This window comes from Mustela putorius, unplaced genomic scaffold, assembly GCF_011764305.1.
Source record: "Mustela putorius furo isolate JIRA1106 unplaced genomic scaffold, ASM1176430v1.1 tig00003845_pilon_pilon_pilon, whole genome shotgun sequence".
NCBI lineage: Eukaryota > Metazoa > Chordata > Mammalia > Carnivora > Mustelidae > Mustela > Mustela putorius.
In genome coordinates this window covers 84,438,447-84,582,625 of record NW_025421998.1, presented here as the reverse complement: position 1 = coordinate 84,582,625, position 144,179 = coordinate 84,438,447, and the positions used below count along the sequence as shown (strand labels likewise).

The following is a 144,179-nucleotide window of genomic DNA, read 5'->3' as shown; positions in this document are numbered from 1 at the left end:
CAAATTAGACAATCTGGAAGAAATGGGTGCTTTCCTAGAGATGTATAAACTACCAAAACTGAACCAGGAAGAAATAGAGAACCTGAATAGATTCCTAACCAGTAAGGAAATTGAGGCAGTAATCAAAAATCTCCCAAAAAACAAGAACGCAGGGCCAGATGGCCTCCCAGGGGAATTCTACCAAACATTTAAAGAAGAAATAATACCTATTCTCCTGAAATTTTTCCAAAAAATAGAAATGGAAGGAAAACTTCCAAACTCCATTTTATGAGGCCAGCATTACCTTGATCCCAAAACCAAACAAAGACCCTATCAAAAAGGAGAATTACAGACTAACATCCCTGATGAATATGGATGCAAAGATTCTCTCACCAAAATACTAGCCAATAGGATCCAACAGTACATTAAAAGGATTATTCACCATGACAAAGTGGGATTGCAAGGTTGGTTCAACATCCGCAAATTGATCTATGTGATATGATACATTAATAAAAGAAAAAACAAGAATCATATGATACTCTCAATAGATGCAGAAAAAGCATTTGACAAAGTACAGCATCCTTCTTGATCAAAACTTTTCACAGTGTAGAGATAGAGAGTACATACCTCAATATCATAAAAGCCATCTATGGAAAACCCACAGCAAATATCATTCTTAATGGGGGGAAAACTGAGAGCTTTTCCCCTAAGGTCAGGAACACAGCAGAGCTGTCCACTATCACCACTGCTATTCAACATAGTACTAGAATTCCTAGCCTCAGCAATCAAACAACAAAAAGAAATAAAAGGCATCTGAATCAGCAAAGAAGTCAAACCCTCACTCTTGCAGATTATGTGATACTTTATGTTGAAAACCCAAAAGATTCCACTCCAAAACTGCTAGAACTCATACATGAATTCAGTAAAGTGTCAGGATATAAAATAAATGCACAGAAATCAGTTGCATTAAAAAAAGGGAAGAAATCATTTTTTGCATTTCCATACACCAACAAGGCAGAAAAGATAAATTAAGGAGTCAATCCCATTTATAATTGCACCCCAAGCCATAAAATACCTAGGAATAAATTTAACCAAAGAGGCAAAGAATCTGTGCTCAGAAAACTATAGAATACTCATGAAAGAAATTGAAGAAGACACAAAGAAATGGGAAAAAAAATGTTCCATGCTCAATGATTGGAAGTTCAAATATCATGAAAATTATATATATATATATATATATATATATATATGCTACCTAGAACAATCTACACATTTAATTCAATCCCTATCAAAATACCATCAACTTTTTTCAAAGAAATGATACAAATAACCCTTAAATTTGTATGGAACCAGGAAAGACCCAGAATAGACCACAGGAATGTTGAAAAAGAAAACCAAAGTTAGTGGCATCACAATTTCAGACTTCAAGCTCTATTACAAAGCTGTAGTCATCAATACAGTATGGTACTGGCACAAAAACAGACACATAGATCAATGGAACAGAATAGAGAGCCCAGAAATGGACCTCAACTCTATGGTCAACTAATCTTCAACAAAGCAGGAAAGAATGTCCAATGGAAAAAAGACAGTGTCTTCAAAAAATGGTGTTGGGAACACTGGACAGCCACATGCAGAAGAATGAAACTGGACCACTTCCTTATACCACACACAAAAACAGACTCAAAATGGATGAAAGACCTCAACGTGATAAAGCAATCCATCAAAATCCTTGAGGAGAACACAGGCAGCAACCTCTTGGACCTCAGCCACAGCCACTTCTTCCTAGAAACATCGCCAAGGGAAGCAAGGGCAAAAATGAACTATTGGGACTTCATCAAGATCAAAAGTTTTTGCACAGCAAAGAAAACAATCAACAAAACCAAAAGATAACCAACAGAATGAGAGAAGATATTTGCAAATGTCTTAACAGATAAAGGGTTAGTATCTATGTATAAAGAGCTTACCAACTCAACACCCAAAGAACAAATAATCCAATCAGGAAACGCAGAAGACAGGAACAGATATTTCTGCAAAGACATCCAAATGGCCAACAGACACATGAAAAAGTGCTCCACATCATTCTGCAACAGGGAAATACAAATCAAAACCTCAGTGAGATACCACCTCACACCAGTCAGAACGGCTAAAATTAACAAGTCAGGAAACAACAGATGCTGGTGAGGATGCGGAAAAAGGGGAACCCTCCTACTCTGTTGGTGGGAATGCAAGCTGGTACAGCCACTCTGGAAAACAGCATGGAGGTTCCTCAGAAAGTTGAAAATAGAGCTACCCTACAACCCAGCAATTGCACTCCTCGCTATTTACCCTAAAGACACAAATGTAGTGATCCAAAGGGGCACGTGCACCTGAACGTTTATAGCAGCAATGTCTACAATAGCCAAACTATGGAAAGAGCCTAGATGGCCCAGATGTCCATCAACAGATGAAGGGATAAAGAAGATGTGAGATATATATATGTATATACACATATAAATACATGTGTGTATATATACATATATATGCATATACATATGTTTGGAGAGAGTCACTTTTTTTATATTTCTCAAATACACATACACACACATTGTACGCATATACATACAATGGAATATTATGCAGCCATCAGAAAAATTGAAATCTTGCCATTTACAATGACATGGATAGAACTAGAGGGTATTACGCTAAGCGGAATAAGTCAATCAGAGAAAGACAATTATATGATCTCATGATAGGAGGAATTTGAGAAACAAGACAGGATAGGGAAAATGAAACAAGACGAAACCAGAGAGGAAGATAAACCATAAGAAACACTTAATCTCAGGAAACAAACTGAGGGTTGCTGGAGGGGAGGGAGGTGGGAGGGGGTGGGTGGCCGGGTGATGGACATGGGGGACGGTATGTACTATGGTGAGTGCTGTGAATTGTGTAAGACTGATGAATCACAGACCTATTCCTGAAACAAATAATACGTTTTATGTTAATTTTTTAAAAAGGAGGTGGGTGTATCTTTTTGATGTGGATATATCTACTCCATTTGATAATTAAAAAAAGAAAATCGGCAACATTTTTAGAAAAAAATAAAAATAAAAAAAGGTACTTGAGGTTCAGCTCATGAAAGGGATGTAGAACATGGGCTCAGAACATCAATTACTTGTCTCTTTTTCTCCCCTCTTTCTTTCTTTTTTTTTTTTTAAAGATTTTATTTATTTATTTGACAGAGATCGCAAGTAGGCAGGGAGGCAGGCGGAGAGTGCGGGGGGAGAAGGCTCCCTGCCAAGCAGAAAGCCCGAAGCGGGGCTTGATCCCAGGAGTCTAGGATCATGGCCTGAGCCAAAGGCAGAGGCTTTAACCCACTGAGCCACCCAGGCGCCCCCTCCCCCATTTCTTTGAGATGCTTTAGTGAGCTAACTCCTAGCATGCCAATATAATAAAATACCCAACGTTTAGGTAAATTATAGATTAGCTGTATCAATTGTTCAGTTTCTACAAAAGAATTTTCCAAATAAAAAAATGTTAAAAAAATAAAATTCCCTGGAATTTGATCAACCAGTCTACAAACACCCATTCTCAAAAAGCCTCCTGGAAAATAGACTGTTGTCAAGTGATTGCTCAGAGTGTGGAATCAGAGGCCAGGGGCCAGGGGATTTCCGCCACTGGTGGCACTGGGGACTGGCCACTCAGGTTTCCCTCACCTCTGCGGGGATGGCTTTTGCTTCCTGGCATACTGCTCAGGGCACCCTCTCCTTGGGATCTGTCATCAGAGGTCACCCCAGTTAGTGTTTGCTCTTTAACTTGGTGGTTTCCAATTTGCATGTGGATTCCTCCAGGCCTACGCTTGAACAGAATGTTCTGTCCTGTTATAAAACCATTAATTCGCTGATACGCCCTTTTAGTTCTAGATCTGACTGTACACCTTTGAATGGTCTTGAGGGTTTCCCCAGACTCCAATGGCAGCATATCCACAAACCTACTTCAAGGGGGAATACTTTCACTTCTGGCTGAATGGGTTGATTTTCATTTCCCTGGGAAGGTAACCATCTCCAAGTTCTGAGGATAGACCATGGGCTGCCTACCATCTTCATTTAGGACATAGCTCCCATTATTACTTGGTGTATCATTTCTTTTCTTTTCTTTTCTTTTTAAGATTTTATTTATTTATTTTGACAGAGAGAGATCACAAGTAAGCAGAGAGGCAGGCAGAGAGAGAAGGGGAAGCAGGCTCCCCGCCAAGCAGAGAGCCGATGCAGGGTTTGATCACAGGACTCTGGGATCGTGACCTGAGCCAAAGTCAGAGGCTTTAACCCACTGAGCCACCCAGGCGCCCCTTGGTGTATCAGTTCATTCGTTCATTCATTCAACAAGCTTTATTGAGCACCTACTGTGGGTCAGGCATTGTACTAGGTGCTGGGGATACAACAGTGGACAAAATGAACATCTGCTCTGCAGAGTGTATGACCTAGTGGACAGAAAACGACCACACGGCAGTGAGATTGGTTTTGTTTCTGTTTTGAGATAGGCATTTCTGATAAAAGACAGAACTGAGATTTCTAAATGAGTCTTCTTTAAAAGTCACCACAGGAAATGATACCCCCGCCCCCGCGCTTCTAACAAGGGTGCCACTGATCAGAAGGTTTTGTTAGGGGCGCCTGGGTGGCTCAGTCGGTTAAGCAACTGACTCTTGGTTTTGGCTCAGGTCATGATCTCAGGGTCCTGGGATTGAGCCCGGCATAGGGCTCTGCGCTCAGCGGGGAGCCTGATTGAGATTTTCTCTCTCTTTCTCTGCCTCTACCCCTGCTCCAGCTCTCTCTCTCTCTCATAAATAGAAGTAAGTCTTTTTTTTTTAAAGAGGTTTTGTTTGGTTTGGCTTGTTTTTCAGCTTTTTGTAAAGAATAGCTTTTAGAGCCTTTGGAACATTCTTTGAATAGCCTCAGTGGTGGCCAAGCTGGGAGTGATGTGAAGCAGATCTGACTTTCAGAAATAGGTAAGAGACAGCGTGAAGTCTGGCAGGTAACTGGCGTGATAAAGCTAGGTAATAACACACTGTGGGTAGAAAAATAAAAAAAAATAAATGTGACTCTCTGGAGACTGATTCTTGTCATGCTCAAAAACTGTGTCTGGAAGCAAGGCCGGAACTGGAAAGCCAAGAACGGTTGGAATCACAACAGCGTCACTGTGTGGCCTTCAAGAGTGTAAAGGGCAACACTCACCCGGGTGTGAGGTTGCCGAGAACGGCTAGGTTGTTAGACTCCACAACCTTTTTAGTCCTTGTGAACTGGAGAACCTCTGGTTTTATTTTTGTATAAAATGCAATCTTCTCACTTCGTAGTTGTGAACTCCCAGAGGAGGAAGGGCTCTGAAGCACAATCTTCCCAACCCCCAGCCTGCGGGTCATGATCTTGGAGTTGGAAGATCCTGTCCTGTACTGGGCTCTGAGCTCAGCACATAGTCTGCTTGAGATTCTCTCTCTCCTTCTCCCTCTGCCCCTCCCCCGGCTCTCTCTCTCTCTCCAACCCCCAGTCTGTGCCAACCACACTGAGGACAGTTTAGCACCAGGGTGATGGCCCAGTCTCAAGTATCCGCATCTGGATTCAAACCCCAGCTCTGTCCCTCACTAGCTGTGACCTAGGTCTCTCTCTGCCTCAGAGTCTTCATTTTTAGAACAGGAATCATAATTGTGATTGTAACTGCTTTGTAACTGCTTCAAAGAACAGTTGTGAAAATCAAATGAGGTAGGGTACTGGAAGGCCTTGAGAACGGTGCCCAGCACAAGGTCAAGCTCAGTGAGTGAGTAACTTTCCCATGGCATTGCTAGTTCTCTGGGAGCAGAGACCAGAGCTGTTTTTTCATGCTGCACAGTTCCTCGCATGGATCTTTCAACATGGTCCATCCTCAATAAAACATTTTATTTTACGTTAAAAACGTGTTAAAAATGGTTTTTCATCTATATCATTATATAGCTAAGATTTGATTGTGAGAAAAGATTTTATTGTAATAAAAATCTCTCTGGATTTAGAAACCTTTTTTAAAATTCTAAGATAAAGCACACACATATACGTCTTAGAACTCTGCGTCCCAGCACACAGATGTGCCTCCCCAGATAGCAGCCTTTTGCCCACATCCTTCCTTTTGGGTACTTTCACTGTGCTGCTGTCCCCCCTTCCATCTTGGTTCCCCCTGGTATGAACAAAGGGAAGACTCAGAGGCTTCTGCTCTCTGGAAGGCAGAGTGAGCCAGGGCTGGAGTGGGGACAGAGGGCTCTCCATTTCAAGTACTTGCTTCAGTCTTTCCATGGGAACCATCTTGCCTCAATTTAAAATAGAGCCCCTCCCTCAAGCACCTGGGTAGCCCAGTTGGTTAAGGGTCCGACTCTTGGGGTGCCTGGATGGCTCAGTCGTTAAGCATCTGCCTTCAGCTCAGGTCATGATCCCAGGACCCTGGGTTCGAGCCCAGCATTAGGCTCCCTGTTTGGCAGGAAGCCTGCTTCTCCTTCTCCCACTGTCCTTGCTTGTGTTCCCTCTCTTGCTGTCTCTCTCTCTCTCTCTCTCTGTTAAATAAATAAATAAAATCTTTATAAAAAAAAAAAAAAGGGTCCAACTCTTCAGCTCAGGTCTTGATCTCAGACCCTGTGTTGGGCCCCAGGCTGAGTATTGAGCCTACTTATAAATAAGGAAATAAATAAATACTAAACATTAAGTAAGATAAAATAGAGTCCTCCTGGTGGCCAGGGCAGGCTCAGAATGCCCACTGGGACCCCGCTGACCCTACACGGCAGTGGCGCTGACCCTGCAGCCTACTCCAAGGAAGAGTGGCTCTGTTTCCGGGTCAAGGGGCAGCTACTTACACAGTGGGAGCAGCCAGGGGCCGTGCTGAAAAGAACACTCTGCCTTCTAGAGGGCCACAATGCCTTAGAGGCCTCTCTTCACCCAGGAAGGCCTCAGGATCCCTAACCAGCTGGCTTCTTGCTGGCTTGGCTCTATTTTTAGACACTTGCCGCTGGTTGCATTATCTCCAGTCCTCGAAAACTCCCAAGCTACCAGCAGCATCTTCAGCAACTCAGGCCAGCCCTTTTTCCTCCTTAGGACTGACCAGAAAGCAGAAAATGTGAAGGTCAGAGTAAAGGGGAGGAGGTCAAAGGTCCAGCTGCCTGTTGGCGAAGCTAGGTCTGGGCCTGGGGTGATCTCTTGCTCCTCACACTCCATGTGGTTCAAACACCCCCCAGGCCCTACTGCACCTAAACAGAAAGGTCGGCCACAGTGTCAAGTCTCCAAGCCTTCTGCCCCTCACAGGACTTCCTCAAGCTTCCCTCACAGTCTGAGGTCTTCGAGCTGCCAAATTCCCTCCCTTCCCAGACCTCCTCAGTTCAGACTCCTCCTTCCTGGTCTCTTCCTTCTAGGCAGGTCTCAAAACATAGGTGGCTTGTTAAAAAATCACCTGGAGGGCTTGTTAAAAATACAGATGCCTGGGCCCCACTTTAAACTCATTAAGTCGGAGTCCATGTAGCAGAGCCAGGCGTCTGAATGATTTAAACCAGTTTCCAGGTGATTCTGATTCACGCCAACCTCAGAGTCAATGCCCTTACCAGTCACGTTCTCTTTGAAGCTCACTTCCTTGTTGGATTGGAACTGGAAATCCCCAAAGCTCAGATTGGAGCCAGACTTCGTTTGTAGCCTGCTAAAAAGTAAAGCTTCTGTTGAAATTATGCAGACACCAGATCTCCAAAATAAAGAATTTCCTAGTTGCCTAGGAAATTGTGACCCGAGCGGAAGTCAGACACGTAACCGACTGAGCTACCCCGGCACCCCTGTAAGTCGGCTCTTGAAGTTCCAGTCATCCCACTCAGGACAAAATTCTCTGGAAGGATAGAGGGACTGTTTCATGCCATGTTTCTCCTTTTCAGAAAGTAAAAGAGGATTTCCCAGGAGCCCCCAGCCCCTCATAGGTTTCCTTCATATTTCGTCGGTTAGGATGTCATCCCATACCCAATCCCAAACTGAGCACTGGCAAAGGGACTGGGAGCCTCATAATTGGCTTAGACTAATTATGGTTCACTCCTGAGGTGAGTAGGGGTGGGAACAGTCACCTGAACAAAATCGGGGTTCTGTCAGCAAGGTGGAAGGGGAATGGCCTTTGGGGAGGCAGACAACAGCGTCTGCGATGACGTGCTCTGTAGGAAACGAAAGCACGTGGTGAAGAGTGATGGGGGCAGGGGTGAAGGCAACAGTGTCAGACAAGGAGGCTGGGAAGGCCTTGCTGAGAAGGTGATATGTCAGCTGATTCCTGACTGACAGGAAGGAGACAGTGAGCAAAACCAGGCACAAAGCATTGCAGGCCGTGGTACTTACTCTAAAGACTCCAGGAACCAGAGCAAGCTGGTGGTAATCCAGCCTTGGGAAGCTCTAGAACCTCGCCTCCCCTAGCAAAACCTACCCTGAGCGCCTCTCTTTTCTCTTCTTGTCCTCTCCTCCCTCTGCCTCAGTCTACCTCCCCAGAAATAAGGCTTAATGACAGCTCAGTCACCCCTGTGGGCCTGAGTCATTACCAGGGGTGGACACCAGGTCTGGCTGGTCGTAAGAGCAGAAATCCCTGGAATAATCATACACCTGAGGCATATGCCTTCTTCATAGCCTCCTCTTCCTCAGACTAAATCCTTCCCCAGTAGGAAAGTGCAAAGCTCCGTGACACCCAGTACCTGCTCACCAGGACACCTGGAGTTTTCCTATCCTTCTGGATACTTTGGGAAACGTGTGCCTGGTCCTGCAGGGAAGGTAAGTTTTACCTGCTGACTGTCTACACCTCTCTCCATCTCATTCCCATCATCTCTGCCTGGGCAGGGAGCCGGGGAGAGTGTAGGGAGCAGACCCTGGTCTCTCAGGAGAGCTCTGGGGTATGTGTCCAGCATCAAGGAAGAGGCATGGCCCCACTGAATGTCAGGCTCAAGGTCCCCCCATTTCATCTATCATTGTTCTTTTTTCACTTAGAAAATATTTCTTGATACTCTCATTATTTTAAAAAATATTTTATTTATTTATTTGACAGAGAGAGACACAGTGAGAGAGGGAGCACAAGCAGGGGGAGTGGGAGAGGGAGAAGCAGGCTTCCTGAGGAACAGGAAGCCCAATGCGGGGCTTGATTCCAGGCTTGATTCCAGGCCCCCAGGATCATGACCTGAGCTGAAGGCAGACGCTTAATGACTGAGCCACCCAGGCACCCCGATATTCTCCTTACTAAAATGTGAGCAAATCGGTTAAGCATCTGCCTTCAGGTCAGATCATGATCTCAGGGTCCTGGGATCGAGCCCTGTGTCGGGCTCTCCACTCAGCAAGGAGTCTGCTTCTCCTTCTCACTCTCCCTCTATGCTCACTCTCTTGCTCACTTTCTCTCTCTCAAATAAATAAATAAAAATATTTAATAATAATAATAGAACATGGGCAGAAAGCCATCATAAATAGAGCTGAAAAGGTGCAGTACCTTTGGTCACATTGGTATAGCTACTCCAGAAGGTAACCTCACCTCATCAAGATGAACATGTCCCTAGCCCATGGCCAGGCAACCCCACTCCGAGGTGTGTATCCAGAGAAAGTTGTACACACTTGCAACAGAAGAGGCACTCAAGGGGCCTCTTGAGGTACCTGGGTGGCTCAGTAGGTGAAGTGTCTGCCTTCGGCTCAGGTCATGGTCCTGGGGTCCTGAGATCAAACCCCACACTGGGTTCCCTGCTTGGCAGGCAGCCTGCTTCTCCCTCTCCCAATCTCCCTGCTGTGTTCCCTCTCTCATTGTCTCTCTTTCTAATACATTTTTTTTTAATCTTAAAAAAAAAAATAGACTACTCATGATGCGTTGTTCCAGAAGCATAAAACTGGCGACCATGCGCAGATCACCAAAGAGAGAGTACCTGTGGAAACTGTTTTATATTCCTACAATGGATTCCTATAAGGCAATGAAGAAATGAGAGAGAGCTGCACTCACCAGCACTGGTGAACTTACCATGCACTACTGAATGAGGAAGGCTGGCCGGATTCCAATGTTATAAGGTTTAAAAAATCATCAACTATTGGTTAAGCGTACATGCATGTGTGGGAAACTATAAAGAAAGTGGAGGAAAGAGGTTTTCACAGGGACCCACCTGAGAAGGGGCAACCAGAGGCACCGAAGATGTGTCCTTTTCATTCTAAGCAGAATGTAAATGGTGGTCATTTTGTAAAATTGTTCTGTGAAGGATTTCTGCTTCTCAGAAGATGTAGTAGACAAACCTTTCCCTGTTCTTCCCACTGCTGTAACTGACAGCCCCAGATATTCAACAGGAAATAAATATAAGAAGACTTTAGAAGGTGGGCAGAAGTCAAGCCTGAAAGCGACTTCAGGTCCCAGAGAAGGACTCTCGGGTGAGTTCCCTGGATCTCCTTTTTCCTCATGTATCCCAGAGGCAGGGCTGAAGAAGCCAGAAACCAGACAGGCGAATGGGCACAGATGAAAAATAAAAGTCCCCCCAAACGGCTGCTCTCTCTGACCAGAAAAGGGACCACCTAGCGAGACAGAAAACTCTCAGACCATAAACACCAACTCCAGGACAACACTGTGGGGAAAGCTGAAGCTCTCACAGTCTGGGGGCAGAATATTTCCCACTTTTGGTTACGAGGGACAGAGATTCCTCCAAGAGAAAGGAAGGAGGAGTGTTCCGAGAAGAGAAACCTAGGAGAAGCCCAATAGAGGACACAAGAGAGCCAGAAACTGGGGAGCCTTGTTTCCCCCTCAGATATCATGGCCTTTCTCAGCCAGACTTTTCCTTCTTGCCCTACCGGCAGCCCTGTGCCCTCTACTTTGGTGTGGTCCCATCTTGAACACAAGCCTCAAGGCTTCCCCGACTCTGTGGCTGCTCAGTCTTTCTTTCAGCTTCTGTCCCTGTTGCTAACTGGCTCAGTCTCTCAATTTTCTCATTGCAAATTCCCAGCAAAGGTATCTGATTGCCTGGGTTTATCTTTTTGAGGCAACTGCAAGTCACAGATTCATGGGTAGCCTACAGATTGCCCTGCTGGGCTCGGGATCCAGCCCTGGCCCAAGTAATCGTGCACACAGGTGGTGGAGTCTCGTCTGAAATAGGGCTCCTTCTGTGCCTGTGAGAGCAGGCGTTGTTCCAAAAGGGGACACAAAAGGGTGTGTCCATAAAATATACCAACTTCAGAGGGAAACAAGCAAACACATAAATTATGGTAGACATGGTTGGTGCCAAACAATGAGTCAAGATTGAAGTGAGTCCAGCTCTGGGGGGCTGGGGAAAGCTTCACAGAGGAAAAGGTCGTTTGAAGGAGGAGCAGGCGTTTGTTTGCCCAGGAAATACGAAAGGAGGGTGTTCCGGGGGGAGGAATGTATGGGCACATATGGAAGTCGTCGTAGAAAGTCATGGGCTGTTCAGAGCACAGAGAGACGTTCAGGGAGGTTGGAGTGAGACAGCTTGGGTGGCAGAGGGAGGAGGGAAGCAGGGAAGAGAAAGTGAGATCATACTACAAATGACTTTGTATACTGAGCAAGAGGTTTGGGGTTTTATCCCATAGGCAGTAGGGGCCAGCCTATGTGTATTAAGCAAGGAGGTGACATAACTGTTTTCTAGAATCTTCCTCCACAACCCGCATAGAATCATCACTTCCTGCCATGGCTGGGCTTTGCTACTATATCATAGCTACCACACTGGGCTTTTGTCCTGTCAGGGAGGTCTTTCTTTTGGGATGGGAGACTTCTATCCCCCTCCCCTCAAGCCCATCAGAAATCCCTTTCCATGTCTTCCACTGTGGATGAGGTTCTGGCAGATACCCAGGAGAGTTTCACAGGACTTTAGAACCAGGGGCTAGGCCCCCATCTTTAGGGAGCCAATGAGCTTGGCAGCTGTGCAAAGGGTGAATCAGAAAGGAGTGTGGAAGAAGAGAGGTCAGGCAGCTGCTCTAATGGGGGAGATCGGGGCAGGAGGTAAAGACCTGACTCAGGCCAGCAGGAGAGAGGGCTGGAAGACCTTCTCCAGGGGGAATCCACCGCGCTTGGTTACGGATGGGGTGAGGATGATGCAGGGGGCAGAGGCATCTAAGCCGGGTGAGTAGGAAGAGAAGACTGCTCTGAATACACATGGGGACACTAGGGGAGCAGGACTGAGAGAAAGACAGTGGATGGGGTTTGGAGTGATTTCCAACAGGCAGTTGGAAATGTGCAGGGGCCTCGTGAGAGAAGCCTCCTCTTTCACCCCCATTTCAATCTACTCTGCATGGTCAGCAGAGATGTTCTTAATCATTTGCTTGGTGTGTGTAACTGCGGCTAGACCCTGCAATGCCTTCCAGGCTTTGACATGGCTTCAGATCATGCACTCAAGCTGAAGTCTGGTCCTGGAACTGTGGTCTCTGTACAGGCTGGTAGTGGTTCTGTACTTTCATTTTTTAACATTTTAAAATTTGGGGTGCCTAGGTAGCTGAGATGGTTAGGTGTCTGCTGCGTTCGTTCAGGTCATGATCTCTGGGTCCTGGGATTCAGCCCTGCTTGTGGACTCCCCACTCAGCTGGGAGTCTGCTGCTCCCCGTCCTTCTGACCCTCCACTGAGTCACACTCTCTCAAATGACTAAATAAAATCTTTAAAAAATATTTTTTAATGTATTTATTTATTTGAGGGGGGTGGAGGGGCAGAGGGAGAGACAAAGAATCCCAAGCAGGCTCCACACCAGACACGGAGGCCAACATGGAGCTCAATCCCACTACCCTGAGGTCACGCTGAGCTGAAACCAAGAGCCGAACATGCAGCCGAATGAGCCGCCCAGGCATCCCTGTTGTTCTGTATCTTTTCTTTTCAAAATCTACCTTGACTTGCTTTTGTTTTTTCATTACTGGATTGAAAAATCCTTAAGCACAGGTAATCCATCTAAATTAAACACATTTGAAGAGCCTGGCACATAGTCATCTCTCTATGGGAATCTCGACATCTAAGTGGATGGAGATGTGGACCATGACGTCTCTTGCCCTTGCAGAATCAGGGGTGGCCTAGAGTGAGAAGATCAAGGCTCAGCCCTGGAGGAGCAGTGCCACTTACAGGATGTGGTAGGCAATCCAACGTCTCCTCATCTAAAAAATTAGGGTAAATAACACCTGTACCGCCTTTTTCACAGGATTCCTGTGAAAAATTAAATATGGAAACGTTTGTAAAAACTCTTTGTAAAGTGTGTAAAATTATATACAATGTGAGACACTGTGATCGTTATCTGGGACACCAGCCCTGGGAGGTAAGTGGTGGGCAGCTTCTTATCTATTTAGGTTTGTATGCCTACCTTGTGCGACTTAGCTCCTGGATATGTCCAGTGTGTCCATTTTCTTGGCTTGCTAATGATCCAAAGTCATACCAGCTGGAGCCCGAGAGAGAGACAGATGGACAGAGAGACAAACAGGGAGAATGAGAGATAAAAGGACAGACTTCACCTAACGTCAGGACTGAGATTTTGTGGGGTGGCTATTGGTACTCTCTGGGATTTGCTTACTCTTTGTCCAACAAAGAACAACTGTCATGGTTTGGGTTTGAGCTCATAGAGAGAGCCCGTAGTTAGCTCTAAGATACTTTTCAGAAATCCATGGCAAGATATACAAAAGCACTTAAGACCATGGGGTTTGTCATTCTATTCTCTTGATTTTCTATAGATTTGCAAGAAAGGAAGGAAGAAAGAAAAGAAAGAATGATGGTGTATGAGCCAGGAACCCCAGGAAGACGCTGGGTTAGAGGTGTAAACTTGGAGGTGGTCTGAGTACACTTGGTGTTAAAGTCATGGGCGTGGAGGAAGTCCCCTGGGAGAATCAAGGAACAGAGCTCTGGGAGCCTTGATATTTAAAAGCCAAGAAGATAAGAGGTTGAGGGACACAGGACATGGAAGGATGTGTCCTGAAAGACAAGTGATGAAGCAGTTTTCAGGAGGAGATGATCACTGGGTTGACTAAGCTGAGGGCTGGGGATTGACTGTGACCTTGGTAAGCTGGAGACTGTGGTTTCAGTGCAGTGGTGCGGGCAAGTCTGGATCAGGTGGAGAAAGAGACCAATAGGGGGTGTGTGTTGCGTGAAGGATGAGAGATACAGATAACACCACTGATGGGCTTTTGCTTGGAAGAGAATGGGAGTGGTAGCTAGAAGAACAGTTTGCTTGTTTGTGTTGCAAGAGAAAAGCTACTACTGAGGGTCTTTATGCTGATGGGAATGATCCAGCGATGGGGCAGGAGGGGAAACCTGGTGAACAGTGCTGATAAGAGACAGAGAGAAGGTTAACTGCAGGAGCAACGTGTTTGAGTAGAAAAAGAGGGAATGATCCCAAGGGCAAAAAGATGTTGGAGATGGTCCTAGGAACAAAGATGATTCATCCCTCACTCAGAAGAAGACAAAATATGTTTATCAGTCAGGGCTTAGTTTCAGGAAAGAGAAGTCACTCCAGCAGTTTCCAGCAGAATATGATTTAACATGGAGACCTGAAGGCTTATAAAACTCATTGTCACGTTTCCCCAGAGCTTCCAGGTAGATATCAAAGAACCAATCTTCCAGGGCCTCTGCGGCCTCTGCTATGAGCCAGAGAAGTAGGAGACATGTGAGTTTGTTTAAGAATATACCATGTAGTTAGGCAAAGATGCCTTACATATTAGACCCAAAGCACAATCCATAGAAGGAAAAATGAATAGCCCCATCCAGAAGTTATGTGTAGGCACTCTGGTGGCAGTCCTCATTTCTGAGTCATTGTCATCCTAACCCTGGCTCAGACATGCAAGGCAAGAGGAGGATTCCAGCTCCAAGTCAGCTGTCAATTCACTCCTGGCCTCTGGGTCTTTCTAGCTCAGTCTCCAGACATCATGGAGCAGAGACAACCATCCTCACCAGATCTGAACTACTGACCCATGGAATCCATCCATACAAGAAAATGTTGGAAGGGAGGAAGGGAATTAGTTCAGTATATGAGTCTGTACCTCCAGGAAGGAAGAGGTTGGGTCAGAGATATCAAATTGAAGGTTGTCTTGTAAGGACCTATTTAGGGGACCCAACAGTCTGAGAACATTGGATGGTTTTAAACCACTAAATTTTAGGTTAGTGATGCTGCGCTAGTGACCATGATGGAGGGCGTGATCAGTGAAGTTCTCCGATGGAGGGGGAGGGTAAACTCACCGCCTGGGTAATATGGATGGCATACTGAAATTGTCAAAATTTTAAAGTGAATCTAATCAACATGATTTTAGGTTTTGCTTCAGTGACATTAGACTGAACAAATGCAGAGTCACTGGACAGTCGGTGTGCTCATTTCCTAGAACTGCTATAACAAGTTATCGCAAACCAAGTGTCTTAAAATAACAGAAATGTATTCCTTCTCAGTGTTAGAAGCTAGAAGTCTGAAAAGGTATCAGCTGGGCTCTGCCCTTTTGAAGGCTCCAGGGGAGGATCCTTCCTTGCCTCTCCATAGCTTCTGGGGCTGCTGGCCATCCTTGGCATTGCCTGGCTGGGAGGCATATCACTTCAGTCTGTGTCTCTGTGGTCACCTGGCATTCTCCCCTCCTGGGTCTGTGTCCAAATTTCCGTGTTTCTATCAGGATATCGGTCATTGGATCAGGACCCATACTGATCTAGGGTCACTTTTTCTGAACTTGAATACACCTACAAAGACCCTATTTCCAAATAAGGTCACATCCATGTATTCACTTCGTTATGTCTTTCAGTGGGATACAGCTCAGCCCGTGACAGTTAGATTTGAACCAGAGTGGAAGAGACAGCAAGGGCATGTGTGGTGTGGTGCATGTTGTTGTCCCTACAGTGATGGCAATGGATGGAATTATGTTCCCCAAATCCATATGTTTTATTATTTTTTAAACAGTTTTTTTTTTTAAGATTTTATTTGTTTATCTGATAGAGACACAGCAAGAGAGGGAATACAAGCAGGGGGAGTGGGAGAGGGAGAAGCAGGCTTCCCACTGAGCAGGGAGCCTGATGCGGGGCTCAATCCCAGGACCCTGGATCATGACCTGAGCTGAAGGCAGACGCTTAACAACTGAGCTGCTCAGACACCCCCCAAATCCATTTTTAAAAAAATTTTATCTATTTAAGTAATCTCTACACCAATATGGGGCTGGGATTCAGAGCCCCGGGATCAAGTCACATGCTCTTCCCACTGAGCTAGCCAGGCATCAACCCCCCAACTCATGTTTTGAAGTCCCAATCCCCAGTCCCTCAAAGTGTAACTGTATTTAGGGCTAACATCTTTAAAGAGGTGATTAAGTTAAAATGAGACCCTTAGGATGAAGCCCTGACCCACCCCCACTGGTGTTTGTCTAAGAGGGAGGCACACAAAGGCCACAGAGAGATGATTAAGTGAAGCAACAGCAAGAGGGTGACCCTCTACAAACCAAGGAGAACAGCCTCAGATGAAACCAACCATGCTGACACCTTGACCTTGGCCTTCTAGCCTCCCGAACTATGAGAAAATAAATTTCTATTGTTTCAGCCACCCAGTCTCTGATATTTTGTTACAGCAGTCCTAGCAGACAAATACAGCGATGGACCATGGACTCTAAGGGAATAAGAAGCCGGAAGGACCCGAACAGGGCGTGACAGTGACACTGTAGTGTTACTCTGAGGAGGTTGAACAATCAATGCCGAGAAGGTCCCGGAGCGCAGAGCTAGCAAAGTAGGAAGTGAAGGTCAGAGTGACAGATTCTTGGATCCTCAATGTGTCAGGCCACCTCTTGGCTGGCTTCTCAAAGGGCCCCTGAGACAGTTGACCCAGCCCCCGAGTCACATGCAGACCCATCAACGTGTCACAAAAGAGGAGGCCATATTTCTTCCACTGTGTTTTATTTTATTGTTTTTAAAATATTTTGTTTATTTATTTGACAGAGAGAGATCACAAGCAGGCAGAGAGGCAGGCAGAGAGAGAGAGAGGAGGAAGCAGCCTCTCTGCTGAGCAGAGCGCCCGATGCGAGTCTTGATCCCAGAACCCTGAGATCATGATCAGAGCCCAAGGCAGAGGCTCTAACCCACTGAGCCCCTTCCACTGTGTTTTTTTTTTTTTTAAGGTTTTATTTATTTATTTGACAGAGAGAGAGCGATCACAAGTAGGCAGAGAGGCAAGCGGAGAGGGAGGAAGCAGGCCCCCCGCAGAGCAGAGAGCCCGATGCGGGGCTCGATCCCAGGACCCTGGGATCATGACCTGAGCTGAAGGCAGAGGCTTAACCCACTGAGCCACCCAGGTGCCCCTTCCACTGTGTTTTAGAACAAAGAAATCTTTCCCAGAAGGCCTGCCCTTGTCTCCCCTTTATGTCTCAGAGGCCAGAAATTGTAGCGCCTTCCATCCTGAAATCTCTAGGACGGGAAGAAGATAATTATTATTGGTTTAGCGAAGCACACATCTGTGTGAAGGAAGATGAAGTTCCCAAACAGAATCAGAGTTATCCTAGCTAGAAGGAAAGGGAGACTGCGTGCTCAGTTCTTTCTGCTACCAAGGGATGGCAGCTGTCATAGGCTGATGGCTTATGCTTTGAGGAGATGGGGGCCCCAAGCAAGGAGAGAGAAGTGGTTTGGGAGCAAGTGAAGTGGTCAGGATTACCTGACCTACCTCTAGACCTTATGGTATAGAGAATACGGAACCTCTTCTTTCTTTCCTCCCTCCCTGCAATCCTGCCACCCTGAACCACAAAAGCCCATCACCCTGTACTCCAAGTACACCACTATCTCCCCTCGTGCCCTTTAATTTTGCTTCTCCTTCTTCCCGAAATACCTCTTTTTCCCATCCCAAATCCCTCCTTGGCCTAGTTCATTTAGATGTTCTAGCTCTCAGCTAAAGGATCACCTCCTCCAGGAAGCCTTCCCTGATTTCCTCGCTTTGGGCTCCATGTCCAGACTGAGCATCCCACACATGTAGCAGATATGAACTGTTCAACAACGCTGAGGGTGTCAGTTATGTTATTTTCTTGAAATGTGTTTGGCCTTAATTAGAACCACCCCAAGCCAACCCACTTGGATTGAAGAGGATTCTGATATCAACTGTTTCAGAGATGGGTTCCACCCTTTTAGATCATTGCTCAACCCTGGAGTGCTTATAAGGGATCCCCAAGACTCCTGGTCCTCCAGCAGAAGAAGATGCCCTGATGTTTTGGCTGAGGCCCTCTGCTGTTTCTATTCTGTGTTTGTCACGGACCTTACAGGAGATCCCGCCACTTCCTGCTCAGAATATGAGCATCCCCATCCCTCCTTCACGCCCCACAACTTTAACCAACCCAATTCAATCCTCGAAGCTCTCCGGGAATCTAGCTTCAGCCCCTTTGCAACTCCTTGGATATCCCACCCCTTTCTTGGACAATAAAATCTAATCTCGCTGATAGGAGATTACACCACCTCCTATTATCACTTCCTGAAGGTAAAGATTTCCTGGGAATCGCAAATAGAGGCCTGCTTTACCATACTGGAAGGGGAACAGGACTTTCATGCCCTGTAAGACATCCACAGCAGCAAAAGAAAACACAAGTTGATTTGTAGTAGACGACTTTGCTGCATATGTCATGAATTTACATCTCGTCCTAACCCCCACCCCCCAAAAAAAGGGAGGGAGACAAAAAAGAAAAAGATTTATCTATCCTATAATTATGTATGTTTCAGTCTCCCTGATAGCCCTAGAACTAAATACCTAAGGACAGATATCTCATATTACAAATCTTTGAACTCCCCAAATGGGTGCTTAATAAATGTTGGGGGAATGAATACGTTGCCCGTGGAATTCAGAACTCTTAAGACAATATTGTACTTACTGGCTATGTTGCAAGGCATAAATACCAAAGTCTCTGGCATTCTCTTTAACCAACAAAGAGCTCCTGATTTTCACAGCGTGACAAGCAGCTTATCTTCCTAGACTCGGGACAGGTTTGCAAACAGCTGCAAGTTTGTTCCGGAATTTTCTATCCTATCTGGCCAAGTCTTTGCCAGCTTATGAAGATCAGTTCCATGTTGAGTCAGTAGACTGTGATGTTCCTGATTCCAGGCAGTTAATAGTCCATGTATTAATAATTTAGCAAATACAGTCTTGTTTGAGGAAATTTTCACCCAAGGAAAACACTGGAAGACCATTTACATGATTGGGCAGGTTTTTGTTTGCTTGCTTGTTTCCTTGTATATATGGAGAATAATTGTTTTGTTTTTGTTTTGTTTGGGGCTTACTCCATCAGAACCCTGGCTTCAAGGTATTAATAAAACAGACCAAGTAATAAAGAACTGAATCAGCCCTACCCCAGAAATCGAGTTACCATGGGATGAAGTGTTTCCACCCCGTGCTACAAATGAACATTATTAGCACAACTGACCACCACAAGTCTGGTTATTTCATTCCAGAAGGCAGACAGCCAAAGGAGGGATCCTTGGCATAATATTCTGACTCAGAAGCTCCTTCCTTTCCCCTAGAAACAGAGGAGGGCTTGGAAACGCACTCAGTTATCTTAAGAGCAGATACATTGTTATCCCTCAGTGAGAGAAATTTAATGCCAGCGATCTGGTGTGGGAGCTTAAGGGACACCAATCAAAACTCAGCAGGGTTTGAGGGAAAGGTATCTAATAACCAACAAATATTTATTTTTCCAAAAGAAGTCGTACCAAACACTTTTATTTCTTTATTTCTTTTGTCTCTCTGACTTAAATACTGATCTGGTAGAGAGCCGGAAAGCAGTGGGAAGCAAACTTGAACGCTGAAGTATTCTCCTCCCTGTGACAGCACACTCATGCTCAGGTTAGACGTGAGGTCGTCCTACTTAGGTGACAAGGGAGGGTAAGCGCTGGTGGGCCTGGCAGCAGAGGTCTCCTCATGGAAGGATGTGATGTGAGAAATCAGTGCCTCATGGGGACAGACAGAATGCAGCAGTGAGGGAATACAATAGGGAAAGGAAAAAGGATGGGAACTAATATGGTTGGATTGGATGGCTCTGCAGGAAATTTCAGGGCCTTCGTCCTTAGATGAGAAGGAAGGCTGGCACAGAAATTCTCCACAGAAATGGGCCATGGCCACCTGAGATAGAAATCTAGAAAGGGGCTTTAGTGAAATGAAAAGGGAGGTGAGGAACTCTATCCAAGAGTTTATGTAGTAAGTCCTTACTGAGCACTTGACTAAGTACACGAGTTGACTCTGAGGGGAATCTACCAGAAGAGAGATGGGTTTTTACCCTCGTGGAGCTTCTAGCTTTGTGAGAGAAATGGATATGACCTATAACATCCTCCAAAACAATCAGTGACATTCCAAAAATATTCTAGTCTCTTGAACTGGCCACAGCTGTGCCTCAGGCCACAGAGTGTGGCCTGGAGCTGTGGCCAAAGACCAATTCAGCTCTGGCATGACATTTTGAAGATCTCAGAGGATGGCTCCTTTCTTCCCTCAGCATCCCAGAGAGGCAAACTTATTAATGAACCAAGTTAAGTTCAGGGGCACTTGGGTGGCTCAGTTGGTTAAGGCTCTTCCTTCAGCTCAGGTCGCAGTCCCAGAGTCCTGGGATTGAGCCCCATATAGGGCTCCCTGCTCAGTGGGGAGCCAGCTTCTCCCTCTCATTCTGCCTGCTGCTCCCCTTGCTTGTACTCTCTCTCTCTCTGGCAAATGAATAAATAAAATCTTAAAAAAAAAATTAGAATGTGATATACAATTACATATATTAGATATACAATTAGTTACACATATTAGATATATAATACACATGTTAGAATGTGATATACACGCAGCAATAATTGAAACAAGAAAAAAAGGGAGGCAACAAGTATCCACAGATCGATCAACAGTTAAACACATGAAGGTACATCCACATGATGGGATAATTTGCAACAGCTAAACACAGTGATAGGAGCAGGTGCACATGATTTAGTAAGTGAGAAAAATTGATACAAACTTATATACACAGTATACTTCAATTATGCAAAACCATGTAAACATAAAAATGAACTATGCCAAATATCAAGGTATTTTTCTCTGGGACATGGAATTATGGGTGACTGCAATTTTCTTTACATGTTCTTTACATGTTCTAAATTTTTCCCATTGGGAAGATACTTCATCTATCTATCTATCTATCTACATATCTATCTTTAAAGTAATCTCTTCAGCTAGAGATTGGGTCTAGAACATCGAGTGGGGCTAGAACTCATGACCCTGAGATCGAGAGTCAAATGCTCTCCCAACAGAGCCAGCCCAGCACCCCAGAAGATACTACTTTCAAATAAATCAGAAAAGGATTATTAAAAATGAAAAATAATAATTTCAGGTGTCTAAGTAGCTATGGTTGAGCTTTGGAATGCTCAATTTTTCTTCCATTTTCCTGCCTGCTTCCCTTTTCCCTTTGTTCCCATTTGAGGAACTGTGGACCTGCAAGCTAGAGGTGGGTATTTGGTTAACCAAGCTTTGAGGGGCCCCTGCCGCCCCTTGAAAAGAACTGCTCCCATGGGGCTCTTGGGTGGCTCAGTGGATTAAGCCTCTGCCTCTGCTTTCTGCTCAGGAGGTCATGATCTCCAGCCCCCACATCTGCACCCAGCTCTCTGCTCAATGGGGACCCTGCTTCCCCTTCTCTCTCTGCCTGACTCTCTGCCTGCTTGTGATCTCTCTGTCAAATAAATAAATAAAAATCTTAAAAAAAAAAAAAAAAAAAAAAGAACTGCTCCCCTAGCCTTGGTCTCCCTCATCCTCCCTCTGAGGGAGTGAGGGAGTGGCAGGCCCCAGATGTACACCTCGCAGGCCTAGCAAGAGGCCTTGTTTTGGGGCCTCAAGAGGAAGCAAAAAGCTCTGAGAGGAGTTTGGAAGTGGGGGAGGGAAGCCGCGCTAGGGGAACGAAGTGTCTGGGGTCAGAGCATGCGGAGAAGTCTCTGGGGACTTTCTGGCAGCTTCCCTATGCTAAAGACAGGCATTCCCAGCAGCTGATGCACACCTCTCCTCCTTTGCAAGGTGAGGGATGGGTATTTGAGATACTTGAGATCACCTATGTCAGGAATGTAAAAAGGGAACAGAGATGATAGACCAGGCCTGGTTGGGTCTGGACTGGGCAATGTGTTGTGCCCAGCTGCTAACCGGTCTTGTTTGTAGGAAGAGCCCAGCCAGGCCGGTGGGTCTGAGCCCCTTACTGTGTTTCAGAAGCTTGGGGTAGCAGATGTCAGAGGTTTAGCCCTCTCTGGGCGCTGGTCAAAAATCCTGGGCAAGGAGGTACTTTAGATAATGTATCACATACTGGGATGCTTGCTCTGCTGCAAGAGTGTTTCCTGTCTTTATTCAGTGACAAGGAATACCAAAAAGAGTTTCCATTTCAGGAGTTCAAAATTCAAACGGCGCAGAGGTGAACACAGCAGCAAACAAAGGCGTAGGCACCTGTGTGCTCTGCGCAGCCACTGTCCAAGGGGAGGAGAGGAGTCCTGGGGGCCTCCTGGGGAAGCCGGGCTAATCTCTTTAGAGTCTGGAGGAGAAGGAAAATGGCCTCAGGGGACCAGGAAGTCCACCGTGAACTTCAGAGGAGGCAGAGCCTGTGTGTTACCTCTAGGGCAGAAGATACAAATGATGAAAGAAATGACAAAGATCTCTTAGGGACTGGAGTGGGGAGCTCTGAGGAAGAAACTTGGGACATTCGGTGGTCCTCTCATTCTCCCTTGTCCCCCTGTGCCAAATGATCTCTTTACTCAGATAAATCAGATTTATTTTCTACCTATTTCTCCACTAAGACACAGGAGGACACAGGGTATCTTCAGCTCATTTCATCGATTCACTAATTTGTTTGACAAATATTCTTCAGACCTGCTTCTTATATCCGTAACCCCCAAACATTCTCGATTAGTGGACCACTTCAGGGGGAGCAAAATATCCCTTATTGCAAGCAAGATTTAGGGACACCTGGGTGGCTTAGTCGGTTAAGTGCCTGCCTTTGGCTCAGACATGATCCCAGAGTGCTGGGATCGAGTCCTGTATGGGGCTCTTTGCTTATCAGGGAGTCTCCTGCTTCTCCCTCTGCCTGCTGCTCCTCCTGATTGCGTGCTCTCTCTCTCTCTCTCTGACAAATAAACAAATGAAATCTTAAAAGACAAAAACAAAACAAAACAAAACAAAAACCATGGGGCACCTGGGGGGCTCAGTGGGTTAAGCCACTGCCTTTAGCATCCACTCCACATCAGGCTCCTTGCTCAGCAGGGAGCCTGATTCTCCCTCTCCCTCTGCCACACCCTCTGCTTGTGCACTGTTTCCCTCTCTCTCTTTCTGACAAATAAATAAATAAAACCTTTAAAAAAATAAAATAAAATAGGGGCGCCCGGGTGACTTAGTGGGTTAAACCTCTGCCTTCGGCTCAGGTCATGATCTCAGAGTCCTGGGATCGAGCCCCGCATCAGGCTCTCTGCTCAGCAGGGAGCCTACTTCCTCTTCTCTCTCTGCCTGCCTCTCTGTCTACTTGTGAGCTCTGTCAAATAAATAAATAAAATCTTTAAAAAAAAAACCAAAGGGGCGCCTGGGTGGCTCAGTGGGTTAAAGCCTCTGCCTTCAGCTCAGGTCATGATCCCAGGGTCCTGGGATCGAGCCCGCATCGGGCTCTCCGCTCAGCAGGGAGCCTGCTTCCTCCTCTCTCTCTGACTGCCTCTCTGCCTACTTGTAATCTCTGTCTGTCAAATAAATAAATAAATCTTTAAAAAAAAAACCCAAAATTTTTAAAAAGCATGATTTATTTCAATACTTCTCAGACTTTTTCATGTCATGGCACATGTCGCAGCTCATGTCACAGTAGGCTTACCATAGGAAATATTTTATGACATAAAGGATAAACTGATTTTGTGAGGCCAGAGGCAGTCTTCAGGAGCCAGCTGCTCCAGGGCTGTGGGAGCCATCTTTCCTCCTACCCACATCTTGGCATACCATTGGGAATCTTCAGTCCAACACTTGGAGCTTAGCCACTAAAAGTTACAATAATAATAAAAAAAATACCAAGAACTAATCAACAGAAGGCAAGCCTTTCAGTAACACAATGGTGACTTGAGCTATGTATCTTAAATACTGGGAATGCATATGTATTTATTTATTTATTTGTTTATTTGATTATTATTTTAAAATTTTATTTATTTATTTGACAGAGAGAGAGCACAAGCAGACAGAGTAGCAGGCAGAGGGAGAGGAAGAAGCAGGCTCTCCACTGAGCAAGGAGCCCAATGTGGGACTCAGTCCCAGGACCTTGGGATCTGACCCTAGCCAAAGGCAGTCCCTTAATCAACTGAGCCACCCCGGCGCCCCCTGGGAAGACATTTTATTTTATTTATTTTTTATTTTTGTAAAGATTTTATTTATTTATTTGACAGAGATCACAAGTAGATGGAGAGGCAAGCAGAGAGAGAAAGAGAGAGGAGGAGGAGGCAAGCTCCCCGCTGAGCAGAGATGTGGGGCTCGATTCCTGGACTCGATCCCAGGAACCTGGGACCACGACCCGAGCCAAAGGCAGAGGCCTCAACCCACGGACCACCCAGGCGCCCCTGGGAAGACATTTTAAATTTATGCCACAAACATGGGGCACCTGGGTGGCTCCGTGGATTAAGCCTCTGCCTTCGACTTGGGTCATGATCTCAGGGTCCTGGGATTGAGGCCCGCATCGGGCTCTCTGCTCAGCAGGGAGCCTGCTTCCCCTCTCTCTCTCTGCCTAGCTCTCTGTCTACTTGTGATCTCTGTCAAATAAATAAATAAAATCTTTAAAAAATAATAAATAAAAAAAATAAATTTATGCCCCAAACAAAATATGAACATTTTATCTTATTTTAAATATTTTTTTATTTGAGAGAGAGCGTGTGCATATATGGGCATGAGGAAGGGGAGGGGCAGAGAGAAGCAGACTTCAGCTGAGCAAGGAGCCTGATGTAGGACTCAATTCCAGTACCCTGGGATCATGACCTAAGCTGAAGACAATGCTTAACCGGCTGAACCACCCAGGCGCCCCAAATATGAACATTTTAATATGACACTAGCATCCCTATTACCAGCGTCATTCCTACGAAGTCCCTGCCTGTCTGCTACAGCTGCACTACACTGGGAGAGCCACTGGCTAGAGGCAACCTGCTTGGGGCCCTGTCAGTAGCCTCCCCAGCTACCATAGGTTCTGAACTGAGAACAGGGCTTAGGAGTCAGACATATTGAGATGAAAATATAGCTTTAGGGGCACCTGCGGGGCTCTGTTCATTGAGCAACCTATTCCTGATCTCAGTGCAGGTCTTGATCTCAGGGTCGGGAGTTCAAGCCTTGGGTTGGGCTCCATGATGGTCATGGAGACTACTTAAAAAAAAAAAAGAAAGAAAGAAAGAAAGGAAAAGAGCTGGATTGGAAGAAATGTAACTGGTTCCTACATCCAAATGGGTAAATGGGTTTTCTGCTTTTAATTCCCTCAACTAAGCTAACACAGTCTTCAGCGAAGCAGCTGATAACTACAGGGCAAATACCCCCATCTTCCCTACCAACAACTGATGGCTCACCAGGTGCAGTGCAGGAGTTCAGAAGGACTAACGGTATTTTCCCAGTACCGTTCCCTCCCAGAGAAGCAAGCAGAACTCTCCACTTAATGGGGCAAGGCAGTACGCAGAGGGATGATAATAGCCTTTATAAATCCTTTACTCTCAAGTAAAAATGCATAGTTTATCTGCCTTGGCTTTCTGGAAAACAGAGCTTGTGGCAAAGCTTAAGGGTTAATGTTTCACTGGGGACATTGCAAGCCCCGGGCAGCCAGTGTGGGGAAGAAAGATGAAATAAGGAAGGAAGGGAAGCGAATAATGAGGTCACGTGTTATGAAGCTGGCTGGGGCCTCCCAAGAAAATACACGTGGTTGTCGCTTAGTCATTTGGGATATCTCGAAAGATTGGAAGAGTGCGGTGAGGAGAGAGAAGGAGGGCAAGCGATGACCCTGCAGAGGAAGAAGGAGAAGCAGGCTCCCTGCAGAGCCGGGAGCCTGACACAGGGCTCCATCTCAAGACGCAGGGATCATGACCTAAGCCAGAGGCAGACACTTGAGCGACTGAGCCGCCTAGGCGCTCCAGCACAATACATTTCAGAACATCATTACCCCCAAAAGAAATCCCATTACCCTTTAGTAAGTCACTTACCATTTCCCCTACCCCCAGCCCAGGAAACAACAAATCTACTTTTTGTCTCTATAAATTTGCCCGTTCTGGACCTTTTTAGGTAAGTGGAATCAGCATGTGGCACATTGTGATTGGCTGCTTTCACTTAGCCTGTGTTCAGGGTTCATCCATGTTGTGTGTGTTAGAATTTCGTTCCTTTTTATGGCTGATTAATATTCCATTGTTACGGATATAGCACATTAATTTTTCCATGCTTCGGTTAATGGACATTTGGGTTGTTTCGACTCTGGCTATTACGAATACTCCTGTGAACATGCATGTACAAGTTGCATGTTTTCATTTCTCTTGGGGACACATCTGGGAATAGAACTGCTAGGTCATACATTAGCTCTATGTTTAACATTTTGAGGAACTGCCAGACCGTTTGTTCCAAAGAGGACACACCATTAACTTTCCCAGCAGCTGTGAATGAGCATTCTAATTTCTACCTATCCTCACCAACCCTATTGTCTGTCTTTTTGATTACAGGCAACTTAGTGGGTGAGATGTGGTAGGGACCTCAGAGTGATTTGATGTGCATTTCCCTTATGACAAATGACATCGAGCATCTTTTCATGGGCTTATTGGCCACGGAAAAATTTCCCTTCTAATCCTCTGGCTGGTTTTTAAAATTAGGTTATTTCTCTCTTTATTTTTATTTATTTTTTTATTTATTTTAAAAAATATTTTATTTATTTATTTGACAAACAGAGATCACAAGTAGGCAGAAAGGCAGGCAGAGAGAGAGGAGGAAGCAGGCTCCTTGCTGAGCAGAGAGCCCGATGTGGGGCTCCATCCCAGGACCCTGGGATCATGATGTGAGTGGAAGGCAGAGGCTTTATTTTTAAGGCACCTCCCCCTTTTTTTTTTTTTTAAGATTTTATTTATTTATTTGACAGAGATCACAAGCAGGCAGAGAGAGAGAGGGGAGGAAGCAGGCTCCCCGCGGAGCAGAGAGCCCAATGCGGGGCTCGAACCCAGGACTCTGGGATCATGACCTGAGCCGAAGGCAGAGGCCTCAACCCACTGAGCCACCCAGGCGCCCCGGCACCCCTTTATTTTTAAATTGTAAGAATTCTTTACATATTCTGGGTAGTAGAACCGTGTCAGATATGTGTTTGCAAATAGTTTTCTGCTTGCGGCTTGTCTTTTTCTTGTTGGGTCCTTTCAAGTATAAAACTTCTCAATTAAAAAAAAAAAATTTTTGGTTGGACGACTGCCTTCGGCTCAGGTCATGATCCTGGAGTCCCGGGATCGAGTCCCGCATCGGGCTCCCAGCTCATGGGGAGTCTGCTTCTCTCTCTGACCTTCTCCTCGTTCATGCTCTCTCTCACTGTCTCTCTCTCAAATAAATAAATAAAATCTTTAAAAAAAATATTTTAAACTTTTCAACTTATTTATTTAAAGATTTTATTTATTAGAGAGAGAGCACAAGTAAGGGGAGCAGCAGGCAGAGGGAGAGGAAGAAGTGGGCTCCCCCACTGAGCAGGGAGCCCGACATGGGGGTCGATCCCAGGACACTGGGATGATGACCTGGCCTGAAGGCAAATGCTTAACCATCTGAGACACCCAGGCGCTCCTCAACTTTTTAAAAGATTATTTATTTCAGAGCGAGTACAAGTAGGAGGGGCAGCGGGAGAGGGAGAGAGAGAATCTCATGCAGACTCTAGGCTGAGCGCAGGGTCCACTTCAGAACTCTATCTTACCACCATGAGATCCCAAGTTGAACTGAAACCAAGAGTTGGATGTTCAGCCGACTGCTCCACTCAGGTGCCCCTAAACTTTCCAATTTTTAAAAAAAATATGTATCTGATGCATATCTTTTTATCATTTTATGCATGCATATATTGATGTGTATCTTTTTGAGATATAATTGATGTATAACATTTTATCAATTTCAGATGTACAACATAGTGATTTGATATACATACAAACTGCAAAATGGTCATTTTTAACCAAGTAGAATGAGACCGAATCAACCAATCATGGCATAGCTTTTTCTTTTTTGAAAGATTTATTTTATTTATCTTAGAGAGAGAGGAAGAGCATGCGTGAGTTGGAGGGGAGGGACGGAAGGAGTGGGAGAGAATCTTGTGCAGATTCCCTGCTGAGTGCGGGCCCACCACAGGGCTGACAGGGGCCAACAAGGGGCTTGATGCCATGACCCTGAGATCGTGACCCGAAATCAAAAGTTGGATGCTTAACTGACTGAGCCACCCAGGCACCCCAGTCATGGTATAGTTTGGTAATAATCCTCCCTCCTTCCCCTTCCTGCCATCATGGGCCAGTCAGCTGAGGGCACATTTCCAGGACCCTTTGCCCTGTGATCGCTGGAGGAAGGCCAGGGTAGCCAAAAAACCCTGAGGGAGACTTCACTGACTCTTGAGACATTGGCAGAAATCCGAGAAGGCAAATTTAAGGAGGTAAAGGGACTGGGAGTCCCGGTTTCTCGTGTTAGCTTTTTCTTTGGTCAACTGAGCAAATTCATACATCTCACTTTCCCCAATGCAACTGTACCTCTCTAGCAAAATTAGCAGAGGATACCTGGCCAGCACTGAGAGAACTAAGAAGAATTTGGTTAAGTCCCTTAACAAAAATGTTTTTTTTAGTTCCTGGTTCAATGTAAACTCTCCTTAAGTGTAACCTTCCTGGTTTTAGCCAGTGCCTTCTGCCCCTCCCCCCATAGTCCCTCAGGGGTCAGCAGATGAATTCCCCGGGCAGCTGCGATTGGAACTCAGAACCACCGATTTTGAGGCCATTTCCCTCAGGGTCAGTGCTTCCCCATTCCTTCCCAGAGAGCCAGATTGGAGCAGTGGGTGTGGAAACCCTGACTCCACTCATGTTGCCTTTTAAATGCAAACGTCTGTTGTTGGCACAGAAAATACAAAGATGAACAAGACCATGCAGAGGGCAGCAGGGAACCCAGACCGAAACGATAGCCACTCCAACCACATGACACCCACAAAATACAAGTGCTTTGTACACATGGAACCTGCCAACGGTGACCTGGACTCTAATAGATGTCTCAAATGGGCGGCCATGTTTGCGCTTGACTTCCAGTAGCCCAACAGTCTGGGGAAAAGGGCTAGTCCCTCATCTGGTGGGATCATAGTCCCTCATCTGGTGGGACCAGACGGGACTTTCTCCCTCTCTCTCTCATAGCACCTTTCTTGAAAAGAAAAGTTGAAGTTCTTCTCAGTCAACAGACTAGAAGATAAAGGACCCTTCCACCATAGCAGGTGAAGCTTCCATTTCTCCAATCCGCCATACCTCTGCCATGTTCAAAAGGAAGGAGAGTCCAGAGGAGGCAGGACTGATTTGTTTTGTTTTTGTTTTTAAGTAATACCCTTATTTACTTTTTTAGATTTTATTTATGCATTTTGAGAGGCAGAGAGGGAGCGTGAGCAGGGGGTGGGGCAGAGGAAAAGGGAGAGAATTCCCAGCAGACTCCATGCCAAGGGCAGAGCCTGACGCTGGGCTCAATCCCATGACCCTGAGACCATGATCTGAGCTGAAATCAAGAGTAAGATGCTTAACTGACAGAGCCACCCAGATGCCCCGAAGTAATACCTCCATTGAGCTAATTCACATACCATACAATTCACTCGAAGTGTATAATTTAATGGTGGTTTTTATTTTATTTTATTTTATTTTATTTATATTTCTCAGAAATGGAGAGAGAGAGCACAAGCAGGGGAGCAGCAGGCAGAGGGAGAAGCAGGGTTTCCATTGAGCAGGGAGTCTGATGCAGGACTTATCCCAGGACCCTGGGATGATGACCTGAGCCAAAGGCAGAGTCTTAACCAACTGAGTCACCCAGGTGTCCCAATTTAATGGTTTTTAATACAGTCACAGAATTGTGCAATTATCACCACAATCAATTTCAGAAATTTTTCATCTCCTCAAAAAGAAACGCTTGCACTCCCTGGCAGTCACCTTCCATTCTTTTTATTCTCCCCAGCCCTAGGCAACTAACTATCAGTGTATTTTCTTTCTCTACAGATAGGCCTGTTCTAGACATTTGGTATAAAAGGAATCACACAATATGAGGTCCCTTGTGACTGGCTTCTCTTCGCAAAATATCTTCAAGACTCGTCCACGCTGGAGTGTGCAGCAGTGTTTCATTTTCATCTCATTCATCGGTTTTAGGACTGAATAATATTCCATATTCCATTGTATGGACAGACCACATTTTGTTCATCCATTTATCAGGTGATGGACATTTGGGTTGTTTCCGCTTCTTGGTATTAAGAGTATTGCTGCTTATGAACATGTATGTACAAACTTTTGTATGGAGGAGTAGGGCTTTTCAGTTAGTCATTATCAGTCATTTATTAACTGCCTATTGTATACATAGCACAGAGAAGGGAGTAAGGATGAGGGAGGGGATGGAGGAGGGCTGAGACCCAAAAGAGCTGTAAATGTAAAATATAATTCCCCAACTATCCTCTGACTAAAGAGATATAAAACAAAAATATATGACTCTTCAAGGATTCCAGCTCAAAAAGAAGAACTGACATAGGAGGGACAATGAAGAACCTCGGGTTATCAGATGGTCATTACCTTTGCCATGGTGAGCAAATGAATCACTATGTTGCATACGTGAAACTAATAGAATACTGTATGTCGTGGCTCAGTGGGTTAAGCCTCTGCCTTTGGCTCAGGTCATGATCCCAGGGTCCTGGGATGAGTCCTGCATCAGGCTCTCCGCTCAGCGGGCAGCCTGCTTCCCCTTCTCTCTCTGTGCCTGCCTCTCTGCCTATTTGTGATCTCGGTCAAATAAATAAATGATATCTTCAAAAAAAAAAAAAAAGAATACTGTATGTCAACTACACTTCAGTAAAAAAGAGATTTATTAAAAAAACTCTGATCATGGACTGGAAACTAGATGGTGTTAGGGAATCATTGCTCATTTTCTTATGTGTGATAATGATATGGTTATCAAGGAAAATGTCCTTATTTGTAGGGTATGCACATTGAAGTATATAGGCCCAAAGTGTCATAGTATCTAAAAGTTACCTGCAGAAGGTTTAGGGAAAAAAAAAAAAGAAGAAGACACATTTTACACACACATGCCTGTAGGCAGATAAAGCAAATATAACCAATGTGAACAGTTGTTGAATCTGGATGGTGGGTATTTGGGTGACCATTGCATTATTCCCTCAAATCTTTAGCATCTTTGAACATTTCCAAAATGCAAATTTGAAAAGATTACCAAAAAACTAAAGCGAAGGAAGGAGATAAAAGTAAGGGGTATACCTTTTAAGGCAGGTGGTCAGGAAAGGGCTTTTTGAAGACAGGACATCTGAATAAAGACCCCAGTGTAGAAAGGAGGGAGCTGGCCCTGAGGATGTAGGGGAAGAGGATTCCAGGAAATGTCATAGCAGGTCAGAGGTCCTGAAGTGGAAATGAGCTTGGTGTGTTCAGGAATTCAAGCAACTAGAATGTCTGAGGGGATATGGGGGAGGTAGGAAATGAGGTTGAGAATGGAACCTAAACTGAGATTACACGGCATCTCTGAGGCCATAGACTTCAGTTTATTCTGAGTTTCAGGATGACCCCCGGAAGGACTTCAGGGAGTGGGGAGTGACTTGGGAGGAATTATATTTTATTTTATTTTTTAAAAGACTTTATTTATTTATTTGAAAGAGACAGAGAGAGAACACAAGCAGACAGAGAGGAGCAGCAGAAGAAGAGGGAGAAGCAGGCTCCCCTGAGGATCAAGGAGCCCAATGTGGGGCTCAATCCCAGGATCAAGGAGCCCAATGTGGGGCTCAATCCCAGGACTCCAGGATCACGACCTAAGTGCCCCGGGAGGAATTTAATTTTAAAACACCTGTCTGGGGGCGCCTGGGTGGCTCAGTGGATTAAGCCTCTGCCTTCCGCTCAGGTCATGACCGCAGGGTCCTGGGATGGAGCCCCTTAGGGGCTCTCTGCTCAGTGGGGAGCCTACTTCTTCCTCCCCCTCTGCCTGCTTCTCTGACTACTTGTGGTCTCTCTTTCTCTCTGTCAAATAAATAAATAAAATATTAAAAAAAAAAAAAAAAAAAACACCAGCTGTCTGGCTCCTGGGTGGAGAACAGATTGGGATGTGAGGATGAGGGTCATGGGGGCTAAGAGTGGCCAATAAATTGATTTATTGCAGGGAGGGTGGTACTTCAGATGAGGGGATGGACACAAAGAGAAGGAGTTGGGTTTGGCAGACACGTGGAGGTGAGTTTGCTCATGGACTGGTGTGAGGGTGAGGAACAGGACAGTTGAATAGTAGTGCCATCTGCTGAAATGGGGAACACTGGAGACTTTTTCTTTTCCTTTTCTTTTTCTTTTCATTTGGTTTAGAATGGCCTGGAAGTTAGTTAGTTAGTTAGTTAATTTATTCATTTAGCCTGGAAGTCTTCTGGTCAGAAAGGAGGTGGAATTTGGGTTGGGCCTTCAAAGGAATGAATTCAGTGTCAACTAATTACATTTTTCATTTGAATTCACTAACAGGGTGGCACAGCTGACTACAAATGGCATGGGCTTTGAAGCTGAGGACCTGGACTTGAATCCTGATGCTGCCATTTACTGGCTAAGTGACCTTAGGCAAATTACATAACTTCCTGGAGCCTGAGGTGTTTCATAGGCAAATAATATCAGTCCTGCCAGGTTGTTGGGTCCTAAGTAACATACCTTGGCACCGTGCCTAGCACAGAGGAGGTGCTCAGTATATAGTGTTTCCTGACACTCTTCAGAGACCATTAGGAAAAACTAACTTGTGGGGTACCTGGGTGTCTCAGTTGGTCAATTGCCTACCTTTGGCTCAGGTCAAGATCTCAGGGTCTTGGGATCAAGCCCCGCATCGGGCTTGCTGCTGAGAGGGGAACCTGCTACTCCCTCTCCTCTGCCCCTCCCCCTCATCTGTTTTCTCTTTTTCTCGAATAAATAAATAAAATCTAAAAAAAAAAAAAAAGGAACTAACTTTGTGAGCTTTTAATGAACTGCTCTAAGCTGTTAATGTTTTGTTGCCTTCTCAGCTAGAGCCTTCCCTTTTTCCTTTTATACATTCAGTATTTGAACATTTACTGTGTACCACATGCTCTTGTAGGCGTTGGCCACAAGCAGTAAGTGCAAATCCTTGTCTTCACAGAGCTTACATTCCGGTGGGGAGAGAAGATACACAGAGAGCTAAGTAAACTACAGTATGTGGCATGTGGTAAGTCCTCGGGAGAAAAGCTAAACAGAGAAGGAGAAATGGTACTGGGATGGAGTTGGGACTGCAGTACTCAGGGAATGCTCTGCAGAGAAGGTGACATTTCTGTAGAGACCCAAAGGTGACGAGGCAGTTAACCAGGTATTTATCTAAGTGGAGACTGTTTTTGATTGGAAGAGTGGCAAGTGCAAAGGCTCTGGGGCAGGAACATGTGGGGCGTGTTTGAGGAACAGCAAGAATGCCCTTGTGGCTAGACAGAAGTGAAGGAAAAGGGTAGGGGCAGCCCCTGTAAGGCCTGGGAAGCCTGTGATGGCTTTGTCTTTGACATAGAGTGAAACGGAAGTGAGAAGACAAGAACTGATTTGTGGTTTAAAAGGATCACTGGCTTCTATATGAATGAATTTGGAGGTTGAAGAGAGGAGATCAGCTGGGAAACGATTATAGTAATGATGATGGCTTGGTAGAGATGGTGGGAAAAAGATTCTGGATATATTTCATAGTAAAGCCAACAGGATTTCCAGGTAGATTGGATGTACGGTGTTAGAGAAAGAGAGGGGTCAGGAATGGTAGCCCCAAATCTGACCTGAGCAACTGGCAGGATGCATTAGGTTGAACCAAATGAAGTGGCCAATATTTGACTATTCTTAACTTCAGAAATGACAGTTTCTTATATTTCAACTTAATGTCTGCCATTTATGGACTAGGGAAAACTATATGAGAAAGAGGTGGGGATGGTATCAGAAGTTTATTCTGGGACTTGAGCAGGTAGCAAAGAGGTGACTGTGTATATGTGTCTGGAGTTCAGGGGCAAGGCTCCAATCAGAAACATACACTGGGGGGCACCTGGGTGGCTCAGTTGGTTAAGCCTCTGCCTTTGGCTCAGCTCATCATCTCAGGGTCCTCGGATAGAGCCCCACATTAGGTTTTCCACTCAGCAGGGAGCCTGCTTCCCCCTCTCTCTGCCTCTCTGCCTACTTGTGATCTCTGTCAAATAAATAAATAAAATCTTAAAGACAAAAACGTACAGGGTGCCTGGGTGGCTCAGTGGGTTAAGCCGCTGCCTTCGGCTCGGGTCATGATCTCAGGGTCTTGGGATCGAGTCCCGCGTCGGGCTCTCTGCTCAGCAGGGAGCCTGCTTTCTCCCCTCTCTCTCTCTGCCTGCCTCTCTGCCTACTTGTGATCTCTCTCTGTCAAATAAATAAATAAAATCTTAAAAAAAGAAAAAAACGTACACTGGGGAGTCAGATCATGCTTGGAAATTTAAACTGAGACTGGATGAGGTCCTCCAGGGATTAAATGTGGATAAAGAAGAAGAGAGACTAGGGCTGAGTCTGGGGCCTCCAGCACTTCCAGATCAGGGAGTTAAGGAAGGGCAGGAGGCTATATGGGGCAAAACAAAGGCTCCCCGCAGGGCAGCTGGCCCAGGTGAGTGCTCCCCCACCCCCGTGGAGCCGTGGATCATTTCCAATCTTGCTCCCTCCTTGAGCCTTGGCACTGGGGTGTGTGGGTGTTTGTGTGTATGTATGGGGGAGGGGCATGATAATATTTTATATATGACTGGCACTTCGGAGGATGCAACATCTCTTCTATTTGATCCAGGCAAGGATATGAGAGAACTCTCATCCCCTTTTACAGATGAGTAGACTGAAACACAAAGGTTAGGTTCCTTGCCCAAATGACTGGAAAGGGTTGTCTTTCTCTAAGTTCCATGCTCTCTCTGAATCATGCGGCTTTGGTGGGTGGGGGGAGGGCTTCCTGTTTGTCCAAGGAGGACAGGTAGCAAGCAAAACAACCTGGGTGGGAGATGAAATCTTTCTGTCCTTGCTGCGTCTGACCTGCATGTTTCTGAGCTCCCCCTACTGCCTCTGTGCGGACAGATTGTAACAGGGTTACACAGAGATGGCTTGAAATGATTACATTTCTTTCTTTCCTTCTTCTTAAGTAGTCTCTACACCAGTATGGGGCTCGAACTCACAATCCTGAGATCAAGAGACTGAGCCAGTCAAGCGCCCCTTGAGGTGTTCTTTTCAGTCTTTATTTCCATAACAGCAAGGAAACTGCTGTTATTTGGCTTCTAGAGCGGTCTGGACTTGTGATCTCAGATGCTGAGAGTGAGAGCTCCAAATGAACCTATTTCAGGGCACCTGGGTGGCTCGGTTGTGAAGTGTCTGTCTTTGGCTCTGGTCATGATCCCAGGGTCCTGGGCTTGAGCCCCCGCATTGGCTCCCTGCTGGGCGGGAAGCCTGCTTCTCCCTCTCCCACTCCTTCTGCTTGTGTTCCCTCTCTCACTGTGTCTCTTTCTGTCAAATAAATAAATAAAAATCTTAAAAAAAAAAAAAAAGAAAAAAAAAGAAAGAAAGAAAAGGAACCTATTTCCCTGATAGAAATGGTCAAATAGAATCAGGAGGCCTTATTTGAGGGATCTTGGCCTTTGGTGGGGATGGTGATAAATTCATTTTGGCTCTAGAGCTCTTGTGTTAAACAGGTACTTTCAGAGGGAGGGTGGCTTTTAGGCTATTTAGGCTTTTAGGCGGGGGTCTTCCACTCACTCCATCAAATGATGGCTTTCCTCTTGCTCCCTCTTAGTGTCTTGCCCAAAGCATTATATTCTCTCACAACTTGTATGCTTGCCTTTGGGAAGCAGCTCCTGAGATGGGAGGCTCCATTGGTCAAGCCTGGCCCTGCCCTGGGGAGAGATAAACAGGCCCGAATACATTTCCCAGATTGCAACACTGGTGACTCAGGCCGACTGGACAGCTGTTCCCTCACAGCACCCTGGTTGTACCTGATAAGGAAAAACATGGTTCATTCCAGCACATTGCCATGTGTGTGCACACATATAAACAGACACTCCCAGGCTCCAGTGTTGTCTTAGAGTAAATTATTGACCTTCTGAATGGCTAAAACATTGGATAAAAAAGGTGAGTTAAAAAAAAAAAAAAAAAGTGGGCTCAAACTTAAAATTGCTCAAGAGGAGCTCCAGGTTTTGTAAGCCAAAAAAAAAAAAAAAAAAAAAAAGAAGTCAAAGAAAGACTGTCATTTGGCACTTTGAAGTCACTTTTTGAACCTAGGTCAAGGGCAGATTCAGGAATCTCCTGAGGCTCTGGGAAGGGGAGGCAAGGGCTTGCAGTGGAGGAGAGGGGACCAAGTCAGATTAGAGGAAATGGATTTATGAAGGAGCAAATGGCAAAGTGCCCAGAGAGAACAGGCGTGTCATAAAAACGTGAACATACTTTAACCACAAAGAGAAAGAATTGACACTATGACATCTTAAAAAAAAAAAAATACAAAACCCCACCTGAAGACCTTTCTCCTTAAATGATAGAGTGTGCATAAGGAGTGGGTAAATGGGAGTTTGAGATTAATAATAAAATAATAATACCACCACCAATAATAGATTGCATCTTGTAATCAACACTTCATGTTACCTTTGTGAAGAGCAATTTATAGTTTACGAGGGGCTTTCACATTCATCCTTTCCATTTATTCCATCAACCCACTCAAGTGGGTAGGGCATTATGGGCCACATTTTACAGATGAGAACACTGAGGCTCTGGGAGGATATCTGCAATTAGCTGAGGCATAATTAAGGGCTGGGGAAGGGCAGGTTTGTCCCGAGTAACCCAGAGCTAAGATCCTTTCTAGACAATAACTCTTCTCTAGGTGATTGCTTTTCAGTGACGTCTCAGAGGGCTAAATCTCCATTGCATTTCTAGGTAGAATAGCCCCACCTTCTCCAGTGTTGTCTGGAACAAGTTTCTCTAAACACCTGTCTGGTTATTTTTGCTTAGAGCTTAGATCCCAGCAGCATAGCATCTGTAAAAATTAAAGCCCACCAGGGATCGTTTCTAGATCCTCCCTATTCCCTTTTTCTCTCGAGACCCATCCTTGAACTGTTCTTTCTGTTCTGGAAACACCTTTGGGTCCTCTGAGCCTGCCACCTTGCTCTCAGGTGGGGAGGAAACATCCTTATTTGCACAGGATATTATGGAAACACAAGATTCACCTGGAGAGGTCAGGCAGGCATTTGGAAAGTGTTGAGGCCTATTGGCATCTTCAGACTGTGGTTCTCAAATTTTGACCTGCATCAGAATCATCTGGGGAACTTGTTAAAGACGTGGACATCCAAGCCTTGCCCCAGACCTTCTGAATCAAAATCCCCAGTGGCGGGGTCCCTGGACCTTTGTGAACTTAACAAGCTCCCCAGATGATTCTGAAGCACACCGAAGGTTGAGCATCATTGTCTTAACACTCGAATGGGGGTTACTCAGGTGAAGGAGAGTGAGGAGCAGTGCTGGGAGAGGAGATAATAGCAACAGGAGCCTGGAGAGCCTAGAGGAGACAGTCAAGAACAATTTTTTGCTCCATGCTGATCTCCCTTGAACAAAGTGGTCACATAAAAGGGTTTAGAAATCTCCTCGAGTCTTCCTTCTGACAGAATTGCTATGTGCAGTAGGAAAGACCAATGTACCCTTTTAGGAGCAGTTAAAGTAACCTTTTTCATAGGGGCACCTGGATGGCTCAGTGGGTTAAGCCTCTGCCTTAGGCTTGGGTCATGATCTTAGGGTCCTGGTATCGAGCCCTGCATTAGGCTCTCTGCTCAGTGGGGAGCCTGCTTCCCTCTCTCTCTGCCTGCCTCTCTGCCTACTTGTGATCTCTCTGTCAAATAAATACATAAAATATTTTTTAAAAATCGTCTTTTTCATAGAGTGGAGTAGAGGTTATCAGGGACTTGGGGAGGAGGTGGAGAATGATTGAGGAATTATTGTCTAACGGGTATGGAGTTTCTGCTTGGGATGATGAAAAGGTTCTTGAAAGGGAGAGTAGTGATGTTTGTACAACATTGCAAATGTATTTAATACACTGAATTGTGTACTTAAAATGGCTGAAATGGCAAATTTTAGTTTATGTATATTAAACACAGGCATAAATGACTAGTCCTTTGGGGGGATGGAATGGTAGGAGTAAAGAATGCTCAATTTTGGGGCACCTGGGTGGCTCAGTGGGTTAAGCTGCTGCCTTCGGCTCAGGTCATGATCTCAGGGTCCTGGGATCGAGTCCCACGTCGGGTTCTCTGCTCAGTGGGGAGCCTGCTTCTCTCTCTCTCTCTCTCTGCCTGCCTCTCTGTCTACTTGTGATCTCTCTCTGTCAAATAAATAAATAAAAATCCTTAAAAAAAAAATGCTCAATTTTAGTTGATTGCTGCTGCCCCAGGTGTGTGTGCGTGTGTGTCGAGGCGGGTGGGGGTTAATATAAAGGGACCCATCTCACAGCACATGGTCTGACAAAGCACAAGTGTGTTCATAGGAAAAAGGAAACAGATAAAAATTTTGACAGCAAAAATGTGATATAAGCATCAGGAGATGCCTAGATCACTCTTTCTTGTGCCCTTTGCCTGGTTGACTCCTGCGTCCCATACCATTTCTTATGGAGTGCTTTGTAGAGCAGTGACTCTCAAACTTCACTGCACATAAGAACCACCCCAGGACCTTGTTAAACTGCAGATTCTAATGCAGTAGGTCTGTGGTGAAGCTCTGGCCTGCATTTTTAACAAGTTCCCAGGTGGTGCTGACACTTTAGATCCACAGACCATATTAAAAGGGCTGTGTAAATTTAAGGTCTTAGTTCACCATGATATCCTCATGTCCAGCAGAGTGATTCACACACAGTAGGTGCTCAATAAATGTTTATGGAATTAATGATGGAGTATATAGCATTGGTACAGGAGTGTGGAGGACAGAACAATCTTTGTCCTTTGAACTACAGCATATTTGGGGTGTTTCTGCTTCTATCAGTCATTCATTTTGTGAAATTACCTCATACTCTGTGGGGTAAGGATGCTCTTACCAAATTATTTCTGGTCTTGCCAACTTGCTGCCTCAAGTCTAATCCTTGAAATAGTGGGCCTCTCTATATGGAGGGTGATGAACCCTGGTTTGCAAGCTCTGAGGAAACCTTGCTATAGTCTACAATCGCTGCAAACAGATTCTCTCCATCCAAGGAAGGGCTAGGGTGCAGGGAACCCGTTCCTGTGGGAATTTTCTCATTTTGGTGCCTATCCTAGTAATTGCCACCTCAAATCAAATAAACAGACTTTTTCACAGTGTATATGAGAAGGTGGTTCATTACCCCCAAACACACAAATGTAATATTGCCATTATTTACTATTATCGTTTATGATGATGATAACGACACTGGCAGTTGAGCGATTAAGTGTGCGGAGGGAGTTGGGGGAGGGGGCACAGTGCTGTGAGGGCCAGAGAAAGAGGAACTACATTTCCCAGAACCACCCGGGAAAGGACACGCCGCGGCCGCGGCGCCCCACCCCTTTCGCCAGCTGGGCCCGCCCCGCCGATGACGTCACAGAGGTGACGTCACGGCGCCCAGAGCGAGGCTGGGGTAGAGAGGCCGACTGAGCAGGAGTCGTCCGCTTGTCGTGGAGGCTGCTAGGGAGTCGGCGAGAGGGTGAGCGGGCGAGCAGACGAGCGAGCTAGAGCAGGCAGGAGGGAGCGACGCGCGGCGCAGAGTAGCGCCGGGGCCAGGCCGCGGAGGAACCCACAGCCGGAGAGGGGCAGCCCGAGCCGGGCGCCGCGGGGTCCCCACCCCCACTCGGCCGGACAGTGCCCGGTGTTCCCCCGTGCGGGGGGCGGCGGCGGCGGCTGACGGGACCGGACAGGACCGCGGGGGTGTTGCCACCTCCCCCGAGGAGCCGGCGCGGCCGCGGGCTCCTCAGAGCCGGGGCCCGGGGCCCGTGATAGACGGGCGGAGGAAAGGAGAGAGGCGGCGGCGCAGGCGACGGGGAGGCAGCGGCGACACCATGTCATCCCCCAGTCCGGGCAAGAGGCGGATGGACACGGACGTGGTCAAGCTGTATCCTTCGTGGAGGGGGGATTCGGGCTGTGAGTGGGGGCGGTGTGAGGATGCCCAGGGCACCCTTGAAACCGAGCCAGGGGCCCTGGGGCACTCCCGGCCACTGTCCGAGGCTCCCTTTCTCTCCTCCCTCCCCCCAGTGCCTACGGCGGCTCCTTGGCACCTCCCAGGAGCCTAGAGCCTTTTCAGCTCCCCCTTTATCTGCAGCACCCCGAAATGTGCGTTGTTCCTCCCTCTTCTGCACCCTCATTGCCTGCGACTTTCCTCCACGACGTTTGGATTCCCAAGACGGCTTTTTTTTTTTTTTTTTTTTTTTTTGCAGGACCATCCACCTCTCTTGACCACCGTGCCCACCTCAGGGTCTCTCCTGTTCCCTCGCTCTGAATTTAGGGACTCCTGATAGAAATTCCAGAGAGTGAAGCCTTTCTTCCTTTCTTGAGATGCCTCCATTCCCTCCATTCACTATGCTTCTTGAACTGGGGTAACTCAAGTGACCTCCTTTATCCCTAATTCCTTTCTATATTAGGAAGAGTAGTCTGCTCCGTGCCCCTTATTGTAATAAAGAGCTCTGAGTGTTTTAAATCAGAGACTCTTGTTACGCTTTCTGGTGCCTAAAAGAACCCTACCGTTTTTTTGTTTGTTTGTTTGTTTGTTTTGTTTGTTTTTGTTTTGTTTTGTTTTGTTTTGTTTTTCACTGACAAAGCTTGTCCCACCCATAGTTGGATGTGGTGAGGACCCCCAGGCCCTCTAGCAAGCCACCCTCCATATTGTGGATATGACAGCTGGGGGAGGGAGAGAAAGAGGATCTCTCCTTGACAAAATAGCCCCTATACTGGCCAGTTAAGCAAACTCCCTCAATGAGGGTAAGGTTCTTGGGGAATAACTGCCCTGATTTTACCAAGTGACACCCTTTATTTCCACCCCCACCCCAACTTTATGTACTCAGGAGGTAGCAGTGGGAAAGCTGTAACTGATAAGAGCCCTTCAGGCCGTGGTTTTGGTTGGAGTCCAGACTGATTATTTCATGACCAGCTCGAGAAATTCGCGAAGGTTCCTGTGACAAATCTAGCAAATTTTTTGAGGGGTAATTTAGAGCTTTGGGGGGGGTGAGGGTGGGAGAGGAAATGAGCCCAGTGTTCTGAACAGCTAATCCCTGGGGAGAAGGGGAACCGGGGTTGGGGAGTGGTGGTGTGTGAAACGCAGTTAAAAAGTCCTGTCTCCTGCTTCTCTTTCTCCCTCACCCCCATCCCCCCACCATTTCCCCCTGTTGCAGGGTTTTGTTTATATAACTCAAGTTGTTTGGCTAGATTCTTCAGGTGAATTCCTTCTTTCTTCCTTTTATTTGGTACTGTTTTTGATAGGACGTTTTCTTCTTTTTAGAGGTTGATGATGATTGTTAAATACTCAGTTAGGAATTCTTTGAAGTTTTAAAAAAGTAGTTTTTGTATTTGGTTTGGAAGTGGGGGATGGGAGGGAAGTTGCCTGGGCAAGAGATTTTTTTTTTTTCTCTTTTCAGGAATAAGGTGTTTTTCTCCTCAGGAAAACTTCTAGCTGACTTCTAAGTTTTAGGGTTTGAAGCTTAGAGTTTTTGGGAGGTGGGAGGGGGCATTACAGAGAGGAGCAAATAATAAAATACATGTTCCAAATATGTCTAGGCACAAGTGAAATTGATTCTTACGAGCTGTTTGTGACTGTGATTGAGTTTTGTAAATGTGTGAATGATGCCAGTAATGTTGGCTTTCCATAAGGTTGCAGGAAAACTTGTAACTATGGTTGTGTGTACATTTTACACAAAGCAGTTTCGGGTTTTATTTTTGTTTAGAAACTAGGAAATGACATGGTGGCAGAATCTGAGTTATTTTTATCCAGAATTGAGAGTTACTGTCGCACCTAATGCAAATTTCTACCTAATGTTTAATTGGGATGGAGGTGGAGAGAGAATTCCAGCTGTTTTTGATCAATGTCAGAGTCTCAAATTATATACATATATATTTTTAGAAGATTGAGGATAAAGGGTGAGGCCTAACTTGACCTGATGCCTTTTCCATACACTGCCTTTTGTTCATTTAGTAGTTGTGGCATCTAGAATGATTACCGCATTTAGGAGTCGGGGTGTGGGGGTGGAGAGGGAGAGGAAAACAGACAAAGAACAGCAGGGTGTCTTTCTCTTTTTTCTTCCCCTAAGTGGCTTATTTCATAGCTTATTTTTAGTAGAATATGAAGAAAGGCAAAGATGCATTGGCCTTCTGTTCTTTCCCCACCTTCCTCCTCTCTGACAAAAGAAAGCAGAGGCCCTTTAAAATCATAGATTTCTGAGATAGGAGGGCAACAGTCTCAGGACTCAAAAGCCAGAGGTTATCTTTGTTTCGTATTGGTTATTTTCTGGTCTCACGTAGTTTGGAAGTTAAAATTTTTGTATTTCCTTTTGTGTGTGCATGTGTGTTGTGGGGATGGGAGGTTTTGTGGCCTCTTTTCTCTGTTGAATTCATATTAGTAGGCCCAAATGGAGCCAATAATTTTTGAGCAAGGTATATTTAACAAAAAATTTGAAGGAAAAATTTTGCAGCCCACTATTAAAATTAGTACAATTGTGTGAAAGGGCCGGGGGTTGAAAATGAAAGATGGTGGAGAGGAAGTAGAGAAGGTCTGAAGGAATGTACTTGCTTTTTGCCCCTCAGTGCCCCTTGATGATTTCTTTGGTTTGGAGGCCGATAGCTGGTTTCATTGCAGTCTCCTGTTTCAGCCCATTTTTGGATGTCTCCTGAGTGTAATTATGCCACCGCGATTTACAGCTTGGCAGGGAACCTATATAGTAGGAAAGTAGCGGTGTGGGGGTAGGGAAAGAAGGGGATGTGTAACTAATTGGCCATTGCTTTCCACCAGCTCGCTAGGTTCTTTTGGAGACACTGTCTGTGGTGGTTGTTGGGAGTCAGTGATATTTCTTTTGTGACGGGTTGGTAGGAGGAGAGCTGACTCTCAAGTTATGCAGGGAGTGAGTGTTTTGCACCGATGCACTTAATAATCTGCTGGGCGATTATGTTCTGAAACTCTGACTCATTCATTGTTTCTGTTCTGATCCTTTGCTGAGGGTTGTGCAAACCTATCCAGGAGCCTAGAGACTGATGTACTGACTTTTGGGCCCTGTAGGAAATGTGTCCCAGTCAAAAAACTTGGTTTACCCAAATCCTGTGGAATGGTTGTGAATGGTGTGGCCATTTGTTTTCAAAGTCAGCTTATACTGTGCCGTCCCCAGCCTGGCAAGCGTTGAGGTTTCCATCTCTGATTATTTTGATTGTCTGAGAACTGGGACTCTGGTGACCTTAAAGCGTGATTTGCCCTAAAGGAATATCGGTTTAAATTCTCCCTGGTGGAGGAACAAACAGCTCAGATTACACGGGTTTCCTTGTTGGTGGGGGTTACTCGTCTCACCCTGTTGCACAGCCTGGTGATCCTTTTATCTGCGAACCAGTGGCCCCTGCTGAAGGCTGGAGCTGCTTGTTTTGGAAAAGCGTATGCAGGCAAAAGGCCTCAGGCACAGCTCCTCACAGCTCATTGGCTGCTCTGTTACTACCCGGAAAAGGAGGAGGGGTGGAGCTACCAAACAGCTGATGGGAGTGTGTGACCAGAGTGTGTTTATATACAAAAGAAGTAGGGGCTGGGGAGGCCTTGTGAGTAGTGTTACAGGATCAAGTATATTTGCAAGGGGTAGAAAGAGGAAAACCTGATTTTAGATTACAAGAAATAAATGTTAAAGGTTAAATCAGAAAAGTGAACCTGATAATAATGGGGACTTGTCATATGCTGTATTTGTTATTGGTGAGATTTTGGAACTTTGTAATACTAAGTTTTCAAAGATTCCTTTTTCCAGAGGGAGTTGCAGTAACTTAAAATAGGGTATGCTGCCACTTTAAATGTACTTCCATGACTCACGCAGGGATTCAGAAAGTATGGTAGAAATGTAAATTTTCCCTGCAAAAGCTTGAAGAGTGCTAGAAAGGGGCATTGACTTCTACTAAATTCATTTACTGTGTTAGTGAAGTCTTAGAGAATCCTGGGTGTCTGCCTTAGGGTTTCAGAAGTTTTCAATAAGAAGTTCATCCCCATAAAACATTTGAGCACCCTCTTTATGCGAGGCTTGGTGCTGGGGGTTTAGTAGTGACAAATTTCAGTGTGGGTGGTCATGATGCTTATGTAACTAGTTAAACAATTAAAAAAAAATCAAAGAAGAAGCTGTTAATAGTAGGTCAACTCTCTATGTAGCAGCTTTTTGAATAACTTGTATTTACTTTCAGAATTGACTTTTGAAGGAGTAGAAAGGTTAAAAAGTGAATTTTATGCCATGGGACAGATTTACGGGGGTCTGTATTCCTAGTATTTTAAAGATGGATGTTAAAAAATGGAAACAAAAACATAGCTGTTTGTCTTTCACATCAACTTTGGTATTTTGTTGGTAATGAGTAGTTATTCTATACCCAAATCAGTAGTCTTTGTTACTCTTTAATTTGTCCTCAAAGTGTAGACAATTCTGTGATCTTTTAACTAGCTCCAGTGTCAATTGAGAGAACCTGTGTTTTGCTTTTATTTCCTGCGGCCTCTGTTTTTGTGAGATGATAAGGTAGAAGGTGGAACCGTTTTATGGTCTTCAAGCTAGAAGTTAAAGCTTTGGCAACTCTCAGTGTTCTGAATTTGTCTTTTCTGCCTAGATTTTGGTGACAAATATAATGTGCTGATACTTTGTTGAGCAGGAACCTACATGAGTAAGCATTCACAGCTTCAGAACAGGAGAGTCCTGCAGTGCAGGTCTAGTAAATTATACACAAGCCTAAAAATTCATCTTTTAGGGGAAAAAATCTTTAGGTGATGCATAAAAGTCACTTAACCCTGTTTGTGTGCATGTGTTAGAAAAACCTGGATTGTTTGTTTCCTAGTGTTGTGCAATTTCCGTAGCACCTTGACCTGCTTTAGATGTGTGTGTACATATGGATTTGTGTGTGTGTGTGTGTGTATATACACACAAATATATATGAAATTAGTATGTTTACTTTTTTTTTTTTTTTTTAGATTTTATTTATTTGAGAGAGAACCAGAGAGCCCAGGCAGGGGGAGTGGGAGAGGGAGAAGCAGGCTACTTAATCCCTGAGCAGGGAGCAGGACAGGAGGCCAATCCCAGAGCCCTGAAATCATGAGTTGAGACACCCATACACCCCTTGTTCACTCTTAATAGTTGAGGATTCCAAGAATCATTGCATTTTTAGGCATGCAGTTCAGACTCGTAAAAGTGCTTATGGTATAATAGCTTCTTGACTATAGACCCATAGTATACCTTTTAGTAAAATACTTTAATGAAAAAACCTAATTGGATTACATAAGTAGTAAGATAATTGAGCAAAGTATAGGTTACAAAAAGGGAAAGAAAACAGTCACCCATAATTCTGTCCTTTAAACAGTGGTTCTCAAACTTTAGTGTGATCTTAATTACTTGGAGGGTTTGTTAAAACAGGTTGCTGGGGTACCAGCTCTGGAGTTGTCTTGATTCAGTGGGTCTAGAGAACTTGTATTTCTTGCAGGTTCCCAGTTGATACTGATAGTGTTGGTCCAGGGACTGCAGTTCAAGAACTACTGTCCTCAAATACTAACATTATAGTGTTTTTTCTTATCAGTCTCCTACACCCCATATATTATTTTCAACCTGTTGATCATACTGTATGTACCCTGTTTTGCTTATTTCTCCTTGCAGCTTATTTTCCTGATTAAAAGAAGAGGTCATGTAATAGGTCATTTCATGCCCTTGCCATTGATTTAATTCTTCACCACTATTTCTGTGATAAGATTGAAATTAACATCTTGTGCAAACGGCTTTTCTTGTGTTTTGGGTTATTTCATTACCTACTAGATCAAAGAAAATAACCATATGGATTAAAACATTTAATTTCTTTTTTCTGTCTTCTGCATCAAAGAAAGTAACCGTTGAATTAAAATATTTAATTAAAAATTGTGGGGCCCCACACTCAGTGTGCTCTCATTTTGTTCTGTGGTGTTTTAGTTGGTGTGATTTCAGCAGTGAAGCAATCAGCCTGTCATAGTGATGACAAATGAGTTCTGATCTCTTTGTTTTAAGCTGTGTGTGAGAGAGAGAGAGAGAGAGAGAACGGTGATCCTTAAATTAAGGACGCTTTTGTACTTCTCAGAGTGCCTACTGTGAGTTGGTAGGTTAAATATATCACATTTGTAATGAGCTCTGACTGGCAAGAGCTATAGCACTAGTTCTGGTATCTGGATTTTTTTTTTTTAAACTGAGGTATAATTGACATAACTATAAAATGATAAATTAGATAAGTTTTGACATAAATACCACCCATGAAGCCTATCCACACAACCATTGATTTCTGTCACTGTAGATTATTTGCATTTTCTGAAATTTTACATAAATGTAATTATACAGTATGTACTTTTATGTGAATTCTTTCATCAGATTTTGAGGTTCACCATGTTATTTTTACTGCTGATGTAGTCTGACATTGTATAGGTAAATCACTATGCATTTATTCTTTATGGGTGTTTGGGTTATTTCTAATTTGGAGCTATTACAAATGAAGCTGCTTGGATGGATGTTTTCATTAGTGTAAATACATATCAGTGGAATAGCTAAATCGTGGAGTAGGTATAAGCTCAACTTCTTAACAGGTATCCTGAATTTAATTTGACTGATGATTGTATTTCACACACAATTAAATTGTGACATTAAACTATTTTTGTTCTGTATTTTATTTAATTTTTTTATTTTTATTTATATTTTTAAAAAATATTTTATTTATTTATTTGAGAGAGAGAGATCGCAAGTAGGCAGAGAGGCAGGCAGAGAGAGAGGGAAGAAGCAGGCTCCCTTCTGCTTTCGGCTCGGGTCATGATCCCAGGGTCTTGGGATCAAGCCCCGCATTGGGCTCTCTGCTCGGCAGGGAGCATGCTTCCTCCTCTCTCTCTGCCTGCCTCTCTGCCTGCTTGTGGTCTCTATCTGTCAAATAAATAAATAAAATCTTTAAAAAAAAAAAAAAGAAGAAGAAGAAGCAGGCTCCCTGCCGAGCAGAGAGCCTGATGCGCAGTGAACCTGATGCGGGCTCGATCCCAAGGACCCTGAGATCATGACCTGAGCTGAAGGCAGAGGCTTTAACCCACTAAGCCACCCAGGTGCCCCTGTTCTGTATTTTAAAGGAATCCCATTAAATAACATTATAGAGCACTGATTTCTAATCTGTTGAAACTAGTTTTGTAACTTTCTCCCTCTTTATTCAAAATTAGTGAATTAAATTTTTATTGTAAAATATTTTTTGCTTTGTGGCCCTTTGACATGGTAGTTCAGGAATTATGGTCACAAATAACTTTCATTTTTTCATTTGTTAGGACTATCCTTTTCTGAAAAGATAAACACACATTTCGTTGATGGTTCCCTTTTTTTGTAAAATATTGATAAGGGTTTTTTTTTGTTGTTGGTTTTTTTTTTTTTTTTTTTTAACATGTTAGTTTTACTTAGCACCTCCAGTTACATTTACAGCTGTTTACAAATATTGATGTAGGACTCTGTTCAGCTCTTAATAGTATCTTCAGTTTTCATGTGGACTAAATTCAGGAACCAATGGCCCCTTTTGCAGAACCAGAAACAGATTATATGCTTCTGTAATGTTTTCCTGAAAATTTTTTAAAGTTAATTTTTAACAAAATAGGATTTTTTTGATTATTTGTTTGTTTACTTTTTTACTTTTTGGCATTCGGTGTAAGTTATTCTTGGGTTGCTAGACATTGCTGTAAGAAAAAAAGACATTGTAGTAGTTGGTATTGTCGCATTCTTATACATGTACATGACAGACATTTGAATTTATGTGTAGGTGTATGCATGCAGGTTGCTTTAACAGTTAACAAATTACTGGCAGCTGGAACTTTTAACTTGGCTGACAAGAAAAAAGACAAACTCCTGGTTTTAGGAGGGGTTTCAGATTGTAGTCAGTGACGTTTTATTTGGTGGGGAGACTTTGGTTCAATCATCAAACACAAGGATGATGCTTTGGGCATGTTTATTAAGAGTGTTATTTTCAGGGGTGCCTGGGTGGCTCAGTGGGTTAAGGCCTCTGTCTTTGGCTCAGGACATGATCCCAGGGTCCTGGGATTGAGCCCCGCATCGGGCTCTCTGCTCAGCAGGGAGCCTGCTTCCTCCTCTCTCTCTCTGCCCGTCTCTCTGCCTACTTGTGATCTCTGTCTGTCAAATAAATAAAAATCTTTAAAAAAAAAAAAGTGTTATTTTCAGAGTGCCAAAATGTAATTAAAGTGCAATATAGAAAAACACAGAAAAGTCAGTGTGTACTTTGGAGAGATTGTTGTTACATTAGTGATTCTCAGGTGGGTTGGAGGTATCCTGGTTTAGAAGAACTGTTAATATTTTTATGTGTAGGTTCTATTGTAGTTTCTTCTCTGTACCTCACCAGATGCTTGCAAAGGGTGTCTGGTGGTTTGCAGGCTGGTGCTTGTGCAAGCTGCTATGCCTGGCAGGACCCAAATCCTCAAGAGCCAGGTGGTGGAAAGCCCCACAGGGCAGCTGTATGCGGATGAAGGAACTTTCTTGCCTTCCCCTGCTTTTTAGGCATCTAGGGTGTTTAAAGGTAGGTGGTTTATATAGGTACTGCTGATTTTTTGGTCTGGCCCTGGAGAGAAGTTAGGAGTAGGAAACCTGTGTGAAGAGGGGAGGCTTGGCTGGAGGATGAAAGACAGACAGGGCTGGTGGGTCTGTCTCTGGGCCCACCACAGGTACACTTGGAGGGACCATATTTAGGGATTTAGAATATTGCTTAATTGGTTGCGAATGCAATCTTTATTTTGGCGGGGGAGATGGAATCTTAGGTCTTACGTTCAACTTTTTGGTCTCTAACTTACAGACACTTTAGGGAGGTGTATAAAAGTAAGAGATATCCCTATGTGTGAAATTGTTATTGATATTGTAAATTAAATTATAAGTTTTCTGTTTAACATTAAGCAAAACCTTTATTTTTCCATGTATTGTGTTTTTATCATGTACACTTTCCAAGGTTTCTTGGATTATAAAATCTTAGTTGAGGTAATATAAATAGAAAAGCAGATACAGAGTGTGCCTGGTTCGTGTTACCTCAGAAGCAGATGGGTTACTACTCAGCTTAGTGAAAATAAATTTAGTTATTTTGTCCTAGTGGTCCCAGTATAACTGGTTATCTGGGTATTGCTCTTCAATCAGTTGATTTTATGTTGCATAGTTTCAGAAAGGTTGATTAATAATTTAAAAATTCAAAAATTTGGATAAACCTTTCCATTGTGGTTACCTATAGGAAGGTGATTCAGTTAGAATTGTGTTCATAACAGAGATCACTGGGTGTAATATAGTTGGTTATATTTTTATGATCTTACAGACAACTGAATGTTCAGTATGCTTTTGCTAATCTTATTTATGTAAATCTGCATATAATGCATATAAATTAGTAAGTCTCCTTGGCAGCATAGCCTAAAACTACATAACCCTTTTTGTTTCACTCCAAAGGAAAGAAACGATTTACTTTTTTTTTTTCCATTAACAGTCACTTTTATATGGCATATATATATATATAGTCCCACAACTGTGGATTAGTACTTGGTCATACTGCTGATTTAGACTAAGGCTTTTATAATGAAATCATCCCCCATGATGTAGATCTTGGAGATTTGGGGTTTTTATTACACACTATAGTCACATTGATAGAGTCAAAGTATACATTAAAATGTAGAACATGGTACATGTTTGATAACAGAAATCACCAATCTTGGCAACAGAATTTGACATTATTAACATCCGTTAATTTTATCAACTAATTTCATTCAATTTGCTACAGCCACCATCTTCATAATGAGTAAAGGGAGAAAAAAATGTTTCTTGCCCCTTTATACATTTGTATCCTTAGAGATTAGAAACAAAAACAAAAACAAAATACTTTTAAGTCAGATGTGTTTTATGGGTGGAATAAAGAGAGGAAGTAGACCTTTGAATGTGTTCTTTAGTTTGCTTGTCTGGATTGCTGCCCATTTCTCCTGGCAGTTAAGAAAGGCAGGTCTTGAATGCTGTCTTTGATGATCAAATGACATATATTTGAATATACCTGTATTGAATCACTTACATACTTGAGAACACTTCTGTCTTGTCGTTCTATAGGCTCTTGGGTTAGAATAGTTAAGTGTACCAGATTCATTCTATCTTTGAATAATTAATGTGTTTCCTTTGAAATTTAGCTGAGTTTTATAACTGATAAACCATGATAGGTCAGAAGATTGTTGGTAGCTCATCAAGACTATCATTTCCTTTCCTATATTTCCATTTGTATGTCTGTTTCCTTTTTCTGTTGGTATTCCTAATTTACACTTCGACTAATTTGTAGAAATCGAGCACAAGTTAAATACACGGGCAGAAAAGTACACAAATAAACCTTTGAAGAGAAGGTCTTTCCAGATCCTTTATGGTATCTTACCTTCAGTCTTAACCAGAAGTAGCAGTGAAGCCAGATATTTTTTTTTTCCCTAGGAGTTTGGAAATCAGAGTATACTTGGCCTAGTTCCTTTGTGAGGTTCAGCAATTATTTATCAAACTAGAACTTATGCTAAAAATATATAGTAGTTTACAACTTTGCTATGTGTGCTCTGAATAAAAATAGGTTGTGCCTTAGATCTGCCTTAGCTCTGTTTAGTGAAGTCAGACACGATGGAACATGACATAAATTTTGTGTTCTTACATTTTAAAGGTCCTAGTCTTTTTTTGCATCTGAAGAATTTAGTGTTTCTAAGCTAGTTTTATATAATCTGGCCAGTGTTTCTGAGGTTCAGAAATTGCTGACTCTGCTCTCTTTTTGTAAGTCCTCAAGGTAGGAAGTCTTCAGGTCTTTCTCATCCAGCATCCTCTTACGTTCTTAAGGCGGGGTAAATGGGAACAGTCCCTTACTCCTATGGGCGCTTATTCCCAAGATTAAATTCTAGCCCCTTTGCATCTTGTAATTCAAAGAGTGACTAATGAAATAACATGTTTACTTGTGCTTACTGTCCACTTTGGGGGCTGACTTGGTATGTAGGCACAAGACTTTGTACTGGATTATGGTTTTTCTTTTTTAAATAGATTCTGCTTTTTTTTTTTTTTTAAGATTTTATTTACTTATATGAGAGAGAGATAGCATGAGAGGAGAGAGGTCAGGGGGAGAAGCAGACTCTCCGCTGAGCAGGGACCCTGATGTGGGACTCCATCCCAGGACTCCAGGATCCTGACCTGAGCCAAAGGCAGTTGCCCAACCAACTGAGCCACCCAGGCACCCTGTACTGGATTATCTTAATTGACATAGATACGTATGTGTCTTACCTTTCCATTTGCTTAATGGGCATTAGAATTAGAAATTGTTTTTTTATAGAATCAGAAATTAGTGTAAAATTTGTATGCTTTTAAATTGGGGCTTATTATTCATTTGAATGAATTGGATAAAACATAAGGATTTTAGTCTTGTCAGGTCTGGCTGTTTTATTTCTTAAATGTCATTCTTACAGTGTTTTGTCAGCTCTGATGAAGTTCAGATGACATTTTTGTTATTATTTAAAGTTAAATTTTAGTAGATAATATACTTACATAGGTTTTAGCATGTTTTTCTACTTGGAAAAAACTTGGAATGAGAATTATAGTATTAGAAAGCAATGCTTGCTTTCGGATTATAAGGGCTTTTTGAGTTGAGATTAACTGTATTATTTCTAGGCAGTGTTCTTTGTGGCTTTAAAAAAATACTTAAGATTTATTTTTATTATTTATTATTATTTTTTTAAAGATTTTATTTATTTGACAGATCACAAGGTAGGCAGAGAGGAGGTGGAGAAAGAGGAGGAAGCAGGCTCCCTGCTGAGCAGAGAGCCCGATGTGGGGCTTGATCCCAGGACCCTGGGATCATGATCTGAAGGCAGAGGCTTTAACCCACTGAGCCACCCAGGCACCCCCAAAAATACTTAAGATTTTATTTATTTATTAGAGAGCGAGTGCGAACGCATGTGCTTGCGAGCAGTGGGGAGAGGTACAGCAAGAGGGAGAGGCAGACACCCTGCTGAGCAGGGAGCCTAATGTGGAACTCAGTCCCAGGACACTGGGATCAGGACCTACGCTCAAGGCAGATGCTTAGCCAACTGAGCCCCCCCACCCCTGCCTTTTGTGGCTTTAAGTAATAGTTTGAGAAATACTAATTCCTGGCTATACTGCTTCAGATTAGGAGAGTAAACTCTGGTAACTTTGTTTTCATTATTGATACCAAAAATAGAAGCCAAAGTTGAAATAATGACTCTGTTTTTCATTCCTGACTTAAAAATCAGTTTCACTATTTAGTAGTCAACATTTGTTACATGAAAAATAGAATCAAATAAAACAGTATAGCCTAGCGACGACTGGGTGGCTGGCTCAGTCTGTTAAGCTGCTGCCTTTGGAATACAAGAAGGGAGAAGCAGGCTTCCTGCTGAGCAGGGAACCCGATGTGGGACTTGATCCTAGGACCCTGGGATCATGACTTGAGCCGAAGGCAGATGCTTAATGACTGGCCACCCAAGTGCCCTGACCTGTCAATAATTTAAAAAAAAAGTAATATAAGCCGTGTAATGGTGCCTGACTTAGGTAATTTTTATCAGCATAGAATGACACCATGCTGTTCCTTTCAGAACTTTGTATTTAGTTACCTAAATCATATTTCGGTTTTTAAAAGGTAAATTTAGGGAATGGAATACATGTGAGTAAAAGGATATGTCCAGAGCCAGGATAGGATCCTGTCAGTTTAAAACAGTTCATTTTACTGTCACGTCTTTTAATACTCCCTAGGTATTTTGAAGATCTTGTAGAAAATTTAGTTGCTAACTTTTTTTTTGTTCAGTAATCCCTACATCCAACATGGGGCTCAAACTTATGACCCTGAGACTCATGCACTACAGACTGAGCCTGCCAGGTATCCCAGTTGCTGACATTTTCATTGATGCTTAAACTCTGGGTGCCTAAAATGGATCAGTTTTGCTCCATGTTACTGTAATTTCAGTTATTAAGTCTTAAGACAGCCAAGCATGTATAAAGACTTAGGATGCTTTTTAATCTTATTTCATTTATTTTTAAAATTTTTTATTTTTATTTTTTGTTTATTAAAAAGGTTTCATTTACTTACTTATTTGTCAGAGGGAGAGAGCAAGCGAGCACAAGCAGGCAGATGGGGAGAGAGAAGCAGGCCCCTCACTGAGTAAGGAGCCGGATGCAGGACTCAATCCCAGGACCCTGGGATCATGACCTGAGCTGAAGGCAGTGGCTTAACTGACTGAGACAACCCGGGGTCCCGGATTTTTTTATTTTTTAAGTAGGCTTCACATCCAGTGTGGGGCCTGAGGTCAGGACCCTGAGATCAAGAGTCAAAAGCATGCTCTTCCAATTGAGCCAGCCAGGCACCCCTGGATGCTTAATTTTTTAGAAGTTGAGGTGAAGGCCTGGGAAATAAGCAGCCTTTCTCATTTTCTGCTGTTTTTGCCTTAATGTTGGATAGCTTTTTACCTTTCTTTAGATAAGCTTTTAATTTTGGGTTTACAGAAATTTGCAGAGATTGTGTGGAGAGTTCCTGTACCTCACTTCAGTTCCAGTTATGCCTGTGTTGTTAGTACTCTTTTTATTTTTAAAGATTTTATTTATTTGACAGAGAGACAGTGCAAGAGGGAACACAAGCAGGAGACGACTCTCGCAGGCTTCCCGCTGAGCAGGGAGCCGGATGTGAGGCTCGATCCAGGGACCCTGGAATCATGACCTGAGCTGAAGGCAGACACTTAACCCACTGAGCTTCCCAGGCGCCCCAGTACCCCTGTGTTATGTTACGTTACATTACAGAGACAATTGGTAAGAACAACTAACAATGGTTGGGTGGTATGTTACCAGGCTTTCTTCAGAGTTCACCAGTTTTCCCAAGAATGTTCTTTCCGATTCCAGGATTGAATCCCGGATACCACATTACATGTAGTGGCCATGTCTCCCTAGTATCTCTAGTCTGTAACAGTTGCTCACTTCTCAGAGTACTGGTCAGGTGTTTCTTTGGAGTATTCTTCAATTTCTGTTTACTGCCCCCCCCCATCCCCATGATAAGACCTAATAATAGAAAGATATCAAAATTGGCCAAAATCATTGTGGGGTTTTGGAAAGAATACCACAGAGGTGAGGTGCCCTTCTCATCACAAATGGGCTGTATGAGGGGCATACCTGTGTCCTTACGACATCACAGGTGATGTTAACTTTGATCCACTGGGCCTTAGTGATGCTTGACAGGTTTTTCCTGTAAAGTTACTTTTTCCTTCAGTATTCTATTGTTTGGAAGATAGTCACTAAGTATAGCTGACACTTAAGAACCCAAGGGGAATTAGGTTCTACTCACAGAAGGAGTTTCTGTTTTTTGGGGTGGGGGGTGGGGTGTGTGTGTGTGTATGTGTGTGTGTGTGTGTGTTGTGATGGTAGTGTTTTTATTTATTTTATTTTACTTTATTTATTTTTTATTAACATATAATGTATTATTTGCCCTGGGTGTACAGGGCTGTGAATAATCACGCTTACACATACCCTCTCCAGTGTCCATAACCCAGTCACCCTCTCCCTGTTCCCTTGTTTTGTTCTTTAAATTTTTTTTTTTTTAAAGATTTTATTTATTTATCAGAGAGAGAGGGAGAGAGCGAGCACAGGCAGACAGAATGGCAGACAGAGGCAGAGGGAGAAGCAGGCTCCCTGCTGAGCAAGGAGTCCGACGCGGGACGGGACTCGATCCCAGGACGCTGGGATCATGACCTGAGCCGAAGGCAGCTGCTTAACCAACTGAGCCACCCAGGCGTCCCCAATTTTTTTTTTTTAATTTAGATTCCTCCTTCAATGTTGCCTCTTCTCTCCCTTTAGTTGTAGAGTTTGTCCTGTCAGTCTTCAGGTCAATTTCTGAGGGTATTTAGGTGTTTGTGGGCTGAGGTGAACTTCTTGTGGTCCTCCTGCTCTGCTGCTGTCTTCCTGCTCCTTGTTTTTGACTCTTAATTATAATGTATCAGTGCATTAATCTGAATTACTAGCTTTTGTTCAGAAGTCACATTTGATTTTGAATGAAGTATAAATTGGTATGGCCTTATGGAAACAAAATGGGATGTAAATACGAGGATGTGGTCTGGGAGCACACAGATTTGTTGGATATGTTTGTTTAGCAATTTGCAAATGGCAAATTTAACTTTCTGCATTTGGCTCTTTTCAGATCTGTAATAACATTTATATGTGAAAATGAAGATAAACTTAAAGAGTGAGCTACAAAGGTTTTAAAAGCTTCATAAGGGAAAGAATTCTATAGTCTTAGAGTTTTAGGGTGGGGTACTGATAAAATGCTATTGCATTCTGCATGACTTCTTGTTATTAACCAGTTATATAATTAACTCATAAGAGAAAATAATATAGTCTTACTAGCTGCTAATTTGAGCAAAGAATCATTGTTTTGGTCCATAGAAACAATTTATTCTAAAAGGAATTAATTTTTCACCATTTTGATATCTTTTTTTTTTTTTTTTTTGCAGTTCTGTTTGTAGTTTCGCTGAAGATCTTGACATAATTGTAGTTGTCAGTTTTAACCAGAAATGCAATTTTTTTTTAAAAGATTTTTATTTATTTGACAAAGTGCGAGCAGGCGCATGCAGGGGGAGCAGCAGGCAGAGGGAGGGGGAGAAGCAGGATCCCCACAGATGACAGGTTGCTGGGACGCAGGGCTTGATCTCACAACTGTGCGATCACAACCTGAGCCAAAACTGAGAGTCAGATGCTTAACTGATTGAGCCACCCAAGGGGCCCCAATACATTGTTTTCTTGAACAGAGTATATTTACAGTTGAGGCTGTTAGGTAAGCAACCTCTGGAAAAATAATGGATACTAAAATTTGTCCAAACCCATTTGGTTTCTAGGCTAAACTGTTAATCTAAATTTTCTCTCTTAGGAGCTTCCTTGAAAATAGCGAGGAAGAAATGTAGGAATTGAATATTAGTTGTAAATACCTTGCTAGTTCTACATGTAGTAGTAATAAATACATTCTTCGAGATTATAGATGACAGTACAGAATTTGTGTATCAACTCATGGGGACACCTGGGCTTTTGTGTGGTATATAGGTCAGAAGTGTTTATAACCAGCTGTTTATTGGTTTAGCAACCCCAGTGGTAACACGTTTAGATCTCTGGCCTTAAATAATACTAACACCTGGATGTCATGTAGTTGCTAAGAGTCAGTTGTGTGACACTTAGAGCCATCTTACTGGCTCGATAACTCTGTGCCGGATGTTGAGCTGGTTCTTTTGTGCTTCTGTTTTCTTTGCTCACTTTAAGTCCTTTAAAAGAAAAGAAACAAGACAATTTTTAAAGAGCAGTTTTTAGGCTTATAGCAAAATTGAGAAGGTACAGAGAATTTCCCATATCCTTCTGGCCCCACTCATGCACAGCCTCCCCCATTGTCGGCATCACCCACCAGAGTGGGGCATTTGTTACAGCGGATGGATCTGCATTGACACATCATTAATTACCCAAAGGCTGTAGTTGCATTAGAGTTCATTCTTAGTGTAGTAGATCTGTGTATCTGGACATATATCCCATCATTATGGTATCCTACACAATATTTTCACTGCCCTAAAAATTCTCAGTACTCAGACCTGTTCAGTCCCCTCTTCTCCAACCCCTGGCAACTAGTTATCTTTTTATTGCCTTCATAGTTTGCCTTTTCCAGAATGTCCTATAGTTGGAGTCGCATAGGATGTAGCCTCTTCAGATTGGCTTCTTTCACTTAGTAATACGGATTTAAGCTTCTATTATGACATTTCATGGTTTGATAGCTCATTTCTTTTTAGTGCCAAGTAATACTGCATTGCTTGGATGGACCACACTTAGTTTATCCATTTACCGTGGTGAGCTGTTTTTAGTGAACAGAGCTAATATTTTTCTAATGGTTCCTCATATTTTCAGATTCACCTTTGTACTTTAAAAAAGAAAGAAAGAAAAACACTCCTTGGTAGCTGGTAGTTAACATTTTATACTGCTAGTCCATTCTATCCTCCGTTCTACCTTTCTTGACCCCTAATACTTACTCTGTAATGTGCCGCTTCTCATTCTGGTGTATTTCAGTTTATTCTTATAGCATCTTTGAGGTATTATGGCCCATTTTTCATGGATTAAAAACTTGGGGGGCACCTGGGTGGTTCAGTGGGCTAAAGCCTCTGCCTTCGGCTCAGGTCATGATCCCAGGGTCTTGGGATGGAGCCCACATCAGGCTCTCTGCTCAGAGGGGAGCCTGCTTCCTCCTCTTTCTGCCTGCCTCTCTGCCTACTTGTGATCTTTGTCTGTCAAATAAATAAATCTTAAAACAAAACAAAACAAAACTTGGGTTGCAGAGGTTGGCTGAATGCTGATGTCATAGGGGAGGTCCTTCTGAACCCAGTGAGAGTTTGTCAAGCTTTTGTCCCTTGGCATACATTTAACTGGTGCTCAGAAAACACTGTTAAGTGAATTTTAATACATGATATCCCATAGGTTTTTGCCAAGTCCTGGGTCAGTTTTAGATTAAACTTTGGCACCTGTATGGAAAGTCAAGAAACCTGTATACAGAAGTCATGCTGGGGAGAGGCAAACTTTCTTCAAACAATGACTTCAGTTCTTTACGTACAGATGCCGTTTGCCATTTCACGTCACTGCTCATTTTCCCATGTGCGATATGAGCGTTTGTATTCTCAAATTGTCCTGAATGCTAATACTTTGTTTTATTTTATTTTGTTATTTTTAAAAGATTTTATTTATTTATTTGACAGAGATCACAAGTAGGCAGAGAGGAAGGCAGAGAGAGAGAGGAAGGGAAGCAGGCTCCCTGCTGAGCAGAGAGCCCGATGTGGGGCTCAATCCCAGGACCCCGAGACCATGACCTGAGCCAAAGGCAGAGGCTTAACCCACTGAGCCACCCAGGGGCCCCTACTTTGTTTTATTTTAATATTTTATTTATTTGACAGGGGGAAAGAACACAAGCAGGGTGGGAGGGCAGGCAGAGGGAGAGGGAGAAGCAGACTCCCCACTGAGCAAGGAGCCTGAAAGAAGGGTGCGGTCCCAGGACCCCAGGATCATGACCGGAGCAAAAGGCAGACACTTAACAACTGAGCCACCCGGGTGCCCCACTTTATAGTCATTTATAATCATAATACTCGGTTTTAGATGAGTTCTCTTTTAAGAGTCTTTGATTTCTGGTTTTATTTAAAATCAAAAAAGCTATTAGGATTGTGGATTGGGGAAAGAAACAGTTGGAACTTGTGTTACTTTGTAAAATAGAATACCTTAAACTCCTCAAATCATAAAGCTTTTTAATAATCTGTACTTCGTCTCATGTTGCCCTTTACAAATTAGTGGTTCTCAAGGTAGCTTTTACTAACTTTAAGATTTGATACTATCAATTTTTTTGCCTGCTCAGGACCTGACGGAGTTTATTTTTTGGGTTTTGTTGTTGTTGTTCTTTTTACCTTTCACCCATACTCTGAGGAAGGAGAAAATTTTATTGAGGAAATGTTGTTAAGTGGCGTGCTTGGGTGGCTCAGATATTGAAGTGTCTGCTTTTGGATCAGGTCCTGATCTCCAAGACCTGGGATAGAGCATTGCATTGGGCTCCCAGCTCAGCAGGGAGTCTGCTTCTCCCTCTCCCCCATGCCTCTCCTGTTTGTGCTCTGTCTCCCTCAAATAAGTTAGATCTTAAAAAAAAAAAAAAAAAAGATGCTGTAATCGCTCACACCTTTAATTAAAATTACATGTAGCCTTTTTTTTATTACTCAAAATGGGAAAATAAAATAGCAAGATGTTTAAAATCTCATACATGCAAAACTTGAGGTTTAGTGATATATTTAAACTGTATATACACACAAATACAACTTTTTTTCTTTGTGTATGCATGAGGTGTCAGATTATTGATAAATTCTCATCATAGATTTCAAGGTATTGCCTGCAGACTCCTTGGGATCCTAGAGATACTTTCAGGGGGACTGTAAGGTCAAAAGTTATTTCATAATTATCATCGTTAATGTTTTTTGTTTTTTAGCCTTTTTTGTTACATTGACATTTCTTCTGATGGTACAAAACCAATGGTGGATAAAACTGTTGATGCCTTAGCACACCAAACTGGTTATAGTCGACATATGCTTCACCAACACACACCTACAGTTAAGGGCAGTTTCATCTGAGCATGTCGTGATGAGGAGTAAAGATAATTAGTAAATTCTGTGTCTGTTAATATTCTGTGTGATGAAATGGGAAAAACTTTCTTGCATGTTAAAAGTATGGGGATGTTTTCTAGAAGAAACAGCTTAGCTGATTTTGAGTTGCCATCTGAACTAGCTGTTTTTCTAAGGAATGTCATTCGTACTTGAAAGTATGTACTTGAAACAGTTGTATGTTGGAAGAGAAATTGTCATGTTGTACAAAGTCTAGGACAATCTTTATTTGGATCTAATACGTAGTGTTCACGAAATAGTAGATCCTTTTTTCCCCCCTAATTTTTATTGAAATTCTAGTTAGTTGACCTATAGTGTAATACTGGTTTCAGGAGTAGAATTCAGTGATTCATCTCTGGCTCATTATAACAAGTGGCCGCCTCTTAAAAAAGAAAAAATTTTTTTTAAAGATTTATTTATTTGACAGACAGGGAGAGAGGGAACACAAGCATGGGGAGTGTGAGAGGGAGATGTAGGCTTCCCTTCCAAGCAGGGAGCCTGACGTGGGGCTTGATCCCAGGACTCTGGGATCATGACCTGAGTCAAAGGCAGACACTTCACTGCTAAGCCACCCAGGTGCCCCACAGGTGCCCTCCTTAATACCCATCCCCCATCTAGCCCATCTCCCTCCTCCTCCCTCCATCAACCCTCAGTTTTCTATGATTAGGAGTACATTTTTTTAAAGGTCTGTTTATTTTTAAAAATGTGCATGGACGGGGGAAGGGGCAGAGGGAGAGGGAGAAAGAATCTCAGGCAGACTTCCTTGCTGAGCATGGAGCCCAACTGAGGGCTTAGTCCTACAACCCTGAGATGAAGACCAGAGCTGAAATCAAGATTTGAATGCTGAACTGACTGAGTCACCCAGGTGCCCCCAAGAGTAGATTCTTTAATAAAATATTCAGATTGGGTTGAATTGAATTCTATAATAAGCAGGGTAAATACATATTTAGCCATTGAAGGGAAGTTGGTGTAATGATCTCAGGGTTCTGTGATTGAGTCACTCTCCCAGCTCCCTGCTCAGTGGGGAGTCCACTTCCCCCTCTCCCTCTGTCCCACCCCTTGCTTGTGCATGTGCTTGCTCTCTCTTTCTCAAATAAAAAAATTCTTTTAAAAAATGAACAGTAGAAGAATTGAAAGACTTAAAAAGTTTCTTTTAAAAGATTTTCTTTTTTTTTTTCTCTTAAGATTTTATTTATTTGAAAGAGAGAGAGCTCGCATGTGAGCGGAGGTGGTCAGAGGGAGAAGCAGACTCCCGAAAGAGCTGGAAGCCCAATGTAGGACTCGATCCTGGGACTCCAGGATCATGACCTGAGCCGAAGGCAATTAATTGCCCAACCAACTGAGCCACCCTGGTGCCCTAAAGATTTATTTTCAACTGTGTGTGTGCGTGCTTGCACAGCTGGGGGAGGGGTAGAGGGAGAGGAAGTTTATCCTCAAGCAGCCTCCCCACTGAGCATGGAGCCCACTGTAGGGGCCCTACAGTGGGCTCCATCCCATGACTCTAAGATAATGACCTGAGCCACTCAGGTGCCCTTAAAAGTTTCTTTTAATTAAAAAATTCAATATTTACTAATACTGCACTGAAACTTGAAGAAGTTTTAAGTTTACTTTTGGCTTCTGTTACTCTGAACCTGAGCACTGTTAGTATTTATTCTGTGTGGTCTTATGAGGACCTGGGAGATAACAGATGCTCATTTGTGTATCTTCAGAGCAATTTCTGTTCTCTCAGGTCTATTAAAAGATGAGTTATTGGCTTCTATTATTAACCTTATGTCTCTAATTCTGTATAAAAATAAAAAGGACCATAACAGGGGGATATAAAGACAAGTAAATAACGTAAACATCCTTAATAATAAATTTAAAAAGCAGGTAGGACTTTGGAAAAAGTTCATAGTCAATTAGATTTGAGAGAAGGCTTCCTGGAGGAAGCTGACTGTCCTAGAGATAGGTAAATAAGCAAGAGGGCACATGTGGGGATGTGAGGTGTTTGGTGGCTTAACTCAATTAGAAGATCAGAGGTTGTAAATTAGTCACTGTAAGTATGTATATACTAGAGCCATTATGTGTGACCAAGATTATATGGGTTACATAAGAAATAGGCTGACCTTTTTTGCCTTTTATGATCTAATAGACACTGGAACCAGTAGAACCACACCTTAAACACTTTGCTGGAGGTATGATTTCTGATCTGTCAACTAAAGGAGGATGCTTGGTAAAGAATTTACCCATGGGGAGGAGGGCATCTGGGTGGCTCAGTCGTTCAGTGTCTGCTCAGGTCATGATCCCAAGGTCCTGGGAGTGAGCCCTGTATCAGGCTCCCTGCTCGGCAGGCAGCCTGCTTCTCCTTCTCCCACTCCCCCTGCTTGTGTCCCCTCCCCCCACTCAAATAAATAAATAAAATCTTAAAAAGAAAAAGAATTAACTCATAGAAATTGAAATCTGATCATGGGTTGCTAGAGTTCTAATGGTGTTAATAGAAGAGAATGTATGGGTTTGTGGCACATTATATGAGAATGATTAACATTTTGAAATGCGTGTACCTTTCACGTGTATACTGCATTAGAAAAGTAAGATAAAGTGGAATTACCATAGGCTTTAGTCATATGTTTGGATTTGCAGCTGCATTTGGTTTCTTCATGCAAAAAATGAAGAAAATACCACATGATAGGATTGTTGGTATATGAAATAATGTATGTGACTGCATTTAGTACATAGTTGCTTGGTGAATAACTGAGGAATTGTAGTTGGCTGTTAGTAAAAGATCTGAAATAGTGTATCTGTAATGTGGAGTTAAGCAGGTAAGCAGATAAGGGCAAGATTGAGGTTGTCGAGGACTCAGATTCCTTCTGTTTCTTAATACCCAGCCATATTTACTATCCTAAAGGGATTGCTCCTACCATCACATTAATGTTATATGCAGGAGGAGGAAGAAAGGAGTAATTAAGACAAGCTTACAATAACTAGCTAAGATTGCTTCCCCCCCCCCCCCGCCATCTTTTAAGAAGCTTTTTTGAGTGTCCCTCTCTACAAATGGCACTTAACATGCTGGGCCAGAAATGTCAGCTGACCAACCCTAACTGCAAGAGACGCTGGGAAACGTCACTTTTTGACTGCCCTTAATAAAATTACTTTTATTAGTAAGGGGAAGGGTGCCTGGCTGACTTAGTTGGAAGAGCATTCAACTCTTGATCTCAGGGTCATGAGTTTGACCCCCATGTTGGGTGTAGAAATTACTAAATAAAAGGAAAAAAAGAGGGGAGAATAACTAAACTGTTGGGTAACCAGTGTTTGCCACAATGAGTATTTCTTTTTCTTTCTTTTTTTCTTATTTGGGGGTATTATGATTCAGGTTTGGCTTCCCATGCCTTGAATTTTGGTTTATAAATTTTATTTCTTGCTTTTATCCCATGTCTTCTAGATTCTGCTTTGGGAGGACTGGGTTTACATGATAAAATCACTTACTCTGGGGCATTAAGGGAGATGACAAACCAGTAACTTGCCTCTTTTCACTTCTAGTTTATCTTCAGACTTAGGACCTAATTCGGGAGGTTGGCAGAGGAGGGGCAGCATGTCAGTATGAAAGAAGACTGCCTGGCAGACCATCAGCGTTCTTGCCCTTGACTCTCCTCTCAGTGCTGCGAGACCTTGTGCCTTTCACTTCTTGGGCATCCCTATCCTTATATATCGAATAAGAAGTTGGCTTAAGTGATTCTAAGTCTTTGCAACTTGAATACTATGACTTTTATCTGCACACACTTTGCCTATAACTTCATTGTGTGTGTGTATATATATAAATGTAAAATGTGAAAGATCTTCAGAGCCGGGTGTATACCTGGCATTGCCTTCTAGGGAATAGAGAATTGAAGATAGGTTTATGACATATTTTAAATCTTTGAATCTTCTTTTTCTAGATATATATTGTGGGTGGTTTTTTTTAAAGATTTTATTTATTTGACAGAGATCACAAGTAGGCAGAGAGGCAGGCAGAGAGAGAGGAGGAAGCAGGCTCCCCGCTGAGCAGAGAGCCCAATTCGGGGCTCCATCCCAGGACTCTGGGATCATGACCTGAGCTGACCTGAGCTGAAGGCAGAGGCTTTAACCCACTGAGCCACCCAGGCTCCCCTCTAGATACGTATTATAAAAATAAGTTCTGCAACTTAGGACTTTCTTGGTTTGCATTTTTTCCTCAGGCTTTTTAGAAGCCCTTAACATCTTTATTTCTTTTTTTTTTTTTTTTAAATATTTATTTATTTATTTATTTGACTGAGAGAAATCACAAGTAGATGGAGAGGCAGGCAGAGAGAGAGAGAGAGGGAAGCAGGCTCCCTGCCGAGCAGAGAGCCCGATGCGGGACTCGATCCCAGGACCCTGAGACCATGACCTGAACCGAAGGCAGCAGCCTAACCCACTGAGCCACCCAGGCTCCCCTCTAGATACGTATTATAAAAATAAGTTCTGCAACTTAGGACTTTCTTGGTTTGCATTTTTTCCTCAGGCTTTTTAGAAGCCCTTAACATCTTTATTTCTGACTTCCTGAGATAAAATTTTGCTTCATGTTTAGAAACCTGTGTTAATGTTAAGTTTGAGTAGGAAAAGCCTCTGTCTTAGGCCAGTAACAGTTGTTGCACTTTCATTTCTAGAAATCATTTCTAGATTCCTGGAGGGACACCTGGGTGGCTCAGTCAGGCGAAACAGACTCTTGGTTTTGGCTCAGGTATGATCTGTGTCGTGAGATCAAGTCCCATGTCAGGCTCCGTGCTTGGTGGTCTCCTTCTGCCCACCATTCCCCCCCCACACTCCACTCTCTCTGCCTCTGTCTATATCTCCCTCTCAAATAAAAATCTTTTTAAAAAAATAAGAGGGGCACCTGGGTGGCTCAGTGGGTTGAAGCCTCTGCCTTCAGCTCAGATCATGATCTCGGGGTCCTGGGATCGAGCCCCACATCAGGTTCTCCACTCAGTGGGGAGCTTGCTTCCTCCTCTCTTCTCTGCCTGCCTCTCTGCCTACTTGAGATCTCTGTCTGTCAAATAAATTAAAAAAAAAAAAAAAAAAAGAAGAGGGGCACCTGGGTGGCTCAATGGGTTGAGCCTCTGTCTTCGTCTTGGTTTGTGATCTCAGGGTCCTGGGATTGAGCCCCACATCGGGCTCTCTGCTCATCAGGGAGCCTGCTTCTTGAACCTCTTTTATTGCCTGCCTCTCAGCCTACTTGTGATCTCTCTCCCTCTGTCCAAAAATAAATGAAATTTTAAACAAAGTAAAGTATAATTTTAAAAAATGGATCTGTGGGATTAATTGAAGGATTATGAAAGTACAGTTATTCAGGGGCGCCTGGATGGCTCAGTTGGTTAAACATCTGCCTTTGGCTCAGATCATGATCCCAGGATTCCTGGGATCAAGCCTCACATTGGGCTCCCTGCTTGGTGGGAAGCCTGCTTCTCCCTCTCCCAATCTCTGTGCTTGTGTTCCCTCTCTCTCTGTCAAATAATAAATAAAATCTTGAAAAAAAAAACAAAAAACTAACACTATTCAGTGTTAACTGATCACCTGCTCACTTGAGAATTCAAATGCTTTGTTTACCATGTTTAAGTCATACTTCGACTATGAATAAATCAGTTACCATTATTACCGATGGTGGAATTAAAGCAAGATGTTACAGTCCTTATCTGTTAATGGGGAACTGCCAAGTTAATGCCTTCTGATATTGTCTGGTGGGGTGAGTTATCTGTTCCCTGTATATTTTAGGAGAGGGGGACTTGTGGTTCACCCATGTCATGTTTCAGTTCCGTTTTTCATGTAGGGTATGTCGTGAGGGGGTAGTATGGTTTAGTAAGTGGGACAAGGTCATTGTTAAAATTCTCTGAAACGGGGCCCTGGGTGGGGGCTCAGTCGGGGCTCCGGCAGTTGAGCATCCGACTCTTTATTTCAGCTCAGGTCATGATCTCAGGATCTTGAGGTCAAGCCCCACATGCGACGTCTCCCCACTTAGTGGGGAGTCTGCTTCTTTTCTTCCCCCTCTCCTTATACCCCTCCCCTGCTCTCCCTCTCAAAAAATAAATAAATCCTTAAAAAACAAAGAATTCTCTGAAAATCTATAATTTTAAGATCTGATTTCTCTTTCATCTTTGTTCCCTGATTCCTGGTGTTATGAATGAACAATAGATTTCAGGTTGCTTCCATGTTTTAATTAATTAATTAAGATTTTAAAAAATTTGAGACAGAGCAAGAAAGAACAGGAGGGCAGGGAGCAGGGGGGAGAGGGAGAAGCAGGGTCCCTGTGTGGGATGTGATTCCAGGATGTCCGTATGTATGTATTTATATTAATTTTTAAAGATTTTTTTCTTTAATTATTTTTATTATTTTTTTTCTTTATTCATGAGAGACAGAGGCAGAGGGAGAAGCAAGCTCCCCTCTGAGCAGGAAACCCAGCACCCCGGGATCATGACCCAAGCCAAAGGCAGATGCTCAACCGTCTGAGCACGGAGGTGCCCATACTTTTTAAAGATTTTATTTGAGAGAGAGCACAAGTGAGAAAGAAAGAGCATGGTGGGGGAGAAGCAGAAGGAAGCAGACTACCTGCTGAGTGGGAGCCAAACGCAGGGCTGGATCCCAGGACCTCGGGATCATGACCTGCAGTGAAGGCATATGCTGAACTGACTGAGCCACTCAGGTTTCCCAGTTACAGATCCTGTCACTGAAGTTGGTTTATTAGTTGGAAATGCTATTATTTGAGGAAATCGGTAACAGTTTCATGATTTTTCTAAATTACTGCATAACTTCAAATCACGTAAAAAGAGTCTTAAGTTTGGCCAGGCTACTTTAAGTTATGGATTAATAAGCCAGAGCTACTGGCAGGTAATATTTACTGGTTAAAATGTAGTGGTAGGCCTTTAACTTTCCCAGATTACAGAACTTTCTCTTTCAGTTGCCACATTATTATGAGTAAAACTACAAAAGCAGAGAAAACTTCATTTTCTCGAAGTTGGTTGATGAGGGTAATTTAGATAGAATTGCATAATGTTGGCATTACTAAGTTTTTTGTTCAACAGATAGTGACTGGAAATTTTTCTTTATAGTTTACTATGAAAAATCTGAGATACATAAAAGTGGAAAAAATAAAATAAACGAATAACGGTCTTCCCACCATGTAGACTCAATAAATATTTTACTACATTTGCTTTATCATACAGATTTTTAGTTGAGCCTTTTCCAGGTAAGTTGCAAATACCATATTTCTGCTTAAACACTTTAGCACAACCCTTCAAAGAGTCAGGACTTTCCCTCTGCAAGCACAGTAGTACCATTATCACATTAGAGGATATTAACAATAATTTTGCTGGTATCATGTGATTTTTTTCCATAGTGGAAATATTCAAGTGATGAAATTGTTAATTTATCCATTTTCAGAGTAAAGCATATATACTCTTACTCTAAACAATATTAGAAAGACAAAGTTAATGCCAAAACGATTGCTTTAAAACTCATGTTATCCTAGTGGGGAAAATATTTTTCCACACATTCTGGTGATTCATAAACTAAGCTTTTAGAGTTTAAATTGGCTGTTACAGCTGTCCATTTTATCTGAAGATCATTAGAACGCGTGAACCTCTATACACAGGCATGCCTGTGGGGGAGGGGTAGAGGGAGAGAGACACTCAAGCAGATTTCTCCGCTGAGCAGTGAGCCTGGGAGCAAAGGGGTGGGGCTTGATCTCTCAACCCTGAGATCAGGACCAGAGCTGAAATCGAGTCAGTTGTTTAACTGAGCCACCCATGTGCCCCAATAGCAACCCCCTTAAAAAAAAAAAAAGATTAGCAATTTATATAGCATATATTTAAGGTGGCCCCAGTTCATTGATTTTTTTTTTTTTTTTTAAGAGTGGAGGCTAGATTAGCTTTTGTTGTATATACATAAATTTTACACAAACTGTGAAGTGTATGGTACATTAGTAAAATTTCATTTGGGTGAAGCTTTGGAATAGATTCTTTGGATTCACAGAGTTCAACAGAAGAAACCCTGTTGATTTGAAGCCACATTACAATATTTCGGAAATAGATTAATTCTTTTTTCTGCCCTCAGAAAATGTGGAGTGGTGAGCATAATTGGACCCTCAGGATTAAAGACTAAGACAGTGATGTAGGTAGCCTGATAGAAAAATAATAGTACACAGAGGGCATTGTGCCAGTGAAGTGAGATTGTGTACCTAGGGTTTTACAGAAGGTCTGACATGCAACCACTCAAAGTTAGCTCAAGAAAAAAATAACGTGGACTATGTATTGATTTGGAATGGTAGACACCAGGACATTTTCAAGATGGAGTTTTGTTTTATTTATTTTTGATGTGTTCTAGTATTTCCTCATTAAAGATTTTTTTTAAAAGATTTTGTTTACTTGAGAGAGAGAGAGAATGAGAGGAGAGAGGGTAGGATGGAGAAGCAGACTCCCCACTGAGCAGGGAGCCCAATGCAGGACTCGATCCTGGGCTCCAGGATCATGACCTGAGCTGAAGGCAGTGGTTTAACCAACGGAGTCACTCAGGCGCCCCTTAAAAAGATTTTTTAAAATTTATTATTTTTTAAAGATTTTATGTATTTAATAAATAAAGAAAGAGAGAGAGCATGGCAGGGGGAGCAGCAGGCAGAGGGAGAGGGAGAAGCAGGCTCACCCTGAGCAGGGAGCCTGACGTGGGACTTGATCTTGGGACCCTGAGATTATGACCTGAGCCAAAGGCAGGTCATGACGTTAAAACTAATGACTGAGCCACCCAGGCATCCCTAAAAAATTTTTTAAATGGTGAAATATTTTGAGTACCACAACAAATATTATGAGGAAATAGGTTGAGGATAATAGAAGAGAATCCATTATTCACTTTTGTCAAATCTTAACATTTTGCCATATCTGCTTCAGAAATATTTTAGAAAGAGAGAAGACCTGTAGGTATATTGAAACCCCCTGTGTAGTCTTCTCTGATTCTACTCCCCATTTTTTGCTTTCTGGAATTCCTTTCTCTCTCTCTTTTTTTTTTTTTTTTAAGATTTTATTTATTTATTTGACAGAGATCACAAGTAGGCAGGCAGGCAGGCAGAGAGAGAGGAGAAAGCAGGTTCCCTGGTGAGCAGAGAGCCCGATGTGGGGCTCGATCCCAGGACCCTGGGATCATGACCTGAGCTGAAGGCAGAGGCTTTAACCCGCTGAGCCACCCAGGCGCCCCTGGAAACTACAGTTTTGAAATATTTTATTTATTTATTTGAAAGTGGGGGGAGATAAAGAGGGCACAAACAGGGGAAGCAGCAGGCTCCCGGCCAAGCAGGGAGCCCGATGCGGGACTCCATCCCAGGACCCCGGAATCATGACCTGAGCCGAAGGCAGATGCTTAAGGATTGAGCCACCCAGGCGCCCAACTACAGTTTTACAAAGATAATTTAAAAAGTATTTAGCTGAAAAAATTAGCCATAAAATGTGAGAGATGCATCCTTGAGGTATGTATATATCCTCTCTTTTTAGTGCTTATTGGGACCCACATTTGAGAAACAATGACCTAATGTGGATACCCTGAAGCAGAATTGCTAGTCTTAATGGTGTACATCTTCAGCTTTGCTAGAGTTTTAAGGGGAAAAAAAATTACTCTTTAAAGTGGTTTTACCAAAAAAAACCAAAAAATAGTTTTTTTTTTTTCCAGAAGATTTTTTTTTTTTTTGACAGAGACAGAGGGAACACAAGCAAGGGGAGTGGGAGTGGGAGAGGGAGAAGCACGCTTCCTGCCAAGCATGGAGCTCGAAGTGGGCCTCAGTCCCAGGACCCTGGGATCATGACCTGAGCTGAAGACAGACGCTTAACGACTGAGCAACCCAGGCACCCAAAACACTACATCTCTTTGAGACCTGTTTATTCATATCCACACCAACACTTAATTGTCTGGCTTTCTAATATTTGCTAATCTGATGGATGTGAAATGGTATGCCAACATTTTTTCAGTCTGTTTTCTAATCAGATTATTTTGAGTGCCTTTTCTCTGTCAGACTCTTGCAAAGCAGTAAAGATGCTACCAAGAAAAGCAAGACGTGGCTCTTGTGTTCTAGGACAGAGAGGTGAACTTTGTCCATTTGTGAGTGGCAGAGGGACACAGAGGAGGGAGAGTAATGTGCAGCCCACTTGGAAAAGTGGCTCTTGCAAGAGATGAAAGTTGACCTTGGTCCTGAAAGATGAGTAGGCATTTTCAGACAGCACACAAAGTTGAGGGGACATTACCGATGGAGAGGAAGGAACTAGGCAAAGGCATAGAGCTGTAAAACCACATCATTCAAAGAACTTAATAGTGTTACTGAATGTGCATAGAGTCCTGGGATTGGAAAGGCCAGGGCAGAAGCAGACGAGATGCTGCAGACGTGTGGGCAGGCTGAGGAAGTTTTTTTCCGCAGGCACGAGGAGTCCTTGGTGAAGCTTTTAAGCAAGGTATTAACAGGAAATTTTTTTTTTAGGTGTAGGTATGGATTTTGGTATTTTAAAGATTATGTTCAGTCAGTCTTTTGTTTCTATTTCAGTTTCAAGTTCATTAGTTTGGCTCTTAGTTAATATGCCCTTTTGAAACAAGTAGATAATACTTTTCTTTTAAACTGGAGTTGGTCAGGGCGCCTGGGTGGCTCAGTGGTTTAAGCCGCTGCCTTCAGCTCAGGTCATGATCTCAGGGTCCTGGGATCGAGTCCCGCATCGGGCTCTCTGCTCAGTGGGGAGCCTGCTTCCCTCTGTCTCTCTCTGTCTGCCTCTCCGTCTACTTGTGATTTCTCTCTGTAAATAAATAAATAAATAAATAAAATCTTTAAAAAAAAAAAAATAAACTGGAGTTGGTCATTTCTTTCTAAAGTAGAAATGGTTGGAGCCTGTAGCCTGTGATGCATTAGCTCTCATCTACACTGCTTGGTCTGAGGTGGGACAGCAGATGGTCGTCTTCATATTAGAAAATATTTTGTCTATTGTCAAATTGGGATAGATGTGTGTAGGTTTGGTAATTTTAAAGATTTGTGGTTTTGGACCTTATCCATCATAGAGGGTATTTTTGATCTTTGCTAGATACATCATAGGAAGTGTGAATATAGTTGTACGAAATTCTTACAAAAAGCTTGAGTGCTTCTTGTTTATCAGCGGTGTGTGTGTAGTTGATGATATGAACTGTCCTTGCTGCCTTTGGCATTCCTGAGCTGCCAGTCCGTTTTTTCTTTTTAAAAGTAATCTCTTTGCCCACTGTGGGTCTTGAACTCACTTATGTTAGATCAAGAGTTGCATGGTCTACCAGCGGAGCTTGCCCGGCATCCTTCTGCCGGTTCTTTTTAATAGAAGCATTTGTCTGTCTGTAAGGCATGAAAGTTGAGACCAGCAGCACATAATTTAAATAGAAGCATTAGAGACTAGGTTGGAGGTAGTTGTAGGATTTTGAAACTCTCAGTGCCTTAAGAGAATAAATGTTACGTGTATAGCACAGAACAGTAAATAGTTTTAGCTCTTGGTAATGAATCTTACACTTAGATTTGTTAAGGAGAGTATTCAAATGGTATGTTCATTGAGATGCTGAGGCAACATTGAGTACTACATAGATTATATATATATATTATATTTATATAGATTATATATATAAAATTATTTTTATGTATTTATTTATTTATTTTAAGATTTTACTTGCTCCTTAGCGGGAGCGTGAGCAAGCATGAGTGGGGTGAGGGCAGAGCGAGAGGGAGAAGCAGACTCCCTGATGAGCAGGGAACCAGCCAGATGCAGGGCTTGATCCCAGGACCCCAAGATCATGACCTAAGCTGATGTTTAACCAACTGAGCCACGCAGTTGACTGATGTTATTTTTAATTTAGGAAAATCATATGCAAGTAGCTTTTTTAAAAAGAGCTCTTCTAAACTTTACCTTTCAGAGTTGAAGTTGTTCCTACTTCCTTGATGCTTTAAAAATACCCACACCCGGGGTGGCTGGGTAGCTGGGTGGCTTAGTCAGTTAAGCATCTGCCTTCAGCTCAGGGATCGAGCCCTGCATCAGACGCTCTGCTCAGTGGGGAGCCTACTTCTCCCTCTTCTGCCCTTCCTCCTGCTTGTACTCTATTTCTCTGTGTCAAGTAAATAAATGAAAAAACTTAAAAAAACAAAAAGGTACCCACATCCCTCCATGGTATCTCTAAAAGACTTTTTTTTTTATTAGTGTAGGACTTAATCCAGGGAGAAGGCTTCTGAGAGCACCATGCCTGGGGTTAAAAGAATTGAACAAATTTGTATTGCCCATTCCTGCCTGTACCCTTGCCTCTCAGAAAAGCCCAACCCCCCCCCCCCAATGTTGGTTCTCTCAGCCTTGTCATCTCCTGTAACCCACCCAGCCTCGGACACACACAGTTCAGCAGGTGGGGAAGGAATTAGGGATATGAAGGGTCTGTCCTGTGTTGTATTTACTTCCTGCCTTTGGCAGATGTAATACATGTTAACATCTTGGCAGCAGAAAGTGGGCCGGATCAGTTGGATACAAGGTGACTGTTTCTAAAATAAACAAAATGAAAGGGCATCATCTTGAATTTGTGGGCAACATGTGGGACTGAGCAAATGAGACTTTTGCAGGTGGTTTGGCCATTAGCTGTGAGCATGCAAGCAGTATGCAAGGCAGGTGGACAGGATGTTTTCTGTGTGCGCTGTATAACCTTGAAGCCTCCATCTATTTCCATTGCCCCAGGAATGAAAGCTATGTTCCTTCTCCTTAGCTTTCAAAACAAAAGTAAGGCTTGCAAATCTTAACCTAGACTGTTGAACAGTGTTGGAGAGGCTGGTTCTTGTCCTGAATTTGATTTTTGGTGGGGCTTTCTTTTTTTAGGGGGAAAAGAAACCGTTCTGTTAAAACTTGAGAATGAATGGTTTCTAAAAAGTGAGCAGCACAGAACTTTATCACTTGTGATTCCGTAGCAAATGACTGGGAAATTTAAAGCAAATCTGTTAAGATCTGTATAATCTAAGCATGTTAATTTCTCTGGTAGGTAAAGCCAGTGCTTTGTGTCAGAAGACTGTTTCCCTATTTTTCTTGTAACCCCCTTGACCTGGATATGTTTAATGGCAGAGAACTTCTGTGTTAAGCCAGTTATAGTGCCCGTTAAAAGTTTGTTTAGAGTCTTAGAGTCCTGGATGAAATAAATGTAATTATCTGCCTCTTATTTAAAAAAAGAAAAGAAAAGATTAAGTCATTTGAAGAAAAATTAACAGGTGCAGGAATACAAACTGAAAACTTTTTACCAGAGGAAACCTTCTGTGAGTCAGAGGTCAATTAATAATTGAACTTGGTGTAAAAGGCACATTTTAGCTGGATGGATTTAGGCTGGCAAAGGACAAGGAATTTTTATTATTATTATTATTATAAATAATCTTTGCATTGCCTTTGATCTGTTTCTAAATCCAGAACTCATAATTGAAAGAAAACTCTGGAACTCAGTATATTTATGGCTTTGGAAGTGGGGGGTGAGGCTCAAAGGTTACTCTTTTGGGGATTGGAGAGTTCTTTTGAAAGACAGGCAGACTGGGGTTTGGGTCTCTTAGCCTGTTGGCTTGGGCTTTGGCCACAGGTGGTAGGTTGTTGCAAAGAGTTAAAATTCTGCTGCTTAGCAGATGCCCTTCCAGTGTTTGTTTCTGGTGCTCTGAAAACCATATGTGGGAAAAAATAGTCTTGTTCTGTTTGGAGGTTAGGGACATTGCCTGCCTGAAAGCACCAGTAGTATTATTTACTACTTATTTTGAAGTTTGAGGCAGCAGATGAAGAAAACTTCATACCATTTAACAGAATAGAACCAAACCATCCTTTTTTTTTTCTTGAAATGTGTTTCTCCCACCCCTTTAAAGCTATAAAAGTTACTTTCATAGCCTCAGGGAAAGATACTGCTCCCCCGAAGGTCAGTTCCAGGAGGGCTGGAAGTGGAATTGTCAGTCGGTCTGTAAGGTAAACTGATGATAAGCCTCTTCAGGTGCTTACTGTGTGTGCCAGGCACTGTGCTTTCAGCACTTCAGAGATCTTCTCAGTCCTCAGTAACCCTGAGATGCAGATCCTGTTGTCATTCTTCCTGTTTTACAGATGAGAAACCTGAGGCTTAGGCCCCAGTCTCATTGCCAAGTAAGTTGCAGGGCTGGGTGATAAACTTGGGCCATCCTATTCTAAACCTACTTAGTACACAGCAGTGCTGATACTTCCCCAGACCTCGTGGAAAGGAGGGTGGTCTTATTTCCCCAAGGGAGAGGGCTCCCAGAAGATAAGTTACTGCCATAGGCTGGTGCGGAAACCAGAATTCAAACCTGGGTCAGGTTGAAGTGAAAGCCTGTATTCTTTCCACTGACTCAGTGTATTATATTACCTCTTAGAGCACATTACTCTAATATCTGATTTACCAAGATCTTTTTATTTCTGGTGCTGGCTGCTCTCAATTTATAGACAGCGTTGTTTAAAAAGTTCATATGTGCTTTGGAAACCAGAATACATCGTCTGCTGGCAGCAGGTGCTTGTACCTGGTGGTGGTTCTGAGGCCAGAGCCCACTAGGACAGCTGATACGCTTCCCCTTCTTGGCGCCTGTGATAGCAAAGCCAGTTCAAGACCTACCCTGAGTTCTGAGGAGGAAGAGAAGCAGATAACCGTGTCCCTGGTTGTTTCCAGGATCCGTGTAGTGTCTGCGGATGTTCTCTGCCTTAGTGCAGGTAACACAGATAAGGTATGCAGTTGAGGGTGACAGAGGCTCTAGGTCACAGTTGGTTCTGACTGTGGCTGGACCAGCTGTCAGTTCTCACATTCACTCTACTGGGTGATACGAGATGAGGCTCTTAATTTCTCAAAGACTCAAATTTCCTCATCTGTAGAAATGTGTGTGTGCCCTCCTTGTAGGGCTTTTAAATGAGACAGATGGGCGTTAGGGGCTCAGCGTAGTTACCTGGACATGGTAGGTGTTCAAGAAATGACGACAGTCGTGGTAGAGATGGGAGTGATTTAACCTGCTTTATGGTCCATCCATCTCTTCTATTATCAAAGTCTTTGACGAGGTGAGTGCTTATTGGAGTAGAGTGTGGTATAACATTCTGAATCGGATTTAAGGTTAAGATTGGGGTTCCCTTTATTTTGTAGTCATTGGAATCAGTAAATTGAGTTGTAATTTAAATACTGTGTCCTCAAAGTATATGTTGTGAATTTTTATATACTTTAAAACCTTAACTTTAATTAGAAACATGGTTGTATTGCACAACATTTTTTTAAAAGATTTTATTTATTTATTTCACAGACGGAGATCACAAGTAGGCAGAGAAGCAGGCAGAGAGAGGAGGGAAGCAGGCTTCCTGCTGAGCAGAGAGCCTGATGCTGGGCTTGACCCCAGGACCCTGGAATCGTGACCTGAGCCAAAGGCAGAGGCTTTAAGCCACTGAGTCACCCAGGTGCCCCTCCCACATCATTTTTTAAGGGTTGAACATAAATTTAAATGAATGACTTTGATAATACCAGTCTTCATGAGGCTTCTGAGTTCTCGTTGCATTTATTTATTGTGGAGGGAAGAGGCAGAGAGGGAGAAGCAGGTTCCCCTGCTGAGCAGGGAGCTGGCGTACTTCTTGTTTCAAATGAAGAAACTGAGGTAGGAATTAGGGATGGGCTTTGCCCAGGGGTTATTGATTAAAGGAGGGGTGGGCCAAAAACACTATATAAAGGGCCAAATCGTAAATATTTTAGGCTTTGTGGGCCATTATGGTCTTTTTTGCAACTCTGCAACTCAGCTGTTGGAGCACAGAAGCGGCTCTCAGTAATACATAAATGGATGGGTTTGGCATGGTACAATAAAACTTTATTTACAGGGGCGCCTGGCTGGCTCAGTCATTAAGCATCTGCCTTCAGCTCTGGTCACGATCCCAGGGTCCTGCATCAAGCCCTGCATCAGGCTCCCTACTCAGCGGAAGCCTGCTTCTCTGTCTCCTACTCCCCCTGCTTATGTTCCCTCTCTCACTGTGTCTCTCTCTGTCAAATAAATAAATAAAATCTTCAAAAAAAAAAAAAAACAAACCCACAAAAAAACAGCTTAATTTACAAAAACCCACAGTGCCATAGTTGATAGACCATGGCCTAAAGACCAAGGCCTAACTCCATTCTGTTTCACTGGAAAGTCTTGCCTTGGTCTCAATCTCTCTTCCTCATGAGGATCACCCAAGACTGACCTCTGGGATCCTTTTCTGAGACACTCACCTCCCTCCGGAGCATTCTTCCTTTTCAGAGCCTCTGTGGATAGACTATCACTATTTGGTTTTTTTCTGAAGCCCATTTCCCTAAAGTCCAGGGTGCCTTGCATCCCCGTCACTGTCTTGAATTAGTGGGCAAAATGTCTGAATGCAGTGTCCTAGCTGTATGTTGATGTAGATTTATTAAAGGTTGGTTTTCCCAGAGGCTTCATCCTTAGTCTTCTTTTCAGGTAACCGCTTTATGATAAAATGATTGAGATGAGTTGTTTCCCAAACTCTAGGTTGATACAGCTTCCTGTCTTTCAGACTTCTCTCCAAAAGTATCCTAACTGCTCCCGAACACTTTAACGTGTGTGATACCGATTTCTGTGTTACATCCTCCCAAGTCAGACTAAGGGTGCGTGTGTGTGTGTGTGTTTTCATTCATCTGTTACCCAAGTGGGAAACCTGAATGATCCCTTAACTCCTATTCTATGTGTTTTGCCTCCTTGGGATCTTTACTCTCCCCTCTTCTCTCCACCACTAGCACCACTGCTTTATTCAGGCCCTTCTGTTGTGCCTGGACTGTTACAGATCATCTCAGCTTCAGGGCGCCCTGTGGCTAGTCTCTGTCTCCTTTCAGCCTACTGTTCATTTTGCTGCTAGACTGATCCTGTTTTTAGTGCATCCGATCCTGCCACTTCCTGCTTAAAGCCTCTTACTTGCTCTTCAGTGCCTGTGGTTTAAAGCCCAACCTGGGTATAGAGGGTCCTTTTCATTGAGAGGGAGGGGCAGTGCCTTCCTATGGTGAAGGCCCAAGATGGGGAGCTGCACCCTCCCTGCAGGTGACCAGCCTCTCAGAGGACAGTGGCTGGTGGTTCTGCAGGGCCCTGTTTCTTCTGGCTAAGTTGCCTTTATTCTTCAGTATTCACCTCAAGCTTTGCATTGTCCTCAGAGCCATCCTGGAACTCCCACACCCATCTCCATATCTGCTGTAGGTCCTCTTCCTGTCTTGTGTGTGCTCCAGTAGCATTCTTGGTTTCGGCCATGAGCAGTTTCACTTCATAATCACTTCATAATCACACTTGCTCTGTGTGTGTGGCTTCAGCTCCTTCACGCCCCCCTTGTTAAGCTGCTCCTTGGAGGGTAGATCCTGTGTGTTTTATACCTTTGTCCCCAGCTCTTAAACCGTACATTACACATCAGAGCTTGGACATTTTGAAGAATGGTAAGCATTAGTAAAGAAATAGGGCCACAGGTATGTCTTTCTTTCTTTTGGGGGGGTTCTAATTTCTACTCTTCTGGGGCAGTTAAAAAAGCCTAAGGATAGTGGTGAAAGGAAACGATCCTTGGACCGGGGTTTATGGTGCCAAAAAATGCTCAGTGGACAGGCCTGGGGCTTTAACGGATCCTTGTATGTTCTTTCTGGCCTGGCAGCCCCTCCCTAAAGCTGCAGCTCTTCATTTGGAATGTTGATCAGAACTCTGGGGGTGCTTCATCAAAGTGTGTGTGTCTGATGAATTCTTACCACCCTCCCACACCCCCAGTTCTCTGTGGGGCAGGAGATAATACCCTGGTGATCCTTATGTATTTCTTCTCACATTTCCAGTCGATGCTCCCCCACACCCCGACATTTCTTCATGCTCCTTATGCTCCGAAATTCTTAACGTCCGTCTTAATTTCCTTCTTCTAAGATAGGGGTTTTAGGTACAGGGAAGGCCACATGATGATGTTTGCATCTCAGTTTAGAGCCCTGAATGCAGGGACGCCTGGGTGGCTGAGCTGGTTGGGCCTCTCCCATCAGCTCATGTCATGATCTTAGGGTCCTGAGATCGAGCCCCACATCAGTCTCTGCTCAGTGGGGAGCCTCGCTCTTCCCCTGCTGCTCCCCGTGCTTGTGCTCTCTCGCTTGATCTTGCTCTGTCTCAAATAATTAATTATAAAATCTTTGGGGGAAAAAAAAACGAACCCACCCCGAATGCATTTGTATTTTCTAGTAGAAACTTGGTATAGAGGGGAATTCGTGTTCCAAAGTAAAATAGTGTACTTCAGATACAGGTGAGTTAAATTGGCTTTTATTCATAAGGAATTAACATTCTGAATTAAGTAATGGGCTTAACTTCTGAAACAAACTCAAGTCTGCTAACTAAGTAAGGAATCGCAGAATCGGACATGCCTCAGTGGTCAGCACACTGTACCTCTGGGTGTACCTGCCTACTATGATTTCTTAACAAGAGCTCTTAGAAGCAGCCTTGAACCCTAGGTTGGCTTCTGGAAGCTGGGGTGGGAAATAGGAAGGAGATGCATGTTTTTATTTCTCTGAAGTTAAATTGCAAAGGTTCAAACAGTTATTTGCTGTCATATTGAGACGTATACTTGGCTGGTTTTGAGATTGAGTCTTTGCAGATAGTTAGCTGGAGCCTCTAAAGAAGAAACCTCTTCATTGTTAAGTGATTGCTTAGTAATCTACATAACAAGTGAGCCATTTTGCTTCAGAGATGGGAAATAGGCATCTATAAGTGAATAGTTTTTGAAACTAAAGTTGTTAAGACAAAAGTTCATCTTTTCACGGCAGGGTTTCTTTAGAAAATGCTCTTTGCTCTATTAAAATGCAACTGGTTTAAACTAGGAAAGCATATTCCAATAATAGGTCCATGCCATTAGCGTTTTCCTATAATGGAGTGAATGGTGGAATTTTTTGTGCATTATCATCATCCATTGGTGTTAGTCCCCGGGGAACCACATAATAGCTAGAAAACCTTGATTGAGAGATGCACACAAAGGTTTCGGTCTTAATTTATAGGCATGCTTTAGCTCCCCAGTCTAATAAAATGTTAGGCTCTTAAACCTAATACTTTTTTGGTAAGCATCTGCTTAGGATGAAATTAAGAAACGGTGCTTCAAAACTATGTCATTATTTTGAATTAGAAGAAAATGTTGAGGTACTCTTCGTTCAGTGCCATGTTCATATTAGACCTTGTATTGAAATGGCACAGTGGTGTGCTGTGGATGTTGCACAACTGCCCGGGGGGAATAAAGCGTTGATTTGTAGCATTTGCTGATTTCTGAAGTGTAAATACTCCACCATGGCTGGTTTCAGAGAAAAGGTGTGATGTCACTGAACTTGGGAAGAAATGCATAGAGTGGGGGCACCTGGGTGGCTCAGTGGGTTGGTCTCTTCCTTGGTCTTAGGTCATGAGCTCAGGGTCCTGGGATCGAGCCTCCCATCCCGCTCTCTGCTCAGCGGGGAGCCTCCTTCCCCTCTCTCTCTGCCTGCCTCTCTGCCTACTTGTGATCTCTGTCTGTCAAGTAAATAAATAAAATCTTAAAAAAAAAAGAAAACATAGTCAGCTGGCTTCACACTGCTGAATTTACCTCAGCTGTCAAATGTTCAGAATTTTAGAGCCTATATATTTGTTGGCAGCTTGCATTTTTTAATACACTCAACCCTGTTTTTTCCCTTTGTTGTTGATTTTTTTCAAACTGGCCTTACTGCTGTATGAATTATGTGTAGTAAAATTCAGCAGTTTCAGGTGTGCAGTTTGATGAGTTTTGACATTGTATCCCCCTACGACAGTCATGATATTACCGCTTCTACACACAGTTGCCAGATTAATCTTTCCAAAATCTTACATTTCTAAAATCTTCTACCACCACCTCTGTGTAAAACCACCCCTGACTATACACTGTCCATAGGATAAAGTATAAAACTTTGTGCCTGGCTCTTTGCGATCGTAGATCTGGTTCTCTGGCCTTACTATTGCCTGGCTACAAGAATCCCTTATTCCAAAAATACTGATAGCTGGTTCCTGCATTTGTACCTTCGTTCGTATTTCTATCCTGCTTGCAATACTCCCGTTACCTCACTTTGCTTCTTATCTTGACTGTTTTGCCTTTCTTTAAAAGTCTGGTTCCCACCCCATTTTCTTACACAATCCAGTCTTTAGTAATCCTCTTTAGATCTATCTTAACCACTGTTTTTATTCATGTATTTATTTTTTAAAGATTTTATTTATTTATTTGTCAGAGAGCAAGCACAGGCACGGAATAGCGGGCAGAGGCAGAGGGAGAAGCAGACTCCCTACTGAGCAAGGAGCCCAGTGTGGGACTCGATGATGCTGGGATCATGACTCAGGCCAAAGGCAGCAGCTTAACCAACTGAGCCACCCAGGCGTCCCAATTCATGTATTTATTTAAGACAGAGCGAGTGCACACAGGAATGGGGAAGGGGCAGAAGCAGGCTTCCGGCTGAGCAGGTCTCAGTTCCAGGACCCTGAGATACGACCTGAGCCAAAGGCAGCTGCTTAACCAACTGAGCCACCCAGGCACCTCTGTATACTCGCACTGTTTGCACTTAACTCTGCAACTTGTATCGAAATCCCAGGTGTTTTTTGTGGAGTATTTTGGTCTTCTCCAGCAGAACCGTCAACTATGATAGGTTAGAGGAAGTGTGGTACAGTTCAATTCTTAGCACTTGGCATTGCTCTCAGTTAAATACATAGCTCTTGATGACAGAGTTTTCAGCTCAGTGAGTCACAAACCCAGTGACACTGTTGGGGAGAATACTGTGCCGTATCCTAGACCTCTTAGAAGATGAGGGTTTGGCTTGTTCTAGAGTGTAAGTGTGTAGTTAATGTCTCTCAAAACCATTGTTAGTCATTAAAACACACATTGGAACTTTTATCTCTGCCTTGGAAATTCATCCAAAGGTAGGTAGTTAGCGTCATGGACTTTGAACTCTTGGCAAGATTTAAACATGTAAAGTAGGTCCCAAAAGAACATTCTGTGTTCTATCAACAAGCTTTATTTCACTTCTTGAAGTGTACTGGTAAGAAGTCAGGAGGGTGTCTCTCATTGATTTCCTTCCTGTCCCAGGAAGCCGTATTACGGTATTTGAAAGAAATTACGTGTCTTTTTCAGTAACTTTAAATTTTTTTTGTTTTAAAACTTGTACTTTCTCTGTCAAAAAATTGCAGATGGAGTTGTTGAAATCTGACATTGAATCACCACCTAACAAGTGTAAAATCATTCTAGATACCGGTCTTTGTTTCATAATACTACCCTGCAGGTTCCTCTTCTCTGTCCTTTAAATCCTGGGGTTTGCTCAGGTTCCACAGTTGGTCTTCATCCCTTGTTAGCTGATGTACTTTCCTTGGGTGATTTCATCTATTTCCCTAATACAGGTGTCTCCAAAATTTAAAAATTCCTTCTCTTTTGAGTTCCAGTCTTGGATGGCCAGATGGCTACTGGACTTCTCCACTAAGCTGTCCTTAGGAGGCTGCAGATTCAACATGTCCTAAATAGTCTTTGTGTCCCTCTCATTGTTCTTGCTCTCTTGCTGAATGGTATTGGCATTCCCAAATGATTCAGTTCTAAAATACTAGAATTATCCTTGGCTTGGCCCTCTTCCTTCACCACCTCCTTCAGATCCACCTCAGATGTTTTTCTTAATTCCTAAGCATCTTTCTTTTGTTTGAAATGAGGCTAACCTCTTTCTTTGTTGGGAGAGAGACTGCCAACCTCCAAGTATATAATTGGTGAAATAAGGGCAGAGCCCTGTCCCTGGCCCGAGGTGAACCAAGCTCATGAGTCTGAAAGGTAAAATTGGAAAACCTGTACATTATTTACAGCACGCGGGCATGGTGCTGTCTCCTTATAGGCAGACATCACTAGCAGCCCATACCATAACTAGAAGGTTATCTGAGAAGGAACCAGAACAAAAACAATGAGATGAATCAAATGTTTAATGGCTTGTCATAATCTGATGATGCCATCATCTTGTAATGGAGAAATCCCTTGTGACCAGAAAACTGTCTTTGAACAAAAACTCCTCCTCCTCCCCTGCTCAGTTTCTTCAGTGGCCCCTGACAACCTTTTTCTCTAATTTTCTTTCAGTGCTTACAGGGCTGACCCTTTCTGTTGATACCTTTTTCTTCTCATACATAAATACATTCAGTTTGGCTCAGGATGGCTTGCACGCTTTTCTTCTCAGTTATTAGCACTGGTATTGAGTTGAGCTTTGGGGGTCATCTTTGCGTGTTTGGGGGTCATCTTTGCGTGTTTGGGGCAGACTTCTGTAGTTGGCGTGTAAGAACAGAGGATTAATCTCCGTTCCACTGGCATCGCTCCCTCCTGAAAACACCTCTCCCTTCCCACTCTCTGAGGTTAGGAGCACCTTCGTAAGCCTCCTTAGTTCCACCGGGCAACTTTTTTTTTTTTTTTAAAGATCCTATCCTTTTATTAGAGTGTGGACAGCAGGGAGAAGGAGAAGCAGACTCTCTGCTGAGCAGGTTGCTAGATGCAGGACGCAGGGCTCAATCCCAGGACCCCACTGTGACCTGAGCCTAAGCGCCCATTGTAATCCAAGCAAAGAACAAATCAGATAAAGCTCCTGCCCTCTTGGAACTTGAATTTTGTTGGAGGTGAAGGAGGATATAAACAGACAAAATGGTACTTCTCGTAAGACCTACGCAGAAAAGGCTGCAGATCGAGAATAACTGGGGGTGGGTTGGGCTGTGTACTTCAGGTGATCAGAAAGGTATCTGAGGAAGTGGCATTTGAGAGACACCGTAAAGGATAAGAGGAAGCCAGCTATCTGTAGAAACAGGGAAGTCAGCTAGCCAGAAGTAGCAGCCCATTGCAAGGGCCCTGAGGAGGAGGAGGAGGAGAGCTTGTTGAGTTTCAGGAAATGAAAGAAGACGACCATTGTGACTGGAAAGGCTGAGAGGAAGAATGTGGTACGAATCTGTCTTTGTAATAATAACTTGTCTCCCTGGCTGATGTGGGGGTTCAGAGTTAGTACAAAAGGCTTAGAACAGTACTCAGCTCATTTGAGTGCTAACAGGGATAGCTTTAGTATTTGTGACTAAGAAGGGTAAGTAGCAATTTAAAAAATTGGAAAGGGACTTCACTGGCATAGAGGTTAGTAAGAAGGCCATTTTGGGAACAAGTTATAGGTTAATAATCCCCTTGTTAGTAATTGCTAACATCAGTATAATAAGGATCTAAGCAGAGGTGCCTGGGTAGCTCAGTCGTTTAAGCATCCAACTCTCGATTTTCGTTTGGGTCATGATCTCAGGGTTGTGGGATCGAGCCCTGCATTGTGCTCCATGCTGAGGGTGGAGCCTGCTTGAGAGTCTCTCTGTCCCTCTTCCTTTGCACACCCCCCTTAAAAAAAAAAAAACTGAGCATATTAAAGTTAAAAGTCACTCATGTATATAACTCTTTAATATTTGAGAGATGTAATTTGTTTCATATGTTAGTAACCAAGGCAGACTAAAATGATAGCTGGCCCCTGCTAAAGCTGCAGATACGGTTTTTGGGTTATTACTAATAGCAAATACTGAGCCTTTCCTTAATCTTCTGTTTCCTGTACTTTTTTTACATTGAGATAAACAAGGTATATAGAGATTTAAGTGACCTGCTCAAGACCATATAGCAAGGAAATGATCAAGCTGAGATTCACTTTAATGAGTACATGCCTCCAACCACTAGAATCCTGAACTTGTATTCTTACAAAGTCTGTGTTCTTGGAAAAAAGCCCTCTTCTTTGGAGTTTCTAGGGAAACCCTGAAACCAAGTAGCAGAGAGGTGGCTGGGCCTTAGGACTTTGTTGGTGTTCCTATCAGTCTCCAACATGTGACTCTACAGTCGTAGATTTCGTCATCTCAACAGTGCAGATGTTGAATATTTTTTGTTAAGTGCTGTTAGTGGTTCCTTTTTAACAGGGAAATTAATTACTCCTGAGCACATTGCGGTCAGGGTTAATCCCTTTCTGGCTTCCTTCAGCTAGCATGTTTTGTGAGTCCCCTTCCTTTGCCTTCCAGCCAGCATGTGCTTAGGTAGTGGCGTGCATGCTACCTGCCCAAGTCAAAGAGGGAGAAAGGTAAATTTGTAAGGGAAAACATTCAAATACAAATACTCGTCTTGATGTGTTTAAACATGTTGAGACAGTTCTGAGTTGAGGGACAGTTTAATGATAGATACATTGGTTTCTTGTTTGCTTAGTTTAAGACAGTGCTTATTTCCTCGGAGGAAAAGTACTGAAAAGAAAAAACTTGGTCATATACTGTATGCCTGTGTCTCAGCAGTGAATAATACTTAACATGGTCATTAGGAGTGTAATCTCTGCATAGGATTTTGACCAGCAGTGGTGCTGCACCTGTGTTCCGTGGACAGGGAGAGGGAATGTGGGGGACGGTGGAAGTTGTGATACTCCATAATGAGAAGGTCAGTTGGTAGCATTTGTAATGAGAAAATCAAGTAGTATATAAATAAATAAATACATGGAAGGTAAGTACCATTTTATGTCTGAATTATTTCCTGCAGGATCTCTTGTTTTTAGGTAGTCAAGTAAACTGCAGCTTTTAGTAAATTTGGAGACCAGAATTATTTCATAAAATGTTAAATAGCTGTTGCTAAGATATTCTCTGTAAATCTGTATAAATCTTCATGAGTATTATTTTGTATCCTGTCATATAGCAAAAGTAGTTTGGTATAAGGAGCTATTTAAAACATTAGGTCTACCCAAGAAACAAGAAGTTAACTTCACATCTTCTTTGGGGCGTAGATATAAAAGTGCAAATACTTTACGTATTTAGAGAGGTAGGTGAAATATAGTGCCTGTCGTCCAATCAGATGATGTCATGTCAGACTATAAACTCTTCCATTTTTTTCACCGTTCTCTGCCCAGGTTCTGGAGTAAACCTGTCTTATAGGTTAAGTGAGATTTATTGGCTAGAAATAGTTAATGAAAGGTGCTTCATCTCTTAGTGCATTTTTGTTTATGAATCCTAAAGGGCCACCTTCACATGCAGGTGCTGTGTTAGAGAGGCAGGGAGGAAGGTCAGTGGAGTGGATCATTTTCCCTTGGGGCACCCAGGCAGGACTGCAGTTGAATTGGTGAACAGCAATTGGCGGTGTAGATGCCAATTATAGTACTGTTTAAAGATGAACTTTGTTTCAGTGTGAAGGCTTAAATACCAGTATTGGTGAGCGTGTGAGGAAAACAGGTTGGCTTTTAAGATGGTGATTAGAAAGTAACTGAATGCAATCTTTTTGAAGGACATTTAGCAGAATTAGGTATATATCTCTTTGACTTAGAAGTTCCGCTTCTGGAAATTGCAAACAGAAACTTGAAAAAGTAGAGCAATAGGCATGTATCGGGATGGTCGTTGTGACGTTGCAATAGTGTGAAAAACCAAACAAACGGGTGCCTGGGTGGCTCAGTGGGTTAAGCCTCTGCCTTTGGCTCAGGTCCTGATCTCAGGGTCCTGGGTTCAAGCCCTGCAATGGGCTTTCTGCTCATCGGGGAGCCTGCTTCCTCCTCCTCCTCCTCTCTCTCTCTCTCTCTCTCTCTTTGCCTCTCTGCCTACTTGTGATCTCTGTCTGTCAAATAAATAAATAAAATATTTCAAAACAAACCCCCCAAAAAACAGACAGTGAACTATCAGTTCACTGATGGCTGCTTAAGTTATGACTCTTTGATTAAGGGGCGGAGGGAGGGCCTCTTAGGTCTGTATGTAGTGATAAAGGTGTCCTCCATGTGATACTTGGAGAAAGGTGTTTACAGAACGCTTTATGCTTGTGTGTCTGTGTGTATTGTGATGTGAATGCGTGTGTGTGTAAGCACTTCTGTGCGCAGTAAGCTGGTGGCATCTGGGTGGTGAGACTCTAGAGTGAGGGGGTGGGAAGGCCGCTTTAGGCCCCACTCAACATTTAAAAGACAATTGAGCGGGGTGCCTGGGTGGCTCAGTGGGTTGATCCTCTGCCTTCGGCTCAGGTCATGATCTCAGGGTCCTGGGATCGAGCCCACATCGAGCCCCACATTGGGCTCTCTGCTTGGCAGGGGGCCTGCTTCCTCCTCTCTGCCTCCTCTCTGCCTGTGTCTCTGCCTACTTGTGATCTCTTTCTGTCAAGTAAATAAATTTAAAAAAAAATTAAAAAAAAAAAATAAAAGACAATTGAGGAAGAAAACCTAAAACTCTGTATTCACCAGCGGAGGTTTATTAAGTCTTATCAAAAGGTGTTCTCCAAACAGCACTCTGACCTGTGGTCATGGCATCAGCCAACTGTTTGTCTCACTTGGTGGCATCTGAAACTGTCAGTCCTATTTGACCCTGTGGTACAAACATGAGAGAAGGAAACCTAGTAGTTTTGTCACCTTTTCAGTGCCAAATTTTCTTACTATATATACACCCACTGTTCTGTGTGTCTAGGTTTGTTTTCTCTGGTTTTGCTAAAAAAACAAAAACAAACAAAAACACCTTTTTTCTTTTTCACATTGTTTAATTATTCAGGAAGTACTCCTTGTGAGAAACGTGATTTTTCATTTCCTTCCTGTACCTCATGACAATACAGTCTTTATTTCTTACAGCTTATGTGTATTTAAACCTCAGACTTTCTACTTGAAATTATTAGGCTAGCTTCCCTATCACTGTGTATCACTTGCGTACTTCCTGATTGTACCTGACAGCCTGTTTCTTACTGCGTGTTCATTGTTTCTAAGGGTCTTGAGCGAGCAGTCTTGCTGGCATGGCGAGAAAGCGTCCTCTTTTGGTGCTGTCACCTGTCACTTGTATGAGGCTTAGCACAGCCCCAGCCATGCTCGCCGTATTGCACTGCACACCTAGCGTGCGTCCCTTTTTCACTCCTCAGCTGTTGGCTTTCCAGGGTTTTCTGCTTATTTAATCATTTGGGGGTTATTTTCTTATGGTAGGGTGTTTAAAGGGTACTTTAAAAAAGTATTTTTCCCCCACTCCATTTTAATGTTTCTTTTGCTTATTTTCACTGTGGACTTTTCTGAAAAAAACAAAACAACATTCCAGTTTCTTCTGAAAGTTCTCATCCAAGTTCCATACTAATTACTCATGAAGATGATAAATATAGCTTGTAATAGCTACTTGAACATATCAAAAGGGATATTTGCCTACTAACTACCCTTTCATAAAGTTGTTAGCAGAATTTCAATCAAGAAGACACTGCTGTTTTCTGTATTACATTAGGTTACATTTTAATCTGCCCTCCCCTTATTTTTTTGGCCTTTATTAAACTTCCAACATGGGGCACATGGGTGGCTCAGTCAGTTAAGCATCTGCCTTCAGCTCAGGTCATGATTCCAGGGTCCTGGGATCAAGTCCCTCATTGGGCTCCCTGCTCGCCAGGGCCTGCTTCTCTCCCCCCACCCCCCCCCCCCGCAAATAAATCAATAAGATCTTTAAAAAATAAGGGACACTTGGGTGGCTCAGCCAGTTAAGCAGCTGCCTTCAGCTCAGGTCATGATCCCAGGGTCCTGGGATGGAGTCCTGCATTGGGCTCCTTGCTCAGTGGGTAGCCTACTTCTCTGCCTCTGCCCGCTACTCTTCTTGCTTATGTGCGCTCTCTCTTGTCTCTGTCCCTGACAAATAAATAAATAAAATCTTTTTCAAAAAATAATGAAAAAATAAAAATAAAAAATAGGGCACCTGGGTGGCCTAGACAGTTAAGTGTCTGCCTTCGGCTCAGGTCATGATCCCAGGGTCCTGGGATCGAGTGCTGCATTGGGTTCTCTGCTCAGCAGGGGAGCCTGCTTCTCCCTCTCCCGCTGCAGCTTCCCCTGCTTGTGTGCTGTGTGTGTGTGTGTGTGTGTGTGTGTGTCTGTCTTTATTTAAAAAAAAAAAATCAGTAAATAAAAAATAAACTCCCAACACATAATTATTGCTGCTACCTCTGATGAATCTTCCAAATGGTTAATAGAAACTAGGCTCAGTTGAATACAGACATAATCCATGTTTTGGAATGCCACATTCTCGGCACTGGTAGACTGTGCTTTAACTTAGCACTCTGTCCCCTGTATTTGTCTGTAGTTCTGCTCTATTCACTATAAAATCATGACAGTGAACTTGAACCAGTTACTTAGTCCTTTGCACATGTATTGCTTTAAAAAGCCTGAGTCTGTGCTGCTCTCTTCCCCTTGCTTAATTTTTCTGAAATCAAGGTTAAGTTGTTCATATTTGGCATCTGCTATGCTTAATGAACATGAAGTAGTAAAGGAAACAGCAGGTGTTGGTCCTTCATGTTCTGGAAAAAAACTAAAGAATGAGGAGGTACTTAGGACTGGAGCTTTAGAGCAATGATTTGTAAGGGCACACTAACGGTTTGCATGTGCATGTGTGTTCTCTTTCTCCTTTCCTCTGCGTTAACAGGCATTTATATTTGAATTTTAAAGAATTTGCTTTAAGAAATTCTTGAGTTTATTGATGTTACAAAATTACTGTGGGGAATTCTTAGTGTCTGGGGACACAAACTCATAATTAGACAGTATGGACAAGGAAAGGAAAGAGAGTCCTCCAGGTTATGAACTAGGATCTCTCTGTAAGCAGCTCCATGACTTTTGAGATGACTATAAAAAGAAACGGATAACCACATATCTAAGATCTCCTCTTGCTCATTTTCTGTGATCCATTGCTTTTCACTTTACCATAATTTTCATCTGTAGAGTGGGTATCACTGCTTGTATTTATTCATTTTTACACAGCACTTCGCAGTTGTAATATAATATATATTACTTGGAGAGTGGCAAAGAAAATACTTCCTTTAAAAATGTTACTGCTGGGGTGCCTGGCTGGCTCAGTCAGCAAAGTATGAGACTCCTGATCTCAGGGTAATGAGTTCAAGCCCCATGTTGGGCATACAGCTTACTTTAAAAAAAAAAAAATCCACTGCTTACTGTAAATGATTCACATATGCCTTGATTAGAATGTCTGTGGGTAGGGATTATAAAACACTTTAACTTAACTGTTTTCATTGAGTGATAATACAGTCTACATCTTAAGTGTTAGGGTGAAAACTGGTCTACTATGTTTAAAACAAAAGGAAGTAAAGTTTTCAAAGATTATTAGAGAAGAACACTGGAAGCATGGATAACCAGATACACTGCATAGATATTCCATGAAACTGTATTAAATTTAGCTTCTTGAGAAGCTGCTTCCTGATGCACCTTGTCCTGAAACTGTGGATGGCACGGTAAAGAAGCATACAGCCCAGAAGGGGAGATAAGATGTATTTTAAGTTTTGTTTCCATTAGGATTTTGCAGAGGGCCACCAGACTGTTTGCATGTTTCTGTATCATTTATGGGGAAATTATATGTTGCCTTTGACTTCAAAGTTCTCAAGTTCAGGTGCTGTTGTCATTCTTAAGGTTGTGATTCATTTGTTTTTCTTCTCCAGCCTACTATGATTAGGTAGTCTGCCTCTGGAATGACAGGGTTCTTTCTGTTTACTTCTCTTGACATGTGGACAGTGGCTTCATCTGCCTCCATACCGAGAATAGGGGACCTGGAAGTTGTAATTAGGTACCACTGTCTTTTAATATGTCTACTTTAAAAAATTTTTCCCTTAAAGAATTTTTTTTTTTTAAGAGAGTGGGGGAGGAGCAGAGGGAAAGGAATAGGCAGACTCTTAAGTGGGCTTCACAACCAGCATGGAGCCTACCTAGTGCAGGACTCGATCTCATGACTGAGATCATGACCTGAGCTGAAATCAAGAGTTGGATGCTTAATGGGCGTCTGGGTGGCTCAGTGTGTTAAGCCTCTGCCTTTGGCTCAGGTCATGATCTCAGGGTCCTGGGATCAAGTCCCTCATCAGGCTCTCTACCCGGCAGGGAGCCTGCTTCCTCCTCTCTCTCTGCCTGCCTCTCTGCCTACTTGTGATCTCTCTATGTCAAATAAATAAAATCTTAAAAAAAAAAGTTGGACGCTTAACCTACTGAGCCACCCACATGCACCCACCCAAACCAACTTTTTAAACAGTTTTTCTAGATCATTTGTTTAGGTTTTCATTGTGAACTTTATGTCTCTGGGGTGTCTTTGGTCTTGGGAATCTTTTAAGTATTTTTTCTCTGCAGTTCAAAGCTATATCTTAAATCTGTTAGATTTTAAACTAGTTCCTTGACAGTATCACCTTCCATAGAAGCAGAGTGTAGTTTTAGAAATTAAAGTGAATTTTATTATGATTTTATTTTATTACTGTACACAAAGATAGTTTTTTTTTTTTTTTAAGATTTTATTTATTTATTTGACAGAGATCACAAGTAGGCAGAGAGGCAGGCGGCGTCGGGGGAACAGGCTCCCTGCTGAGCAGAGGGACTCTATCCCAGGACCCAGAATCTGAGCTGAAGGCAGAGGCTCAACCCACTGAGCCATCCAGGCACCCCTGCAAAGATAGTTTAATGAATCTTTGTCACTTAAAACTTTGTAGTTATCAGGACTTTGCCACACATCTTTTCTTCTCTGAAGTACTTTGGGGCAAATCCCAGATGTTTTCAGTTAACAACTACATAGTTGGCCTCTTTTAAAAATAATGATGGTTATGTAAATAACCATAATGTCATTATCATCCTTAGGATTATAAGGGGTTCTTTGAGTAGATGGCTTGTTTTTAACGTAGTGTTTTTTTATCTTTGAATCAAGCTATAACATCATGAAAAGCTTTTTTTTTTCCTCAAGATTTTTTTTTTTTTTAAAGATCTTAACTTACTTGACAGAACACACTTGACAGAACACAAGCAGGGGGAGGGGCAGAGGGAGAGACTCCCCAGGCAGATTCCTGACTGAGTGGACCGAGCAGGACTCGACCTCACAACCTGTGAGATCATGACCTGAGCCAAAACCAAGAGTTGGATGTGTAACCAAGTGAGCCCCCCGGGTGTCCCTACAGATAACTTTTTAAAGGTTGGTAGCCCAGTGACAGCTCTTAAATCTAGCTAAACAACAACAACAACTGTGCGAGGGGCACCTGGCACCTGGCTGGCTCAGTCGATGGAGCATGGGACTCTTAATCTTGGCATCATGAGTTCGAGCCCCATGTTAGGTGTAGAGATGATTTTAAAAAATAATAATAAAGGAAAAGAAACTGCCAATGCCTTCAGTGTACAGTATGGGAAGTTTCTATCTCAGAAAATAAACATGTGCCCTTTTAGTTCTTCATGGCATCATTGTATTTTGTGATGCTGTACAGTAACCATTATTCATAATAACATCAGGAAAGGTGTGTGTGTGTGTGTGTGTCAGGGGTGGAGGGGAGTCTCAAATACGTAGAAGAAAACAGTTTTTGAGATATTAAAAGAATTGTTGCTTAAGTAAATTTTAGTCCTGTGGAAACTAATTTTAGTCAGTTTTGTGTATCTTTTACGTTTAAAAAAATTTTTTGCATTTTTTTTTTGTGTCAGATGCTGGGCCAGGTACCTTTCTTTGTAGGTGTTTCAGCTTCAGCATCCCTGTGAATGAGGTAGTTAATCTCTCCCCGGCCCCCTCCCCTTGCTTAGAGATTGGGAAACAAGCTGAGAGTTAAGTGATTTGTGAGGTGACTCCTTCTAAATCACCAGTTTTCCAGCTGCTTATAGTATATGGCCACTTGGCTTATCCATTTATACTTCAAATGGCTTCTGTGTTCAGAACCGAACTGAGCATCTTCCATAAAAAACTTGTTCCTTCTGTCCTGTGCTTCACTTCGCTGTTAATAGTATCACCTTCCCTGTCTGACAAAGCTAAAACTATACTTAGATCTCAGACTGGCAGTTCCAGGCTGTGCCTGTCTGGCAACTTCATTCATGTGTTCATTTAATGTAGTTAATTGAGTGCCTACTGTGTGTTGGGTACTCTTCTAAGCTCCAGGAACGTAGCAATGAACAATCCTTGCCTTCAGAAGCTTGCATTGTAGTAGTAGGAGACAAGTGATAAAGTAAAATACATTGTATATTAGTTGGTAACAATGTAGCAGTATGTGGTTGTAAGTAGGATGGTCCCAGAAGAAAGCTTTGCTGAGAGAGACCTTGGAGCACGTTGCTCTGTATGCATTTAGAAATTAAGACGCCTGGGTGGCTCGGTTGGTTAAGCAGCTGCCTTCGGCTCAGGTCATGATCCCAGCATCCTGGGATCGAGTCCCACATCGGGCTCCCTCTCCCTCTGACCCTGCCTTCCACTCTGTCTGCCTGTGCTCGCTCTCTCGCTCTCTCTCTGACAAATAAATAAATAAAATCTTTTAAAAAAATAAAATAAAATAAAGAAATTAAGATACTGGCTTAGAAATCTAGTTCTTTGGTTTCTCATGAAAATGAGATATTCTAGCAACACTGGAGATGTCTTTTTAAAATTTTTTTTAAGATTTTTTTTTTTATTTGTCAGGGTGCATGAAAAAAGAGAGTACAGCAGAGGAAGCGACAGAGGGAGAAGCAGGCTTTCTGCTGAGCAGGGAGCCTCATGTCAGGCTTGATCCTGGGGCCTTGGGATCATGACCTGAGCCAAAGGCAGACGCTTAACCGACTGAGCCACCCGGGCATCCCTAGCAACACTGGAGCTTTCTTCTAGCTGTGCTGTATCTAGGCAGACACTTAACCCACTAAGCCACCCAGGCATCCCTCCTGTGCTGTTCGAGGCCTGTGTAAATCTCTATACCCACAAACTGAAAGAAATCTATTCCCTAGTAGCAAACTGCTTTTGCATTTACTCTTTAATGTACAGATCTCATGTTCTCTTGTTAAACTTTAAGCCTTTTGGAGGCTGGCTCATTTAAGAGTATTTTTTTCTTTGGGCGCCTGGGTGGCCCATTTGGTTAAGCAACTGCCTTTGGCACAGGTCATGGCCCTGGAGTCCCAGGATTGAGTCCCACATCAGGCTCTGTGCTGGGTCAGGGGTTGGGGGTGATTCTGCTGCTCCCTCTGACCCTCCCCCTTCTCATGCTCTCTCTCTTGCTCTGTCTCTCTCAAATAAATAAAAATCTTTTTAAAAAGAGTAGTTTTTGTTTGCCTTATGGCTCTTGTGTGTGAGTGTTTATAGAATATTTAGTAAACCAACTTTTAATAGAATAAAGACTGTGATCCTTTGTGGATTTAAGAGATGCTAACACTGTATTCTCTGTAGCTCAGTTTAACAGATTTCTATCACTTCATGTGGAAAGCTTAAAATATTTTGTCGAGGATTAGGTAATAAAATTGCTTGACTTTAGGAGATACTGACACCTGTATGTTGTTGTGCTGATTGCTCTCAACCCTGTATTACTGCTGCCCAGAGTGAGATGAATGATAAAAATAGCTACTTTTTTTTATTTCATCGCTGGTAGAAGGATTTTTCCTTCCCTCTTATTGTCTTGCATCCTTTTGCCCATGATTGTTTTCTCGATGGCTTTTATTTCTGCTGCTTTCATTATTTGTCTTTGGTATAAAAGTCTTCCCTTCAACTAATGTAAAGAATACAGACCTTTCAAAACCTTTTTTTTTTTTAATTTAAGCTTTAATGTCACCCAGGAGCTTCTGTTACTGTACATGACTTTTTTGTGTGTTGTTGTTGTTTTTTAACAGATGTACTTTTGTTTAAATTATAATTATTGGGGTGCCTGGGTGGCTCAGTTGGGTGTCCCAAGTCTTGGGTTTGGCTCAGGTCCTGATCTCATGGGTTGTGGGTCAAGCCTTTCGTGGGGCTCCCTCCACACTCAGTGGAAGTGTGCCTGAGATTCTCTCCCTCTGCTCCCCCCATGTGTGCCTACTTTCTCTCTCTAAATAAATCTATAAAAAAGAGATACATCGTCTTAGTTCTACACTGTTAGGCTTGTTAAATGTTGAAGTTCCAATAACTGACTACATTCTTAATTTTTTTTTTTTAAGAACTTTAATGGAAAATTTCAAACATAAAAGAACAGTGTGATAAACCCCCAGGCTTCATTCACATTCAGGAATTCCCACCTCAGGGCTTACACCATTTCTTCAATACCTTTCTTCTAACTCTTGAGGCAAATTGTAGACATCCTATAGTTTAATTAGTAAATATTTCAGTGTATGTCTTTAAAGGAGAAGTATTCCTTGTAAACATAACCCCAGGGGCCCCTGGGTGGCTCAGTCATTAATCATCCACCTTCAGCTCAGGCCATGATCCCGGAGTCCTGGGATCAAGCCCCACATACGGGGCTCCCTGCTTGACCGGAAGCCTGCTTCTCCCTCTCCTACTCCCCTTGCTGTGTTCCTGCTCTTGCTGCATCTCTTTCTGTCAGATCTTTAGGATTTGATTTGATAAGATTTGATAAAATCTTTAGGAAAAAACAACAACAACAGTGTAACCCCAGAAGTATTATTTTCGTGATATTTTGCACATCCATGGTTTTATAGACATGCCACGTTCTTATCAAGAATACTAGGTAGTGAGTAAAGGTTGGCAAGTGTCTTCAATGTTTGTAGTATGATTCATCTCAAGGAGGGTTGGAAACAGACTGGTCTGAACAGAAAGCCACAGAGATTGCTTCTACCTTCTGCACAGAAGCGCATTCTTCACCCCATTCCCTTACTTCGATGGACACAGCTCAGAGAGGCCGCCCTCATTTATTTTATAAGCTCATTATCAGTCAACTTAGGAAACAATGCTGTCTGATTTGTAGGTCTTTGACCTGTTAACGTCAATCCTGTGGCACAGGCTTTTAGCCCTTGGCGCTCTTTCAGGAAAATTCCAGAACTATATAAAAGCCATTTCTAAAATCCCGATAGACACGTTTTGCCAAGAATGTCAGTTATCTCTTGACAGTTTGGCATTAACCTTTAAATATTAGATTGTGTAATCATAATGCCATTGAGGGAAAATAAGGTGGTGGGTGGCTGGCATTTTAAAAGTGAAACGAGCTTGGGTTCCCGTGAATGTTAATCATTATTATACTGAAAATGCTGAGAGTCCTGAAGAGTGAAATGCTTAGTAAGTAAAAAGCAGTATTTTGCGAATAACTTAGATCATAGGTGAGTAAAACGTGGCTTCATGGGTTTATTTGACATATGTTTACCGGAACAGTATCTGAGGGGTATTTTCTGTGTTCGAGCTTTGTAACTGAGAGGCGAATCAAGAAACCTTCTAGTGCGTTCCCGCCAGCCTACTAGCCTGACCAGCACGTCTCAGAAATAGATAATTATTTTTGTCATTGTAACCTGCCTTCTCATTTGCCTTCCTTGCCCTTGAGTTTGCAACAGAGGAGAAAGAAACCCGTGGCCTCTACCATAAATACACATGGTTACAGCAGTCAAGTAATTGCATATTTTTTGTGGGCAAGTCATTCATTCGTGGTGATGAAATGGCTTATTTTTAATGCAGTTTTCTTTCAACTAAACTTAAATTCTTTGTTTCCATTTGATTCAGTGGTCTGTACCATTCTAAGGCACTATAAATTTAGCACAGCTTCTTCATTTTACCAACTTGGTAGGAGTTTTAAAGGTTTCATTCAGTTCAGTTTTAGTTTTCAAACAAAATGGACTATAAGAATTCTTCAATTTACAGTATAATGTGTAATTAAAGACAGACCCAGTATATCTGACAGGAGGGTTGTACCAGGGATCGTGGGAAAGGGTAGGTTTGGAGCATTACTTCTAATCTCATTTTAACATGACTGTTGGGAAAGGAGAATTTCTTTGGAAAGTAGATAAAAGCATAGACTGACTCTCGGATCACAAAATGGAAGAAACCCAGATTTATTGCATACCTGTCAAGGATAGAAATATCTTAAGTTTTCTGGAAAAGACATCCATGTGGATAACTTATAACTTTAAATGATTAATTAAGAGTAATTGCTGTCCACCAATGCTATTCATAGCAGATTGGTTCTAATGAGGAATGTTGCTTCTATAGATTTTTAGGTTATAGAATTAGTTTATGACTTCTTTTGATAAACTCTCTGAATCCTCTACCTTACTCTGTTCTTTTCATTTTCCTTGTGAATTTATTTGGTTTTGTTTAATGACGGGGATATCTTTACCTGTATTACTTTATTCAGTTACCTATTTCTGGATATCTCAAGTTGAGCAGAAACGTACATTAGAGGAGCTGTGGGTATGGAGCAGGCACCAGTAAACACTAGTGGATATAATGGCAGCCTGTTGTATAAAATCGCTAATAACCCATTAAATCAGTTCCTTTTAATAAATATTTAATTTCCATTTTTAAATGTCACATATTCCAGTAAACATATTTGCACATTTCAGATACACTTTTGTCTTTCTAGTGAACATTTTGTTAAACAGTAGCATATACATGAAAAGTCCACAAATCTTTGTAGCTCAGTGATAAGTGGAACAAGTGTTTAATCAGCACCGGAGAAGTCCCCCTTGAACCACTTGAAATGATTGCTGTTCCCACTAGAGTGACTACTATCCTAATTCCTAACACCATTGATTCATTTAGCTTGTTCGAAATGTGTAGCGAAGGAATCACATTGCATGTGCTCTTTGGTACCTGGTTTCTTTCACTGTAATATCTGGGAGACTCATACACTCAAATGTTGGAATTCATTTTTTATTGCTGTGCAGTATTCTGCTGGGTGACAATCATAGTTTATCTTTTTTATTGACAAGCCTTTGGGTTGTAACCTAAATTTTGGATATTCCAAATCGTGCTGTGAGCATTCTGAAACCTCTGTGTTGGTGGTCATCGCTATATGGCTCTCTAGTGGGAGGAATGCTCTTGGGCGTAGGGTGTATGTATGTGTACTTAACACGCCCACAGTTTTCCAAAGTGGTTGAAACTGTATCACGCTCCCACCAGCAGTGTCTGGTTATTTTTTAAAAAATAAACTTCATAAAAGTGAAATTTGAATAAAAGAATAAATTTATTTTGAGTTTTGGAACACAGTGCTAAATTTATCCGCAGGAATGTGAATTTATACTCCACTGAACACTAGGTTTTCATCAGCCCTTTCATTTTTTTTCTTTCTTTTTTTTTTTAGCCCTTTCATTTTCATAGTGAAAAATGTCTAATTTTTAAACTAAAGAGTTGAACTTTTTAAAAACTTAATTTTGCTCATTCAGTTTTCTTGGCTGTCCTGGTCTTTCTCTGTCAAGGGGTTTCTAATTTTTCTTTTTTTCTTTTCCTTCTTTTTCTTCTCCCAAGGGGGCAGGGGGAGGAGCAAAGCAGGGAGAGAAAGAGAACCAGGGAGAAGGGCAGGCGAGAATTCTACCACTGAACCACCCATGCAAGAACCAGGGAGAAGGGGAAGAGAGAGAGAGAGAGAGAGAGAGAGAGAGTCTTAAACAGGCTCCGTGCCCAGACTCTGAGCCCATGGGCTCCATCTCAAAATCCTGAGATCATGACCTGCGCTGTGATCAGGAGTCAGACACTTAACTGACTGAACCACCCAGGTGCCCCTTTAATTTTGCTTACTGCTTTGTAATAACCTTTTATATTGTAATCTACATTTTTTGGTCATATGCTATAATTTTTTTCTTCCTAGTTTTAATCTTGTCATTTACAATATAAAAGTTTTAAATGTTCGTGTGTGCTTATATCTGCTAATCTTCTCCTCTCTGGTTTCTGACTTTGGTGTTACTCTTAGGGAAGTCTTTTCACCCCAAGATGATTTTCTAAAAAGTCTGTTTTCTTCAAGGGTTTTATTGTTTATATTTAATTTTGTCTATTGTAACTAGATTTAACTTGTAACTCGAGGTGCTTTTTGTTTGTTTTAAAACAAATTTTAACCGGTTAATACTTTGGAATATTTTGCCGTGTCAGAGGGTGACTGGTCCAGAAGAGTTTTGTACACCAATGCATGCATGTTTGTGTCATTTGACCAAGTGAGAAATAAAGTGTATTTTCCAGGGTGGATACTATTTGAGTCCTTTCAGTGTGCATGCTGTTAAAACAGTTTTCATTTAGAAAAGAATGAGATCAAATTAGTATAGACTAAATTGTCCTATTAAATATCTCTAGTGGGGATTGTTCAAGGCTTTTGAGGAAGGGCTTTGCCAAATTACACCCAGCCCCTCTGTTCTTTGGCCTGTAGGACAGAGGATAGGAGAGCCAAATATGTAATTTCATATCTTTAAAAATACTGTTTTTCTCTGTGTAAGAGAACATTTTAAAATTTCTTTGGTTTCTTTGCCTTTGGTATAATAGTTCTTGTAATTAAAATGTGATTTGCACTGCTGTGGAGAACGGTGAGACCAGTTTATCTTTATTGGGTTGTTTGGGGTTTTCTTGTTGTTGTTCAGTTACATTGTGACATTCGAGATCCCCTTTTCCATATGTGGTTGTTTGGGGTTTTCTTGTTTAATTTCATTGTGAGGGGCCCCCCAAAGTTCATTACCTAAAATCCCCAAGTTATTATTTGTTTAGACCACAAAGAAGAAATAGAAAACAACAGGTCTACTGATGCGGGTTGGTTTGGTTTTTAGAGTTGAATCTTAATACCTTAAACATCTAAGAGTCTCAGGGGCAGATAAGTTTCTGAGGAAGAGAACAACACATAAGTACTCCTGTGATTGGAGCCCTAGAACATGCCAGAAGCTAGAGGCCGACCTAAGCTGGAGAGAGGTTTGGAAGGGGAGGGAAAGGGTAGGTGAAATAAATACTAGAGATAAGATTTATTGATTGATTCTGCTGCTGTTTTGCATTTAATAGTACCTGTAGGAAGGTGACATCACAATTATTTGATTATTCTTCTAAGCCAGGGGGAAAATGGGTGGAGACTTTGCTTAAGTAAATCCCTAGCTTTAGGAGCATAGCATTTCGAGTTTAGGAGAATTGGTATTTTGCTAAGTTTTTGAATTTGACTAAAGGGAATAATGGGGTTTATGTTAAAGGTTCACTAGGGGTAGATTAGCGAGGAGAGACTGCAGAGGGGAGAAAAACTAAAACTAAGTGCCTTTATTTCCTTTATATTATCTACAAAATGCAGTTTCCGTGTTTTACATACTTAACCCATTTGATCCTCACAGAAATCCTATGAAGTGGTTTTTCCTGATTGACAAAGATAACAAAAGCTTGGGGAGTGAGCTTACATTATGTTGTGTAGGCCACAGACCCAGTACGTGGCTCTCCTGGGATTTGAACACCAGTGTCTGAATCTGAAGTTTATTCGCATTCTTTTCATAAGAGTATATATTGCCTTCTAAATGACCAGAACGACTACGTATATTTCATATTTTATCAGTTTCAAATCAAATGTCGGTAACACTTTACATAGCATATCTTGGGGATATCATCTTTAGTTCTTCCAGGTAATACAAAGCCTGTGTACTTTCCTTTACTTTTCACCTTAGCATTGAGAGTAAGCATGAGGTTACGATCCTGGGAGGACTCAATGAATTTGTAGTGAAGTTTTATGGACCACAAGGAAGTAAGTACATGTGTTCATATATGTGTTCTTCTTTTTCAGTTTCTCTTTTTCTCTATTCCTTAGTAGGTAATGAGAATATCAGTGGAGGTAGGTGTAGTATTTGAACAGTAAATTTAATGAAACTCTAGAACCAGTCAGAAAATTTTGCTTTTACCATAGTTACTCTATATGACAGTTTAAAACAGAAATTGTGAATACTATTGTTTAGTTTTTTTCATGGATGGTTTTGGGTAAGTTTCTCCCCCCCCCCTTTTCTGTTTTTTGTTTTTGATGAGGGGAGGGTCAACAGGGAAGATTGAAATAGGAAGCTCTTACTTACGAACTACGTGTTTAATACTTTAAAAATCAGGTAAATGTAGGGGAGAAACAAATCTTATTTTCTTTTTTTTAAAATTTTTATTTATTTATTTTTTAAAGATTTTATTTATTTATTTGACAGACAGAGATCACAAGTAGGCAGAGAGGCAGGCAGAGAGAGAGAGAGAGGGAAGCAGGCTTCCCGCGGAGCAGGGAGCCCGATGCGGGGCTCGATCCCAGGACCCTGAGATCATGACCCGAGCCGAAGGCAGCGGCTTAACCACTGAGCCACCCAGGCGCCCCACAAATCTTATTTTCTAACTCTACATCTTTTAAAGAAAAGTTATTTTAATCTGAACATAGACTACCTGCTGATGAATTAATGTGGAATTAATTAATCTGCAAGATTTTCAAAAGATGCTAGGATTTAATGTTTCACTTAAACTTGGGTTTATTTTTTAATGTGGAGACACAGCTCTAATGTTCAACATTTTTACTTTTATTTCAGCACCATATGAAGGCGGAGTATGGAAAGTTAGAGTGGATCTTCCTGATAAATACCCTTTCAAATCTCCATCTATAGGTATGTAACTACTCAGTTTTTCTCATTAGAGAGTTTTGAAAGTACAGAGAAAAGGAAAAAAAAAATCGGTATTTTGTGAGAGATAATTCCAAAAATGGTTACTTCACCAAAGCCTAAAAAGGAAAAATTCAGTTAATCAGGGACTTTTTGTGGGACTTCACAGTGTGATAGATGATTAAATATACCTTTGCCTGATTGTAATGATTATAACTAAATTTTTCTGTCAGGGTCAGATGAAACAGTCTTAAGGCCCAGTGTCTATTCAGGCTAAGCAGTAAAATAATAAACATACCTTAAATCTCCTTTTAATTGCATAGTGTTTATTCTAGAATTAATGTTACATAGTGTTTATTCTAATTCTGTCATTAAGAATCCTCTCTGCAGCCACCTCTGCTTTTGTTCACTGCAGCTGTGGGTACCTAGGAGTGAAATTCCCCTTTTCTGCTCTCTCTGCTCCTCATCTTTTTAGCCCCCTAAACCGCCGAAGAGAGTAGAGTAGGAGCCTCAGTGGGATTGTATAAAGAGGTACCTTTTTTTCCTCCTTCATCTTCTCTCTGCCCTAATTGGCCATACTACTATAACCCATCCCCCCCCCCCCATTAAGGCACTTAGTGACAATGTAGGTCTGTTAGCATCAGATGCTATAGAGGTATAGTTGATGAAAGGCTGACACCTTTTTTTTTTTTTTTAAAGGTTTTGAGATTGTGGAATGGTAGTAACTCAGCAAACTTAAGTCAGCTTTTAAAATTTTCACTTAAAGATGAGTTTGAAATACTATAAAATACTGACCAATTTTAAGAAAGAGTAAAAAATAAAATTGGAATATATTCATTCTTAGTCACATTGGACCTCATGTTCTGAATTGCCAGGGTTGGTATGTCTTGCTACTGCCATGGGCTTATCTTTGGAACTCATGCCAGGCCTCTTGGACTTTAGACACCACACAGCCCACTCACCTTCCAACAAAAAGACTTTTTGTTTTGTTTGTTTGGGTTTGGTTTTGGTTTGGTTTTTTAAGGAGGTGGACCAAAGTCATCCTCAGCTTTACATTTTGATTCTAGCCCTCCACATTTCTATCTAAGATAAGTAACGTGGAAAAGGTAGGATCATCGTAGACTAATTCTTAGTCAAAATGTAGTAGCTTCTCCTCCACTCTCCAGCTACCCTACTGCTTACAAGCTTTGTGCTGTAAAAGTAATACAGACGGCCTGTGATTCCTTCTTAACGCTGGTAGCTCTTAGCATTCATTTTAAGAATAAATTGGTGATTTCCTTTTAAGGTCCCTTGGATGATTTTTCTAAGCTCAGGAATGGAGAAGATACTTTCTGAATGATTAAATTAGAAATTCCCCCTTGCTGCAAGGGTCTCTGAGGTGAAGGGTTATCAGATGATGAAATAGGAAGGGAGCTTGAGATAATCCCCAAATATATCTGACTTAATGCCTGTAGGGGTGGAACAGCAGTCATTCCCAGTCCATTCTAGGGTGATGGAATGGTGTTACTCAGCTTGGGTTGGGCCGGGGATGAAGAGGGGGTGCTTTTCTGTCACGTTGTGGTCGCATGTCCCCTGATGATCCATTCTTTCTGTACAGGCATTTGAACTTTGAGTAGTATGATTTTTAAGTCTTTACAAATGGAATGTATAAACCATATAAATTCAGATATATTTCATATATGTCCATTTGCTTAAAGACTAAAAATTGGTATGCTGATAGTTTTGAGCCCTAAATTCCTAGTCAGAAAGAAATCAATATAACTGTTTAACAGTGAACTATACAGAAAAGCAGTTACATATCCTGCAGAAATGTAGTTATTTCTCAAACCTTATCTTAACATATTTTTCCAGATAATTATTTCATCATAACTTTCAAAGTAAACATGTCTAAACTTCAGGCATTGTTTATTTATTCACCAGTGACACAGCAGATGCCCATGTACTTTTAATGATGTAATATGAAATTGCTTGAGACAAATGACTAGGCTGATTTAACTTCTTCATAATTTTTCTTTTGCCTTTGTATGTGCTTTCAGAACTTAGAAATACCTACAAATGTGTACCATCTTCTCTTAGGGAAGTAGAAGTAGTTGAAATATTTGTACAAGCTGTGCTTGTTTCCTTCAAAGGAACATTGCATAAGAGAGTTATAATCAGTTGGGGGGGTGACCTATTTTCAGGTCATCAACAATATAATAACTGTTGAATTTGCTTTAAACATTTTGAAAGCTAGTGGCTCATTTAGAATAGGGAAGGTTTCCTTTTTGAGTTGTAGGTAGTTGTAGAATTATATAGAAGGGCAAGGAGATTAGAGAATCCCAACCTTAGATTCTTTTAAAATTCTGCCTCTATAGTATCTAGGCATACCCTTCTTCCTGAGCCAGGTTTTTGAGCTCTTAAATATTAAGATGTGCAAATTTAGATGAAGCTTCCTTACTGCTTAGATCTTGGAATATTAATATGTGTGTGTATATATATGTTTGATTGCTACTTATTTATTTTATAATCGCCCCATAGTCTTAGTAGGAATGTAAGCAGATCCAGGTGACCAGAAATAAAGAAAAATTAAAAATGTCTCATAATTCTGTCCCTCAATGGGTATTATCATTTACATTCTGATGTATTTACTTTAAAACAATTTGCTAGGCATTTTTCAGTATATACTCAATGTTATTTGACATGCTCACCTTTTGGGGTATCCTCTATATAAGTTTTGGAGAATTTTCAGTAGGTCATGATTGCCTAACTAAAAATACCCTTTAAAAACAATTTATATCATTATACAAGTTGGGTTTTTTTCCCCCTCAAAATGGCAATAAAGCTATCTCTTTGGGAAGAGAAGGAATATAAACAGACTTTACAGAAGGAATATAAAGAGGTTATGAAGTTTCTCAATGCCATCATTATTTCTGACATCTTAAGCTGACCTTCTGGAATGTTATATTCTCTTGGAGTATCATTAGTGATAATGTTTATGAAGTCATCTTGATGCTTTGAAGCTGGATATAAGTTTTTGAAATGGCTAAAGTTCATTTAATTTCACAGAATAGGATAAATGGAAAAACTGAGTGACATCAGTTGGGGTGTAAAATGATACACAATTCTGAAATTTCCTTAGTTTAAGAATTATGATTTTCTTATGAACTGGCCCTAAAGGCGCTTTCAAAAGAGAAATTACAAAGCTCCTCTGATCAGTTGTAACATCATTGAGATATTTGCATGGCTTTTCAGAGAGACCACTTTGAAATAAATCATATCTGAATCTTTAAGTTCTGATTTATTCGAAAGTTCAAACTTTCGTGGCACCTGGGTGGCTTAGTGGATAAAGCCTCTGCCTTTGGTTTGGGTCAGGATCTCAGGGTCCTGGGATCGAGCGTTGCATCAGGCTCTGTTTGGCAGGGAGCCTGCTTCCCTCTCTTTATGCCTGCTACTCTGCCTGCTTCTGTCCTCTTTCTCTCTCTCTCTGACAAATAAATACATAAAATCTTTAAAAAAAAAAAAAAGTTCAGATTTTTATCTTTTTCATCCAGAAAGTTTCCTAGCATGCCAGTGCTGCTGGCATCCCCAGCTACGTAGAGTTGGGAGAGTGCATTTGATCCGTAGACTGGTGATCAGGAAAGAGTGCTTCTGGCCCTGGTTTTCCTTGACCAAGAGAATGATACTCATCTGGACCGTTGTGTCCTTTTCTAGAAAATGAGATGCTAGAATTAAGTGAACTCTGCATGTTTGATGGTGACCAATGTATTAGCCACTTGGGATAGATCGCAGTCTTCTAATAATTAGGAAGGTCACAGAAGGCTCTCACTAGTTAGGAGAGAAGACCCACATAAATAAAATAATGCATGGGCTTTAGTGACAACATTTCATTGCTGTTTAGGAGAGGTGTGAGTTAGTACCTCAGTCAGGGAAGAAAGTGTATGGAAGGAGATAGGCTTTTACAAGAAAGATTTTGTTTCGTGTGTTGAGAATATAGTTTTAGAAAAAAGCTTCAGAATTGTGAAGGTGCGCATAAGGACTTCAGAAATAATACTCTCTCAGAACTCCCCATCATCCCCCATCAGTGAAGATTTTGTTTCATGCAGAGAAGCTGCTCCAGAGACTGCCGTATGCCATCCTTCTCCAGATGGCTTCCAGCAGGTGCTCGTCTATTAAGAGAATGCTTTTTCCAGAGAAAACGCAGACTCGCAGTTGCTGTGGGGGTGAAATAAAGATGAGTGATCCCATCTACGAAGAGGAGGAATGGAGCAGTTTTGAATAAAAATGGAAAGTAACCAATAAGCATAGGATACAAAACGGTTTTATGTCTATTCCAAAGAATGCGTATTTTAAAAAGTGGGAGATACAGAACTTGTCAGATTGGCAAGTGTCATGTAGCTGACTTTGCAGTATATGTTGATTGACAAAGATTTTATATCCTTTTAGTGATTTTTGCATAAATTATCTTACGATTCAGAGATGTGCACTAAGATTAATGTATCAGAGTGTGCAATTTGCAGTGTTGTTCTTAAAACTTGTTTTTAAAACTTTGAAGCAACCTAAGTGGCCCAGTAGATAATAAAGTAGTTAAATTATGGCATATATTAATGGGCAAAATGCCTTATAGTCATTCCTAAAGTTTTAAACACCATCTTTAAAGGAACACATAGGGACGCCTGGGTGGCTTAGTCCATTAAGCCTCTGCCTTCAGGTCAGGTCATCATCCCAGAGTCCTGGGATCCAGTCCCACATTAGCCTCCTTGCTCAGCGGAGAGCCTGCCTCTCCCTTTGCCTGCTGCTCCCCCTGCTTGTGCTCGAGTTCTCTTTCTCTCTCTGACAAATAAATGTAATCTTTTAAAAATAAATAAATAAAGGAATACACAGAAAAATGGTAATCTTCTCTAGTGTAACTGTAATTTTTCCATGAAATTCCAAGTATGAATGCCAAAACATTGATACTGTTATCCATGGGTGTTAAAGAGATTAAAAACATTTTTTGTGTAATTTCTAAATACAATAAGGTCCTTTATATTATAGAAGGATATAGTTTTTAACATATGGCAGATGTGTAACTTCTGAATGTCCCTCTCCATCTTTGTCTGGGTCTACACTTTTCCTGTCCTTTGTTCTAGAAGGCCGTTAAGCTTATCCTTGGCCAGAATTCTCACCTGGTAGCTTGCTAAGAGCCTGCTGGCCCTCATGTTTCCCCACCAGTTTCCTTTTTCCTTTTAGTTTTAATGATGTGTGTGTGTAAGGGTACAGACTGTTCTCTTTCCTTTGTTTTTCTGCTTGCAGTTTCGTTTATTGTATCTTGGGCACTGTCTCTAAACCTTTACACGTAACTTCATTTTTTTTTCTTTCTTGTCCTCTTGTCCCTTCTCTTGGGTTGCTGCTGCGGGCAGTCCTCTTTTCTGTCTAACTCTTCCACTTGTGTCTCCCCCCTCCCCCCCGCTCCATTTTTCTCTTCAGATGAACCAGAAAAGGCCCTTGTTCGTAGCTAATAAATAATAATAATATTTTTGATAAACCTAAGACCGGAGGGGGGGATTATGTCTTCCAATAAAATACAGACATAAGTCTGCCAGAGGTTCTTAATTAGAAGATATTCTGATTAAGATATTCTGATATTCAGTGCACCTAGATTTAAGGCTTTCAGCATCTAAAGGTCTTGAAAATACCTTGAAGTCTGCCTTCAGGATCTGTAGTGGTCTCCGTCACACCACAGCTACTTAAACAGAAGCATTCAAGAGAAAATTAAGAATTTGTCATTTTATGTCCTCTTTCAGAAGTACAGAGTATTTTAGAATCTTTTGTAATAACCATAGCCTTCCCTTAGTGTGGGAACTCTGTCACCACTTAACACTTTTATTTTTTTCATTTATACTTTTTTTTTTTTAAGATTTTATTTATTTATTTAACAGAGATCACAAGTAGGCAGAGAGAGGCAGGCAGAGAGACTGGAAGGGAAGCAGGCTCCCTGCTGAGCAGAGAGCCTCCTTCCCTTCCTGTCATGCGGGGCTTGATCCCAGTACCCTGAGATCATGACCTGAGCCGAAGGCAGAGGCTTTAACCCACTGAGCCACCCAGGCACCCCTCATTTATACTTCCTAAAAATAGAAAACTATGTTGTAAGATCCAGGTGACAAGCCTGGAAACAAACTTTTGAAATACTGCCTGTGTACATCTCCGCATTAGCAGTGAGGAGGACTCTCTCCCAGGAACAGGCTGCAGGCATTGTGTGTCTGGATTGAAATCTGGTGATACCAGAGCAGAGTAAGAGGAATGATTAGTTGAGAACAAGGTTCTGGAGGGACTGCTTAATGGTTTGCTTAATGGTTGATAAAATGGTGGAGGGGGGATACCATGCTCATTCTGCAGTGGAATTTGTTGCCAATGGCATATAGCAAGAGCTAGCCAAACCGTATGAGTAAATGGAGACCAATTGGAAAGGTCATGGGCAGTGACAATAGCTGGAAAACGATGCTGAGCTCTCCCAGTGGCCTTTATGGTTAGGTCAGCTCCTCTCTAAATAGAACGGTTTAGATCTTCCTGTTTCAAGGAAACTAGATTAGATAACCTGTCACAGTCCCTTGTAAGTCTCCCAGTCTGCCAGAGGTTCTTAATTAGAAGATATTCTGATAATCAGTGCACCTTATTAGTTGTATTTGTGCCAGCAGTTAAGGAAAGTGATAGAACCTTTTTCATTGTCAGAATAGCAGACACCTCTAGCATTCTAAGTTTTTGTTTCACTGTGGCCAGAAATTACCTCACAATATTTTTGGAATGGAATTTTATGGTATGACCAAACTATAGAGTTTAGGATGTTTACCATTTTACTTTGTGTTTTCCTAGATGGAAACATTGTAGAGTTACCTCCTCAGTGTGTTGTCAGGGGTGGACCAGGATTTGGAGTGGGATATGTAGTTTCTGATAGGGTTTGGGCTTAGTCATTTAGCAGAGGCTTATTTGGACCATTATATTTCCACAAGTAGAATGAGTTCTTAGACTGAGGAAGCAAAATTCCATTCAGATCACCTCTGTATTTCTCTACTTTCATGACCTTGGTTTTTTGAATTTAGTTTCTGTCTCAGTTATATAATTGCTACTTTGTAGTGATCTATATCTTTGGAATTCCAGTAGAGAGAGAAACAAGGTTCTAGTGGGAAGGTTTCGTTAAAGTTTTTTTGTTTTGCTTTTTCAGTTTTTATAGATGATGCTATGAGAATGTAAGCCATTGTTAAAAGCTCCCTTTTTACTGCTGTTCTGAAAGTGAAATTTTGCAGTTACTTGTTTGTTTTAGAGTATAGATGGCAGCTGAAGGAGAACCTACTTTCTCAGAATATGGATACACTTTACACTATTCTAATCAGCTCCACAAATTTATTAGCTACCATCTGTATACAGGGTGCTGGAGATACAGAGGTGAACAAATTGTTCTCTTGATCCTTATATTCTTTGAGGGGAAAAAAGAAAAAGCAAAAATTTAAAATGCCTGATAGCTTTATAGAGAATTGATGTGATAAAATTGACATAATAGCTACCTTAGATTAGGTGTTGAGCAAGGGCTTCTCTGACAAAGTAAATTTAAGCTTGAGGTTTAAATGGAAAGGGAAAAATAAGCCAGCCCTGATCCTCCAGTACCAGGGAGGAGAGCATTCCAAGCAGAAGAAATTGTGAGGGAAAAGGCCCTGAGGCAGATGAGAGCTTACTTAGCATGCCGGAGAAAGGTAGAAGGATGGGTGAATAGTGGAGTAGAAGAGAGGGTCCAAGTGGCAAGTAGGGTGAGGTCCTGTAGGGCTTTGTGGGCCAGGTGAAAGGCTTGAGTTTTATTTTTAATGCAGTGGAAAAATCATTGAAAGGTTCTAAGCAGGTGTTAATGATCACTCTCTTATTGTGGGAGAAGAGTAGAAATACTGGTGGTTTGGATCAGGGTGCCAACATGGAGAAACTCTGATGTCTATAATACATTGTCTTGAAGAAGTTTGGCTGTATGAAGGAAAATACACAAATTGGGGGAGATAAAATTTCCCCCAGAAAATGAGGGAAATCTTGGTGATGCTGGGGATCAGGAGGGGGCTTGAAGTTACAGTGCCTCTGAGATGTTAGAAGGGACAAGATCAGAACACAAATGGAGGACTTGTGTTTTGGAAGACCTTAAATATTTGAGTGAACAGTTGAGGCAGGAAAAATGAGCATGTGTGCTGGGAGGATTTTGATGGGAAAAATGAAGAATCCTGCCCATTGGCCCATAATTTCTCAAAGAAAATGGGCAGGGCTTTTAAGTCAGAGTGAAAATGGAGGAGCAAAGGGAACAGAAGATTTGCAGAATAACGGTAAAATGCCTGAGTCATTGGAGAACGGGGAACAGGCCATCAGTGAAAGGAGAACGGAAGACTACTGGTGATGTTGAACCCACAGAAGGTTACGGAGCATACTTTTAAAAGTTGGTGCAGATGCTGTGTGTCTCCTCCCTGCCAGCCCGGTAGATACAAACTCCATGAAGGCAGGCCCTGGTTCTGTTGTACTAACATTCTTTCTTCCCTCCTCGGGGTTTGAGACACTGCCTGCTCTATATTGAGGTGAGGGCGTGAACAAGCGAATGAATGAGTGTTTAATGGCACCTTCAAGTCCAACTACAGCGGATGTGAATGATGGGTTTCCTTGTTATAGTTGGGTGTTTTGGAGGGGCGAGGGCACAGGATTTGCAGAGGGTTGTTACAAAGCGATCATGGTGATGGCTCTTAAATCTTAAACTGAGCAAGGATGGGTGAAGATAGGAGGGCTAGTAGGCGGGAAGAAAAGGGAGGGTCAGTGGATTCGCATTCATAGGAGACTGTGGTGGCCAGAGGTGTCTGTGATCTTGGAGGTGAAGCTGTCTGTAAGATGACGAAGTTCGGGTATGTTCTGGCAGTGTGAATGAGATGTGATAGAGGAAGGGGACACTGAGAGGAAGCTTCAGGGACTGAGACGACAGAGGGTGAGGAGTGTGGTCTGTATGGGTGATAGCTAATGTCTCTATAAATGATGAGAGATAGAGACAGACAGATTTGGGGGCCAGACGCTGAAGTTCTAAGTGATAGAAGAACCTAGTGGTCAGATTGGCCCTATTACTGGAAAAACCCCTGTTAACAGTCTGTAATATCTAAATTCATCCACCTTCATTCTGCTCTTACCAGAATAAAAATAGTAGTGAGCTTTTCCTCCCTTCCCCCTCCGCCCCAGGAGGGCCTTGCCTCTGTACAAGCTTGCTTCTATCAGATTTGTCCATTTCCTTCTTGAAGCTGGCTTATATCAGTTTTAATTCTGCCTTTGGCGATTCGTTATTATATAATCTTCCCATTTGCTATATAAAAATTCTGCCTAACTTGCTCTTTAGATTAGTTCCTACTTAATTATAGTAGGTGACCTCTAGCTTTTAAGCTGGTTATTAATTTTGACATCTTTTTGGCATTAGCTCCGTTCCTCCTTTTTTGGATTGTTACCATAATGAAAACGTGTATCCTTCTTGGCTTCCTCTATCTTTAGTTAAACTGTGATTCTTCTAAAAACAAATAAGAGTAATGTCTTAGTTCCCTTTGAAAAACTTGTTCACTGTAATTTAAGATTTGTTTCATATTTCTGGTGTTGTGAAAACCTTATTGCTAGAAGGAATGTCACATATATCACCCAGTTGCCTCATTTTAGGGATAGTAAAAACGAGGCTCAGGAAGGTAGAGATAAATCAATACTAACTAGTTGCAGAATCTGACTTCTGGTTTCCAGTCCAGTATTTCACCCCATCCCAAATGCAATTAGAATGGTCTTTTTAGTAGTAAATGTTAGAGTAACTATATTTGCTATTTCCTGCATGATGGGGTTATGGGAAACCCAAAATCCAGTCATCAACACAGCCTCTAATGCTCTGGACAGTTGCTAAAGGATTCAGAGACGAGGAGGTAGGGGCAGATATTTTCATTCTTAGGACAAGGAAAGTGAGATGAAGTTACTTGCCTGAGCTCATGAAGCTGATAGTAAACTTGAGTGCTTACTGTGGGCTGGTTGCTGGTCAGGTGCTATACGTAGATTCATTGACTCTTCATAACAGCCCTATGATGTGTAGATACCAATATTTAACCTAGCTTTATGAAGAAAGAAAGAAAGAGAAAGAAAAAGGCAAAGAGATTCAGTAATTCTTGGCCGAGGTTCACAGAGTACAACCCAAGCAGCCTGAATGGAGCCTCATCTTTTAACCATGACTTTGTTTACTCAGAGTGGCCGTGTGTTTCTCTACTGCTCTGACCATGAGAATGAATACTGCCTGATTTCAGACACTGTGGTAATAAGAATGATCAGGAGAGTGAAAGATAAATTGTGGAGAAAGGAAAGAGATTATAATCTTTCAAGGATGAAACTACAGGAGAGTAGATTTAAGGCTGCAGGTCTTAATCTGCTAGGTTGGTAGCAGGGTTTGGCTGTGGAAGGATAACACTTCACCTTTTCTTAGTTATAAATGAACTTTTCTTATCCGTCCAGCCCATTCCTCAGATTCCATATTGTCAGAGAGAAAGGAAGAAACAGAAAAGAGGACCCCTTGTTGAGTTTAGATCTCCTGAACACACACAGGATCAGTCAGAAGTTCCCATGACACAGGGCATTGACAGTGAGCTCCTTGGTCTGTTCCTCACCTAAGAAGAGACCGGCCCAGGTCCATCTCTCCTGAGTCGGAAAGGCTCAGCTCTCTGAAGAGACTTCTGCCCGGGTGCAGGCTGCCACGGGCTGGGCCTGGCTGCTGAGGTAAGATGAAACTCTCCCTGAGCGTGTGCTCATGCGCAAAGCTGGCAGGATGGCTGTCGCTGCTGAAGCTGGCGGCATCCCCACCCACTGGACCATCCCAACCCTGGTCACCTCCTGCATGCTAGAATTATTACTCTTAAAAAAGGTGTAGTCTGAGACACTGCTGTAGGGATGATAAGATGCAATCTTTAATAAATATATTTTGAACAGTTATATATACTTTACAAAATAGAATTAATCAGTTTGCTTTTGAATTCTCTACTTTATGTGGGCATCTATCATGAAGATGGAATATCAGAATAATTGAATATATTCACTTACTGTTTTCTCACAGGAATTCGTAAACTTAAAATTAAATTGCATCAGCCACAACTGCCTCAACCATCTGCAGTACAAGCGCATTTTACCCCAGGATAGAGCTACCATTTTTGCCCTTGGTGCTGCTGTTTGCCTACTTACCTTAGGGTGGATTTACTGTGTTTCATGAGACACTTGTTTGACTTCTCATTTCACAAGATTATTCTGAAGGAAATTTCTGTATTGATAACTGGACCTAGGTATTTCATTGTCCACAAATTTGATCATTAAAAATATCCTCACAAGTAAGAGGTGATGAATTTTTCCCACTTTTATTTACGTACTGACCCCAGTATCAGAAGTACTCAAAAGTGTGTACAACTCTGTACAGATCCCCTCCTGGGATTAGACAACAGAAACAGGCTAAAATAAAAACCAGTTTTCAGCATGACTCGATGTTGATGTCATTTACTTTCTCTGCCTATTAGCCTGTGGGTCAAAAAATTCGTTATTCCAGAACAGTTGAGATTGGAGTATAACAAGCAAAAGCATGGCATATTTTTCTGTTTTAATAGTCTGTTCTTTTACTTTTTAAGATACGTAGTCTTTTTGGTGGTTTTTTTTTTTTTTTTTTAACCTCAACTAAGTACGATTTGGATTCCTCCTCCAGAGTTATAAATGACCTGATTCCCTTCTGCTGAAAGACCGAGGGTGAGGTGGTGAGCTCTTTCGCTAAACCTTTATTCCTAACATCCTCCCTTTTACAAGTGCCTGAAGTCATGCCAGAGAATAATTGTCTAAAAGATTTGAAGGCGTTCTGAATTGTATCTGGTCAAATCACTGAAATATATATATGATTAGAAAATGTCTGGTGAATAAAATCTTAAATCATGTAGATTAAAAATGACTTGCTACTTCCACTTACCGTGTTTTCATAAAAGCAGTTTTCAAAATATGTTTTCTTAAAATATCTTCAAAATAGTTCCTGGTTGAATGGAAACAAGTGTTGGGAAAATTCTCTTACTGCAGACGTATTCATTAGTGTGGTGATAGCATTGCCAAAAGGAAGGAAAACGTGCCAGGGCAAACACGCTCAGTCCTGAGAATGTTCCTTCTCTGAATTCTGAATTCCTAGCCTGTTCTTTCTCTGTCTCCTCCCCTTCTCGTCCAGAAGTGCCATTGTTGCCATTGTTATCTAGAATGTGAGTGGCTTTGCCAGAAACGCTCTCCACAGCTTGTCTGAGAGCAAAGGTAAAGGAGATACACTCCTGTTTATTTGCTTTGGGTGTTTTTCTAACAGTTGAAAAAGCCTGGTATAGGAAGAGATCATTGTGGTCTGGAGATTGTTTTTTGGGTAGAATCGGTCTGGCTGAATTTGTTCCTCCAAGGCAAGGTTATAAACTCTGTTTCTACCTACTTTGGAGTAGTCCATGGATTTTGTATCTCTTTGTGGTATTTTAGCATGTTGTTAGCCTTGTATTACATGCTCCAGAATATTTCTGTACCTAAAAATGTGCCTTGCAGAATTCATTTCCTTTATGGACTTAACTATTGACATTTTCTCTAAACTCCTCTGTTGCCAGAGCTCTGGCCATTGTTACTAAATCCTAGATTGTTAAGAGTTGATAGTCCCTTTATTAACGGAATGAAGAGTGGAGATTTTGGAGATCATACAGTCTGGCTATGTCATATGAAAACCTAGACCCACAGAAGTGAAGTGATCTAGCCAGGGCCTGCAGTTAATAGCAGGGTTGGGACCAGAACTCAAGTCCCTGTGAATCCTTTCCTATTTCCCATCTGAGTTTGTCCTCTGTCTCAGAGCGCAGATGATGTTTTATACTTAGCAGGGGCACTGGGGATTAGGCTCCAACCCATTTATTACTAAGAGTATGTTTACTAAGTCCTTTTTGGCACTATTATGTATTCTTGGATTCAGCCAAGCCAGAATCTTGACTTAATTGAAAACAGTGTGGAAACTCTATTGATTCCAAATGTAATCTCCAGACCTTGTACCAGGAGGGAGGCACCTTAATCTTTCAGAGACTGTTTTGGTAAACATTTAAAGCTCTTTTGACCCTAGCTGTTTTATTAACACCTTTGGGGTTCCCTGCGCCATCAGATTGTTTAAACTTCATTTTTACTGTGGGAGAGACAGCCCACTCCATTTTGCTCGAGACCTTTGTTCTGTCCCCAGCACTAAGGTGCTGTGACCTGATTGAGCTGTTTCCTTATTCACCTGTTTTGTTTTGTTTTGTTTTTTTAGAGATAAGACTTCTGTTAGAAACAAAATTTTTAAAAAGGGATTTATTTATCACTGTTTTAGCTAAGTCTCTGGCTTCCCACCTCAGAATGATTTAAAATCCGTACCCTTAAAAGGGCCCACAAATGCTCATCACATCTCTGACCTCGCTTCTTGGCTTCTCCTTACTCACTGCTTCAGCCTCACCAGTCTCTCTGCTGGTCTTCAGACACAGCAAGCAAAGTCCTGATGCATTTTGCGCTTGGCTGTTAGTGTTGTATAGATGCTCTTCCCCTAGATACTGAATGATTCCTCCCTTACCTCCTTCAAATTGACACCTCCTCCCTGACCACCCCATTTACAACTGCAGCCCCCACCCCAGCATTCCTGTCTGGCACCTTCTAGCAGAGTACTTCTGTTCATAAAGAGCTCTCCAGGGGCTTCTTGGATTGTAGCACTTGGGGGGGTTGCTTTCCTAGGTGTTACTCATGAACCATGTAGCAGAGGCAGGATTGAGTCTCTTGAATTAAACCATCTAGTGGCTAAACACCAGTGTTTCCCACTCATCTGGAAGTTTCTCGACAGTTGTAATAGCAGTAGATTCCCATTTGTAACTGATCTGGAGGATCACATGCCTTATAACCTGAAGATCTTTTTTGATTGGGGGGGGGTAATGAATTTACTTAAACAAGAACGTGTAAGATCTGAGATCAAATAAAATAGTTGATTTTCCTTAAAATGGTTCAGCATTAGATAACCTATGTATAATTGGGTCTGCTTTAGTATGTTTGCTACTGCTTGTAATTTTTTTTTTAACTTGAAAGGGTTTTTTTTTTCCCCAACTATTAAAATGACACAATATAGAAATTTTGGAAAGTCTGGAGAGTAATACTAATGAGGGAGTCTCTCTAAGTTGACTATTATTCACACTTGGTTGTTTCCTTCTAGCTTTTTTGACGTTGCTGTGATCCTACTTTGGGTATGGGATTGGGGAGCGGGGTGGTGATGTGATTTGAAAACTATAATGGAGACAGTATTCCCACCATGAAGAATTAACCACTGTTAAGTTGTATATGTTTGCTTCTAGTGTCCCACCTATGTGCACACTTAAAAAAAAAAAAAGAGCAAATAATATACAAGCCCATTACCTCTTTTTAAAAGAAATAGTGTTGTAGATAGATTCATCTTTAATCACCATTCCCATTCTGTTCCCTGTTCCCACATGATCTTGACCCTGCGCCCTCACTGAAATAGTTGATTACTTTGGTAAGTTCGTTTTATGTTGGTCCGTACAGTTTTCTGTACTTTTGTTATCATAGAGATAGGTAGCCTTGCCTTGTTGGAGTGTATCTAAATGGTATCATGCTACAAATACTATTCTGCAACTTTTTTTTTTTCCTCCCCTCAGCTATGGTTCTATCCAAATTGATACTTAGCTAGTTCATTACCATAGGACTCCCAGCATATGGATGTACTACAGTCTGTCCAGTCCCTTTGATAGGATTGCATTTGGTTCTTGGCATTTAAAATAATGCTGGGACAAATACCCTCATGGTTCTTCATGGATACATTTATTAGTGTTTTTCCAAGCTCATATAGAATTATTATCCTCTTAACATTAAGACATGAACATTTATATTGGCTTAGTTTAATCTCTTCAATAAACACGTACTTAAATCTAGACTTGGAAGCAACTTATTTCCTTAATGAAAAATTAATATGAAATAGTAATTGGATATAAGTCATTTCTTTTTACATCGGAGTAATCTAAACATTGCATGGGCTCTCGAGAGAATTAGAGAAAACAAGCTATTTCAACATGAAAGAGTAAAAAACAAAATTTAGAAGCATAGTTAGTATTGGAGTGACTAGAGCAAGCAAAGACTGAAATACATAACCAGGATTTTGTGTATCTGTTTCCTGAGTCTAGAGAAGTTCTTTTCCGAGATGACCTTTGTTGAAACTCGTCCTTGAGGACCCTCCTCCAATGCCCCTTCTCAGTACTCCCTGGTACCTTCCTCTTTCCCTCTCATACCCTCAACTCTTGTCAGTTCTTTGTGCGCTCTGTCCTTACTGACTTGTGTCCCGTCCAGCCCCTGTGGTGACCTCCTGGGCAAAGTATGCTGCCTGGCTACCTTGATGCCCTGAACCAGCACAGTGCTAGACAAACAGGTGTTAACCAAGTATATTTTGAATGAAAGAAAAAGAAATGGGAGGTGGGGTGGGGGGAGGGGTGAAAGAGGGTGGGATTGGGAGGGACATAGTGACTCGCTGTAGTAGGGAACTTCAATTTATTGGAAGTGTGAAATGGCATAAAGAAGTCTCGAGATGAGGATGATAAAATGACAGCTTTGACAGTGGACCTCTTCTTTAGCATATTGTCATTTGCATATATATAAACTGATTAAATCACTGATTTTTTTTAAGGTATTTTTTTTCAGAGATTTTATTTATTTATTAGAGATCACAAGCAGGCAGAGAGAGAAGGAAGCATGCTCCCCACAGAGGAAAGAGCCCAATGTGGGGCTCAGTCCCAGGACCCTGGGATCATGACCTGAGACAAAGGCAGAGACTTTAACCCACTGACCCACCCAGGCACCCCAAATCACTGATTCTTTTTTTTTTTTTTTAAGATTTTATTTATTTATTTGACAGAGATCACAAGTAGGCAGAGAGGCAGGCAGAGAGAGAGGAGGAAGCAGGCTTCCTGCTGAGCAGAGAGCCCGCTGCAGGGCGAAGGCAGAGGCTTTAACTCATTGAGCCACCCAGGCGCCCCCAAATCACTGATTCTTAATTAGAGAAAAAATAAGTTTCTCCTTGGAACTTAAATGTCAATATATTTGTTAAAGTCTAGTAGATAGTAGAGCATGTGACCCTTGATCTCAGCGTTGTGAGTTCAAGTACTGCATTGGGTGTGGAGATTACTTAAAAATAAAATCTTTTTTAAAAATTACAAATACATAATTTGTTAAATTCTCTCCTTGTTTTTCTAGAATAAACCAAAAATTTGAATCCCTGACAGATACAGCCATCTGACAGATTTTTTTTTTTTTAAACTCCTTGCCTCATTTCTTGGTTGCCCCAATTTTAATCAAAAAACTGGGTTTCCTGGAATGAGTAGACTAAAATTAAAGGAAATATTTTGGTCACCATTCTTATGAAATCCTTGGTGGTTTGGAAGCGGTGCTTCTTTAGTGTTTCAGCAGCTTCATTCATGTTCCGCACACAGTGTAGCCCAGCAGTATACCAGTAACTGAGCAGCAGAAGGAGAAGTTCAAATGCAGAACCTCTAAATTTAGAGATTGAACAATAAAACCTTTGGGAGGGAAGTCAGAGTAGCTTTCTTAACTTTCTGATAAAAGGAATCAGCACCAGTTACAACCTATTTAGGACTATGTGTTTTCTTGGCAGGTACCCTTCATAGCTCAGAAAAGTCTCTCAATGATTATTCTGTATATAAGAAGCTGCATTGCTCTCAAAGTTTGCTCATTTTTTTAAATAGAACTCTGATGTGCTTTAAGTAATTGACACTATCAGGAGAATATTTTGTCTTATCAGTAACCAAGCATATAAAAGTAATCAGTATGGGTATCATCAACTTTTTCCAATACTGAAATTGTTTCCAGTACTGAAATACTTAAAAACGAATTGTTCTCTGGACACTTTTTTGCTGCTAATTAACATCTCTTTTTACAGGATTCATGAATAAAATTTTCCATCCCAACATTGATGAAGCGTAAGTAACTGTTTAAAAATGTTTAAATCTTAGCAGCAACTGCTCTTTTTAGCGTTCATCTCTCTCTCTCCATTATTAAAAATTATCTTTTTCTCAATTATCTTTTTGGATTTTTATCAGCGGAGAGGACTGTGTGGCCACTTACACTATTGGAGTCCAGGGTTCTGATACTTGAAACCACTTAGTGCACGTCCTGCTGTTGGGCTGCTTAGTTTTTCCATTGTCGTGCATGGGCCCTTCATTCCCTGTGAGACCTAGCTAGCATTTGCCCTGCTCCACGGCTCTGTTCTCTTCGTGTGGACACAATTCACAGTTCAGTTTTCTGTATACAAATGTACTGTTTCCAGCCCCTAAGTGTTTCTGGGTTCTTGAGAGTAAAGCAAACGTGCATGGCTATAGTTTCATTTCAGTTAATGACTCTTACATACCTTTCTTTCCTTCTAATATTTTATTAGTGACGCTTTAAAATGTGCCTCCTGTTGTGTAATTCTGATGCTGTTGGCAGTACATGATTTTTTTGTTCCACAGTTTTTCCTCGTCACAGCACTAAATTCTGCTGTTACACACATAACACAGGAGGTATTCTGAGCTCTGAGCGGGTCATGCACATACATCATGCCCCGTTGTCCGCACATATTCTGTGTCCGTCACCAGGGCATGATCCACAAGGATGCTTTGTTAGTCACCATGGCACAGTCAGATGCAGGAATTGAATACAGCCCCGTACTACTAAATCTACTGCCACATTCAGCCCCACGTATTTTTTTGGCACTACCTGCCCCCGCCCCCGGGTCAGTGAAGGATCATCAGCCCAGGACCATGTATTGCATTTACTTGTCATGTTTCTTTAAACTACTTAATCTGGAATAGTTCCTCAGCTTTTTTAAAGTTGATGTTTTAAAAGAATATAGATCAGTTATTTTAAAGACTGCCCCCCAGTTTGGGGTTGTGTGGGGTTTCCTCCTCATTAGAGCCAGAGGATGCACGTTAGTCCTGAAGTGCCACGTCCTGGGCAGGTGCACAGGGTTGTCTGCTTCACCCTCTGCCGGGTCCTCCCTGCGAATCCTCAGCACCTGCTTAAGGTGTTGTCTGGTTTCTCCATTGTGCAGTTGCGGGTTTTCCCTTTCAGTCTGTAAGGAAACACTTAAGATTTCGTATATATTCTGCTCCTCATCATACTTTCCCTAATTGGGATTCTTTCTTTTTCTTTCTTTCTTTCTTTTTTTTTTTTTTTTTTTTTTTTTGTCTTGTGTTGTTTTTTGATGATCTATTAAAGGTACTTTTCTTGATAAGTAAAATTAGTTGCCAGTTACATGTGACTAGCTTTCTGATTTTTAAAAAAAATGCCATTCTTTCCATCTGTTTCAGGTCAGGAACTGTGTGTCTAGATGTAATTAATCAAACTTGGACAGCTCTCTATGGTGAGTTTGGCCATGGAATATTTTTTAGAGATGTTGAGACACTGCCTAAAAAATGTTGTTTGGCATTTCTTCTCTGGTTTAGGATGTTTTGTTGGGAATGGGAAGGGATGATGAGGGCCTGGATGGGAAAGTTTTATGAGTGAAAAAAAATTTTCTCTGAAGTACGAACTTCGATTTAGCAGTGGAAGTTTAAAATAATCTTGTGGGATTCTGCACTTAAGGTGTAGTGATGTACGAATGCAGACTACAAATACACACATGTAAACATTGTGTGTGTGTGTGTGCAGAAGCATACTGTCTACCTGTTCACTTGTAATACCTTTGAATTTTAGAAAAACTCCTATGAATATCCCTGTGAAGTGAGATGGTATATTAAGAAGTTTGGGAGTCTTCTGTTTTGAAGCTCAAAATCTCTTTATGAAACAAAGAATAATTTAACCTTGCCTCAATCCTAAAATCAACATCTCTTCTTACAATGAATCATGATACATCGCGATACAATGCTAAGTATCACAGAAAGATACAAGGAGAATCATGCCTTCTCTCCCTGAGTTTGTAACTTGGAGAGTTAAGAATGTTTTGAAATATACTTAATTAGGGGTACAACAAACGGATCTGTATACCCCCACATGTCCAAGTTCTCAGGTGTCACAGACTCTTCGCTCTCATGCCCCTCTCCATGAGGCTTCCCCTGATGCTCCAGCTGCAGGCAATCTCTGCACATTCCTGCATTTTACATCCCTTTTTTCGTGGCCCACTTTTGCTTTGTACCTGTGTGTGTTGTTCATGCCTTTTTGTGCCACTAGATGATTTCCTGCCACATGGGTCACTGAGGCGCATGTGTGATTGGTCAGTATGTCCCAGCACTTCCTTATACAGCACCTTGTACCCATGTGTGGTGAAAGAATGGGAGATGCAGGGGCGCCTGGGTGGCTCAGTGGGTTGGGCCACTGCCTTTGGCTCAGGTCATGATCTTAGGGTCCTGGGATTGAGTTCCGCATTAGGCTCTCTGCTCAGCGGGGACCCTGCTTCCCTCTCTCTCTCTCTCTCTCTCTGCCTGCCTCTCTGTCTACTTGTGATCTCTCTCTGTCAAATAAATAAATAAAATCTTTAAAAAAAAAAAAAAAAAGAATGGGAGGTGCACATAATGAACAGCTGTCCAGAGGTCCAAGGAGATCAATGTAGGCAGGGCTTAACCAGAGGTGACCTTTCTTACCGAACAGTGGGGAGACATCTTACTCCAGCCGTAATCTGCAAGCTACCTTGCCAGACATGCCTGTAACTAGGTGCATCAGACTCCTGGCAGAAGGTTGGTCACCGGCAGCACACAGCTAATCCTTTTTTTTTCTTTATTTTGCTTTTTTCTCCTGTTCTCCCATTCAAAAATTATTTCCTCTGCCTGGAGTTGTCATCCCTAGTCTTTGTATGGCTGGGCTCCTTCTTTTCTCCCCTCAGACATCTCTCAGAGAAGCCTTCTTGCCTAGATACTGCATGTAAAACAGCATTTCTCCATAGCATAGCACTCTGTTTTAAAAATCTGTCTTTAAAACCAGCATTTATTATTTGTCTTACTAGATTGTAAGCTCCACAAGAGCAGGGACTGTGTGTGTGTGTATATGTGTACACACTGGTATACAAGTGCCTAAACAGTGCATGGTGTACATAAGGGTTCAGATATTTGTTGAGCTAGTGACTGGATTAATCATGCCTCATATTGTTAAACATGAGAATTTTAGGGATACGACAGCTTATAAGGAGATGAGGCAACAAGAAAGAACATACACTTTGAGGTTAGTTAAATGGGTTCCTTTTAAATTTTGGGGTTTTTTTGGTTTTGTTTTGTATTGTTTTTTGTAAAAATGTCTCATGGCAGGCTGCCTGGAATAGCTGATGTAATGATTTATTTTCTTAAACTGCATTCACATTTTAGAAATGTACATAACAATACTGTGAGCTGGTTCCAATTACAGTAAAATAAACTGGACTCAACTAATTCTTTTACTGTTGACCAGAAAAGCTTTGTGGAAGAGATTTGCTGATTCTCAAGTACTTCACATCTCAGAAACAGATTTTTTAAAATAACAGCTTATTGAATTATAGCTTACACACCTGAAACTCACTCATTTAAAGCATGTAATTTGATAGTTTTTAAGCAAACTCAGTTGTATACAAGCATTACCACATTTTCATCATAGATTTTCTTCACCTTAAAAAAAAATTCCCTTAGGGGCGCCTGGGTGGCTCAGGTCATGATCCCGGAATCCCGGGATCATGTCCCGCATCGGGCTCCCAGCTCCATGGGGAGCCTGCTTTTTCCCTCTGACCTTCTCCCCTCTTGTGCTCTCTCTCTCAAATAAATAAAATTTAAAAAAAAAAAATCCCTTAGTTGTCACCCCCGAAACCCCCAACCCTAGGCAATGACTGATCTACTTTTTGTCCTTATAGATTTGCCTATTCTGGAATTTTTAATGGTGGAATATATAATATGTGGTCTCTTGTGCCTGGTTTTGGTTTTTTTTTTCCAGTTCACGTCATGTTTTCAAGATTGATCACATTGTAGTGTGAATCAGTATTTATACCTTGTATGATCAGATAATATTGCATTTTACAGCTATCACATTTTTATCCATTTGTCAGATGATGGACAGTTGGGTCGTTTCTACCTTCTGGCTTTTTTGAATAGTTTGTATGTGGACATAATGTTTTCATTTCTCTTGGATGTCTGCCTAGGGTCAGAATTGTTGGGTGACATGGTAACTCTGGTCAGCCATTTGAGGAACTGACAGACTATTTTCCAAAGTGGTACAACTTTACTTCCATTGGCTGTATGAGGTTCAGAACAGAACTTGAAAGCAGAAGCCCAATATGACTTAAGATTTCATCACATTTGTAGAATGTTAGGAAAGCTTTCATTTGTGAAGCACTTAGTAACAAGGATTAAATCACATTGGTCGAAGTGAACTTCTGTTTCCCTATTACATGTGTATGAGTTACCATTCAGTGTTCCATAATACATAAACATGGACAAGACTAACATGTAGGTAAGTACAGGAACCCAAGAAGTATTATTAGAGTGTAGTCAAAAACACACTCACGGGCCACCTGGGATCACTAACTCTTGACCCCAGGGTCTTGAGATCAAGCCCTATATTACTCAGCATGGGAGAACTGTTCAAACCCAAACTACTACTCAAGAAAATTTTTGTTCATGGAAAGTTTTAGAACAGGTAATTATAATTGATATAAAAGTACACAGAAATGGTTGGTACAGATGACCTTGAAGTTTCTTTTAGACTTCCCTGATCCTGAGTTAGAAGCTGAATTTTTACTGCGAACTGCTAAAGCCTCTGGTATTGAAAGTTAATCTACAATTGGTGAATTTATTGGAGTCATTCAGTTTCCTGCTGTGATTCTTCGGAGAATCTTAATTCCGAGGACAAAAAAAAATGAATTTAATATAAAACAACTAATAGGAGAAAGTTGGCATGTTAACACAAATACTCAACTGAAAACCAAAAGGCTTAGCCTGGCAACCAAAACTTGTTTCAACACCTCTACTATATAATATGGTAAGAAGCAGGGAATTACTTGTGAAATTTCCTGCAATTAACTTTGCCCCAAGGCATGTACTCCGCAATGGATGTACATAGTTTTCAGGTAGCAGCAATTCCCAGTTGAAACTTCAGATGTATACCTATCATAACCTGCTATTAATCAGTGTCCCTGTTTGTGGCAGCTTTAAGTCCTGTAGTCCCCCGACTCATTGCTTCTATTCTCATTTTGTTTTCTTTTGCCAATTGTCCATGTAGTTTGTTATTCAGAAGCTTAGAATTGGTATGATTGTGGTGTAATCACCCAGTAATTTTCAATTTTATATTATTTAGCCTTGCAAGAGAGCTAATTATAGTGGGTAATATGGTTAATTTTGTAAAGATGCTTGTCATCATATGAAATTATTAAATAAAAAGTTAATATTGTTACTGTTGTGACCTTAAAAGGAAAGCAGCAGATGCTACCCCAAAGTTGATTTATTTTCATTTCCTGTATGATAGCATCTTTTTCTTCCTTTTTTTTCGCATCCCTTCCCGCTCTTCCAGACAGCAAAGATAAAAGCTCTGGAAAACTTAAAATGCAGCCAAGGGGATCTGGATGTTGGTTTAGAAACAACTGTAATTTTAAAGCTTGATGGAAGGAAAGTTCATTAAGCCACAGGTAGCTTTTTAAGCGTCCCTACTATTTTCCAGTTTCCCTTTTTACTTCCAAATATATTTTATCCATAGTCGGCTTTTCTCCTTACACTCCTGGAAGCTCTCACACTTCCACTGCAGTACACCTTTCATTTCTCTCCCACCATTCTGGGCCATGCATCCTTCACCCCTGTAAATTGTGTTTCTCTCCTATTTAATTTTACTCATTTTTCAACTGACTTGGTAGATGACTTATTTTGTGGATGAAGTTGTGGACAAGTAAGGTCAAAAACAATTTTCTTATAAAATTGGGCAGTTTACAGTTTTATTCTTTCTCACCTTTAGGGTTGCTAGCCAATGGACTGGATACTCTTCTTACTTTGCTGGTGAGAAAAATCAACATTTGGGAAATTACTTCCCCTAGAGTCATCTGGGGAGTCAGTCACAGACAAAATGAAGTTGACTACAACAAAGGGAATGGTTCAGGGACTTTAAGATTAAAATTAGACGAGAAATAAAAATTTCTTTCACTAGGCATTTAGAAAATTTTAAACCATAAATTTATTTAATAGTACTATACTGTGGGCCAAGTGAATTTAAGCTTTCTCATGTTGGAAATATTTACTTGATTCCTCTTTTCAGTCAGGTAGCCTGTGAATCTTTCCAAACAATTAAAACTCTGGCTGAAGGTAACTGTGTCTTCATATAGTGTTTTATGTTGCACTAGGGATTGCTAACTGTGTTCCTAGCCATTTTAGTGCAGTTACACAGACAGGAGATACATGGGTTTGTCTACATGGGTGGTTGATTGGCCAACAACTTCCATCTGAGAACAGGCTGGAGAACTCAGTATTGAGCTGTGCATGTTGGAATCCTAAACATCATCCTGCCTTCGGAACAGCTGGATGTCCTTGCAGCTCTCCTAGACAGAGGCCAGGTGGAGCAGATTCTCCTCAGCACTATGGGGGAAATGTCAGCTGTAGGAAATAAAGGTAACTTGCTCAGTCTGGGATTTGATGGCCTCCACAGTACTTAGCTAGCTCCATAGTCTGCCAGCTCTGTTAGTTTGCTTGGAGATACTCAGATGTGGTGTTTGGCCTGAGAGTTTAATTAGCTGTACGCAGAAAAACAGGGTCGTCCTAGGTTAAACAGCTACATTCACGTTCACTGGTGGTCAACATGAGGCTCACGGAGCGGTCTGGGTTTCGTGATGGTGGTGTAGATGAGCCAGGCTGTGGCCTTGAAAGACAGCCACAGCGCTGTTCTACCTTCTTGGGGGCCGTAGTTCGAGGGCTCAGTTGTGAGGGTGTGCATTTGTTTTCTTGCCATTTGCTTTTGATCACTGTGTACAGGTGAAGTCTTTGCCATGTGTGGCCACTTACCTTGTAATTGTGTTAAGTATCTTTTTTGATGTTAAAGACAAACTAAATTATTGTCTAGTAAGTAAAAAACTTTAATAGGAGTTTTAGTATGACTGTAAGAGTACCAACTGGCTCATTGTACATTAACTGCCCTTATTTCTGAAAAGTTAATAACAAATCCCGTTACTGTGTTTCAGCTGGCAGTCTTCTGAGGTGAGCAGGGTCATACCAGGTCTGAATTAGGACAACGCCTTTAAAGAGCATCCGAGGGGGTGGGGGTGTGTGAGACCAACAAGACAGCAAAGGAAATGGCTTTGGGAAACAGGAGGCTGTGTTCTTTATTCTCATCTCTGTGCAGCAGTCATTTTGCTCTGCGGACCTCTACAGGTTACATGCTTCAGGGGAGGGAGCTGTAGTGGATGGGAGATGATTTAAGTCTTGTGGAGTGCTTGAAAATGTTCCGTGTTCTGTAACAACACCACCTCTGGTTGGTGGCCTGGTGATCTGGCCCTTAGTGGAACAGATCTGGTATTCCTCCAGGTTTTAGTGTACTATGTCTTTGACCTTGCCCTTTCCAACATACAACAAAAATGCCTGTGTTTACCTTGAAATTCTTAAAACTCTAGAGAGATTAAATCTTATCAATTATATTGCAAAAATTCTTTGTTTACTAATTCCTACTAATTGCACTACCCCCCCCTTTTTTTTGGTGCAAGGAGGGAGGTGTGTTTCGTTTTTTTGCTTGCATTACCCTCTTCATAAGATCTACTCTGTCTTTAAAAGTTCCTCATGGAGGGTGCTTGGGTGTCTCAGCTGATTAAGCATTTGACTGTTGATCTTGGCTCAGGTCTTGATCTAAGGGTTGTGAGTTCAGGCCCCACATTGGGCTCCACAATGGGCACAGAGCCTCCTTATAAAAAATGAAAGATCCCCTTGGACTAACCTGAGAACACTTACAAATTTGATGAATTCAGACCTCATATATTTTATCCACACAGAAACACAGAAGACCCTCTCAGTTAAGTAATGGGATACATTCTTGAATTTATCTCCCAGCAGATTAGTGGCTTGATACATTATTCCATTAGCGGCATGTCAGCCTTCAGTAACTAAATATGGCGTGGCAAGCCTTGTGGCCAGCTGGTTCTGTGCCACAGGACCACAGGAAGTCTTTGTGGTGGTCTGCTTCTGCTCACCATGTGTGTGCCCTCAAAGCAGCTATAGGATTAGGCTATCCTCATTGAACAGTGTGTTCAAGTTAGTTCGTTTAGAGAATGTGATTTTTGTTTTCAAAGCCATTTCTTTTTGCAAGTCCACCTACCTATTTGTGGGCATTCCTCCTGACGAGCTGTTTTGAAGATTTCCTCAAGATGTCTCTCACCTTTTAGAGCCCCTGCTTACCAAGTCCTTCTTGGTCGCACGAAATGCCATTCTTCAGGTTGAAGAAATACAGGTTTCTGACTCCTTGTTTGTGACGGTAGAATTTCACTTTTTTTAGTGTTCACAGACTATAAACAGAAATTTTAAAAGCCATTATTAATATTCCACCTTCTTAGGAGCTAGTAAAAGAGTGGAAAAGTAAACATCTGTTAAATATATTTTAACAGATTTAACTGTTTAATTTGTTTAAATATATATATTTTTATATATAATATATATTATATATATTATATAATTATTAATATGTGTATATTAATAATTTTATATTATATATTATATTATTGTATAATATATTTATATAAATATATATTATATATAAATATATATAAACAGATTTAACTGTTTAAATATATATATTAAATAACTAAAGGAAATCTGGAAATTTCATTTGCTGTTTCAGTCTTATAAAAATTTGACTACATATATATTCATATGGGTTTTTTGTACATCTAATAGGTAACTCCTCCCCCTCTCAAAAAGAAAAAAAGCTGAATGAATGAAGTGGAATTTTACAGTTCATTTTATTTTGAATACATATTATAAATTTATGACTTGCTTAGCATTTCATGACGGATTAATTAAGTTGCTTATAAGATGAGCAAAAGTCAGTGGAGTTTTGAAAGTTAAGCTGCCTATTTTTCTCAATGGATAACATGGTTAATTCTCAAGTGAACTCAACTATTTAGCTAGTAGCTTTAACCATAATGGCCCAAAGTCCATGGACAGAGATGATCTGTGTAAGTCCTAGAGAATCATTAGCTCTAGACCACAGGACTACAATTTGTGATTTTCCCTAATTATGAGTAGGACTTTTATTTTTTAAAAAGAATTTATTTATTTGAAGATTTTATTTACTTGACAGAGAGACCGAGAGGGAACACAAGCAAGGGGAGTGGGAAAGAGAGAAGCAGGCTTCTCGCAGAGCAGAGAACCTCAGGATCCCCGGGATTGTGACCCAAGCGGAAGGCAGGTGCTTAATGACTGAGTCACCCAAGCACCCCTGAGTAGGACTTTAATTTCCTTCCTCTCAGCCCTGCTCCCTGTTGAATTACGGAACACAGAATACCTTGAGTTGTGGCTGGCGCAGTGAATCTCGACTTGAGAAGCCAGGGGTTCTCTGTCAGACAGGAGGGGACCAGTGAACTATAAGTTTGTTTGGATAGCACGCTTCTGGAATATGAAGAGTTTTGAAGGAAAACAAGAGGAACTTGCTTTTGATGGGAAATGACCTGAGTGATTGTTTTAAGGAAGCTTCCTCTGATGACAGAGGCAAGAGTGTGGAGCCTGGAAGGCCAGACCCTGTCTGAGATGGAATGGTACATTGGGCCCTCTACATGCCAGGGAACACAGAAGAGGAACTAGAGGCATTTTGTTAGTCTGGAAAACCAGCTGAGTGATGGAATAAAGGAGAAAGCCTAATCAAAGTCTTTCCAGAGGTTGGGAGCCTGCTACAAGGGTGTTGGAGTCTACCTAGATATCAGGAGAAAAATGTGTCAAATTTGACAAGACCAGAAATAAAAAGGACCAGTTAGAAAGATTTGGTAGTTATCAGCATAGACTTCTGTAAAATTGTAAGATGATGAGCTTCCCAGAGTAAGAGTATATGAAATTCCTGCTTGCATTACCAACACCACAGAATACACACTGCTGTGCAAGTGTGTGTTCTTTGTTTGGCTTTTAAAGGCAGGAACCCAGGGCATTGGGGGATTTGGGGGAGTGGGATAGATGGCCTCTAGCCATGACTACTGTGTGATGGTGGTGGTTTCTAAGTTACAGCATTTGGGGTGTTAAGTCTGCAAAACAGATGAATATTATTCAAGTTAAAGTCTCTGGGGGTGAATGCTGGCATGGTAATGACAGGTCCTGGTAGGGCGGGCCACGTCAAGCTCGGGGCATCCGTAGGCCTTTAATCTGAAAGGTGGCAGCATGTTCTACCAAAATTTTCACTCTAACACTCCCAGGAAATTGAGGAAGAAGAAATAATATGGTCAGTGGTTAATAAACAGCCCAGAATAAAACATGATTTGTGATTCATCCCCTCCCGTGTTTTTTCCTTTAAGCCATATACCATCTTTTTGTGAGTCACCTGGAGTAGGGTGGCTTTACTTTAAGAATTGGTGCATTTTTTTTTCCATTGTGACTCATTTTAATTAACATGTATTCTTTGAGGGATGCAGGTAGCTGAAATTCCTACTCTAAGAAAGTGGATTTTTGGGGCACCTGGGTGGCTCAGCGGGTTAAAGCCTCTGCCTTCAGCCCAGGTCATGATTCCAGGGTCCTGGGATCGAGCCCCGCATCGGGCTCTCTGCTCAGTGCAGAGCCTGCTTCTCTCTCTCTCTCTCTCTGCCTGCCTGTCTGCCTACTTGTGTTCTCTGTCAAATAAATAAATAAAATCTTTTAAAAAAAAAAAAGTGGGGGGCGCCTGGGTGGCTCAGTGGGTTAAGCCGCTGCCTTCGGCTCAGGTCATGATCTCAGGGTCGTGGGATCGAGTCCCGCATCGGGCTCTCTGCTCAGCAGGGAGCCTGCTTCTCTCTCTCTCTCTGCCTGCCTCTCCATCTACTTGTGATTTCTCTCTGTCAAATAAATAAATAAAATCTTTAAAAAAAAAAAAAAAGTGGATTTTTTTTTTAAAATATTTGAGCCTAGTCCTTTGATGACATATGAAGCCTACTTTACAGTCCTTTTTAGTAATGTGTTAATTCTCCCATGTAAGGAACTGCAGTATTATACTTCTCTTTTTTGCAGATGAAGAAATTGAGATGCAGAGAGGAAGAGACCTGCCCAAGGTCAAAGAGCAAGTCAGTGGAAGGCCTGAGATTAGACTTGCAGTCTTCTAGGTTTCCCATCTGTTGTTTACCACTTTTGCTGGAAACAGTTCAGTCTAATGGAATTTGCTCTGCCCGAAGTCTGCAGTGTGTTAGATGATCTCTCTCGCTGCCTCTTACACTCCAGAGCAGCCTGTTAAAACCCCTTGAAAATGAATCCACTTTCTTCTACCTTCCATTTCGAGTACCTCCACGTGGAGGAAGTGAGGGTGACAGCAGAGTGCAGGAAGGAGCTGAAAGGCTCAGGGCGTGGCGCCCCTACAGCTGCCTGAGCAGCTTCGTTCAGAGCCCTGAACCTTTTCAGAGAACCCGCAGGCCAGTAGCTGTCTTCCCGTTTGTTCCGGGTAGGGGCGTGCAGGGTAGGTAGCATTTCCTGGCTGTGCAGCTGCGCACACACGTATGCAAGTCTGTCCTGAGCCAGAGGCCATGGTGTAGGTAATGAGGCCTCAGTGTGCAGCGTTTGGCAAAACTCCACAGGTAATTTTGATGGACAAACATCGAGGATCTAGACTAACTAGGAACCACTGCTCTGGGCTGAAGGGGGTAAATGGTGCTGCTTTTGATAAGAGATCAGTATGATTTGGTGTTTTTAAAAATTAAATATGAATATAAATTATTAGTTTAAGTGCCTAAACTGAGGAATGAGTGTTGTAATATTGTTAATATTAATACTGTAAGATCAGGCTGAAGAATCGCGTCTTAATGGACTGCATTTTTGTAAGTGCTGATTTAGTCCAAAGCAAAAGTAAGAGCTGTTTGCTTGTCATAAAGCATACTTCTCAGGGATCTTTGGACTTCCTTTAAAAATTAAGGCAGCCAGTAATGGCACCAGCTGACTGTAATCTTGAGATTGGGGTGTTCTGTGTGTCTGGTTTCTCTCCCTTTCAAAAAATGGACAATTGATATTTTTTAAAAAGACTTTTAAAGTGAGAGATGCTGATATTTTATTACCATTATTAATAATTCTAGGGGGGGAAACCCTCTCATTTTATAATGGATTTTTCCAAAGGTAAGTATCTTCATTTCACTTTCAGTTTACAGTTTAGGTTTCTTCTTCTCCTTCTTGTTTTTAACATTTTTATTTATTTATTAGAGAGAGCACAAGCAGGGGAAGGAGCACAGTGAGAGGGAGAAGCAGACTCCCCACTGAGGCTGGGGAGCCTAACTTGGGACTCGATCCCAGGATCCCAAGATCATGACCTAAGCCAAAAGCAGATGCTTAACTGAGTGAGCCACCCAGGCACCCCAGTTTAGATTTCTTCTGTCAACACTTATCTTGAAAGAAGATTTTTATCTGTAACTTTGGAGAGATGTTTCCTTGGAGAGGACCCTCTCACTAGTAAGCACTCTGTTAGCCACTCCCAGGGCTGTGTTACCTGTTTTTATTTTATTTTATTTTTATTAAGGTTTTTTTTTTATTTATTTGTCAGAGAGAGGGAGAGAGAGCGAGCACAGGCAGACAGAATGACAGGCAGAGGTAGAGGGAGAAGCAGGCTCCCTGCTGAGCAAGGAGCCCGATGTCCCAGGACGCTGGGATCATGCCCTGAGCCGAAGGCAGCTGCTTAACCAACTGAGCCACCCAGGCGTCCCAAGTGTTACCTGTTTTTAAAATGGCCATGTCAGGGCACCTGCCTCGCTGGCTTAGTTAAGGGTCTGCCTTTGGCTCAGGTCATGTTCTCAGGGTCCTGGGATCGAGCCCCATGTTGGGCTCCCTGTTCAGCATGGAGTCTGCCTCTCCCTTTGCCGACCACTCCCATTCTGTCTCTTTCAAATAAATAAATAAAATCTAAAAATAAAAAACAAAATGGCCATAGCCACAACACCCTTGTCTTCAAATGCTGTCCTCTTCACCCACAACCTGGCTGTGTACATTTTCTGCTCCTCTGTTTTAGAGGCATGACTCAGCACATCTGTAAAATGGATCAGAAGTGTGTTAATGCAGGAAGACAAACATAGGAAGGTAGAACTAATAATTGAGAGTTCTTTACTTTGGGGAACAAATACCTAGGCAGGGTCACTTCTGGTAGCTTAAAAAACTTAAAAGTAGTGGGGAAAAGGTACAAAAGTCCCTTCTTGGAACACAGAAAACACTTAGTTATAAAGCATGTTATCTGCTGTATTTCTCAAGTCCTCAAGCACTTCTGAACATTACTTAAAGAGAAAAAACCTACTGTGTGTGTGTGTGTATGTGTATTTTAAAGGTTTTTGTTGTTTGATAGGAATATTCATCAGCTAATGTTTCTGAGTAGCCCCTGATATGACAGGAGAATGCCCAGGTCACCATGTGTGGGTGTCTGTGAGGCCGTGGGCTACTTTCTGTGGTTTAGCTCCTTGAGCTCCTTGAAAGTAAGCAAAGTATCAGACAGAGCCACAGAAATCCCTTAACATTCTCTGCTTAGAGATCATTCTGTGGGCCTTGAACTTGAGAGGAGGGAAGACTGCATGGGGTGGGGGTTGGGGTGGCCATCTGTGAGGATATGCAGTTTTAATTTTCTTTTTAATTTTTTTAGAACTTTTTAAAAATTTATTTGATAGAGATCACAAGTAGGCAGAGAGGCACGCAGAGAAAGAGGAAGGGAAGCAGGCTCCCGGCCGAGCAGAGAGCCCGATGTAGGGCTCGATCTCAGAACCCTGGGATCGTGACCTGAGCTGAAGGCAGAGGCTTTAACCCACTGAGCCACCCAGGCGCCCCAGATATGCAGTTTTAATGCCAAGATGCGGGTAGCTTGTGCCTTCATGAAAGTTTCGACACTGCTCATTTCATCTATTCACAGAGGCAGCATGGGGGATAAGCCCAGGATTGAAACGCAGTTACCTAACCTCTCTGTGCCTCAGTTTCCACCATATGCAAAATGGAGATAGTAATGGTACCGAGGTCATTGGCTGTAGTGAAACTGAGTGTGCACGTAAAGTACTCAAGGAGGTCTGGCTTGGAGTGAGGGCTTTGTAAATTCAGGCTGTTGCTGCTCCCGTTCCTGTTAGTAACACGTTAGTGCTGGTGTCAGTCTTGTTAACTCTTCCCTGCTCCCAGATCATAATCGAGTTTGTAAAACTTCCACACCCTTGTTTTTTTCCTTCTGAATGTATTTACCTTGATTTTTTTTTTAGACTTCGGTTTTACTGAAATATTTCAAATATATGCAAAAGTAGAAAGGACATATTCATAGGAAAATGCTATTTTTAAAGGGTTAAAAAAAAGCAAAGTGTCACTTGATGTGTGAAAAGGAGAAGTCGCAAGCATATTGCCTTGAGATAACTTTTTAAATATCCTTATGCACATGTATTGTACATAGTTACAAGTCTAGAGAACATACCATTTTATGGACTTCATCCCCCAACATCAGAGCATGTTTTTTTCCGACTCTTTAGCCTTTTGAGTAGTTTTCATTGGTTTTATGCCATGAATAATTCCTGGTTTGTTGAATATGTTGCTTCCTTTTTTAAAAAATTTTTTAAGTATAATGTCAGTGAAAATCTTACTACAGGTGATGGGGTTATCTTGGAGGATTATTTTTGTTTTACTTTTTTGATTAGGAATCTCTCCATTTATTTCCTGGCACGAGGGAATCTTACTATGACATGGTTCTTTGGGAAGTTAGCCTTAGGAAGGTGAAATAGCTCCAGTCCATGTAATAATAATACCAAGTCTCTTGTTACTTGATGCCTAGGGTAAACCTCTATGTCTGCACCTGGTGCATGGCAACAGGTGACATTACTGTCTAGACCTGTGCTGTCCAATATGGGATCTATTAGCCGTGTGTACTAACTTAAATGTAAGTTAGAATTAAGTAAAATGAAAATTTTAGTCACACAGTCACACCAGCCAGAGCATGTCCATAGCCACATATGGCCAGCAGCTGCCATATTGGTCGGTGCCGATGCAGAACATTCTCATCATGCGGAAAAGTTCCATTAAACGGTGCAGCTCCAACTTATTCTCCAGCTGCACACCCTGACCGTTAGGGAAGCCTTACACTGACGAGGAAGAGCTGTTACTCATGGGGTTTTCTAAAGCAGAGGGTGGCACACGTTTGCCTGGTTTTGTATATAAAGTTTGATTGGAACACAGTCCCACTGGTTTTGTTTTCCCATTATCTGTGAGTGCTGTTGTACTATGGTGGCAAAGCTAGGTGTTGAGTTGTTAAAAGAGAGTCCAAACGTGGCCCACAAGGTCTAAAGTATTTATTCTGGCCCTCTGTGAAAAAGTTTATCAACCCCTTTTACCTAGACCAGGATTTCTTAACCTCAGCACTGTTGAATTTTGGCCCAGATAATTATCTGTTGTAAAGGGCTGTCCTGTGCATTACGGGGTGTTCAGCCGCGTCCCTGCTTCTCTGTGGGAGGGCTGCTAGCACCACCCGTTCCCCCTCCGCCCTCCAGGTGTGACAACCAAAAATCTCTCCAGACATCGCAGGGTGTCTGCCAGGGAGCAAAACCATGCCTCCCTGAGAACCACGGTGATGTGACGTGAGCAGACACTTAGAAGACTGCATCAGAGTGCTCCTGTAAAGGGGAAAAAATACAGTAAAAGAGCAGAATAAATGTTAGGAGTGGTTCTTACGCTGCTGTGCTTTAGCATTCTCCCCAGAAACAAATTTTTCCACATAAAACATGATAGAGTAACTGAAGGAGGGCAGAGAGCTGGAGGCACTAAGATTCCCCAGTTGACTACTGAGGGCCAAACGGAACGGATGTTACCCCATCTCTGAAGTGATGAGAATGTGTAGTTTATTTTACAGGTTTGCAAGGCCCATTTCCTATATAAAGCACTATGTGGCTGCAAAGTTCTTGTTGCCTTTGCCATGTGTGAAATGTTACCGCTGTATACCCAGCACCTTGTGCTGCATCTGGCAAGAAGGGAGCTAATATGTGTGTATTAAAATGATTATTAATAAATTCAGTAAATTGGTATTTCTCTGTCTCATGATTATCTATGATTTTAAGTGGCCTCTGTAGGTTCCTACCTTCATTAGCCGGAAGAATCAAAAAACTGGTTCTGTTTACCTCCATTAAAGGGGATGAGAATTGAATTAAACATCAAGGCCTATAAAACTTCTTTTGAGATCTGGCGCTTGAATACTTTCCAGAGTGGGAATTTTCAAAGCTGTAGAAAAAGGTGATATTAAGAGATAACTACTCGTTTTGTAAAACTGTACAGTGCTGTAGAGTTTGGGGGTATGCGTTTTAATTAATGTCTGTAATATTTCTGAATTCTTGGTTTAGAACATGGAGTGAATTAGAATTGGGACAGTTGCCTTTGGAAGTGAATATCAGACACCTTCATCTGATTCTTCAAAGCAAAATTAAATTTTAAGTTTTAAAATTGGTACTGAAAAGCCTGTGTGCTAGAGCTCACATGTAACAGAGCACACTGTTATGGAAAACGTCCACGTGGCTGATTATTTTGGAAGATAAGCAGTGTTGACTACTGAACTCAAGTGAATTTTATTCCATGCATGACATATTTCTGTTTGTTTTTTCAGATCTTACCAATATATTTGAGTCCTTCCTGCCCCAGTTGTTGGCCTATCCCAACCCCATAGATCCTCTCAACGGTGATGCTGCAGCAATGTACCTCCACCGACCAGAAGAATACAAGCAGAAAATTAAAGGTAAGAGAACAATAGTTTAACCTAGGACAGAAAAACTTAACATGTATTGGGCTTTAAATGCCTTTTAAGATCATTAAATGCCTTTCTTAGTTAATAATTTTTCCTCAGGCCTTAAAAGAGACCGCTGTCTCTGGGCTGGAGCAGAACTCACTAGCCCCTATAGTTCCAAGGGGTCATCCACACCTTGGGAAGGCTGAAGGTCCCAGCAGGGAAGACGAGAGGGAGTGAGAAAGAGCAAAAGGAAAGATGAGAAAGTGGGGGAGGGCCCTTGGCGGGTGTGGTGGAAATCCCCACGGACCCCTGTCCAGAAGAACCGCGGCCTTCATTTGCTTCCTCTTGCCTTGTAGAATTAGAAAATTGGGACTCAAGAATGAAGTAATAAAAGAAAGACATAATCTCCCATCTGTTTACAGACCGTATCATCCTGGCCCGTCAGGAAAGCTGTTAACTTTAGAAGTTGGGAAATGCCACATTTATCCTTATACTTCTTTTTTATTGTATCATTTTACCTGTTGAATTAAGAATATCCAGCTGTTTTCCTGGCCCCATACTGACTGACTTTCACTTTGGAAAGTTTACATCTGGGCACATTTCTTGTCTGCTACAGAGAGCTGGCCCTAGGGCCCCGTTTTCTAGTAAAACTTGTGTGTGCTGTGCTAGGTAGAAACGTGCTCGTGGTAGGAGCGTTCATTTGCTCATCCTTTACGATCTGGAAAACTCCTTTCTCACTCTGAAAGTTACCTGCTAATGGGACATGAAGTTCATTAAAATGAACTGTGGTTTTGAAAGAACATCTGGAACCTCACACCAGTTTACTGGTATTCATTTTTACCTCTCCGTGTGCTTGAGAACCTTCATAGTGAAAAGTGGTTCCACCAAAAGTGGTTTCAAGTTCCACCAGAAAGGAAAGGAAAGGAATTCAAAGTCCATGAAAGTAGGCCTGTTCTCCTTACCAGATGGCGGTCATTGTTACCTAATTGTTAGCATGACTTGCCTGAAGATTGTCAGCTTCTGCTGGTTGTGTGGCCCTCTGAGGTCCGTTTGCAAGAGGTGGCAGTAGAAATAATTTATAAGAGCCTGGAATATATATGTCTTCACTCTTAACTGTGCAGGCATGAGATAGGCGCATCTGAGGCTTCCCTTTGGTTTTCTCGCTCTTCTCTGATTCCTGTAGGGTACTGTTCGGTACTTCTGTTGAGATAAATAAATCTACTCCAGTTAATTTACTTGGGTTTCAGGTGTCCTTGGAAATTAATACCTAATTTATGTAGCAGAATATCTTTATAGCCAAACATGTATTTCAAGAGGAAAGAAAGCAGTCTGTTTCTACCAGATGAAATTCTGTTATGAGACTGTATTAAGCTTGGGACACAGGAATCCCTTAGCAGTGTCTGCAGCCCACAGACATCTCGCTGTGGAGATATTTCTATAGTTCTTACATTCATTATGCCTCAGCAGTGTAGCACTATTCCTGTTTTAGTACATATCTGCTATAGTACCAGCTACAGAAGGAATCCAATCTACATTTTTATTTTAGAATGGCAGGCTCTAGCTTAGGGAATTTTTGCTTTCTGAAATGTCAGTGTTGGCTATCATTTTTGTCTTCCTGAGTAATGAAAATCAGGACTGTAAGAACCATCCTGACGGCTTAAATGTGCCCCCCCCGCCCCCGCCCACAGCCAGGGGGCTTGTCCTCCCAGTTCTCCCCTGCCTCCCGCCACGGGTTCTCCTCTGCACCCAGCCTGTTGGAGGCATCCCCCGCTCAGAAGCTTTTGTTTACTCCTGTGGACCTCTTTAGGAGTCCTGCTCTTGATTTCCTGTCATTTTCAAACTTCTCACTTCCTTGCCCTAAACCCCTGCCAGTTCGTTTTCCCTCCTCTTCTGATAATCTATGACTCCCATGCCTCCCTAATCATGTGCAGTCTGCTCAAGACCTGTTCCTCTGACTTCTCTGCAGCTTTTGTGTTCTGCCCTTTCCCTTCCGGAAAACCTTTCTCACTCCATTCCCAGACATGGTCATTGTCTTTAAGCCTCTCAGGTCATTCAGCCCTCCCTCACCCGCCTCACCACCTGGGGAGCTGATTCGCCCCTCACTGCTTGAGGTGATTCCCTCCAGGTAGGTGATTTCCAAAAACATGTCTAGATGGGACCTCTCTCCCAGGCTGCTACCAGGAGACAGTTCTCTGTCTAGCCTCACAGGTCAGCGTGTGTAACTTTTACCATGCATGGATTTTGTCAGCATTCACATTTAGTTGACGTTTTTTATCATGTAGATAGGAGCTGCCTATAGGAGGAGCACCAGGGAACTGTCTGAAGAACTCACGCTTCCGCATCTTAGCCTGCCATTCCCGGCTCGCTCTCACTGGGTGTGATCTCCATCTTCACCTTCACTCCTAAATGAAGCAATATGTGACCATCACACTGGATGAGTTTCAGATACTCAGCTGTATTCCCTTCCATAGGAGAAGTGTCAACCTAAAAAAAAAAAACCCAGAGGATAACTTAACCATATACTCACCATACAACTACAGTAGGACCTGCTGTACATTTTGCCTTATTTGCTTCAGATACAAATGTAGTTCTTGGTCTTGTGTTTGACATCCTGGCCATGTCCTCCTCTCTTGTGCTTTTTTTAATTTTGTTTTTAAGATTTTTTGAGAGCACATAAGCAGGGGAAGCAGCGGGCAGAGGGAGAGGGAGAAGTAGGCTCCCCTCTGAGCAAGGAGCTGGACGCAGGGCTCCCATCCCTGGACCCTGGGATCCTGACCTGAACTGAAGGCGGATGCTTAACCCACTGAGCCACCCAGGCTCCCCCTCCCCTCTGCTTTTGGTGAGGCTGTGCCTTTCACCTGGAATGGCATGTCCTGTGCTACAGCTGAGAATTCCTTCACGGGTCAGTGCCGCTGTGCCGGCCTTCCTAGCTCTGAGAGGCCAGAGGCCCTGCCTTCATGTTCCCCCGATCGCACCCGGCAGCTGACTTCTTTCATCTGCATCTGCGCCTCCTGCTCGTGAATGACCTTGCTCTTCATTTTTCTGTCTCCTGAAAGGCCGTGTCCTAGTATGCTAAACACTTAAAACATACTTATTTCCTCGAATATACTCAAGAAGACTAATAATATCACCTTACAATGTCAGTGAGAAATGTCAAAGTGCAGCAACTTCTTCTACAAATGCAGCGAAGTAGCTGACCGATTAGAGGGTAAAAATAACCTTTCTGAGACTATGATAAACATTTCTAAGAGGTAAATTCAGGTGAGTTCTTACCTAAGCAGGAGCTTTTGAAGTCTCATCTCTGCCTAAAACTTCATGTAATGAATTTGTAGGGTTTTAAGTCCAAAGACTGCAAACTTTTTCTGTAAAGGACCAGATGTGACCACATGTAGTCTCTGTCACATATTCTTTCCTTTTTTAAAAAAAAAAAACCTTTTAGGGGCCCTTGGGTGACTCAGTCATTTGAGGATATGCCTTCAGCTCGGGTCATGATCTTAGGGTTCTGGGATCGAGCCCTGCATCTGGCTTTAAATATATCAGAAATACTCTTAGCTAGGCCCCTGTGTTCCGTTATTCAAACTTGGCCAGCTCCTTTGGCCATTTTCCTTCTCTCACTCTTGTGCTCGGTGCCTGTGACTCCGTAGGAGAGAAACATGGCGTAAGGAATGAGGGCGTGTGTCTCTCCTGCTGACTCTCTCAGTAGGTCCCGTCTTGTCTCTTCATACTGTGTGTAGGCCATTTACTGAAAATCAGCGTGCGCTTAGAGTTTTTAGGAACAAGTTGTTTGTTCAGCAGTTCTTAAAACTTTGTTTCAGCCTCATATTCAGGTGAGTAGTAGATGATGGAGTCACTCAGGCTCGCTGTGTCTCCAGATAGCAGCTCGTTCCTGAGCGGATGGAGAGACCGTTTTCACCAGCTGCTTCAGAAACCTGACAGGCAGGATCTGTTTAGACTAAAATCTGTTCCTAAAATAATGGATTTGGGCTGACTGTAATTATGTAAGTGCAAGTCTGAAAATGATGGGGGATTTCCTTATAAATTACTGTGGAATCATAACCAGTCCTGCTCTGCCTGGGAGGTGAATAGTTTTTTTAACACAGAGATAAGGAGAAAGTCAGTCCTAATGTCCCCAGTCGTGCAGGTTTGAAGGAGCTCGGCCATACGGATAAGCCAACAAGGCAAGAGCGAGGGCGGCCTGGCAGCCTCACTGGAGGCCAGTTCACACCAGACACCGTCCTGGACATCTGCCGGCTCTCCCCTGCTTCACAGCCGAGGCCTGGGGCGGTGGGCTGCCTCGGACACAGGCACCTGGGAGGGGATGGTGCTGGGGAATTTGGGGCTAGAGGTGCAGTCTGTGTCTCTTCCCTGCACGTCAGATGCTTTGCTTCGCCTCTCTTACGAAGGGGGCAGAATGCATGAACGCCAAAGACCTACTCCGTGGGGTTTCCCCTTAGCTGTAGTGACCAGAGCCTAGCAGGTAAGGAAGGCCTGAACTTCCCTGGCCCCGCGCCAGCTTTGGGGGTCACCCAACCACAGACCTGCCTGCTCACCGCCCCTGTGTTTTCTTCCTCCCCACCCCCTGTGCAGAGTACATCCAGAAATACGCAACAGAGGAGGCACTGAAAGAGCAGGAGGAGGGCACCGGTGACAGCTCGTCGGAGAGTTCTATGTCTGACTTTTCGGAAGATGAGGCCCAGGATATGGAGTTGTAGTAGAAAAAGCACCTGCTTTTCAGAAAGACTATTACTTCCTAACCATGAGAAGCAGACTATAATATTCATATTTAAACAAAGCAATTTTTTTTATTACTAAACAAGGTTTTTATGAATAATAGCATTGATATATATATATTATATATCACCCTTTAGATCTTGATTTCTTGGTCATTTCTCAATCTGAGGTGCATAGCATATTCCCACATTCCATTTTGGTAGCAATATGCGGTCTGAATGCATGCGTTCACAAGTCCACTCGGCCAAGTCAGCCTGTGTGCTGCTCAACTGTCAAAAGAAACAGCCGCTCCGATAGATAGACGAGAGTAAGAATAACAGGAAAAAAGTTGCTTCTTTTATTGATGGTTCCAAAGAAACAAACCAAACCATCCAGCTCTTGGACGTGAAGATAGAATAGTGCTTTTTCAAAATGGACGGGAGGAACTGGGGGAGGACCAGGCCTGCTGTGGGAGCACGAGGAGCCGCTCCTTCCTGGGACTCCCAGGTGGCCCCGTTTCTGTGGAGTAACAGTAGAGAACAGGGAGCTAATTGGAGTATTGAAACGTAAAACAATTTCTGACTCTGGATTTTAAGTACATTTTTATATGCAGATTCCTGCCCGACTCACTAGCAGGCCCTGCGGCCACAAGTGTTTTTGCTTTGGAGAACCTCTCGGAAGTGTTTTCTGAACCGGATTCTTTTTCTTGGGGTAGTGCTTGTAATCCATAGCTTTCTGAGGGGACAGGACAGGAGGAGTAGAGTGACCGGGAAGGTGCTTTGTCTCATCCAGCACCTGCAGAGTCGCCGCCTTGTCCTCTAGGCCACTTTGAGACTGCTGCCCTGGACTGAGAGCTTTAAGTTGGAGGGTGGTTGTGGGTGTTTTTGTTTGGGTTGGAGCTTTTTTTTTTCTTTCCCTTTCCTTTCCTCCCCCCCAGCTCTCCCGCCTTTATTTTTAAAATGGTGTGTGTGTGTGAATTGTGCTTAGGTTGCAAATTTAATCTTCACCTATAATCTTCACCTACCAAGAGATGGCCTCCTCCTTGGACAGCCGCTCAGTGGACCATTAGACTCGGCAAGAAGACCCGTCTGGTGGCTGTGACTCCCAAGTACTCTCCTCCCCTCCATGTTTTGGTTTTGTTTTCCCTTCTGCTGCCGCTCTTGGCAGCAGCCTGGTCATCATCTGCTTGTGGGAGTGGGAAATGGGTATTTTAGACCCAACACACATTCTAAATTGAAAATGAGTAATAATTGGAACAAATAAAGGTCCTTGTACCCAAAGTGACTCTACATGGGAAAAACAAACTGCTTTTTTTCAGAGTGTGACTGAATAAGAGGAAAGCGTTCGGAAATACGATGCAGTAGAACAGGTTTTGAAGGAAGAACATATTCTCTCCTGTATGTGTTAAGAGGAAATCAGACAGTTTAAAATGCCTGCTAATCAAATGTTTACTCAGCTCACCATATGTCCAGGTTGCCGGCAGAGTTTCTTTCGAATCTGAGTGTTGCCTGCTGAGTTTGGAGAACCTTAGACAGCAAGTCTGTATCCCTTTTTTGCCACAACCAATAGGACAGAAGCAGAATTAGCCAATCCTAAAACCTTCTAAAGACCATTTTTTAATGTCCCACTGGGATAATTGAGTTTTTCTTTCTGGTGTGTGTTTTTAGTTTAGAAGTGCTATCTGTTCCACAAGATTGGAGTCAGTGAGGTTGGAAGATACCCTTTTTTTATTCAAAAAGCACAATCAATACTTTTCTTTGAAAATCTATATAAAGTACAACTTGCTTTTAGCATGATTATTTTCCTAAAAGACAAAGAATTTTCTTAATTTATGTTAATTACGGGCATGAAGCAAAAGGTTTTCTTTAAAAAAAAAAAATTTAAAGTGCAGTTACGTAGGGCTGTGGTTAGTTAACCGTACCAAGTTTATCTATCTAGCATTTGTGGCTTGTTGGAGGGGTAGTGTTAACTATTTAACATGGAATGGTGTGCTTTAACTTCTCTAGCGCGTTGTCTTCTCTTACTTTGGGGGAGGGAGGGTCTCTGCTGGCACTGTCTAACCTGCTTACCTGCTGAATTAGCAGTTTGCTTGTGCTATAACCGTTTAAATTGTAGGTGCGACTTAGGGTAGGCTTTAAAAGTGCTGGGTGGTGATTTGAGTTCAAACAATAAAAATTGTATTTTTTCAATATTGTATAAACAATAGTGTTCTAATTACCTTTCAAAAAAATAATGTCCAGATAATAATTGCTTTTAATCTTGTCAAAAACAAGACAAAACAAACAAAACACGTAGAGCCAAGTTTGGGGGAATGTATGTGAGCCACAGCTCTGCTCCCCGACTAAATAACCTTTTTCTCAAAAAAGACATTGGCTCGCGGCGGATTGAACGCTCTGGCACTGGGAGTCTGGTGGTGCAGAAATTCTGAATGAAGACATGGCGGGGGAGGTCACAGGGGTTAAGAAGCAGATCCCAAGTGCGGCTGCAGCATGTGTGCGTGTGTGTCTGTCCATCCAAGTCTGTCTGATGAAGGTGTACTGAGGCTTCCCTGTTAGTGCAGGAAGCTCCTGGAATGGCTTTGGCTACCCGGATCACGCTGTACCTGCTGGTTCCGTGCAGATCTGTCCTTTCTGGGCACTAACCTTGGTCCCATGCATGCTCTGGCTCCATGTGGGGCTTTCCCTCTAGTCTGAGAAACTGGCTTTTGATGAGTTGAACAGAATCCTCCTTATGCTAACTTTTTGTCCCTTCCTATACCTGGGAGAGGTAGCCAGGAGAAGACGACCATGCTTCTAGGTACAGAGGGAGCTGGAAGAAAGCCTGGCTGGGAATCAGAGGACTCTGGCCAGCAGTGGTTGATGATACAGTAAGGCTAGAAGAGGGGGTATGACAGCTCTGGAAACTTTCCCAGATTTCCCGTCATAACACTCAGAAAAGCATCCAGAGCCCCTCAGTGGGGCTGAACGTGACTGCTTTTAAAGGTGGTGGTGGTAGGTCAGAGATGCTTCTGGCAGTTTCCCTCCCTTTCGTAGCATACCCATAGTTTCCAAGTTTTACCTTGTGGTTGACCAGCGCAAGCCATCCTTTGCCCCTGTCCAAATACCGAGCTCCAGCTCTCGCCAAAACCGACAAGCCAGGTGGCTGCAGCCGCAGCCCACAGCCCACTGCTCTCGGGCAGCCCCGGGACCGGGGCCTGGCAGGTTGCATTTGGTGGTAGCCAAGCTAGATGCTGGCATTGTGCTCTTTTGTCTTTGATCTTGTCACCCTCCTTGAGGTGACTGTGCAGTTTCAACCAGCATTTTATACTAGTAGTTTTCAGAAGTTGCCATGTGTCTCTCCGGTACCTAACGTCGTCGTCCTACTTCAGAAGCTGTTCTCATTGCCAACTGGCTGAGCTAAGCTCCTGAGGAGTGTCTCCCCTCGAAGGAATTTTTTCCTCCTCAAAATGCTCTCTGAAGCTGATAAGGGTTGGCCTGACACTTGCTTTTCATTAGGCCTCCTGTTGCGGCTAGAATCATGAAAGACAGATCCTCTGCTAGCCTTCATGGGTGAAGTTTCTAGACACCAAGTTTCTGGGAACTGGTGTTCGATTTTTAAACGGTGTGTGGCCCTTCTACATTCTAGGGACTCAATCAGAAAAAGTGGAAGCCATTAACAAGAGGTAGCAAGAGTTCTTTTACCAACTTCTAACCGGGTTCACGGCCTTCTTGACTAAAGTTATTTCTGATTGGGCACAAAGACCTGTGTTTTCTTTGGACTTCTGAATCCATGTTCGTAATTTCTTTGGCCACTGAACACCTTGGCAGTTCCATCAAGGACTGGGGTGGAGGCCCCTGGGGAAAGGGGGAGCTCACCCTGGTCGGGCGGGCAGGGTCTCCACACACCTGAGGAAGGGCCAGGACTCTCACTTCAGCAAATACTCGTCTTGGCTGTGGGCTTGGGAAGAAATGGCCATTATTTACTGATTGTATTTGGTACATATTGTGTGATACTTGAAGAGAGAAAAGGGACTTACCAGCCCTTAATTGAAATCCAAGCTTTTTATCGCTTATTTGTTCCTTGCCCCCTCCTCCCTCCTACCTTCCTCCTCGCATTGTGATGATCTAGCGGGCACTTCTGTCAACAGGACAAATGCCGCCTCTGACTATAACCTCTTAATAGTTGTGTATAATGAAAACTGTAAACTTTTTTAAATAAAATGTGTATATACCTTGGCAAATGGCTGGACCTTGATCAATAAGATGATAGCCTCGGTGATTACTCAGCCCTTTCTTAAAAGCAACAACAAACACCCTCCTCGTTCATCTGACTCCTCTCAGCAGCAGACTCTGGCTTGTTTCTGTGTTCGCGAAGCCCTTACAGAGGAAGATGACTGGGTGGGTGTGGGAAGGGAGTGTCACCCAGAGACAGTGGTAACTAAGAAGCGCCACTTCCAGAGTCCTGTCTCTGCACCTGGAGTGGCAGGTGTGACTGCCGACTGTAAACACGTAAACACGTAAACGAGGCTGGCTGGGAGGCTTGTCCACACCTTGAAGGCCTGTGAAGTCCTGTAGCCTGAAGGTCCCCACCTGCCTTCCTGTGGGGCAGCGGGTTCAGCTTCCATGTTGCATGTCAGCCCAGATGATCTAGACCCTGTCGGCTAATGCCGAGCGAAGGATACTCACTTGGCCCGGAGTTCACAGGCGGCGGGGGGCAGTCTGCCTAAACAGGTGCCCCCCTGCGCCAGATGCCAGCCTCACCCTGGAGGATGAGGGTGGGTTTTGCGGTAGGGCGGATTGATGAGCTCAGCACTTCCATTCCTTTCCAAAGCATGTGCCCTCGATGGCCACCAGGTGGCGATGTTGCCCGTCTACTGGACGTGTGGGGTTTTGCCAGAAGGCCCTTCGGACAAAGGGAAAACTTGGTCACATGCTTTCATTCCCCCAAACTCTCTTCCACTGTTTTCTTCTCCTTACTCACTTTCCCAACCTTCCTTTATTCCGCACTTCCTCCTAATGGATTCTCTGGTAGGCCCAGCTGTGTGTCTACCAGGGGGAGGGAGAGTAAGGCCACTTAGGGAGTGGCGCTCTGCTGGGAATGAGCACCTTAGGCTCTCCTGGGGCAGGCAAGCTCTCCGGGCTGCCCTCAGTGCTCAAGAGCAAAACATGCATCAGATTCTGTGCAGACCCCTCAAGGCCCAAGACCTTGGCCTTGGATTCATCTTTGAAATGTGGTCCCTCAGCTGGTAGGTTCTCACTCTGAGGCTCTGTGACTCCAAACTCCAGTCTCTGAAACGGTAACCGCATCACGGGATACAGTGTCCCGAGAGGTTATTCCAGTAGCCTGTGAAACTGAGGTTTCAAGAGCAGGTGTTGATAGACTTTTGGGGCCCAAACAGCTTCGGGACGTAAGAGCATCTGTTTTCCAGCTGAAAGAACTAAGAGATGTGTGGGTCCTAGGAGTCTAACCTACTGATCTCGCATGAGGCAGCTGCTTTTAAAAGCCTGTGTGGCTTGGTGGGTTAAGCCTCTGCCTTCCACTCAGGTCATGATCTCAGGGTCCTGGGATCCAGACCTGCTTCTGGCTCTCTGCTCAGCAGGGAGCCTGCTTCCCTTCCTCTCTCTCTGCCCCCCTCTCTGCCTACTTGTGATCTCTGCCTGTCAAATAAATGAATCTTTAAAAAAAAAAACAAAAACCATGAGGAGCCTCAGGGCACACGTTGGAGCTTGGACGAACTCCCCACCCCATCCCCGAAATCTAACCCAGTGTCGCTCTTGCCTCAGCCTCAGTCCAGCTGCTTCCCAGGTGGCAGAGGGCTTTCCACTGCCTGCCTGAGGCAGGAGGGTACCCCTTTCCCGGGAAGGGACTCCAGGGCTCTGAGCTACATTGTCCTGGAAAAGACTTGAGGATACCAGAACTTTTATCACCTTAAATTCTCTTGCCATCTCTAAAGCCTGCTCTCTATCCCGGGGGATGAGCACCTGTGAC

At 42.5% G+C, this 144,179-nt stretch overlaps 1 protein-coding gene across 3 annotated transcripts; it reads left to right on the top strand.

Moving 5' to 3' along the window:
- The first annotated feature begins 39,649 nt into the window (after nucleotides 1-39,649).
- On the top strand, nucleotides 39,650-142,426 carry UBE2H (ubiquitin conjugating enzyme E2 H). 3 transcript variants are annotated; one of them, XM_004741766.2, is made up of 7 exons: nucleotides 39,650-40,154; nucleotides 98,694-98,770; nucleotides 99,576-99,650; nucleotides 116,626-116,665; nucleotides 118,034-118,086; nucleotides 133,383-133,511; nucleotides 138,090-142,426. In XM_004741766.2, the coding sequence occupies exons 1-7, from the start codon at nucleotides 40,102-40,104 to the stop codon at nucleotides 138,212-138,214; spliced, it is 552 nt and encodes a 183-aa protein (XP_004741823.1). In that variant the 5' UTR covers nucleotides 39,650-40,101; the 3' UTR covers nucleotides 138,215-142,426. The 3 variants fall into 3 exon arrangements, with proteins under 3 accessions (XP_004741823.1, XP_044918921.1, XP_004741824.1); XM_045062986.1 differs by lacking the exon at nucleotides 138,090-142,426 and adding an exon at nucleotides 133,859-136,031; XM_004741767.2 differs by lacking the exons at nucleotides 116,626-116,665; nucleotides 118,034-118,086.
- Nucleotides 142,427-144,179: the final 1,753 nt, after the last annotated feature.

Bases quoted from the DNA above. Each gene is read 5' to 3' on its own strand.
- UBE2H (XM_004741766.2), top strand. From the start codon at position 40,102: ATGTCATCCCCCAGTCCGGGCAAGAGGCGGATGGACACGGACGTGGTC. The intron at 40,155-98,693 runs GTATCCTTCGTG...TTTTCACCTTAG, and splicing joins GACACGGACGTGGTCAAGCT to CATTGAGAGTAAGCATGAGG. The intron at 118,087-133,382 runs GTGAGTTTGGCC...TTGTTTTTTCAG, and splicing joins AACTTGGACAGCTCTCTATG to ATCTTACCAATATATTTGAG.